The sequence below is a fragment of the Ptychodera flava genome, chromosome 10, assembly GCF_041260155.1.
Source record: "Ptychodera flava strain L36383 chromosome 10, AS_Pfla_20210202, whole genome shotgun sequence".
Taxonomy (NCBI): domain Eukaryota; kingdom Metazoa; phylum Hemichordata; class Enteropneusta; family Ptychoderidae; genus Ptychodera; species Ptychodera flava.
Genome location: NC_091937.1, coordinates 4,726,955 through 4,846,707, shown reverse-complemented (window position 1 = coordinate 4,846,707; position 119,753 = coordinate 4,726,955). Strand labels below are relative to the sequence as shown.

The 119,753-nt window shown below is 38.0% G+C and overlaps 5 protein-coding genes across 5 annotated transcripts in view; all 5 read left to right on the top strand.

The window, feature by feature from the left end:
* Nucleotides 1-11,703: 11,703 nt before the first annotated feature.
* On the top strand, nucleotides 11,704-18,202 carry LOC139141387 (matrilin-2-like). The gene is made up of 9 exons (XM_070711012.1): nucleotides 11,704-12,065; nucleotides 12,645-12,767; nucleotides 13,223-13,360; nucleotides 13,696-13,818; nucleotides 14,896-15,012; nucleotides 15,789-15,911; nucleotides 16,367-16,489; nucleotides 16,846-16,962; nucleotides 17,427-18,202. Exons 1-9 carry the CDS (start codon nucleotides 11,714-11,716, stop codon nucleotides 17,555-17,557), a joined length of 1,347 nt encoding a protein of 448 aa, XP_070567113.1. The 5' UTR covers nucleotides 11,704-11,713; the 3' UTR covers nucleotides 17,558-18,202.
* A 14,938-nt stretch (nucleotides 18,203-33,140) lies between these two features.
* On the top strand, nucleotides 33,141-46,203 carry LOC139141386 (signal peptide, CUB and EGF-like domain-containing protein 1). The gene is made up of 11 exons (XM_070711011.1): nucleotides 33,141-33,209; nucleotides 36,864-37,260; nucleotides 38,279-38,401; nucleotides 39,521-39,643; nucleotides 41,394-41,531; nucleotides 42,460-42,582; nucleotides 42,842-42,958; nucleotides 43,580-43,702; nucleotides 44,077-44,199; nucleotides 44,626-44,742; nucleotides 45,529-46,203. The coding sequence occupies exons 2-11, from the start codon at nucleotides 36,876-36,878 to the stop codon at nucleotides 45,657-45,659; spliced, it is 1,503 nt and encodes a 500-aa protein (XP_070567112.1). The 5' UTR covers nucleotides 33,141-33,209; nucleotides 36,864-36,875; the 3' UTR covers nucleotides 45,660-46,203.
* Nucleotides 46,204-53,254: 7,051 nt separating this feature from the next.
* LOC139141832 (2-aminoadipate transaminase-like) lies at nucleotides 53,255-88,922 on the top strand. The gene is made up of 10 exons (XM_070711518.1): nucleotides 53,255-53,409; nucleotides 74,007-74,226; nucleotides 79,039-79,157; nucleotides 79,638-79,792; nucleotides 79,965-80,126; nucleotides 80,962-81,241; nucleotides 81,900-82,014; nucleotides 85,559-85,630; nucleotides 86,250-86,353; nucleotides 86,898-88,922. Exons 1-10 carry the CDS (start codon nucleotides 53,270-53,272, stop codon nucleotides 87,031-87,033), a joined length of 1,503 nt encoding a protein of 500 aa, XP_070567619.1. The 5' UTR covers nucleotides 53,255-53,269; the 3' UTR covers nucleotides 87,034-88,922.
* A 9,385-nt stretch (nucleotides 88,923-98,307) lies between these two features.
* LOC139141831 (fibrillin-2-like) lies at nucleotides 98,308-109,532 on the top strand. The gene is made up of 15 exons (XM_070711517.1): nucleotides 98,308-98,396; nucleotides 98,968-99,310; nucleotides 101,824-101,946; nucleotides 102,822-102,944; nucleotides 103,199-103,324; nucleotides 104,391-104,513; nucleotides 104,803-104,928; nucleotides 105,248-105,370; nucleotides 105,623-105,748; nucleotides 106,149-106,271; nucleotides 106,957-107,070; nucleotides 107,539-107,661; nucleotides 107,993-108,115; nucleotides 108,551-108,667; nucleotides 109,066-109,532. Exons 2-15 carry the CDS (start codon nucleotides 98,974-98,976, stop codon nucleotides 109,212-109,214), a joined length of 1,956 nt encoding a protein of 651 aa, XP_070567618.1. The 5' UTR covers nucleotides 98,308-98,396; nucleotides 98,968-98,973; the 3' UTR covers nucleotides 109,215-109,532.
* Nucleotides 109,533-112,659: 3,127 nt separating this feature from the next.
* LOC139141830 (peptide-N(4)-(N-acetyl-beta-glucosaminyl)asparagine amidase-like) overlaps nucleotides 112,660-119,753 on the top strand; it is a 13,255-nt gene continuing 6,161 nt past the window's right edge. Inside the window, exons 1-7 of the mRNA XM_070711516.1 lie at nucleotides 112,660-112,783; nucleotides 115,407-115,521; nucleotides 116,210-116,464; nucleotides 116,755-116,917; nucleotides 118,007-118,238; nucleotides 118,703-118,824; nucleotides 119,494-119,639. Coding sequence (XP_070567617.1) covers nucleotides 112,674-112,783; nucleotides 115,407-115,521; nucleotides 116,210-116,464; nucleotides 116,755-116,917; nucleotides 118,007-118,238; nucleotides 118,703-118,824; nucleotides 119,494-119,639 — 1,143 coding nt within the window. The 5' untranslated portion in view covers nucleotides 112,660-112,673. The remainder of the gene's footprint in view (nucleotides 112,784-115,406; nucleotides 115,522-116,209; nucleotides 116,465-116,754; nucleotides 116,918-118,006; nucleotides 118,239-118,702; nucleotides 118,825-119,493; nucleotides 119,640-119,753) is intronic.

Genomic DNA, 119,753 nt, shown 5'->3' with positions numbered 1-119,753 from the left:
CCGTCTAAAAACTTGCAATTTTTGAATCTAATTATTGACACAGGGGGCGCTTTCTATAATGCAATCCCAGCATTCTTTGCGTATGCCCCGTTCATATGCACGACAGTTTTCTCCGTTTATCTGTATCAACGATACTTTGTATCAGCGACAAGGTGTATGATAACATTTACTGGCTAATAAAAGAGGTATATTTTATAAAAGGCATGTTATATCATAATAATTTGTTTCGTATTTGTTTATTTACGAGTACTCAAAAAAAACATGGCGGCGCCCAATGAGAAAGAAGGGTACACTTCCGGTTACTCGCATAGTATATTATGAATAAGCGCATGCGTAGTCAGTAAGCCGCTGGCGCGACTACTAGTTTTTGCAAACATACTGGGACTTCTGAAAATATTTTTTTATATGTTTCCTTGGACATGTAGACAATTTTCCCCGTTTTAATGCGAATCAACTCTTTGCATATTTACATACATTTGTGACTGACCCTGAAATAATGATCTTGTGTTACAAAACGGAAAGAATTTATGTACATTGCAGTTAAAAGTTTGGAGTCAAGTATATTTAAAACGTGCATGTTTGATGCAAACTCTGAGATTGATGGCAGAAGATATAGTCGGAAGTTCGTAGCGAAATTGCCGATAGTTAAAGATGTTAAGCGTCTGAACGAGACTGGCTCAACAGCCATATTGTCATTTACTTAAAATTTAGAGATGACTTTACTGCGCAAGCCTTTGCGCGAAATAGCACGGGCTGGTCTATCGGCCAAAAGTTGAATTCAACATGTTTGAGGTAAGAGAAGATCAAAAGAATTCATCTGGCAAGCTTAATCAAGGTAAGTGACGTTACCCACAATCTCTTTTATTTGTGGAATCAGACATTGTTTACTAAAGGCTAATTCAATTTCATTAATTTCAGAACAATTTGAAACTTAATTTTTTGTTTAAAAGATGCTCCAAAATTGTTATGTTTAAAATCAAGCCTTACAGTAAAGTGAATAAGAAGGCGATGTTTGCAAGTGCTAAAATCAAGTCTTACAGTAAAGTGAATAAGAAGGCGATGTTTGCAAGTGCTAAAAATTGTACTTTTTCGAGTTATCAGTTACTAAGATGGTATCATTATAGCATCTGTCAGACGTGCAAATTTCTTTTGTCATGAACGTTCAAAAAATTCAATACCTTTTTTAAGTTCTTTTGCCAACACAGATGCAACTTATTCCTTTGGTTTCCTTGAAAATATACGACTGTCAAAATATCTGTTGACAAAATCTGTGGAAAGGGGTTGATCTTCTCATATTCAAAGTGGGGAATAGAAAATCATGATTATCAAAGCAATGCAGTCAGAAAGTTGAAATATGGGTAGAGTAGAGTTTTGTTGGTAACCTCACTTACTGCGTGCATGCCCATCCTTTCGTTACACGCACAAATCATCACGCAAACCGGGTCATCGACGTGTTCTACTCGTTGGCATAAATTTCCCTAAAAGTCGGGGAGACCTGTGCAAGTTAGACGTAGGCTACCAGGTTGTGGGTCATTGATTGTGTCTGTACAATATCGCGCACATATTCAAGTGCAAGCCAATCTTCTGCCTGATGACGCGTTACATTAGCACTTTACAAATTGCTCTTGCCGTTAAACCGTGAGTTCTCGGATGCAATTCACTGATTGGAGCTCGTAACTTGGCGTTAGTACACGGTGTCGACAGGGGAATTGTGCGAATGATACTTAAAGATGCACAGGCAAAAGCAAGGCTTATACCTCCATGCTGCAACTGTGTCAGACTGTTATCAGTATTTCGCCATTGGTGCAGAATTTGTGTGATAGAGTCTGACAGAGTGATGACTACCCGCTGTCTGCCTTTGGAAAGCGAAACTTCACGTGTTCTGAGGCTTTGGCGGTATAGCTCCTTGTGAAGCTCGCCTTACTGTCTTGGTTCGGGGCAGTCAGCGGGTAATCATTCAGAGGTGTGGCTTGCATATAGGTTTGATTCTTTTTCCCTTGTACGTTTTCATGGTGACCTTTGTTGTCATGTATACGTTTTAAAATTATATGATATTGACGTAGCAGTGCAAGATAGTCTTGTCACACATGATATCCACATGCATCGTGGATGATATCGTGACTTTGGTATATAACCATTAGTTAGTCAAGAAACGGGAAGAAGATAACGGCATTTCTGACATTGTTTTTTTTCTGGTCGATTTCTATGTATTTTATGTGAGTTTTTCCGGTTAAAAAGCGCCATCAAGCGTGCAATTTCTGTCGACGGCAGACACAGTACACTATATGAAAAAACTGGAGCGAGAAGGTGACGCTTTCTCGCAGTTGGTGACAATCTCTCGTGTTATTCTCACCGCTATAAGTGAGAATTTTTTAATCCGCACTGGTGAGCAGTGAGAAATGCACTCCTTGATGAGAATCAAGTATGATAACTGCAGATTCATCCACCAGTGAGGCCGAAAGTCTCACCGGTCATAGTGAGAACATTTTCACCGTGAGAATGTATCATACTCATTATTCAGATTTTCCGCTCACTGGTAAGAATCAACCAGACTGTCCGCTCACTGGTGAGAATCAATCTGGTTAATTCTCACCAGTGAATAATGAGTCTCGCAGTATTTTCCTATAATGAGGTCGACATGTGGCCACTTGACACTATTTTAGTGGTCAACTATTAGACTATGCGGTTTGTCAGGGTATGCGTTGGGATCCAGTTGTCAACTGCAGGATGTACACTGCAGGTTTTTAGTGGGCCACCAAGTGATTCACATTCCATTCCTAATACCTATTTCTATCCTACCCTGACCTTTGGTACAATAACTGAACTGAACTAGGGAGGGAGGGGCTAATCGAGAGACGTGTTTGGACGAATACAATGAATTAGGTTGTACCCTTTATCGAAATTTCGTGAGGTTTTACAGCATTTGAGTCGATTAATAAAGGATATGTCTGAAGTCCCATTTCCCCCGAGATTCCCCTATTGCATGCACGACTCAACCAGTGCTTAAACTTTGACAGAATAAACCAACTCCTAACATTCCATCGAAGACAAAAGATACCTATACTATGGATGATTGTCGGTATAGCAATTTGAAAAGCAATTCGGTCGATACTCATTCAAGCTTGCGGTATTGGACCAATATTTGTCGGCGAGGAATAGGTACGGTGACAATATCTCCTCATCAGCAGGCGGCAAAATGTCATTCTCTTGCTCAGCAGACAACTTGAAAAAGGCCAGATATGATGAGCAGAAAGGGTTTTATGCTTCTTTTTATTGATTTTGCTGACAGGGAAGGGAAAATAAGCGTGAGACAAAGAAATGGTTGTGCTGATTTTGTCGTGAGAAGAGAGAAGTGGGGAGCTTTTACTGATAGGGAGGGGAAATTGAGAAAATTTCTGTGTTGACGATGTCAATGAGAGCGGGAAAAACAAATTGGCGGGAGAGATAACTGTTATGTTTCAACGTAGCGAATGGCCGTTCGTGAAAAAACGCAGCATGTTTGCCAGATGTAATTACCGCGCCGCTTGTTGAATATTGAAAGGGCACATTCAGGCGTACTTGTGTGCGCACCCATGGAGTCACGTTATTTATTTGTACTTAAAGGGACAAAGTCGGCCAGTTTTCATGAATTTTGTTTGATACGAGATACTACTTATATTGTTTGATATGTTGAAAGACACTGGATGAATGGTTGACTATGCATATATTCGACCCCGATTTTAGACATGATACATGAAACCATCACGAAAAAGAATTAATGGTATTGGAAACTGGCCGACTTTGTCCCTTAAAATATAACGAGAAATATATGTCAATTTCCAAGTAATGTAATCAGCCATTGCTACGGACATGGAGTTTAATTGGTGAAATCATTGATTCTAACTGACAACAGATTATTCCGATTACGAAGTGGTAGGTGTGTGAATTCTTTGTATGAACTCAGCAAAGTATCATGTCTGTGAACTAATTATCATTCATTTGACGAGACTAGCATGTAACGGTTGGCTGACACCCATGACTGTACTCTTTAATCAGATAAGACAGGAGTCATTCAAGACTAGGTGACTCTTTTCACCTAGATTACCGTTGTAGCTGTTCAGTTCAATTACTATCAATTCGGAGTCGTTGATTTTTGCATCAAGACTGTTTCCATTGTATTTTACATTAAAAATAACATATCAAAGTAAAACCCAACACAGTAAACGTCATTATAAAACACAAAGTGCATGAAATGTCAGCGCGTTGAAAAGACAGTATGGGAACGATGCCAATGGTTTTGCAATCGGACCTTGTACGATGGTAGCAATGTATAGTTATCAAGGTGATTAAGTCACAGAGACACCAGTTGAAGTTTTTAAATACTCTAGCCCAAGCACTTGTTAGCATAACTTCTTGATTTTTCGTGAGTTTATGACCATGTACCAAAACACTGAAGACTTTTTATTCTTAAATATGCTGGTAAACAGCTTGACCTGATTTCGCCATGAATCAGGTCTTTGGTCCACTGAATCAGCCTTTCAAGCAATTAGACTGATATTTGAAACATAGTCTGGTTGCCATGAGCAGTTAGACGATACTGTTTACAACGTGATATCAATGGTTGACCTGGTTTAGAGTTAATCAGTCTTCTACTTCCCTGGCCAGATCCAATGAACATCCTCCTTATGATTCGCTACCATCAATACAACGCGCCACAAAATAACGGGATCTACGGAGATTATTTCATGCAATTCATGTCGTCAGTTTGTAGCACCATATTAAATTCTTAACGTACCATTTGATGTACGTGAACACAATATTCCCACAGCAATTCCCACAATGGATCAGTCATATTTACTAGTGTGGTGTATGTGTCTACTTTGCTCATTTGAAAAATACCAGCAAATCATCTTTGTCAATTCAGCTTCAGTTCACTCTTCGTGTGTTGACAACTCCTTTGTGACTTCAGTGTGTTACTATTTAACGTTGTTTAGGAAATATGGAATATCATAATCATATTCTCAATCGAAATCATAATCATTATCCTCGTCATCACGATCACTGTCATTCTCGTCATTGGTTCTGCATGCGAATGTATTAGCCCTCAAGGCTTAATTGTTGAAGGCTTTTTTTGTATTTGCTTCTCATTGAAGTCCGCCAAAGTTTGTGGCCAATCTATCCCTGCACGATAATCCTTTTTTCGAATTATCAAATTTCTGTCGGCCTTTTCTTTCATGTTGTTTTTAAGAGTATGCGTAAGACTTGTTGTTGATAGACATAAACGGAAAATAAAACAATGGGCAACACAGGTATCATATATCTCGAGAAATGGTGGTAGTCAAAGAGAGATACAAATGGTGGAATATGAGCAACGTAAGGCTGATGGAAAGATTCCATATGCATACGTTCAAGCCATAACCCCGATTTGTATCCCTCGGAGCAATAATTGTAACTTGAAGGTTCTACACCGATAACCTAGATGAGGAGAGCTGTCCCACATTTAATGATTCCCTCTTATCTTATAAAAGAACAGCCATCGGCACCATCCAATCTCTGCATACCAATCTTGCCAACTGAATGACAATTAATCTGTAGATAACATACCCTTGAAATGAACCAACACACCTGTCAATTTTATCTTAATAAACTTTTTGACCAGGATGAGTTACTATGAACTAAAATAAAGCCTAGTTCACTAAACAAACTCGATGTCTGGTAGGTGGCAAGGGCTGATTATGTTACTAGGAAACTGATGTGATATCATTTATCTGTGCCGAGTCAAAGTATAGACCCTGGAGGGTCTATGGTCAAAGTAATACAAACAAACGAGTTCATTGTACGTAGAAACGCCTGATCGTACCTTATTCATATTCAACAAGAAGTACATCATTGAATGTGTACAAGCTGAAAGCAGAGTTCAGTATAACTCAATCCCATATTTTCGATATGCCATGCAGACATCCGAAGCATTTGAATAGTGACAACTTGTTGGCAACCTGAGAGACAACTACGATGAAAAGTTGTGACCTCAGCCGATTCAACGTATAAATATGCTATTCAAATCCGACAATAACGAGAGAGCCATAGCATCCACTGTACGTGACTGCTCTCCTGGTATGATATGGAACATTACCCTTCCATCAAATTAGTTTCTCTCCCGTCCCAAGTACCTGCCAGGAAGTATTTTCGTTACCATCTATAACCTAGTCGAAACCTCCATTGCTTTTTTCCAAACACTAAGTCCACAAGGCAATTTTTTTGCTTAACGTCTATTTTCCATTCCCTGTCGGCAAACATCAAAACATAACCAGGGCAAACACTCTGTCCGCCCGTTTGTTCTTGTGGCAAGTTGCGCTAATTAATTAATTAATTAATTAATTAACAAGTAAGATAATGAGATGTTATCGCCCGATAATGAGGCAATATTGCTAACTCACCATTTTCCACCAGCTGATGTGGAAAAATACTCACCATAGACATAAAGTGCTTCCGAACGATTGCGTTTGCTGCCTGGGTTCGTGAGACCTTAAGCAAGGTGCAAAAAACGAATACTACCGTCTTTATACCATTATGTGTATTTTACATTCTGATGACCTGGAATGGATTTCAAAATTGATGTACAGATGTAAAACCATTGTCCAAATGGCATCTTCGGCCTTCCATTGTGTATGGCAGGTATCAATATTACATATAAGAAGTAGGTTCGTTCTGTCAAAGATCAAAGACTAGTTTCGTGCGATCGGTAATGTCGATGGACAAAAGTAGGAAGGCGTATAATCTCGTAATGATAAACTCCAATGCCCCGAAACCTCTCTAAAAGGATGAAGTTTTATTCATTTCGGTCGTCGAAACACTGTGAATAAACAATCTTCTCCTTTCAAACTTCTTCCTTAAGGAGAACTCAGTAAATATATGGCGGGGAGATGGACAGGTGAGTTCTTCTTCTTACCTGAAACCTGATGACTTAGTACGCATCTTGGCAAGACTCTGAAATCATGTAATCTAGGTCTTCTTGCAGTAAATACATCTATAATTACTTTCCTGCGATGATTGATAACTCAGCATGTGTATGAAGATAGAAGAACATAAATTACTTCTCACATAAAATAACCGAAATGGATAAAGAACAGAAAACAAACTGTGTCCCTGTGAACACTGTGCAGTAGGGCATTAGAGATATACGACGAATTTTATCTCCAAAACCTAACACTACCATAAAATATACAGGTTCATCAGGTCACGCGAATCCAAAACAGGTGCATACTGATGAAAAACCTGATATGCGCAGTCCAAATCTTGACAACAATTATTTTGAACCTTTGTCAGTATGTGTACTTGGTTTTCTTCTCTTCCTTAATTGGCGTTCTGACATTGATCATCACCTTCAAATCGCCCGTCCATCTATATACATGCCTGTGAAACGAACTCTTATGTCTTGTACTCTATGTGCTATCACATGAGCAGTCCGTCCGCGCGATTCCTTTTGCGCGTTTCTGGCCGTAAACATTTGTTCAAATGCGGCGCCGAAGGAAAATAATTAGTTTACGTACTTTAAAAGTTTTGGTCTGGAAAACTACATATGGTTATCCGTTGTTTTACATTCTTGTCTAGGACGGTCAATATTTTGTCTCGCACACATGCCAAAAAAGGAAGCCTGTAAGAAAGGAAAAACACGAATAATTCAACGTGACGCCCTGGATAGCTAACACTGTCCTTCAAGGATGTATTGAGTATTCATGTTCAACATTTTGGTCGTTTTCATGCTGTTCTCTCTCTCTACACACAATAGAGTGAATGGTAGTCTTTGCGTTTTTATGTCACTTTCAATAAACATGTCTTGTTGGTTTGCAATACAATGTAAGGACATTGATGATATCAGGATCACCATTCGCCTTTGATCAAAGTCTTTACAATTAATCCGTCAATATTGGGAAATAAATTGATTAGACCCGGAAGTGTTGGTAGATCCGGCTTCCAGCAGTCTGACCGTCATAGTTACTTGAATCCGGATTAACTATTAAAGCCGTATTCTAATTATTTGGGATCTATAAAAGCCAATCAGGTTTCCATTCGAGAAATCTATTGATGACATGCCAGGATATATAACACCGTCGTTCAAGATTATACCAGCATTTGGAAACGCTCCTAACATTATTCTCAGAGCATCTCAAGGTAAGTAAAGTTTCTTGAACTGAGTTTCGTGCGTTCTGTAATCGTTTTTTCATGAGGGATTTTTCGGCAAAATATGTATTCCTACCGATAGCTTAAAGATACTTATAAATGGCTTTCAAACACTATAGGGAGGAGATCATCTCGTCTGCTCAACTTTCGCGTTGATAAACGTTGCCTCTTCCCAGAAATTGGCTATGAATGTTGTGCATATGCACAGACAAATAGAGAAACAGACTTGCAACGCAGCATGCCTTTTGTTCCATGGTCGCCTCGGTAGACTATGGCCTTTTCATATTAAAATGAGCTTCAAAGGTGTTAAACTTTTTGGAGACTTTGTTTGTGGTTGATAATTGCACGAGATTATGCGAAAAATACGACGAGATGGCATCGTGCTGCCAGTCGCGTAGCAACCATAGTTACTTTGTGAGCTCTCAGGGCAGAAACACTGCTTCACGCCAATCAAAATATAACACGCCAGCAGTTTCATAAACATGTCCTTCCTTGACGAACGTGTAAAAGACGGTATGACTGACCGTAAACCATTGAGTAAAACCAGACGGTATCGATAAAAGACTCTCAAATTTGGTTCAAATACACTCATTATATATTCATAAAAATATGAGAGGAATTTTGAAAATGGTAAAACTCACTTTCCTGAAGCTCAAAACTTTCCCGTTTTCGCCAGCACGCCAATTCCGCTCAGCACCACACAACAACAACAACAACAACAACACAAACTTTGCCGAACATACTTTCGCTTAACAATTGGCAAAAATCCGAATATTACCGAAGGATGCATGGTCGGCACTCTTCGGAAAAGAGAGGCGAGAGCAACCTGAGGCGAGGCGAACATGGATGGGTTACGTAACCGCTTCACGCCTTGAACAATACCCGTTGCAAGTCTGTCTCTCTATTTGTCTGTGGCATATGTGAAGTAAATTCAGCAGTGGATGCATGTTCATAGTGTACCAGTTTTTTATTTTTCAAATCACTGCAAGACTTTGCCAAATAAACTTTGGTTGTGTCCCTGCGTTTGTATTAATCTGGTTAAGCAAACAAAAACGACAATTTCAAATCATATTTTGTTCAGTTATCATCGGTAGGAAAATTTCTGCCCACGTTGTCGGACTGAGTCAGAATATCGCAAAATCAGCAAATGTTAGTTGTTTCCATCCATGTTTTCAAGTCGCCTACTGAGCCAATCATATACTTCAGACAAAACATACAGTTGATGCTTTTTTAGTAGCTCTGTCATCTTCTCCACTACTGGTCCTGAGACAGAACACGGTCTTCAATCACAGCGGCAGTGGACAGAACAATATTTTAATATGGTTCACTGCAGCAGATAAAGGGGAACATTCTGGTTACCATAGTGTTGCCATTGTTTACATAACTATCACGTGACAGGTAATTTGCATAACCTTTCAAAAATCGGTTTTCCCTATGTTTTGTTTCCATGCTTTGAGATATGTGGCTGAAATTTGTGTGAGTGCAAGCTGTCCTAAGGATCTTCCAAAGTGTTCTCAGAATTTTTTTAAACCTTCTTAAACAAATTTTATGCCAGAAAAACTTCCAGAGCGGTGAATTTAACCCTAGTTGATTTCTTTAAAATTGTGCTCCAAAAAAACCAAGCAAGATATAAAAAATCTGAGATTGGAAGAGTGTTGTTACAGCTTGTTTACCAGAAAGTTTGAGCCAAATATTTTGAAGTATCGAGACAAAACATACGGAAAAAACGATGTTTTAAACGTTATGCAAATTAGCTGTCACATGATAGTTATGTAATATGGTGACACTGTGCTTACCAAAATGTTCCCCCTATATCGAGGCTTTCAGAAAATGTATACTAGTAATTTACGGGGTTCTGAGCTTTTTATCCAGCAGAGAATTGTTAGATTAAAAAAGGTCATTTTTTGTTTTGGAACCTTAACTCGACAATACCGTTTATCAAACATAACATACCAGTGTAGACCAAAACATGACATTCATTATAAAGACGCTTCTGTGATACATATAGGTGACCTGTCGAATGATAAAACCTTGCCCTGCGAGATGTAAGCGTTCAAACTGCATTGTCTGACTAACACAACGGAAGATATATAGTATATGATTCACCCATTTGAGGGAGTTAGCCTAGGATTGGCTGTGGTTATACTTTGTAAGGAATCGCTTCTGACGTATCTGAGCAATGCATTAACAGGTGAAAATTGTAATTGGAAGATGGTATCGGCAGTAACGGTGACTCACACCTCCACCTAGCCATTCATTGTACGTATTTCAGTTACGGTCACATCCGTCTTCCATCTTATGGACTTGTTAAACTAAGTTCAGGTACACCAATTGACGCTAGCAATGTGCATGTAATGCGTCATTGCGACGTTTTCCGACTTAATGATCAGGTTGACTTTACCATTGCATCGTGTGTAGGTAACGGCCGGAAGTTGTATGTTCAATGTTCAGTAATTAAATTTAAGTCAAAAACGTGATACTAGTATATGAGATATAATGTATCATTTGGACCTAGAGTATATGTAGGAAAAAAGTCAATTTGTTTCGTTTTAGCTATTCTCTCCAAATTGGGACAGGGGTCGAAAGAATCGACATTTAAACAAAGTGATTCCAAGATGATAGGCAAAATTTATACCCACCCTATGCATATTCAGTCAAAGTCCTCAAAAATAAAAATGTACATACGGCGACATGAACATTTGATACTGACCTAGACCCTATGTATTGTCAATTGGAGAATGTTATCAAGTAAGTTATCTCCTACATTGTTATTGAAAGATTGGGTTGAAACTTATAGTCATTATAGAGGAAGATTTTTGCATAAGAGAGGGTTGGATAAGTAGAACCATTCCATCTAAATTTTTTGCCTCAAGGTGGCTACTGGGATCATCAATAAATTGCTTAACTCTTTGTGTGCTGTAATTTTTCCCACCCAAATTTAAGTGCAACATTTTACCAATTTTTATGAATTTTTCTGTATTTTTTTTATAATTTTGAACCAAATGGCCATTGTATTTTATCAGCTACAGTTTCTTATGAAACTTTTGCAAAACTCTTGAAAAATTTGACAGGGATATATTTTAAAAGAGGACAAAAATTGACTTTGGCGCTCAAAGGGTTAATATACCCTAAACCTTGCGCCCGAAGGGCGAGCTGAAAATGGAAATGGCAAAAATGAAAGTGCCAGAAGGCATTTGGCAGGGAATTTGATATTCAATAAATTTTTAATACCCCCTTGTAATTTTAATTTTTTTTCAGATCCTCCCCCCCCCCCTGGCATGTTGTAAATTTTTTAAGTTCCCACTGAATTCTCCCGCTCCCCAATCCAAAGGTGTTTGTGAATGCAGCCTAAGTTTTTATTTGTCTGCTCTCCATCGCTTCCTATGAATTCCCTGAAACTTAAACAGGTTTTCCAACTGAACCTTCATGTAAATTGCGACAGCATTGGGTCAAGTGCAAAGTGTAGGCAATGCTGCAATCCTGCGAGTTTGTGTCGTGAATTTCCTGCTGTGTCACTATTTCCACTATTTTTACCACAGGGGAATATTGCGAAATGAAAAAGATTACTATCACCGTCCTTGGCATTTTACTACTCATCACCATATCAGAAATAAGACCAGGAGATGGTATCTTTCGGAGACGACGGCGTCGTAGAAGTTGCTCACCGTCGAACTGCGAAGTCAGCGGTTGGAGTTCTTGGAGTTCTTGTTCTGCACCATGTGGTACAAGTGGAACACAATCACGGTCACGAACAGTGACAAAACAGGAATCGTGTGGTGGATCATGCAACGTGGAGCTATCGGAGACTCGATCCTGCAATAATCCTGGCTGTAATGATCGTGGTGAACCGCTGTCATCGTCATGTCAGTGTGATCCAGGATGGACTGGTACCTGTTGTGAATCAGGTATGTAAATATTAAGAACAACAACAAACTTCAACACAGTAATAACAGTCACTATACTTGGAGCCATATGTTCTCTCGGCTTATGATGTACGTAACAGTACTACCACCATGTGGAAAACAGTAATGGTACTGACGATGATCTACAAACAAGTATCTGGTAGGCGATGTTGAAATGGACGAAGTGCGATGTCATTACAAAAGTACACGACAGGAAAATTGTCGGCTCTGCGAAAAAAATTGACAGGGCAAACTTTAGGAAGTACACATCTCGCACTTTCACCCGTCGATTATCTCATAAACATGGGTAACAAATTATAACGGAAGGACATAAGACTCATCATGGAGTGATCCCAAAGTTTAGCCATACTGGCCATTTCACGAGTCAGTAAACATTACCACTTTTGAACGGAAATGTAACTATACGTGTAACGTAAGACAATGAATTTTAATATTCTGAGTTAATCCTCGTTACAAGGGGATTATTCCATCCTTCAACGTTTTACACTTTTCTTGATGGATTGAAGTTACTTCAATGTTACTGTTGATATGTGTGCGTCACTGTGCCCTTCTTTCCACCAGATGACGATGAATGCAGTCGTAGCAATGGTGGTTGTGATCATAAATGTACAAACACTCACGGAAGTTACGACTGCACTTGTAACTCTGGCTACACATTGGATAGCAACGGTCACACATGCACTGGTAAGAAATAATGGTGTCCAGATCACTTTCTAGAAATATTCGCTCACAGTAGATGCCACATTAGATTTTCGCACTTCTTAAATGTCTTCGGAGAGATGAAAGGGTTTTAAAGGGAGGGGGTCGTCGGAATTCTGCTCAAAGGTTGCCAGGGACCCCTAAGACCGATGTAAACACCGTATAGGTACGTTGGCGATTGTTAAAAGTTAAAACATTCTTGTTAACAATCAATATCATAAAATTTAAATTTTGCAGCTATGTTGACGTGATTCAACTATATACCATGCATGATGTACATTGTTTGTAAACAAGAAAGTCGCACAAGCGCAGTTCCGACAACTCTTCCTTTATGTCAAACGTGATGCGTTCGTTAGCCAAAGCTACGATGCCTAAGGACACTGACATGAGCTACCGTCATTTAATGCTTGAATCCTTAAGCTTGTCTTTCTTCTACCAAGATATCGACGAATGTCAGGAGGGAACCTATGACTGTGATGTAGAAAATCAACAGGTGTGTGCAAACAAACCTGGTACCTATGAATGTGTCTGTGACATAGGCTACCAAGACGATTCCTGTGATGGCTTCTTTTGCACAGGTGAGACAATTGTTATAAACATATGACAAAGATTACATCGCTAACCTACTTAGGCCTAATCTGACAATGTAACGGTGCTGTTCGATGATTTTATTGACACGTAACATAGGATGACTATCACGGAGTTTCTGTATCAGATGGAGTTAAGTGGGAAGAATTGCATTTTCAATTTGCTAGAGGGTTATATCAATTTTGATTATCCTCCCAATATTACCAGTATATGCAATTAGAAATTAAGAGGAGAATGGCAAAAAGCTTGATTCAGGTATCATAATTCGTCATTCTCTCAAAATGAAGGATTAATTTCCACATTTCACTTTTGTTAATAATTCCAGACACTAATGAGTGTGCAGAGGACATCGATGACTGCAGTCAGATTTGTACAAACACTGAAGGTAGCTATGAATGTTCATGTCTCGATGGTTTTGAATTAGCCGAGGACAACCATGCCTGCAATGGTAAGTTGAATTATGACTTATAAGGAGCACGTGTTGTTTTGAATTTATTTCTCATAAACGTTTTATATTGCGGAAAAATACAAATATGCGATTTCTTTGATACATTTCTCACGTTGAGAGTGTCCGTGCGCTTGATACGTCATCTGATTAAGAACGTAATCAGTTGAGATTGAGAAATGTGCATCTGCGCATTTGACGCCATTGTAAGCATGTAACGAAAATTAACAGCACCCGCCTTGTTCATACGCCCTAAACATTACAAAACTTCCAGTCAGCAGCCTTTGTCAGATGGTTATATTGCATATTGCAATGCACCCAAGGCTAATTTTTTACATTTGAATTAAAACTGCCTACTGCAATTTAATTGTGCTTTTGCTGGTATTTTTTGCCTCTTCTATGGACTGGAGAATGATCTTAGTGTCTCAAAGAATAAAAATGGATTAAAGAAATAGTTACGCTCCTGTTAAAGTGTGAATAATCAATGATACTTCATAGTGCTCAAGTGAAAATCCATGGAACGAGTTGCGCAGAGATGTATACCTATTCACATTACGCAGAAGAAAGTCATGTAATCAAATTCTTATATCAATATATAACATAATAAATAGTCATCAATGATAAAATAATAAAAGAAATGTGGAATTTTTGACAATTTATTACAAAATAATGTAGTTTAGCAATGTATATTCAGAAAACTAAAATATTTGAAGTATTTCATTTTTCCCATTATACTTAAAAGGTAGAGTATGCATAATAGAGTACGATTGATAGTTTTTCACAAACAAAATACAGTGATGAATGAAATCATTACATACTTTGTTCAAAGTTCATGGCATCTGTAAACGTCAGAAATACAAAACCATTGTCTGATAAAAATTTAGATGCTCGATCAACCCCGTTTTACTATGCACTCTATGATAGATTCTGCTGTCAACACAAACAATGAGAATATTACAAAACGGTATAAATGCCAATTTAAGTTTGTAAGCTAGTTAGTATGTTATTGTACCCAATGAACACAAAAACATGTATTCACTTAGCGCAAAGTAAATAAAGTATCTTCTTTTCCACACTCAGATATCAACGAATGTGAGAATGATGGATGTGATCAGATCTGTGTCAACGCCATTGGAAGTTTTGTTTGTTTCTGCAACGATGGTTACACTCTTGGTGAAGATGGAACCACATGTAATGGTATGCAGCGCCATCAATAATATGCTGTGAGAAGTTGAAGGACGTCTACGATATGGCAAAGAAAGACATATCTTGCAAATGAAGATATATAAATTATTGTTTTTGAAATTATGAAATATTTACCCCGTAAAACAGAAGTTGCCATTATGGAGATAGATATGCAGGAAATATGAAGGTTTGACAAAGTAGGCAACATATTCAAACGATGAATTCTGAAATCATTTTACTGCTATTTCTGACTACGCCACCGGACATATAATAATGCCATAATACTTAAACCGCCATGTTATGTGACGGCAGTTGAAATTAAGCAAGATGACGATTTCTGATGCTTTGCCTAGCCGTAGACTTTGAAATACATCGGGGTCGCATCTTGCATTATAATGCTCCCCAACACACCGTATACGTAATCGAACTTCGGCCACCATGTTTACCACATTTTATGTAACATTTGAATTGAAAATTGTTTGGCAACAAGCAAAACATGTCTACGTTAGACGAAGAATATCGAATTGTATATTTCCAGTATGTAAAACTCTTGCATTCGATATTAATCTAATATCCAAATAATTCACTACCCTTTCCAAACTCTGTTTCTTTTCACAATTTACCTATATAGATATGACTCAAGTCCATTGCAAATTTAGCAATGCTTTGATACACTGAAACGTGGTAGAAAGTATTTTATGTTTTCCCTCAAACAATGTGTACGTAGAAATAGCTTTTCTGAACCAAGGTGATACTTCTAGTGTTATTTATCTGACTTTTATTTGAAGACATCAACGAATGCGAGACTGAGAATGGCGGATGTGACCACACATGTACCAACACAGAGGGCGGTTTTGTCTGTTCTTGTCATCCTGGATTTGAGTTAGATGAAGATGAATTGACCTGTACAGGTGATGTATCACTGACACTTATGAAGATAATAACTATTTCATTAGAGTCCTCACTGTCTTTGAAGTAAATGGCCAATGTGCATTTGAGAAAGGTGGTTTCTATACTCAGGATGACAATTCAGTCAGATTTCAAGCAAGTGTCACACTTTTTGGTGAAGTATGACGTATTACGATTCCCGTCATTATTGTCAAAAGTTAAGCGACTAATACACTTCTTTGAAGAGTATCACGATTACTATGCTTGTTGACATTCAATGTTAAGTATACTTTCTTGGGGAGGCCACTACTATGGGCTCTGAATACAGCAAACTTTAGATGCAAATGAAGCAAGACGTGCATGAAGTGTCACTTGTATAGTTAATTACTTTTATAATTAACAACCTCCTTGACAACATTCCATGAAGTCGTGGTGTCGGACAGACATGAAAGTCAATTTCTCTTTCATGCTCTTGCAGATATTGACGAATGTGCCGTTGACAATGCTGGATGTGAGCATGGTTGTACAAATCTTGAAGGCAGCTATGAATGCTACTGCAATACACCATATCATCTTGACAGCAACGGACACACTTGCTCAGGTGAGAGAATTTTTTTATGGACACCATATCGCTCTTGAAGAACAAGACTGTCAGTTTATGTTGACACCTCTTAAATGTGTACTCCTTTTCTTTAAACGTGACGTCAGGTATCCACATGTGAGAGGGCATTCTCTTTCTCGTTCCAGCCTGGATTAACGGTCATTCATGTAATGAAGTATTGTCCAGGGAATCGTTAAGGTTCCAGCCTTGCCCGAGTCTCAGTGAGCCTCAGATACTGTGTACTCGTTGTTAAATTCATTCAAAGCAATACAGTAAATTTACAGGCGTCAGTTGAAACTTCCCTAACGCATTTCTGCGATTAATTACACAAGGTGCTCTTTTACTTAATCCTACAGATACTGATGCATGCGGCAAAGGAAAATGCGATCAAATCTGTGAAACAGTCAGCAACAAACCTGTCTGCAGTTGTACTGACGGCTATGAATTGAAATCAAACGATCAATCGTGTCAAGGTCAGTATACAAAGTATGAAAAGTACATTTTGATTCGAAAAAAAATTCTTTAAGAATCACATGGTACTTTTGTATTGATTCATTCAGATGGCTATGAGACCTAGATTAGTGGTCTGCATCTCGATGACTATCTGTCTCGAGGCGCGTTCTAGCTTAGGTGCGATACATATCAAAATGTGACCGTCATTTGAATAATGTACGTTACCTGATAAACCGACATTGCTTTGATTATTTTCAAATTCAGTTATAACAGTCCAAAATGAATGTCTCTTATCTAAAACAAAAATATGACATTTATAGAGAATTATTTTATGCAGCTTGTCTTCAGTTCAAATATCAAAGTCTCCCGTTACGAACAAATCGGGACTTTAGGATAAAGTTTTGAGCACTGTAAAATTGTGTCTCTATGCAAAAAGTATTCATACTCGACAGTTTAAAATCAGCGTAACCGTTTTCATCCCTAGACATCGACGAATGCAGAGCTGGTACACATGAGTGTTCCCATGTTTGTGTTAACACTGAAGGCAGCTACTACTGTACTTGTGACGATGGATATATTCTGGATCGAGATCGACGGACATGTATCGAGGTCTAGGAATACTTCCATTTTCTGACAATTATCGTCAACGACCCTGTTTAACACTTTTCGACATAGAATCGTGACACTCGTAAGCAAAATTGTATACTTCTTGCCATAGCTAAATTGATCACGCCAAGAATATTACAGTCAGTCTAATGCCAGAACAGACTAATTCGTGTCACTTTATATAAATACTATCAAATGACCAAATGTATGTCACTATTTCAATACAAATGCTCATAACGCTTTACTATTCTGTCAGACTTTGTCTATAGAAATTCAGGCGATTTTTGCATACAAAAATTCACTAGAGGTTTGCATGCAGAAATTCACTAGAGTTCTGTAGTAAAGAAAGTAGCATGTACACTCTCTTTCTTGTCCTAGTGAATTGACTCTGACGGGATGTCAAAAAACCAAGCTGACGTTGATCAATCATATAGACTTGATTTCAAAAAAGGGAAAACTAGTGATTTTATAAAGTTTAGAATGAACAACAGAGTGCATTTCTTTTACTCACTCACTCTATACCGACTGTGTCAAACAATTATTCCGTACACGGTATTAAAAGAAATAAAATCAACATAACGCCATGCATTTCAGAAAATGAGAAGTCTGCTAGATTACATATGTACAGCTTACTCTTCAGAATCGCCCCGTGAAAGTAACGCGAGTCCGAATTTTATGTAACTTTAAAAAGCTGGCATTATAATAAGGTTGAAATAGACAAACTTCAAATGTTAAAGTTTTATTGGTTATCCAACTCTGGTTTCCCATATAGATGTTTAGTTTACACCTAACTGTGTTGCAGCTGCTGTTTCCCTACTGTACCACGCTCTAGTTAGTGACGAGAGACAGATGACGCTACCATGACCATATTTGGTAGTACGTTATTATCGCGTACTCATAGCCAAGGTGGTTGTATTGACAATCCTGTAACTTAGAGAAAAGGGTTCAATTTATGATCAATGTGGTAGTTAAGTAAGAATGGACATATTTGACGTCTTGGATGGTGCATGATCAAAGCGTGAAAGCTTTAGCAACATGTGACAATTGAGAAAAGTTAACAATATATCGTTTGAAATGTGAAATATGAAATGAAAAGAGATTCAACTTTGAACTGTACTAGTTTTTGCAAACATACCGGGACTTCTGAAAATATTTTTAATGTTTCCTTGGACATGTAGACAATTTTCCCCGTTTTAATGCGAATCAACTCCTTGCATATTTACATACATTTGTGACTGACCCTGAAATAATGATATTGTGTTACAAAACGGGAAGAATTTATGTACATTGCAGTTAAAAGTTTGGAGTCAAGTATATTTAAAACGTGTATGTTTGATGCAAACTCTGAGATTTATGGCAGAAGATATAGTTGAAAGTTCGTAGCGAAATTGCCGATAGTTAAAGATGTTAAGCGTCTGACGAGACTGGCTCAACAGCTAGCGGCATTTACTTAAAATTTACAGATGAAGTTACTGCGCAAGCCTGTGCACGAAGTAGCACGGGCTGGTCTATAGTATTAGTCAAAAGTTGTATTCGACATTCTTGAGAATAGAGCAGATAAAAGAATTTATATCTGGCTAGCTTAATCAAGGTAAGTGAGGTAACCCACAATCTTATTTATTTGTGCTATCAGACATTGTTTGCTAGAAGCTAATTCAATTCCATTAATTTCAGAACAAGTTGAAACTTAAAATTTAATTTCATGATTATTGGTTAAAAAGATGCTCCAAAATTGTTATGTTTAAAATCAAGTCTTACAGTAAAGTGAATAAGAAGGCGATGTTTGCAAGTGCTAAAAAGTGTACTTTTTTCGAGTTATTAGTTACTATGATAGTACCATTAAAGCATCTGTCAGACGTGCAAATTTCTTTTGTCATGAAAGTTCAAAAAATTCAATACGTTTTCAAGTTCTTTTGCCAACACAGATGCAACTTATTCCTTTGGTTTCCTTGAAATATACGACTGTCAAAATATCTGTTGACAAAAATCTGTAGAAGGGGGTTGATCTTCTCATATTCAAAGTGGGGAATAGAAAATCATGATTATCAAAGCAATGCAGTCAGAAAGTTGAAATACGGGTAGAGTAGAGTATTGTTGGTAACTTCACTTGCATGCCCATCCGTTCGTTACACGCACAAATGATCACGCAAACCGGGTCATCGACGTGTTCTACTCGTTTGCATAAATTTCCCTGAAAGTCGGGGAGACCTGTGCAAGTTAGACGTAGGCTACCAGGTTGTGGGTCATTGATTGTGTCTGTACAATATCGCGCACACATTCAAGTGCAAGCCAATCTTCTGCCTGATGACGCGTTACATTAGCACTTTAGAAAATGCTCTTGCCGTTTAGCCGTGACTGTTTGGATGTAATTCACGGATTGGAGCTCGTATCTTGGCGTTAGTACACGGTATCGGAAGGGAAATTGTGCGAATGATACTTAAAGATATAGATGCGTAGACAGAAGCAAGGCTAATACCTCCATACTGCAACTGTGTCAGACTGTTATCAGTATTTCGCCATCGGTACAGAATTTGTGCGATAGAGTCTGACAGAGTGATGACTACCCGCTGTCTGCCTTTGGAAGCGTAACTTCAAGTGTTCTGAGGCTTTAGCGGTATAGCTCCTTGTGAAGCCCGCCTTTGTATAGTCTTAGTTCGGGGCAGTCAGCGAGTAATCATTCAGAGTACGTGTGGCTTGCATATAGATTTGATTCTTTTTCCCTTGTAGGTTTTCATGGTGACCTTTTTTGTCATGTATACGTTATAAAATTACATGATATTGACGTAGCAGTGCGAGATAGTCTTGTCACACATGATATCATGGATGATGATATTGTGACTTTGGTATATAAACGTTAGTTAGTCAAGAAAGGGGAAGAAGATAACGGCATTTCTGACATTTTTTTTTTCTGGTCGATTTCTATGTATTTTATGTGAGTTTTTCCGGTGAAAAAGCGCCATCAAGCGTGGAATTTCTGTCGACGGCAGACACACTATAGGAAAAAAACTGGAGCGAGGAGGTGACGCTTTCTCGCAATTAGTGAGAATCTCTAGTTATTCTCACCGCTATCAGTGAGAATTTTTTAATCCGCATTGGTGAGCAGTGAGAAATGCACTCCTTGATGAGAATCAAGTATGATAACTGATTCATCCACCAGTGAGGCCGAAAGTCTCAACGGTCATAGTGAGAACATTTTCACCGTGAGAATGTATCATGCTCATTATTCACTGGTGAGAATCAACCAGACTTTCCGCTCACTGGTGAGAATCAACCAGACTCTCCGCTCACAAGTGAGAATCAATCTGGTTAATTCTCACCAGTGAATAATGAGTCTCGCAGTATTTTCCTATAATGACGTCGAAGTATGGCTACTTGACACTATTTTAGTGGTCAACTATTAGACTATGCGGTTTGTCAGGGTATGCGTTGGGATCCAGTTGTCAACTGCAGGATGTACACTGCAGGTTTTTAGTGGGCCACCAAGTGATTCACATTCCATTCCTAATACCTATTTCTATCCTACCCTGACCTTTGGTACAATAACTGAACTGAACTAGGGAGGGAGGGGCTAATCGAGAGACGTGTTTGGACGAATACAATGAATTAGGTTGTACCCTTTATCGAAATTTCGTGAGGTTTTACAGCATTTGAGTCGATTAATAAAGGATATTAAAGGATATGTCTTCCCATTTCCCCCCAAGATTCCCCTATTGCACGACTCAACTGGTGCTTGAACTTTGACAGAACGAACCCATTCCTAACATTCCATCGAAGACAAAAGATACCTATACTATGGATGATTGTCGGTATAGCAATTTGAAAAGCAATTCGGTCGATACTCATTCAAGCTTGCGGTATTGGACCAATATTTGTCGGCGAGGAATAGGTACGGTGACAATATCTCCTCATCAGCAGGCGGCAAAATGTCATTCTCTTGCTCAGCAGACAACTTGAAAAAGGCCAGATATGATGAGGGACTGGACGTAAATTAGCAGGGGGGAGGGCGGGGGGATTTGGGGGAGGGTCACAAATTTTGAGCCTCTGTTTGGGGAGGGTCACAATTTTTTGAGCTCCTCTAAGGGGGAGGGTCACAAATTTTTGGGCTTGTTGTCGGTGCACTAAAGGTAGAAAGCAAAATTGTTTGTATAGACAATTATGCTCACATGACATCACTCACACACTGCTCTTACTTTCTATTAAGTGCTCATTCCCAACGATCTGTGCATCTCTTCCCCACCATTATCTTAAATAGGATTGTCTCTCTTGTTGCTATTCTTATCGCCATTAAGTTTATAGCAAATCCAATCTATTGTTCCTCAGCTAACCCGTGGCACTCTGGCTGCCCAGTGTACATGTAGTGTGTTTCGTTAATAAACATTGGACAGTGTTTTTTGCTAAGATTGGGGAACATTAATATTGGGAACCCTGGTAAAATTTCTGTTGTCCGCTAGTATGACTGCACTGATATACCAAGGCTAACCCTGGTAAAATGACCGGGGAACCCCGGTAACATTTACCTAGGTACCGCCCTTAACAAAAACACTGCTGGATATTACCACAATATCTTACATTGTTCCACTGATGTAGTCAATCTTGAACATATAACTATTTGACAATATTATTTCTCATTCCACTTTTTGTTGATCAACAAAAGTTCCCTCTCTTTCATAAGCCACTTCCCTTTAAAGTTTAAGGCCAAGCTCCACCCTGCATCAGTCACTTTATAGGTACATGAATTTTAGTTTTAAGAGATACTATTGTTTGAAATTAAGAGTAAGCTTTGGTGTGATAATTAATAATTTTGATTCCAGAAAATAATTTTAGTATACTTAAATATTTAGGTACAGTCATCTGATTGGTATGGCTACTTGTGGCATTTTTCAAGTTTATATTGGCTTTACCACGTGGGTACTATCTTTGGAATGGATAGTGTTCATTTGTGTTGTGAAGGCAGGATATATGATATTTGTTGAAATTTAATGTTGGTAATTTATACAGTGAATCAGCCATGGCAGGGCTGTGCGTTACCAGCGTTATACGGCCTGTGGTAGGAGGCCGTATAACGCGCGCTGGTAACACACAGCCCTGCCATGCAGATCTAGGTCCATGGTGATACTTATACGCTCCTGCTTGGGAAAACAACACCGAGACTTGTGCATTGCAATATCAACATCCTTCTGATCCTTAATATATTTTTCATAAGCCAATAAGTCAATCATTTAAACATACAGACCTTTATTTCCTGAAAATGATAGGCTAAAATGTACAGTGTACGTCCAGAGAACTTCTTGGTACAGCGCGAAACTTGTAAACAAACTTGTATGCGTTGAAGGTATTTGAATATTTTTAGAATGATGTTCACAGTCACACTTGGAAGTAGTGACAATTAGTCAAGTTGTAAGTGAAACATATTTGTGAAAGGGTCAAGTATGATGTGAAATAGGCCCAGAAGAAAGTTTTTAAATAGCTTTGAAACAAGCGGACTGCCAATCTTGTTTAGTGGTCATCTAGTACCAAGACTTTAACTCTTTCACATAATGCTATGCTTGGTGTCTACCTCCATGGTGTACAACATACCGGTACATGATTCAACACTCAGCAGAGGACTGCACTTTCATATTAGAAATATTTGTGAGTTCACATGGTGGTGTAATCTTACATCCCTGTTCAGAAATGGCTAATATTATGATACTTTGGACAAAGCTATTTTTGTCAACATTTTACAGTACTATCTTGTCAATGCACCAATTATAAAAATATTCATTGCCACCATTTTAATACTTCAACAGTGCAATGGTCATGCTGCTTGACACTTGAATTAAAAGAATCTCTACTAGATATGTACCAAGTTCAAGGGACAAATTTGCTCATTATTGACATTATTTTGGCGTTGAAATTTCTTTTGATAGATTATTCTCACTGAAATATGCTCACTCTCTGGTTATTGCAATTCAATTCTCACTTTTTATAAGGCACATTAACATGTGAAATTTACTGTGACAATTTTTGGTACATACCTTAAATTAATTATTAAGTGACCACATGATATCCATGCATGCATATGAGTTGAGCTGTGACAACCAGAGATTGCAATTAAGCCCATTTCAGTGAGCAGCAGAAAAGCATATATATTCAACGGAAATTAAAATGACCAAAATTTTGTCAAAAATGAGTGACTTTGTCCCTTTAATGGCCAATGAAAATGGCTAAATTCCATGTTTGCTGTTTTGTTAGTTTTGCCTGTCAGTCACTGTAATTTGAAACACTGGTGTAGGTCAGAGTTATATAAATTCATAAGATTTCAGAATTCTTCAGTATTAGCTGCTGTATTTTAACATGATATGCTCTGTATTGATTCAGTTTGTCAGCCTAGCTTGATGACACTTGAGCAGTGGTGTAATTTTTTGCGTCCAGTGAAGTCTTAAACTGTTTTTTGTGGTTTGTTCCAATTTACAAGTGTGCTGACAAGTGGAAAATAGAGCATTTCATCAAACTTGTGCAGAAAATCAAACAATGAATTAATTTAATCATAGAGTTTATCCTATGGTGTTTCCCCAGAACAATCCACCCATACCACACTGGAAACAAGAATACCAGTACTCCTTTATCTGGTGATTGGTTTACTAAGTTAACCTGTTCACCCCCAATTCCCTGTAAACAGGTCCACACTCACCATTGATAACAATGGGATTGGGCCAAACCATGGTGGTGAAAGGGTTAAACAGTGTAAGAGTTAAACAGTATATTAAACCATTATCATAACAATCAAAATGCATATTGTGTAGGCAGAGAAATCAGGGGTTTCCCTTTTATTAAAAGTACTGAAAAATCTGTAGCATAGAATTATCGAGATTTTTTCTACAAGATTAGTTTTACCCATGCTGGTCAAATGGGACTGACACCATGTCATTGAAAGTATTCTTAGGTAAGGCTGACATCCATATCTAGACTTGTTCTTGTCACAAGCAGAAGCAAATAAAAAATTTGCAGACATCCCTTGCTGGTATCCATCTATATTGCCCTGTGTTGTAAATCCCCACCTCAATTTTTGATCGTTGAAGATTCGATCAGTTTGTAATGTTCTATTTTTTTGAAACGGGGGGAGGGGTCACAAATTTTTCAGCCTTGCTTTGGGGGAGGGTCATAAATTTTTCAGCCTTGCTTCGGGGAGGGTCATAAATTTTTGGTCACTCTCTTACGAAATCCCCCCGGCCCCCCCCCCTGCTAATTTACGTCCAGTCCCTGAGCAGAAAGGGTTTTATGCTTCTTTTTGTTGATTTTGCTGACAGGGAAGGGAAAATAAGCGTGAGACAAAGAAATGGTTGTGCTGATTTTGTCGTGAGAAGAGAGAAGTGGGGAGCTTTTACTGATAGGGAGGGGAAATTGAGAAAATTTCTGTGTTGACGATGTCAATGAGAGCGGGAAAAACAAATTGGCGGGAGAGATAACTACGAATGGCCGTTCACGAAAACGCAGCATGTTTGTCAGATGCAATTACAGCTTGTTGAATATTGAAAGGGCACATTCAGGCGTACTTGTGTGCGCACCCATGGAGTCACGTTATTTATTTGTACTTAAAGGGACAAAGTCGGCCAGTTTTCATGAATTTTGTTTGATACGAGATACTACTTATATTGTTTGATATGTTGAAAGACACTGGATGAATGGTTGACTATGCATATATTCGACCCCGATTTTAGACACGAAAAAGAATTAATGGTATTGGAAACTGGCCGACTTTGTCCCTTAAAATATAACGAGAAATATATGTCAATTTCCAAGTAATGTAATCAGCCATTGCTACGGACATGGAGTTTAATTGGTGAAATCATTGATTCTAACTGACAACAGATTATTCCGATTACGAAGTGGTAGGTGTGTGAATTCTTTGTATGAACTCAGCAAAGTATCATGTCTGTGAACTAATTATTATTCATTTGACGAGACTGGCATGTAAAGGTTGGCTGACACCCATGACTGTACTCTTTAATCAGATAAGACAGGAGTCATTAAATACTAGGTGACTCTTTTCATCTAGATTACCGTTGTAGCTGTTCAGTTCAATTACTATCAATTCGGAGTCGTTGATTTTTGCATCAAGACTGTTTCCATTGTATTGTACATTAAAAATAACATATCAAAGTAAAACCCAACACAGTAAACGTCATTATAAAACACAAAGTGCATGAAATGTCAGCGCGTTGAAAAGACAGTATGGGAACGATGCCAATGGTTTTGCAATCGGACCTTGTACGATGGTAGCAATGTATAGTTATCAAGGTGATTAAGTCACATAGACAGCAGTTGAAGTTTTTAAATACTCTAGCCCAAGCACTTGTTAGCATAACTTCTTAATTTTTCGTGAGTTTATGACCATGTACCAAGACACTGAAGACTATTTATTCTTAAATATGCTGGTAAACAGCTTGACCTGAATCAGGTCTTTGGTCCACTGAATCAGCCTTCAAGCAATTAGACTGATATTTGAAACATAGTCTGGTTGCCATGAGCAGTTAGACGATACTGTTTACAACGTGATATCAATGGTTGACCTGGTTTAGAGTTAATCAGTCTTCTACTTCCCTGGCCAGATCCAATGAACATCCTCCTTATGATTCGCTACCATCAATACAACGCGCCACAAAATAACGGGATCTACGGAGATTATTTCATGCAATTCATGTCAGTTTTTAGCATCATATTAAATTCTTAACGTGCCATTTGATGTGTATGAACACAATATCCCCATGGCAATTCCCACGACGAATCAATCATGTTTACTAGAATGGTGTATGTGTCTATTTTGCTCACTTGAAAAATACCAGCAAATCATCTTTGTCAATTCAGCTTCAGTTTCACTCTTCCTTATTGGAAAATTCCTTTGTCAGTTCAGTGTGTGAATATTTATTGTTATTTAGAACACATGGAATACCATAATCATATTCTCAATCGAAATCATAATCATTATCCTCGTTATCACGATCACTGTCATTCTCGTCAGTGGTTTCACATGCAAATGTATCTAGCCCTCAGTTCGATTTCCAGGCTGTTGTTGAAGGTTTGTTTTGAAGTTGCTTCTTATTGAAGTCCGCCAAAGTCTGTGGACAATCTATCCCTATACACGCGTTATTTTTCAGCCAATTTCGTTGCAACTGAGGTACCTAAAATACCTGCGTAGACCTGAAACATTTTATTTAACCTTTTCAATCCATATTTATGTAACAGTGATGCACCAAAACGAAATGAAATGAATTGCCAGCCGGACCCTCAAGGACAGTTGTACCTGTATACTTTCGTCTGTATTTGGCTTGGACCAGTGATTGAATATGCGTCGGTGAGAATCTTATTATCAAGAACCACAATCTTGTGGCTCTGTAAAGCATTGTCGATGTATACACTGTTAGTTTTTACACACATGATGAATTTCCTGAGATATCATCAGCTTATTCTGTGTGAGACGGACAGAATACAGAAGTTGAATCTAGAACCAGTCTCTTCATGGTGGTAGTTCGCATCAAATTCTGCCAATTATTGCCACATTGGAAATAAGACCCCAAGATAGCATTTCTCGATGACGGCTTCGTCGATGTAACTATCGATCGTCCGTGAAATCAGTTCATGACAGTACTATCATCGTTCAAGCATTCGTGTCTGACATACATGTAATGTATTGTGAATTGATTTCATTCAGTTGAACAAAACCAATGGGATCCTACCGGGCTGTGTAAAACTTTGCTATCGCTCAAGATAGAAACTTATGTTAAAGAAATGAAATCATAGCATACATTCCGTCATTTACTTTATTATAGAGTGGTAACCTTTGAAAATGCCAAATTTGTTCTTGCTTTTCCGCTTATTTTGGTGTGTAATTGTACTTCATAATTCGCATACTTATAGTAAAACGAAATAGAAATGTACAATTTTCCTAAAATGCAAGTCGGGAAACGTAACTGGAATAGGTATACGCTGAAATATTTACAATTTTAGTATCGACACAGTATCAGAGAAGGTGAGAACTTGATTAGTTTCCTTTTTCGACATTTACTTAAGTTCAGATTCATATAAGTCTTAGAAAGTCACTTGAAGGCGTCTTTGTAGATTTAGAGTGAAGCCCTTTTTGGAAAGATCAATAGGTTCATGCATGACTATGGTTGTTTGCGTGACTATAATTGTTTGAGAGTATGAAGCCGGATATAATCGATTTACTTCCATACATTGATTGATTACATGTAACGACTTTGATCAAAGGTGAAATGTCATCGCTGTCTCTGTTATGCGCCGACAAAGACAATGCTTAGACACGGTAACTGACATTATAACTGATTATTCAAGCCATGGTGTTAAAGGAAAACAATGTGAGTTCAGATAACACCATTGGAACTAATTTGGGATAACTGGATGGTGAAGTAATGTCGATTTAATTTGCAAATGTAAGCTCATCTGCTTTTCTTTTTAAGTTATAAACTTGTTTTTATGAGTAATTTGTAATATTGCAACTTTCAGCGATAGAGCACCTCACACTTTTGAGAAATTTTAAAAATCCAATTATCACAAATTAGTTCCAATCGTGTTAGATGTGTTAAACCTGGAGCAATAATGCCTTTTTAAACGTAGACACACAAAGTGTCTTTAAAGGAAAGTTTTAGTTCTCCATTGCGTAAGTTTTCCGAGTTATCAAATTTCTGTTGGCCTTTTCTTTCATGTTGTTTTTAAGGGTATGCGTAAGACAAGCTGTTGATAGACATAAACAAGAAGCAAAACAATGGGCAACACAGGTATCGTATATCTCGAAAAGTGGAGGGGTGTCAAAGAGATATATAAATGGTGGAAAGATTCCATATGCACAAGTTCAAGCCATGACCCCCGACTTGTATCCCTCGGAGCAATGGTAACTTTAAGGTTCTACACCGATAACCAAGATGAGGAGATTTGTCCCACATTCAATGATTCCCTCTTATCTTGTAAAAGAACAGCCATCGGTACCATCCAATCTCTGCATACCAATCCTGCCAACTGAATGACAAGTAATCTGTCGATATCATACCCTTGAAATGAACCAACGCCCCTGTCAACTTTATCTTAATAAACTTTTTGACCAGGATGAGTTGCTATGAACTAAAATAAAGCCTAGTTCACTAAACAAACTCGATGTCTGGTAGGTGGCAATGGCTCATTATGTTACTAAGAAACTGATGTAATACCATTTGTCTGTGCCGAGTCGAAATAACTACAAACAGACGAGTTCATTTTACATAGACACGCCCGACCGTACCTTATTCATATTCAACAAGAAGTACAACATGGATTGAATCTGACAATTGTCAAATGCAGGCAATGTGTACAAGCATAACGCTGAATTCAGAATAAGTCGAATCCCATATTTGCGACATTCCATGCAGACACCCAAAGCATTTGAATAGTGACAACCTTTTGGCAACCTGACAGACAACTACGATGAAAAGTTGTGACCTCAGCCGATTCAACGCATAAATATGCTATTCAAATCCGACAATAACGAGAGAGCCATAGCATCTGCTGTTCCTGACTGCTCTCCTGGTACGATATGGAACATTACCCTTCCATCAAATTAGTTTCTCCCGTCCCAAGTACCTGCCAGGAAGTATTTTCGATACCATCTATAACCTTATGGAAACTTCCATTGCTTTCTTCCAAACACTAAGTCCACAAGGCAAATTTTTTGCCTTACGTCCATTTTCCATTTCCTGTCGGCGAACATCAAAACATACCCAGGGCATACACTCTGTCCGCCCATTTCTTCTTGTTGCAAGTTGCACTTATTAATTAATTGATTAATTAATAAGTAAGATAAAGAAATGTTATAAGTAAGATAAAGAAATGTTATCGCCCGATAACGAGGCAATATTGCTCACCCACTATTTCCATCAGATGATGAGGAAAAATACTCACCATCGTTTCCGAACGATTGTGCTGGCTGCCCTTTTTGTGAGACCTTATAAGTACGGGAACGAGTAATATCGTCTTTATATCATTACGTGTATTTTACGACCTGATGACCTGGATGGACTTTTAAAATTGGTGTACGGATGCAATACCATTGTCCAAATGACAGCTTCGACCTTCCATTATGTATGGCAGGTATCAATATTACATATAAGAAGTGGCTTCGTTCTGTCAAAGTTTAAGGACTAATTTCGTGCGATCGGGGAATGTCGGTGGACAAAAGCAGGAAGGCATATCATCTCGTGATGATCAACTCAATGCCACGAAAGCTCTCTAAAAGGATAAAGTTTAATTCAGTTCGGTCGTCCATACACTGTGAACCAACAACCTTCTCCTTTCAAACTTCTTCATTAGGGAGCACTCAGTAAATATATGGCAGCGGGATGGACAGGTGAGTTCTTCTTCTTCCTCTGTAAAAAACATTAAACATTACATGAAAACTGATGACTCAGTACGAAATTAGGCAAGACTCAAATCATGCAATGTAAGCCTTCTCGGAGTCAATGTACCTGAAGACATCTACGGTTACTTTCCTTGGTTGGACAAAATTGCGATCGTTTAAAGTAGTTTGGATTTTTTGTTTCAGGTATGCAACTGGTTACGTTGTTCTGCATACTGAAGTATTCTAAATTGTCAGTCGTCAGATCTCCATGCTTTTAGATGTAACAATAATGCCTCGATTGCACAATTTATGGTTACAAACTGGTACATGTGTCATCGGCATATTTAAATTTTACGTATATACAGGATGTGAGTAGAACTCTGTTAATTGCTGATTCCACATGTTTCTGTAAACAGTACAACATAAATAACTTCTTACATAAAACAGCTGCAATACCAAAACGAAGAGAAAGCGACTTTGTCCCTGTAAATAGCAGGACATTAGAGGTATACAACGAATTTGATCTCCAAAACGTAACACAACTATGAAATGTATCATCATGTCACGTGAATCCCCAAACAGGTGCATATTGATGAAACCCTTGCATCAGTGAAAATGTTGAAAACATAATTGTCTTGAACCATTTTTAGTATCTATCTTTGATTTCTGTAGACTTGCCAAATTTACTTTCAAGGTAATGATGACGAAACCCAAACCGTATCACCTATCGTCTGAAATTGAAATGTTATATTTCTCTCGGATAACCGTTCGAAAATTTAATGTTTGCATCTTTTGTTGATTGATTAGTATGGGATCTATCATCAACATTATTAGCATATCTGAGATAAGTGTAAACAACATTTTATATTGTTTTGTTACAGCTAATTCAGTTCTATAAAATCTTTTAGTTTCTCAAAGATCTCCTCGGTAGGGACTCGAACTCGGGCGATGATCTTTTTGTCTGATTCCTTTTATTGATTTCAAACGCAAAGTTCACAGTTCATTCATTTATTCACTAGCAGTGCAAAGTTCTCTGCAATGGGTTTATATCTAGGGAGCTTGAAGTCCAAAAATCATGAAACAAGAAAGAGCGCTTACAACTTACCTATTAGCGCTCTGCGTTACCAGGTAATGATATCAGCTGTATATTAATCATTGCATGACATTACCATTCACAATCACTAAACAACGGTAAACAAAGTTCCATTTCTAATTAAACTTTCTTGTATTCGAGAATCGCAGCAGTAAATATAGTGCTACTAATTAATTCATCTTAACACTATGATAGTTTAAAATAATACCCGCGCCATCTCTTTAAGCAAAAGATGACTGATATATGCGCCTCTTCAGCACAGTATGAATGGAGTCAGAATATTCGAACTTTAACCTTTGTTTTCTCTCTCATAATTGATCAGCCTTCAATCTTTCCATTGTGCGAATATATAACTTCAGGAAATTCGGTAAATGAAATAATTAATGTAAGTTCAGTTCGACATTCTGACATTGACCATCACCTTCAGATCGCCGTCCATCTACGTGCATTCGAATACTCCACTTGCATGTCAAACTAACATTATGTTCCTTTCGTCTACGTGCAATCACATGAGCAGTTAGTCTGTCCGCCCCTTCCTGGCGATCAACATTTTTCCATACTCTTCATGTATGCTGTCACGGTCCGGTGTTTACGTCTTGTCTAGATCGGTGCAGAGTTTGTCTCGCACACAATTCAAGAGAAGGAAATCTGTAAGAAACAAAAGAAGTAACGATAATTTGACGTGCCGCCCTGGATAGCTAAAACTGTCCTTCAAGGACGTCCTTTGTATCCATGTTCAATGTGTGGGTCCTGGTTTCCATGTTGTACTCTCTCTGTAGACACAATAGTGTGAATATTATCTGAATGCTTACTTATTATGTCGATTTCAATGGACATGTATTGTTGATGTACAGTAAAGACATTAACGATATCACGTTTACGATTGGCCTTTGATCACAGTCTTTACAATTAAACAGTCAATGATAGAAATAAATTGATTAGGGGTCGACCATTTGATTTCTGGGGGTGTAGGACTTTGGAAAAAATATGTTGCTCCCCATTTACAGGAAAAAACATTGTCTGCTCCGCCAGTGGGCAGGGAAAATTGCTCCCAGGAAGGCTTTAAGAAACACTGTTGCCATGTACACTTAGACAGCAGACTGAGTCTTTTGTGGTCTATGGAGCTAGCGCCTATGGCGGCCAGGCTTTCATAAATTGATTCTTCTGCACAGGATATATTGTATGAATAACTTAGTGTAAATATATAGTTAATAACCTGAGTATACGTTGATGTGTACTTGTATTATGTTTGTTTGTTTGCCAGTTATCTAATAAATGCATTTCCGTTAAGCGTCAGATAACACATTGTCAATGTTTGTCAAATATCAGTTTAATACGTAGATGCATATTGAAGTTTAATATTTTCTCTTGACCTTCAACCGATTTTGCAAAAGAAAGCACTGGCGAATGTCATATATGTTTTATGTCATTTGATTAAATATTTAATGAAGAAAACAAAACTGTTCAGCTGTAACTCAATCTCAGTAAATAATTTTGTTTTGTGATTTTCATTTCACAAGTGTAATTGCTTTAACTCCAGTCTTCTGTCACACACACAGACAATATATATTACAATATATATATATATATATATATATATATATATATATATATATATATATATATATCAACACAGCTAATTTTGTCAAAACTTACAAGTTGACGTATCTGAATGTGATAGGTAGAGGTACCATTTTTCATGATTTGAATATATTAAATAATCAAGAAGTTTAAGGATCTGTTTTGGGAATGCCCGCTTGATGCACCCACATTGTTAAACACCAGTCCTGGTCATTTCCTAATTTATTGACGTTATATCGCGATATCATAGTGTGCCAATCAGCGATTTTGTGTGGGGTTTTTTTTGAAAACCTGGTAACGTTTTAAAAAAATGCTGCCAGGATGGGTGAAAAAAATGTTGCCATACCCCTTTCGTCCACCCCATCCCACCCGAAATTAAATAGTCCACCCCTTAGATCCGGAGTGTAGGCAAATCCGGCTTCCTGCACTCTGAACATCACAGTTACTCAACCCGAATCAACAATTAAAGATTTTATCCTGATTATTCAGGATCTATGAAAGCCAATCACGCTTCGATTTAAGAAATCGATCAATGACATATCAGCAATATATAACTTTGTCGTTCACTATTAAACTACCATTTTGAAACGCTCCTGACAACATTACTCTCTGAGCATCTCAAGGTTAGTGAACGTTTCTTCAACTATATTTTTTACGCTCCGTTCACGTTAAATTATTTCGTGTGGGTTTTTCGGCAAAGTATTTCTTTCCCCCGTAGATTTAGAAAGATTAGTATAACTGACCTTCAAAAACATTAAGGGAGGGGATCATCCCGTCAGAGGCTGCGCGACTTTCTTGCTGATAAACATTGCCTCTTCCCATTTGATGCATGTTCACCAGTTTTGTAGCTTTTCAATCACTGCAACACTTTGCCAAATAAACTTTTGTTGCGTCCCTTCGAATATGAAGCAGCTTCGACCGCGGTCACTATTTAAGGTACAGCCACCACTTAAATAAAAATTCGATGTGTATAAGGGATATTGAGATGTTTTGAATGGCCACATACCCGTTGTACGGATCCCATACGCGCAGCCGTAGACGGGACGACCTTTAACGTAGTACGTGCCCACCTCGAAATTGACTTCGAGAAAATACGTACATCCGTCTAAAAGCAATCAACAGTGATCTTCAGCAATTGATAGTTAGCAATCGAAAGAAATAGAAGAGATTGGTCACATACTGTCGCTTGCAATTGTGGTTTGGTACATGGCGAATGACGTCAGAGAGGCGTTCACCGTTTACTAAATCAAAAGCGGCTGTGACATGAAGCAAGGCACGGAATATTCGCCCGACTTTGGTTGTCACGATCGTCGTCACGGTATGAATCCAAAAGGTTCGTGTAGAATTGTTTACGGTGACATTTTTATCTGTGTAGAACTTGGACTTGGCAAAGACTCATTTTAAGGCAAATGAGGTCAATCTTTGCCGTTGCTGTCAAACAGTACAGTTGGCGGGGGTTTGTAAGTTTTGATGGACATTGAATTTTCCGCTTGAGTAGCTTTCTATCATGAAAATCATACGTGATGCACTGAGTTGTCACTTAGTTTCACATTATGACAGAACCCAGACTGATTATACAACCGAGATATATGATGCACATAAATTTCACTGTTTGACTGTTTCACATACCATCTTGCTTGAAGGACGGCATTTCAGTCTTACTAATTCTCGGTCAAGATTGAATATTTTGAAGATAAATTAATTACAATACTTGAAAAAATACCAAAAAAGAATATTGATGATATACATTTTGACTGTTAGCATTTTCAGGAAATATTCTAGATTTCGAACATTCGCTGAAGTCGCTGCTTTGGTGGGAATAATTAAACAGATTTCTCTTTGGTCGGTTACTGCACTTGACTAAATGTTTTATCCGAGAGACTATTGCTGCTGATTTGTCTGCTGAGTTATTTCAAAATTATTTGGCTTCAAGTAGGAGACTATTTTCAATATTTATTATAGATAATTGCATTTCTATACAGTTTTGAAATATATGTGGCTCGAACGACTTTCGTTATGATCTAATAGAAACACTGTCGGACGAAATAAAGTGTTATTGCAGCATATTGACTGTGTTATTTTCTGCTGTCTACTGCTAAAACAACTGAAAATGCGATTTGCTCATGACAACAGAAGGTCCATAATGATGTCGCTGTAAATTCAATTCTCGCGAAATGCTGTTCATAGAGAACCGTGTTTGCAACTTGTAATTTACAGTATTGACAGTAACGGCCTTCTTTTGATCAATGTCCCTTACTATCATTGACGCCAAACCTACATGATCGCTCTGATAACTCTGATTGACCTCAGATAGAGGTTAATCCAATACGATTTTGAAAATACCGATGGACCCTAGCGCATATCGCTATCAAGTTATGCGTAATGCTAAAACCTGAAGACAATGCTCTCTTATCGCCAGCATTTCAGAGTATCCAAAAGGATGCTTTTTTGAAGTCAGAAAATGAGAACATGTGAGCATATTTATCAGACATTTATCTGCCAGTTGTTCACGTTCGTACAGTTTGTGAAAATCAGGGCCTGTCCCAAGTTAAGTTTTTTCATTATATGCTGCGAAATACATTACTAGCACATTGACGGAGTAGGGTAGGGTATTTCTTTACACACATTTATACATAAACTAGTACCTCTATTATCAATTAATATAAGAAGCAGCAAAGCAAAGGACTTCATGGTAAGGAAGGTAGATGCTCACTTTAGGCAGGGTTGATAAATTAGCTCAGTTCATATTTACAAAATCAAAAAAAATTGCCCAATACATTCAGTGCGCTAGATTTCGAAGGATACCAGATCATCAGGAATAGCGTCACTATTTAGGTTCAAAGACATAGTGACATTGTCAGTCAAACTCGTAATGTCACATTGCCAGCCATCAGCCATTATGGAGACGTCTGATGTAAGCCACACTGATGAGAATAGTTGTACTCGCAAGATATATACGTCATCACCATATACTTTGTAAATGCCAACATGTACTGTTTATGTCAACTTTCATTGATGCTAACATTTACTGTACTACTCATCCAAAACAAGGCAAAATCAATGTAGCACGGTTACATTGTCAGATTATCCATATATGTGTCTCTCGTCTATCTTACGAATGTTTTAGTTGTCATGCGCAGTATATGATTGTGCTATTTGCCGTCCCGGAGATATTTAACAAAGAGGATAGTATCAGGGAGGGGTGGGGAACTGACATCGTGTTTTTGATTTACCGTCACCGATGGGCTAGTCTACAAAACGTGATGAAATGATAAACGTCACTGAAATAAAACGATAGTTTTCCTTTTGCAACTATTTGTCATATTCACATTCAGATATGACAACCTAATCCACAGTATCTTGCCAGCAGTATACCATCTGAAGCAAAATGTGCGGTCACATTATATATAAGTTGTATCGTACGTTACTGAACACAGTAATATTTAGTTTCATGCAAGAGGACATGCGGGAATTACTGCAGCTTAAACTACAGTTTGTTATTTAGCAGTTAGCACGTCTGTACCTTAGTTCGATCTGTGGGTCGAAATAATGTCACAGGTCCAAATGTAAAGTTAACTATTTGATTCGACTGTGACATGGACCGTGTGCGATGCTAGACGGAGGCGCCGTCGGCGTTTTATACAGGCTCGGCCGACTATTTATACTTTTGGGTGAAATATTGATAAATACAAATTCAATTCATCGGACATGTTAGACGATATGCAGAAAGAGGGAGAGAGAAGGAAGTGGGGGTGAGGAGGTGACTCAGTCCTTTATTCAATAATTCGAAGGACGCTTCTCTGTACCTTTAAGGCTACGTCAACACACGCCCGTCAAGGGATACCTAAAATGAATTCAGGTTACCAGAAAAATATACAGTGCATCACGTCAGTCCGATATTCATCATTATATTTTCATCGGGTGCGAAATTGCGTTGAAATGATTGAGGTTCTAGGCGAACTTGCAGACATATTGTGTTGCATCTTGTTAATGTGACCATAAGGCTGTTGTAATTATGCAAAACAGCAATCAAATAATTCAGATAAAATCTTGACCAAACACTGTGCAAGAATCCCCGTATCATGCACGAATCTGGTGTAGACCATAATTTCGTTTAGATCCACCAGGCTGCATTCGATTATACTTATCGCCTATTTCTATGTTATGGAAACTATGCATTAAAACTGCAAGTCCTCAGTGTTTCCTACACTGCGTACTTGTACATTTTGGCAACTGTCTGTCCACTTATGGATTCTGGTTTATTTTCATGTCGGAAGAACCACAGCAAGATGAAAAGGACCACTCAGATATTGATTGGTATTCTGCTCCTCGTCTTGATATTGGAGATAAATCCTGGGAATAGTATATTCAGAAGACGACGGCGTAGGCGTCCGCCCCCACCACCACCACCGCCGCCGCCGCCTCCTTGTCAGGCAAAAGACTGCCAAGTCAGTGCCTGGAGTTCTTGGAGTTCATGTTCAGCACCATGCGGTACAAGTGGAACACAGACACGTACGCGAACAGTGACAACACAGGCCTCGTGCGGTGGATCTTGCAACTATCATCTATCAGAGAGTCGATCCTGCAACAATCCTGGCTGTAATGGTCGTGGTGAACCGCTGTCATCGTCATGTAATTGTGATCCAGGATGGACTGATACCTGTTGTGAATCAGGTATGTGAAAAGATAAGCAATGTCGTCAAGGCAATCATCACCGATATTACTGCCTGTGCTAATGCCTGTGCTGATTATTGAAAGGGTTACACAACCCAGGAAAGACCAGCCTATGCAAATACAGTTGACACAACTTTGCACAGAAATAAATAATTAATTCCATCATTAGATACATACAATTTAGGGCTTAAAATGAGGCCATGTATTCGAATACACAATAATTATATTACTGATATGAAAGTTTATACATAATATCATTTGGAAGGAAATGAATTTCGCCAGAAATCAACAGGCGCATGTCATACTGCCAAGTATTTGTCAACGGTCTGAATATACAAATGACAATTGTCTTTTTGTGCATCTTGATCAAAAATTCTTGGTGTGTCGCAATTACGTATATCTTTATTTCATACTCAGGAAGTTACAAGACGGATGAGATATAACATTTTTGTGATCGCTGTCATCGTCAACTCTCTCAATATTTAAATTCTTTCAGTTAGTGAAATGAGCCCACGTACTCACGAAAAAGAAACTTTATATCTCCGAAAATTTGTTCATGAAGTTCAACAACAGCTTTGAAACGTGTCAAGCTTTTAGAACATTTTTATTCTTATGAGCGGAATACAAATAATGTGTTGGAGAACGTATTCGTTATTTACGTAAAGACGTACATTTATATACACCAATGAATACAAGCATACGTACATAAACTTACATACATACATACATACATACATACATACATACATACATACATACATACATACATACATACATACATACATACATACATACATACATACATACATACATACATACATACATACATACATACATACATACATACATACATACATACATACCGTGGCATACGCATGTACGTAGCTTCTGATTCTAATTTGCATTAAGAAATATGGGAAAGAATAGAAGGTCAATTACATATTGTAAGCCACAACGGTTAAGCTTATCAGCTTTAAATCTCTAATCTTTTCACAAATTTTAAAATGCCGTTATGTAGATATCGACGAATGTGAAACTGATACTGATGGATGTGATCAAAACTGTACTAATTCGCCTGGAAGTTACCAGTGTTCATGTCATGATGGCTACCTTCTTGGTGAAAATGAACATGACTGTATAGGTGAGATTAAAGTTAGTTAGAGATCAATTTGTGTCTTTTTCGTGTCCTTGCAACTATCATCTGTCGGAGAGTCGATCCTGCAACAATCCTGGCTGTAATGGTCGTGGTGAACCGCTGTCATCGTCATGTAATTGTGATCCTGGTTGGACTGGTACCTGTTGTGAATTAGGTTTGTAGAAAGATAAGCAATGTCACCAAGGCAATCATCACCGATATTACTGTCTGTGCTAATTTCTAACGCTGTAACTATTACTGAAAGGGTTACACAACCCAGGAAAGACCAGCCTATGCAAATACAGTTGACACAACTTTGCACAGAAATAAATAATTACTTCCATCATTAGATACATACAATTAAGGGCTTAAAATGAGGCCATGTATTCGAATACACAATAATTATATTACTGATATGAAAGTTTATACATAATATCATTTGGAAGGAAATGAATTTCGCCAGAAATCAACAGGCGCATGTCATACTGCCAAGTATTTGTCAACGGTCTGAATATACAAATGACAATTGTCTTTTTGTGCATCTTGATCAAAAATTCTTGGTGTGTCGCAATTAAGTATATCTTTATTTCATACTCAGGAAGTTACAAGACGGATGAGATATAACATTTTTGTGATCGCTGTCATCGTCAACTCTCTCAATATTTAAATTCTTTCAGTTAGTGAAATGAGCCCACGTACTCACGAAAAAGAAGCTTTATATCTCCGAAAATTTGTTCATGAAGTTTAACAACAACTTAGAAATGTGTCAAGCTTTTAGAACATTTTTATTCTGATGAGCGGAATACAAATAATGTGTTGGAGAACGTATTCGTTATTTACGTAAAGACGTACATTTATATACACCAATGAATACAAGCATACATACATACATACATACATACATACATACATACATACATACATACATACATACATACATACATACATACATACATACATACATACATACCGTGGCATACGCATGTACGTAGCTTCTAATTCTAATTTGCATTAAGAAATAGGGGAAGGAATAGAAGGTCAATTACATATTGTAAGCCACAACGGTTAAGCTTATCAGCTTTATATATCTAATCTTTTCACAAATTCACAAATGCCGTTCTGTAGATATCGACGAATGTGAAACTGATAATGGTGGATGTGATCAACACTGTACTAATTCGCCTGGAAGTTACCAGTGTTCATGTGATGATGGCTACCTTCTTGGTGAAAATGAACATGACTGTATAGGTGAGATTAAAGTTAGTTAGAGATCAATTTGTGTCCTTTTCGTATAATTTTAGCAGAATTTGCTGTAACGTGCACTATTTATAATCGAAATATATGTCAGTTTAATTCATCGCCTTTAAAAACATTACATGTAAAATGCGATGAAATGTGAACCTTCGCCGATAATTTATTTTCGATAGACGAGCAAATGACAGTAAAAACTGACAAAAGATAAGATATACAAATAAAATAATATAAAGTGGTAATATTCAAAAAGTGTGCATGAGTCGCGCTCCCTGCAGTAGCTATCCTTTTTCAATTGGAAGCCTGAGTCAGTTTATATGTAGACACTTTTTTCGAGTTTCTGCAGTTTATTCGCTGATAAGTGAAGATCTTTAAATGGTTACAGAATAATGAAGGGAGGATTTCATATGACATGTAGACTTGTCCAAAGTCTGTGGGCTTTTTATTGTGTTTGTTCAATAAATTGAAGCAAAACATAAAATGAACAATTAATTTTCAGATTTGAGCAAAATTCTGTAGTATATATTGTTAGTAGATTGAAGCGTATTAGCTGTATTATCGCGAAACGAGGCCTCTAACTTGACGTGCGTGGGAACGGGACAGATACAGAAAGCAGCATGCAATGATTAGTTTGCAAGTCAACATAACACAGAAAATTAAGGACATTATATAAACTGCCAGTTAAAGATGCAAATTTTAGGAAGCAAATTCCCATTGTGCAACTTAGATTCATTGAAAAAGCTAGTTTTTGGAAGAATTTGCCCGTCAGAACGTTTACCTACACAAATCGTGCTTTCAAATCAGTTTTAAATGTAGACAAATGACTGCATTTATAGAACAATTCGGTTTGTACTTTTCACGAAATAATTCTAGGAATTGCCAATACTCGAAAGTCTTGCGACCCGAAAGTTGATACTGTATATTTCATAGAGCCAACATAAAAGTTTTACAATAGGAGAGTAATAAGGATGTTCACTTAGCATTGAGTGGCGTTTATCTGCATACGTCTGACAAGGAATCTCCTTCAACTAAAACAAAAAGAACAATTTCTGATTCAAAGAAATCTGTATTTAAAGAGAGTAATATCATATCATTATCATGAGTGTAATTTAAAGTTATTGTCTCATAGTTAAGCTTATCAATCAGTGTTCGTTTTAAGTAGCGTGAGACGTGACACATAATTGTCAACAGTATTTCTCATGTATTGTCCGCGAAGAGTGGCCAGGAAATTACATTGTGGGTCTCTAAGCGGTAAGACAATATTAATAAACGACTTCTGTGGCATGGCTTTCCCTGCTGCGCTATAAATGTGTGTACGTAAACCGCTTAAGTATGTTGTACACAGAGTAAAGTATTTCACGCAACCTCCGGTCGGTATGATGCAAGACATGTTGTCATTGTTCTTCGAGTCATATATCCCTTTATTTCCCATACTACCTAACATTTTTAACATTTGCCTTCCCGTCACGAACTTCCCCGGTCTTCCTATCCAGCAATTGCTATATCGCCTTTTCACTGTTCGCAGGAACCATATTTTGTCAACCCCCAAAATATAAATATTTTTTATCGTGTCTCCATTCGCCTTTCATTACAAATTCATTTCTGTTACCGTTAGTGCGGATGGACCGCTGCACAAATGTACGATTGAAATATTTCTTCTGATGGCAACATCGTACAGACTTTTCAAATGTTATCATTCTCTAATGATATAAATGAATATTTAATCCAAACCTTTTATCTCCTCAAGACATCGACGAATGCAAAGAAGGAACCCATGATTGTGATTTAGAAAATCAACAGGTGTGTGTGAACAAACCTGGTACCTATGAATGTGTCTGTGAGACGGGCTACCAAGATGATGCCTGTGATGGCTTCTTTTGCACAGGTATGATATCCTTATTATTTCATTTGATAACAGGACGCATATTGTATAAGTTGCTCTAAGACAATTTGGTTTCATCACAGACAACTTTCCTTTTTCTCTGAATAAGCTGATCCGAACAGCTAACAGTCTAAACAAGTTAAACTTTAAATCGCAACCCCTTGATAATGCTACGATACTTTTACGATACTTTTACCATACCGTGTGTGAGAATATATGGTTTGAGTTCCCTAGCGGATTACACGACATCGATCAACGACTATTACTCAGCAACTGAAGATGGAGAGAGAAAGGTTGGAATTACAATTTACGCTAGAAACATACAGAGATCACAACACTGTGTTGTGAGTAGTACAAGTACAGGATATAGTTCCATACAGAGTTAATAGCTACTTGTCAAACAAAACATTTTCATAAGACAGACACCAACCCCTGTGAACTCATACAAGACAATAAGTAAATATGGTTATTTTTATGGAATAGTTTACTGATAGTGGATCTGTAATGGTGTAAAGCACGCGGTAGCGCTGTTAACAGCGTTAAGAGACTGCGTGCATGTGCTAGTACATGTATTATTCACTATCAGAACTTGATGAACATTTTAAGTTACAACAACCGTCAAAAACCATGTGTCTCAGTAGTCTTAACAATTCAAATTGCCAATGGTATTTTCATTTGATGGGACAACGTAAGATAGACATTGTTAACATATAGAACACAGGGAAGACTAGTTACAAAGAGCCAATGTTCCTATGAGCCATTTATTTTAGAAAATAGTAAGTTATACTCTAAATGCTGCATTAATTTTTTATGAATAAATGTCATAGCACCCATGAAAAACGGCGAAAATGACCTGTTTCCGTGTTATGTCATTTTGCTATGCTAAAACGTTATAATTTACAAAACAATTCAAATTCCATTGTAACTCCAGACACCAATGAATGTGCCGAAGAGAGTGATGGCTGTGGTCAGATTTGTAGCAACACTGTAGGCAGCTACCAGTGTTCATGTGTTGATGGATATGAACTAGCTGATGACAATCATGGTTGCCAAGGTAATTGTAAATATGTACGACAAAAACTCATTCCCATGGTGCACTTGTATTTGCAAAATATGTTTTTATTACCTTAGTATTGGATGCAAAGTACCAGACATGTTTTGTAAAGTTCATTTTGATGTCCTATGAGTTATAGTTAAAGAAATGGGGAGAAAAATCCCCCAATCTAAAGCAGGTATAGGCATATCATACTATAATAATAAAATACACAATATAGTACGACAAATACACAAAATTCTTCCCGGTTTCCCGACAGATATCAACGAATGTGAGAATGATGGATGTGATCAAATCTGCCTCAACGCCATTGGAAGTTTTCTCTGTTTCTGTAATGATGGCTACAGTCTTGGTGAAGATGGCACCACGTGCAATGGTAAGCAACCATTCCAAATATGTACATTGAAAAGTGGTAACATCTGCGATAGGTAAAAAGAAAACCCAAATATGTCAAAGAGATGTGTCAACACAGTTACTTTTGAAACTATGATAAACGATATCACCCAAAGAACCAGAATTACGAATGGTTTTAGATGTGGAAAAATATGAAAATTTCGTGAAAATAGAATCTTATTTCTGCTATACTGACGGCGTTAGTTCACACGTGGTGCGACGATTATTAAATCGTCAAGTAATGTGAAGGTAGAATGAATTTAGCCAGATGAAGATTTTTCGTGACCACGGTACAGTTTTGTGTACATTCTAACTCGCCTCGCACATTATAATGCAAACCAAAACATTTTAGTCAAACTGCAGATACTTCGATCACCATGTTTACCTCAGAAACATTATTTTTCAATGAGCAGATGAAGTATATCTACGTCAGACGAAGCATAGTGAAAATGTATTACTTGAATTTATTACTTGAAAATTCCAACAATGCAGAAACGCGACAGGAAATGTTTCGGTGTTTTCTCTATTACGCGTATGTTACAAAATCTCTAGTCAAACAAGTTATGGCCATTTATATTTTTCATTGATTTGCCATTCCTTGAAGACATCAACGAATGCGAGACTGAGAATGGCGGATGTGACCATACATGTACCAACACGGAGGGCGGCTTTGTCTGCTCTTGTCATGCTGGATTTGAGTTAGATGAAGATGGATTGGCTTGTACAGGTAAAATATGACATAAATAACGTACTTGAGTAGTGCCATCTCTTCTCAAAGAAATCCGAAATGCACATTTGAGAACGATCGTTTCGGATCCGATGACATAAGCTTACTAGTCAGATGTCAAATAAAAGTCTTACCCTTTATTATATTTGTGATCGCGTTTGTCATAATTCTATATACAAGCATTCATCGTGTGGTAAGCTACCACCTTGGACACTGAATACTGCAAAACTTTTATTGTTGTGTAATCGCCGTTTCTTTATGTGTGACAGTAAAATAAGTAAATACGGTTTTATGTTGACAGGTTATTTAATAACATGACGTTAGATCTTAATGTAGGATAAAAGCGATAGAAACATTCTTTCCTCCCCTTGCAGACATTGACGAATGCGCCGTTGACAATGCTGGATGTGAACATGGTTGTACAAATCTTGAAGGCAGCTATGAATGCTATTGCAAACACCCGTATCACCTTGACAGCAACGGACATACTTGCTCAGGTGAGAGAGAGTAAAGTTTTACTTTAAATTGGTTGTTTATTGGAGCAGTTTTTCAATATGCCATATTTTTTTATTCTTATTTCGATGACCATTTCGCAAATTGAGTACAAAGCTGTAAGTTTATATTATCTCCATTCAAATGTATCCCCAAATTCCCTTTTACATGTAATTGTAAAGTCAAGTGCTCAGGGGTGAGAGAGTGGTCTTTTGACATCCTGCATGTATAGCCATTCACAACATGGAATATCATCCATGGAACCATTTAATTAGGGTTTCTATCTTGTCACGGTTGCTGCTGGTCTCAGATACTCTATACAGCCCATACAGTTGTTAAACAGTTACTCGTTCCAAGCAGCACTGTTGTGGCGGTAATGGAAGCATTTCTAAGATTACTTACACGAGATACTCTTTCACTTGATTCTACAGATACTGATGCATGTACCAAAGGAAAATGCGATCAAATCTGTGAAACGGTCAGCAACAAACCTGTCTGTAGTTGTACTGACGGCTATGAATTGAAACCAAACGATCAATCGTGTCAAGGTTAGTATACAAAATATGACGAGGACTTATTTCTAAAAAGACATACATTTTATCTTGAAGAAGCAAAGCAGGGCAGAATACCTTTGAATTCATTCACATGGTTATACATGTATGAATGACCAGGCTTATTTTACTTGACTTCTTGACATGATAGGATGCATTGAAGAAAGATTAAATACAACAGTTGCTTCCTTCAATAGTGTTTTACCTGATTATACAAACATTTTGTATTTAAAGGGCGGTGGTCGTCGGAACAGCGCTGAAAGGTCGCTAGGGACCCCTACGACCGATATAAACTATCCAAGCTACATTGGCGATTGATGAAAGTTAAAACATGTTTGCCTTGATGTACATCGTAAAAGTAAATGTCGCAGCTATTTTGACATGATGCATCTATATATAGTGCATGAAATACATCGTTTGTAAACAAGAAAGTTGCACATGCGCAGTTCCGACGACCACTTCCCTTTAATATAATTTGTGAAACGCTGATCGAAATGTGACCGTCGTTGAATTATGTACTTACCTCATTCACTGTCGTTGTTTTGATTATTTTCAAATTCAGTGATAACTGTCAACAATAAAGGCTCTAATATTAGACAGAAATATGACATTTAGTAAAGAATTGTTTTGTACTGTTGATCTTCAGATCAAATATCAAAGTCTCCCATTATGAACAAATCGAGAATTTGTGATTAATTTTGAAGCACTGTGAAAGTATGTCTCTATGCTGAAAGTATTCATACTCGACTGTTTTAAAATCAGCGTAACCGTTTCCATCCCTAGACATCGACGAATGCAGAGCTGGTACACATGAGTGTTCCCATGGTTGTGTTAACACTGAAGGCAGCTACTACTGTACTTGTGACGATGGACATATTCTGGATCGAGATCGAAGGACGTGTGTCGAAGTCTAGGAATATTTTCATTTCTGATAATTATGCTCGATGATCCTGTTTCACCTCTTTCGACATAGAATCGTAACACTTGTGATTTTTATCCTTCTTGCCGGCGCCATAGCTAAAATTTATCACGCCAAGAAATGTACAGTAAGTCTAATGCCAGGACCGACTAACCCGTGTCACATCATGCAAATACTATCAAATGTCAAAATGTATGTCACTATATATTTCAATGCAAATGCTGATCACACTTCGCTACCAGACTTGGACTACAGAAATTCACTAGCATGTACACGCTCCTTCTAGTCCTAGTGCGTGCATTGATGTAATGAGATGTCAAAAACCCAAGCTGACGTTGATCAGTTGCAATCTTCTAGACTTGATTTCAACCAATGATACGTTTTTCGAAGGAAAATTAGCGACTTTTTATAAAGTTTAGAATGACTCTAAACAACAGAGTGCATTTCATTTACTCACCCTCACTCTGTACTTTGTCAAAAAATTATACCGTCTAAGGTATTGAAGGAAATAAAAACAACATTACACCATGCATTTCAGAAAATGAGAAGTCTGCGGGATTACATATGTACAGCTTACTGTTCTGAATTGCCCCATGAAAGTAACGCGAGTCCCCACCTCATGTGACTTTAAAAAGCTGGCATTATAATTAGGTTGAAATAGTCAAACTTCAAATGTTAAAGTTTGTATCTGATTTATCGCAATCCAGTAAGATCATCACATGCATATGCCAGTGCCTTTTATCAACAACGCTGTATTTACGCTCACTTCAGAATCGGCCTTTCCTATAATCCTTTCAATTTCATTTTCCTGATATTCCGTTACCGTGGTGTCGATTCTGACTCTTGCTGTATTCTACAGCTTTGCCACTTCTGTGAGTTTATTTATTTGAGGGATGGCTACGTCTTTAGGCGAGCACAACCAATATTGGTACTGGGTACGACTACGGATCGCAACAGCTCCCTGAGGAAGCTGCACAGAGTATGAATATAAAGAAATGCAGTGTTGTGTATCTGTGAGATTTCGATCATGAACGCTTTTCGTCGAGGTACAATATGAACACACTATTGTAGTTATTGAAAACTGTTGAAGTATTATTTCTTCAATGGAAGCTTTCATCGCAAGGCAATGTACTTATAATATGTGTGTGGTGTTGTTAGCCGACCTTGAAAGCGCCCGTTTGCTTATTCGGCATCGTGGCCGTCTGGAAAGGAAAAGCATTATTTATCTAATATATTTCCCTCATTGGCTCTCATTATCAAAGTTTGACTGACATTTTACAAACTGTTGTGATACGGACATAAAAACTTAGTCTAGTATAGAAAGGTAACCATGGTAGAGCAGGGAGATTTCTTACGAAATACTGCACGTATTGTCCGGCGCTATCTACCATATTTCAGCTCGACATTCTGAAAGAAACTTTGCTTGCAAGCAAAACAATCTTTGTTTCTTCAGCATAAATGTCTGTCTGTCACTTATATCAGGTCCAAATGATGGGCGCATCAATAGGACAACAAGCTGCCTCTTGTCGTTTACGGATTTACTGAAATCAAAATCGAAAATGACAAATATAATGTTACAGTATATCTCTCATACTACTGCACCTCCGGCCTGCCCAGATCGATTCCATCATTTAATATATCACTGTAGGACAAAGGACTCGCTATCTCATAACATTGGGCGTAGTCAACTTAATCGTTTTAGGGCAGTAATTAGTGCCGTGCTATTCTATTTTATCACGACTGTAAATCTGCTCGACCTGAAAACATCCACTGATAACCAAAAAGTTAAGTAGACCGAGACGAATTTTTTTCTCACCTTGCTGAATCTATCTATAAACTTGCAGGATTTAAACATTTTAGCAGTTGATCATGCTGTCGTTAAATTCCGTCCAGTAAGCTTTACCAACATTTGCAGCACATCAATTCATATTGTAACGACAACCTTGTGTACCCATCATGCCATTGTTGAATAAGTTGGTCTCTTTTATCACGTGTAAAACTATTTTAAGCACAGTCAACACAAAATCACTCCTTTGCTATATCGGAAGACAATATACAACAGATGGGTAGTTCATTTTCAGTTCACTGTAAGATACAAAAACTTTGCTGTGTAATATCGTCTCATGCTTCCTTGTGTGTGAGGAAATCTGGCGGATTATCTACATCCTTATTGAACAATCGTTCGCGACGCCGCCTGTAATTTGTTTGTTTACTTTTCGTCTCTCGGTTGGTGAGGACATGGACGTGGTACGTCCACGGTGAAAAGAAGCGGATCCGGGATACAGGGGTCAACACAGTCTGATAAACTTTGATCTAGTCCTCATTCTTACAGAGTATATGAGTACTTTGACAGGTTAAATTACATATGGCATCGTGAAGAATGCATCGTGGAATTGAAGTGGAGATATGGTTCAAAAAGGAGGGCCATGTCATGCCAAGATATTCTTTAATAATAGATGCCGTATTCTCATAAATCATTTGAATGTGAAAAGTCGATTAATTTTGGCGTTAATTGGTGTGTGCACTCCAACAACCAATGTTTGCCTTGTAGTTAGTTCTAGCATGTATGTACAAAATTTTGTACATCCATGGTTTTAGGCACTGAATTTTGCAAGTGGGAGGTGACGTTTTAATCCTGTGAGAATAGTGATGCGATTTCAAGCCAAATAAAGCCACGAAATTGCAGTTGGCTGCAATAAATTTAGGGATTTAAGTCATTGAAGCTAATGTTTCTTTTCACTTTTGTGCCGTATTTGATTTCTTCACATTAATACTGGGCGAGTACATACTGCATTATCCATGATGATACGATGCTGAGTTCCCACATCCATGTAAAAGTCCTCAGGAAGAACTAGTGACGTACGGGCCAATCGCGGGCCGTGCGTTGAAAGCTTACTTATGCCCCAATTTTTTTATGTAATGTACAATGAGATTGGTGCGTGTCAACTCAAAATGATTTCGAGTCTTTATCTAGAAATATCGAAAGGGTGATTGCATAGGGTGATTGCATGGTTATTATCTATGGGCAATAACTAATCAGGTAAGCTTACTCAACCATTTTGCATAAAACTTACGACCTCGACAGTCAACCTGCCGTGCGTCGTACACAGTGCAGGCCGTACCAACGAGTGCCCGCATTATTATATATGTTCTTGTTGTCTGTGGTTTGACCACATGTACTTTGACCCAACCTAATTAACCTCGTTTGATTGCCACACGGTCACCGTGACTGCCGGTGACCTCCGGAGACCTGCCATCTAAACTACCTGTGATCTACACTTCCTCTCATGAATATTCATAACTGTGCAAAAATATACAGGTCAAGTGACCTGCGATCTAACTACCTGCGATCTTCACTTCGTCTCATGAATGTTCATATCAACTATGTTCATATTTGCGTCCGTGAAAGGCGGATGTATAGATCGACGACATCTCTGCGATCTACGCTGATCCGTGATTTAACAGTATTAGAAAAATACAGGTCGTAGATTTGCAACCAATTTGTAGCCGGCACTGTACACTCCGTTCATTCTGTATGATCTAATGAAGACCTTCGGTTGATTCACTTTTCACTTAAATTTGATACTTCAGATCTCACAGGGAACGCGAGCGCTCTTAGGATCAATCTAAAAAATTTCGCCAAACACTTCTTTCGCTGAAATCTGTTTGTAGCGAGTAATTTTGTAATGATGACTGCAAATCTTCAACATGTAAATAAATTCAAGTTAATACTAAATTATACTAAATTATACTAAAACAATTATATAGTATCGATTATCGACGCTGCGAATGTCATAACATATCACATCAACGCAGATATTTTAATCGGCCAGTGTTATTCGCAGGATGTTTGGCTCGCGGGTAACTCTGCAATCTATACTTCCCTTCCAATCCATGTCATAGATTGATTTTATCAGCAATCACAACAGTGACTTTTCGAGGTAACCATTTGCATTACAACAAAGCTGCCAATTTCACAGCCTGATACGTTCATGAACACTCTGAGACTAGCAACTCTCTCAGGGTAAAGAACTCACTAAGTCATGTCAAACGACTGTTACAGAGACAAAAGAAAGAACTTATTTACTTTGTCCTTACAGTCAAAGGTTTTAACAACTGTCCGAACATTACTAGGGAAATGCAAGGAAGTGTGGTACTGCCCCCTACGTTCGCACGTAAGTCCATGATAGCCCTACCAATTGCGAGATCAATGAACCATCTGCAGTCATTCACTGAACCTCCCTGCTATTCAGCCTTGAGCTCATTTTAAGATACCCATTACTCTGCTAAGAGTAACTGCTTATAGACGAATACATGTATTGTTACACGTTATTTGCCATTGCACGTAATATCTCTGTAATTCACCAGATTGTCTTGACGAATGTCACTTCGGCCTGCTTAGCAGAATTTGGATACAAGATGAGGGCGCTGGAACTTGATATGTCTAAACAGGGCAGAAAGTCTCAGAGGTCAACTCTTTCTTAGTATATTTACAATGATAAGGGTTGGACCATTCGATATTCTGGGGAGTCTGAAGATTGATGAAGTAGCATTATTTATTTACCTGATCCATTGTATATTATTTTTTCCACTCTCCAACCTTTTTTGATAAGCCTCCTCTGGCTGATTTTTTTTCATTGACATTTACTGGGGATTTTTTTTTCGAAAATCTTCCAGACCCCCCTCCCAGATATCAAATGTCCCCCCCCCCCGATTTATACATTTCCAGGGCGACAGCTTAACCGGGCGAGGTTCAAGAAGGGCCAAACAAGTTAGATTTGACGGCTAAGTCATCAACCATTGGTAGAAATACGACAAACAAGTTAGAGATGATGAGTCAAACAAAACTTTCACAAATATATAGATAAGACTAGCCATAGTAGCTGGCTGTCTTCTGGGCCGTTGACTGCGATGTCAAATATAAGGGATGGAACCATTTGATTTTAGGGGAAAGCTGAAGATAATGGGTATGGTAACATTTGTTTTGTTTTCACTCACCGTGGCAGCAAATTTCCCCCAAAGATTATCTTGAAACAATTCTTTCGTCCAATAGAGTCAAAGCATTTTTTTCCCACAACAAAGTCCCTCATTAGCACACTATGGTATCTCGCGCACAGCACAATAAATTACCCACAATTCCGTATGATTTGTACCAATGAAAGTTGCTTTTCGTATAACTTTTTCTGCTCTTCATATAAGCGGTTACGGAAAGCATAAAAATTGTTTAATAATATTTAGTAAATGTGCGTTGAGATATTCCTGTAAAAATGTCAAAATAATTATTAAATTACCATTAAAGTCGCATATTATGCAGGCACCTTTGGGAAACAAGTTATGGCAAACTTAAGGGGTCATTCTCTGAGAAAAGCTAGCAAGTAACTTTCTTGGTTTCTTGGTTTCGACGTGGAGTCAAGGAAGCACAACACATCGCTAGCTAATCGTGATCATGGCCGCTATGCCTTACCATCAGTATACAGAAGCCTAATTCAATCACATGATTTACATGTGATCACTGAACCCCGTGACTGATGCCAATTGTCCAGCCAGTGTCATTCATGCTGATGAAGGGTTACCGGACGGGCCCGAAAGCTGCAGACAGTAGTAACTTAAATTGTTGAGAGCAACGGTCAAAACTACATTATGAAGTAACTTTCTTTTGTCATTAAAATTGGAAAAAATCAATATCCCTTTGTTTCATAAAGCAGGTACAACTTGTCTCCCTGCGTTCCATTACGTTATTCTGTATGGCTGTGGAAATGATCTGTGGACAATTTTACAAAAATACTATGAGTCCTCTTTCATATCAGTCAAGTAATTTTCCAAACCATTTAAAATGGGAAAAGAGGGGAAAGGTGTGTTTAAACTAGTCTATATACATTTTTCCATTCATGGGAGACATTGTCGACTTCCCGACGGAGGACTCTCCAGTGGTGTAAATCATCATGAATAATGAGTCATCGGATATCTCCAGTACTTGGAGTATCACTTCATATGGAAATAACCAGGACTGGGTACATCATGTGGGCATTCCCAAAACAGATCCTTACACAGTACACTTCTTGATTATTCAATATATACACAAATCATGAATAATGTTACCTCTACCTATCTGCAATTTCCTATAATTATTTGTCTTTCTTTTTAATTAGAAGTCATAAATCCTCCTAGAAACAGCTTGTGTTGTTCTTTTGAAATTCACTATGCTGATTCCTACACTGATATTCACATTCAGACACTCAAACTTGTAGGTAGTGACAAAACTAGCAGTGTTGATTAGGAAAACTTAACTTTTCAGACTCAAAAAATTTCTGCAGAAAATGCTTTTCTGATTGCTTGTAGTTTGAAACTTTGGTTTTCAGATACCATGCATTCCACGAAATTTGCTATTTCATAAAACCTTTATAGAAAATTATTAAACTGAAGATTTTATGGGGATAAAGATGGCTTTTTGCCCTTTTCCTGGAGTACGGTTAGCTTTTCTAGGTTTACGAAAGTCTTTGAAGCTGAGTTCAACAAAGTTTTATATAGGGTATATTTATTCTTCGAATACGTATTCCCAAAATTTTGTAAATTGTTTTTCGGTTCCGCAAAGATTTTCTTTCCTATAAAGTTCTACTTAAAAGGTAATTAGTAAGGATTTATGCATGTAAATTGTTCTTTCATTGCCTTAACAGTTTTCACCTCTGTTCACAACGCACAACGTTAGCTTTTATTAGCACTATAGGAAAAAATTGCGAGACTGGAGCGAGAAAGTGACGCTTTCTCGCAATTGGTGATAATCTCTTGTTATTCTCACCGCTGTCGGTGAGAATCTTTAATTCTCAACGGTGAGCTGCGAGAAATGCACTCCTTTGTGAGAATAAAGTATGATGACAGATTCTCACCGGTGAGACTGATAATCTCACCAAGCACAGTGAGAATGTATCATACTCATCATTCACTGGTGAGAATCAACCAGACTCACCATTTACTGGTGAGAATCAAGCAGACTCGCTGTTCACTGGTGAGACCAGCGAGTCTGGTTGATTCTCAACTATGAACGGCGAGTCTGCTTGATTCTCACCGGTGAATGGTGAGTCTGGTTGATTCTCACCTGTAAATGATGAGTATGATACATTCTCACCGTGAAAATTACCATTCTCACCGTGCTTGGTGAGAACTTAAAGTCTCACCGGTGAGAATATGTTATCATACATATTCTCACCAAGTAGTGCGTTTCTCGCAGCTCACCGGTCGGAATTTTAAAATTCTCACCGACAGCAGTGAGAATAACGAGAAATTCTCACCGATTGCGAGAACGCGTCACTTTCTTGCTCCAGTCTCGCAATTTTTTCCTATAGTGTAAGAGGTGTTTCTGGGATGCAGAGTAATATATGCTGTTTATTTTATACTATGAAATTACATGTGCAATGAATACTACAAAGAAAACCACATATGTCAAGATCCGTCGGTGTCGGAGTTCGAAGGAGTATTCTATATCTACCAGACAAAATTCAGTCCAGACAGCGGTTATGCCCGGTGCGTCTAGTTGTTGTATTTACCTGACGCTTGACTCAAGCTAGAGTAGAGGTTGTGTCAGCGGTAGTTCCATCTTTTGTTCATCGAATGTGTGTTACACCACAGTCCCTGGAGGGACTGTGTTTACGTATACGCTTAGTGACTTCAGTTTGCTCACTAACCCATGACGGGACGGGACATGCTCATTCGAATCTTGCGTATGCAGATAATCGCCGTGAGAAAGACAGGTAAAGTAATATTCTCATTAGTTTCAGTTGCAAATATCATAAGAGTATCAACTGATCTTGCTCTTGCGAGTCCCGAGGCATACTTGCAAGCTTTGCAGTGATTTGTTGGTGTTAGTACGTGAAACTTTCAATCACTCTAGGCGGGGATGGCCCAGCATTGTTTTCAGAACTCACACATCGGCACCGCTGCGTGTTGCCCTGCGTACCGTGCTGTGTTTTCGGGCGTAACGCCCGAAACACACAGCACGGTACGCAGGGCTATGCTGCGTGTTGCACGTATATACAAGTGACCATGTTCTCATGCGATCTATTTCTTTTGACAACGATGGTATGTTGACTCACCAGACAAAAAAAATCATATTTTGAATATATGTAAGAGAACACTCACAGCAAAGACTTCACGTAAATCGCCCGACTTGGGAAAGTAAGACATTTTGGTTGCAGCCTTCGTGTCCCATAAGGGAGCCTTCAGTAATTACAGGTGGGGGTGGGCCGGGGGAATTGGGGGGAGGGTCGCTTTTTAGAAAACAGTTCAAGGGGGAGGGTCACTTTTTATAAACCTATCTTGGGGGGAGGGTCACTTTTGACAGAAGCTGATATTATGGCCAAAACTTTGATTGTCCGTGTGATATTTCCTGAAAAGGAAATCACCAACAAAATACACACACACTTATAGACCGCCATGCATAGTGAATTGACATTTGGTGAGATTCCAAAATCAAATTTCTTACACAACCATAGACTTGTAACCACTCTAGTCTAATCAAGAATAATAATCTTAATAATCAAGCATACATAAATGCACAGATTTATCTAATTTTGTACTGAAAAAAAATATTCATAGTTTCATCATAGACCCCAATGCATAGTGAATCGACATTTTGGTGAAATTCCAAAATCAAATTTCTTGCACAACCATGGACTTGTAACCACTCTAGTCTTATCAAGAACAATAATGTGAATAATCAAGCATGCATAAATGCACATATTTATCTAATTTTGTACTGAAAAAAAAATATTCATAGTTTCATCATAGACCCCAATGCATAGTGTATGGACATTTTGGTGAAATTCCGAAATCATATTTCTTGCACAACCATAGACTTGTAACCACTGTAGTCTAATCAAGAACAATAATCTAAATAATCAAGCATGCATAAATGCACAGATTTATCTAATTTTGTACTGAAAAAAAATTATTCATAGTTTCATCATAGACCCCAATGCATAGTGTATGGACATTTTGGTGAAATTCCGAAATCATATTTCTTGCACAACCATAGACTTGTAACCACTGTAGTCTAATCAAGAACAATAATCTAAATAATCAAGCATGCATAAATGCACATATTTTTCTAATTTTGTACTGAAAAAAAATTATTCATAGTTTCATCATAGACCCCAATGCATAGTGTATGGACATTTTGGTGAAATTCCAAAATCAAATTTCTTGCACAACCATAGACTTGTAACCACTCTAGTGTTATCAAGAAAAATGATGTGAATAATCAGGCATGCATAAATGCACAGATTTATCTAATTTTGTACTGAAAAAAAATATTCATAGTTTTATCATAAAACCCAATGCATAGTGTATTGAATGACATTTGGTGAAATTCCAAAATCATATTTCTTACACAACCATCTACTTGTAACCACTCTAGTCTAATCAAGAAAATTAATATCAATAATCAAAAGTACACAAATGCAAAGATTTACCTATTTTTGTATTGGAAAAAACTATTCATAATTTCATCATAAACACCATGGATAGTGAACCAACTATTTAGATGAAAGTCAGAAATCAATTTCTTGTACACAAATGTTCATTTTACTTCCCTATCAAGCAAGGTACATTTAAATACATTATCAAACACATATAAAATACAGATATAGCATGTTTTGTGGGGGTAAATTGTCAATAATTTGCCTGATAGACTCCATGTATTATGATTTGATATTTTTGGATGAAGCACTAAATCAGCTACATCTTGCCTTCTTATAGTTGCACAAAATATGGTGACCCTCCCTAAACTGTATGAAATACCATATCTCTTCAAAAATTCTTGCGTGATAAATTGCGATTGTCCCTCCAAAAACACCAGCCCTCCCCTCTGTAATTTGTCCCTAACATAACAATTGAACCAATTGTTATGTAAATTAGCTGATACTGTTTTAGTTATTCCCGGGGAGAATTCCACAGTAGGTGGGGGGGGGGAGGGTCAAGTTTTAGAATGTCGGACAAGGGGAGGGTCACATTTTAGACAGGAGGATTGGGGGAGGGTCACATTTACGGTACAGCTGTTCGCGAAATTCCCCCGGCCCACCCCCCCTGTAATTACTGAAGGCTCCCTAACAATGGTAGACAGCTTAAAGGTATACTGTCACCTGTTCCAATTTTGCCGCAGTTGCCATGGAAAGAGAAAATCTAACCAATCACAGATTTTAAGCGGGTGGCCGCTTTTTAAAAACAGCGCCTTTGCATGGGCATTTGATTACCAAGGAACGCCGCTGTGACCATATATGGGCATATTTAGATTAGAGGTGACTGTATGCCTTTAAGTAGGGCAGGTTATGCACTGTGAAACAGTCTGGAGTTACCGACAAGCTTGATCTCCTTTAGATACTGGTGTCCAAAATGCTTTTACGCAACTTAACAAAATAAAAACACAGACTAAGCCGCAGTAGACTTAGTGAAAGGTGCGTCTAGGCCATTTTCGTTCTATCTTCCTTAGATTATAACAAGGCAGCATATGAGAATAAACAAATAACGAATTCGGTAGACTATTCTATGGCAATAGCAAACAAGTGTTCCAACATACAACGTAAGAAATTAATTTCGTGATATGTACATGTGACATGCCGATGTGTAGGCAAACTTATTGTCAAGTTGTGTTTAGTTTTACTAGTTTGATAGAGAAAATGTCAGTTTCATGCCACCTATCACAAGGGTTTACTGGAAGAGGTCACTGTGTGTACGGAGGGGTGTGACCAATTAGACTCAGGAACTAAGTTGTTGCTTATATCTAAATTATTTTGTATGAATGTATTTAATTAGCAATAATACTCAAACGTTCGACCGGCATCGACGATAGGTTCACTGTTTGCTTTCGATGTATGACAAAAAGAGACTCGATCATTCATGGGAAACTCTAAACAAAAGGGGTGTGTACCCTTGGCAGGGTCACCGACCTGCATGGGTGGCACCCTCTTGAACCAACCTGGGGAACGTCTCATAGCATATTCCTGGGACGGTTAACATCGGAATAACCTCACTCCCGCTTTCTCCAAAATATACCCCGTTCACACAGACAATGTTATGTCGCCTCTCCATCGAAGTAACTTTTCCATCTGAACGCTCAGCGTCGACGTCGCGTCAGATAAATTTTGTCATGAACAGGAGTATAGGAAGGGGGATCTAGGGCCGGCACAAAATCCAAATCGGCCAAAATTTCCGCTTGTGGACGTGTGACACTGGCCCTGGTCACTCGCCAAGTTCGATTGTAAACAGTTTTTAATCCAATCTTTATCATGGCAATGTAATCAGAACTTCTTTTTCCACAAAAAAGACCATGTTGCCAGATTCACAGTTTTTGTACAATTCAGAGAGAGACGTACAAGTTAAAAATGTCGTTAAAAACAAGAATCCCTCTATCCAACCATGTATAGGCCTGCTTCTTATTTCTCCACCGCCGAGTACCGATGCCTGTCCGACCGTTTTCTCAATAAGGACATGCCAAAATTGTGTCCGATGAGCCCCTCTTGAAACGCGTACCAAAAGCTGTACAAACATCATGATTATATCCAATCCCGCCATTTTAAATTTTTAAAGGCCAGAGATCACATAGAGCTTAAGTTACGTCAGTCAAGGGTACAGTAACCGTACTTCGGTGTACATGTCTGAACAGAAACTACATTGAAGTTTAACATATGTGATCATTAGCGCCTGTTGTTACGCTAAGAATTGCCATTCAAGTGCCATGACCTTAGCATACCATGTCTTTGCCATTTGTAATGCAAAAAGGTGAGCAGCTCTGCACATTTTTAATTGTTCTTTTTTTTTTTTTTTGTGTATAGTATTATTCATTTTGTATCTATTCATTATCAGAGTCCTTCCGTGATATTGTCTTTCACTAATTTATGTATGGAAGTGGTTAGCTGTGTCGGATGAGCGTGTCGGATTGACGGGACTCATTACACTACGATCCTCCGATGCTATTAATTCAAAACTTTGCCAAAGTTCCATTTCTACTCCCTGAAAATTCATCTTCAGTGACTAAATCGAGTGATTTAATATATTATAGAAATTCACTGGAGCTGCAAGCAGCGTTAGCGGGAACCAAGCAATTGCCATGGTTTCAAGTACTTGCGCTTATGATAGTATCTGCAAAATTTGAGCTAAAAATGATATTTTAGTTCTTCTAGAGAATAATTTTGAACATCATCTCAGGTTTATTGTAGGTTTGCAAGTGTTGCTGGTAATCGTAGGTTTTTCACAAAAACCATGATGGCTGCCAAACCACGTGACCAATAGAAATATTTTTCGCAAACTTGATGATCCTCACACTAAGTATCGGCTTTGGCCCTAAAAAGGGGCGAAGCGCTGACCAAACGAATGAAGCTTGCCGAACCCGTTAATTTTGGCTTTCGTCTCACCCGTATCCATATATAAACGCTAATGGTAAGGGCGAAGTCTGTTATTCCTATAAATATTATCAACGAACCCCCCAAAAATGTCAAAATTTTACTAAAATTTCCCACGTGAAAGACATCGGGGCCCTACAACTGAGCACTACGTGATGTACTGTCACGCGCGCTGTATAAAATTGCAAATCCGGAGATGTTTTTGGACTGAAAAAAGTATCTAAACCGGGCCCACGAGTGCCTCAAATTATTTTGTGATTGATTATGATCTTTGTACAAATCACAATTTACGTTTGAGCTGTTAAGTTACGATACTTTGAGTTTTTGATATTATTATTCATATTCACGGGTAAAATAAAAACCATTACTGTGTATTTGTAGTCAGTTACGTGGTTCAGCTAGGCAAATTCAAATGCGACGGACAGGGCATGGCAATATATTGTCCCTTAAAGTTTGAAGTTTGTCATTTTAGTCAGGAAGTAACACATCGTCCATATTTTCTTTTGTTTTCATTTTTGTTTGAGTGTTTTGTATTTTGTATACATACATCCAGTCCCTTTGTGAACTTATGATACGCTAATTTGTGTAGAACTAATTAGTCATGGCAAGACAAAGCACTGAAATTCTAAAGATGCCACTGGACCTGACTGCGCATGAGCAGCTGTGGCCATAGGCAGAGACGCCTGTGGATATTTGCTCCAAGTTGAGAAAGCGAGGGTTAAAAGTTTTCAGAATCATTTTAGGTGATAATACGATCTCACAGGAATGTGAATATCCTACACTTTTGAGTTTGATTCTTGATTCATTGATTCTTCAGTTGGACTCACCTCTTTTTTGTATGAAGCGACATTCCAATAATTACCCGCATACACTGATCTTACTGGCGGGCTTTGGCGTGAATAAAACCATACAATTTTAGACTGCTTCGAAACTGACTGCATGCCGCCTGTACCTTGAGGGATCGATAGCCTAGCGTAGCAACGTAAGGGATCGAGTACAATTAACGGCAGGGGGCAGGAAGAAAAAAATGCGGACCACGAAAAAAAATCGTGTGTCCAAGGGGGGCTTGATGGGGAACAGTGACGTGGCCTCCATTTTTTTTTAAAACTGTGTGCAAATCATATGGTTATGAATTCGACAGAAAAGAATTTTCTGGTTTTTTTCAGAAACCTATTTTCTGAGATTATCGAGTGGAATGAATGTATTTCAATGACTGACAAGCACAATTATTCAATGATGGAGCATCACTTTATCTTTGCATGAGTCAATGTTCGCATCGACAACAGCTTGTGCTTGTATGCACTACCCTGACTGCTGTGGCAAATGTGAGCACGAGAAACAATAGCAGTAGTTGACTACCTTTATCACAGGACCACCAGAAGGACATGGTGGGCTGTGGAAAAATGCATTCAGCCTGATTAAATTTCTTTTTAATGCTCATGTAATATTCCTTTTTCCAAAATAATGAACAGGCCATGCACAATTTAATGGCAATTCTTACAGCAATATTTACATTAACACCAGTCATCAGTGTTGCAGGGACGAAGGCAATATTTCTGATATCTGATATTTTGTTATTGGCATTTGTTATTTACAGCAACTTTACTGATTACTTTTTAAAATATACATTTTTACAATATACGTAATGCACACAATTGTGTGTATAAATGTGTGTCGGTGCTATCAATTTGTTTCGTATATAGTCAGCAAAGGCTGGCTACACTCGTCGGGTGGTTGTATCAGATTGATGAATTGGCGAGCTTGCATATGTTGTCTTTTCGCGTTTGACACTTGCTGGAGTTGTGATTGAAGTTTGCATATATTAGACTGATGGTGATAACGTCATGTTTCTCTCAATGTTTGCAAAACAGGAATTTCCTTCGGTGTCTACAGGTGGATTCATATGTGTTATTGAGAAGACATGTTTCTGGATGGGAGATGAGTTAAAAATTTCTCATGTCATCACAGGTTGCATCTTTTAGTAACATTTGAATATGCTTTACATCGCTTGACGATTTTCCATTTGACGGTGCATTGTACATTTGAGGCACTTTGAGTCCAAATATGTTTGCTCAGTTCTGTGTTGTTTCTGTATTTCTCGTTGCGGAACGTAAGCATATGATTTCTGCATCTGGTTTTGGAATCGTTTTCTGTAAGTCCTACGTATGTCTCTTGTGTCGTGTTGTCCCTGGTGGCAGCATTTTACTAGTGGTATAGCCACAAACTGATGACGTAAAATCGCCGTACACAGTGCCATGATTACAAGGCGTCTGTGTTTTGTGTACGGTGATTTGACGTCATCAGTTTGTGGCTATACCTGTTGTAAAATGATGCCTCCCTGGTTACCTTGGCTTGGTATAATGATCCTTGTGTAAGGCATTTCCCCGATAGAGGACAATGACTTCTCTGCCAACAGTTGCATTCTTTATTTTGGGTTGAAGTATTCTTGTTTTCTAGTTCTTTGGCAAGTAGTGGCGTGTTGTGTGAAGTGATGACGCTTTACATTCGTTAAACAAAGAGGTTTAATTATAGACTTGGCTCGAGTCGGTGAATTAAAAAAAAATCATTTGTAATAGTTTCACTTGTATCTCTCCTATTTCTTATAGACCTATATTGGCAGCCCAGGCAAGGTTTTCCTAGCGATTGCACGCGCGTTACCTTTGAGTCTAGGCAGAAGTGAGTCAGTTCCTGTCGCATTCACCGGGAGAAATTCCCCAGTATAGCGTTACCCCACTCATTGTGTTCACCCGACTCATCGCGTTCACGCCTATGTCAACCATTCACAAATCTCAGACGTGAACAAAAAGGTAAAACAAAACGTTTCCACAGATAACCTTGCATCAGTCTGATACAACCACCCGATGAGTGTAGCCATATATATAAATATATATATATATATATATATATATATATATTATATATATATATATATATATATATATATATATATATAATATATGACGGTTAAAAGCTTCTTGAATCAGTCAACATCCACTGACTTCTTTATGAATTTATATTTTGAGGGCTAAAACGTTTTTGTGTGGGTAGCGGGGGCTCTTAAAGTGTTGGCCGATGTGTTAGGTGGTCACGAAAAAAATGTTGGCAAAACATTTTCTTTTCTAGCCTCCTCTGTCATTAATTGTGCTCATTCCCTAAGGGATCGACAAGGATCCAAATTTGGTGTAAAGCTCATTCCTGGAGGCTCTGTACTGGCGTGGATTCCTAGAGACGATAGTTTCTTAGCTTACATTAGACTTGGTTCAAGCACAGTCCCTCTATCCACCAGAGGGACTGTGGTTCAAGTCTGTGATTTGTGAATGTTTGAGTGGAGTGAACGCAATGATTTGTATTCTGCTTTCATGTGAAACGCGCGCGTGAGTGGAGTGGACGCGATGAGTGGTGTGAACCCTATACAGCAGACTCAAAGGTAATGCATTCAATTGCTAGGAAAACATGGCCTCGCTGGGCTAGCTATACCAAATTCCAAATAGGTTTGTATGAAATAGGAGAGACACAAGAGAAACTATCATAAATTATTTTATTTTTAAAAATTCACCGACTTGAACCAAGTCTAAGGCTGCATTCACAAAAAATGGTTAGGGGGGGCTGGAGGAATTCAGGGGGGATTCGAAAATTTTGGGGGTAGTGGAGGGGGGGACTTGAAAATTTTGCTCTACCTGTAGGGGGGGACTTGAAAATTTTTGGGTCCCTTTTGAGTTTTACATTTTCCAATTCCAAGTTTTTGTAGATAATTCAATGAAAAATGAATACCATTTTTTATGTCATCAAAATGTTGTAATGTTAGTAATAATTTAACAAAATCTAAAACCATATTGTCACATTTCATGACTTTTATCTCGAAAAAATCTAAACGTGTGATTTGTCGTAAAAAACAAACTTGAGCCTCATAACAGGGCAGAAGCTGCAACTGTTAATGATTTCTGCAATATTTCTATGCAATATAACAACTACAGTTTCTTGCTATCTCCCTACAGCTTGCTCAAACACACAATATTTAGTTTGTCGACAAAGCCTGAACTGACAGTCAGTTGTCAGTGATACAAATGCATGGTACACATACATAGGCTGTGATAGCAAGCTGAATACTGGAGAATTCAACATGCTGTAGGGAGTAGAACAAGAACGCAGTTGTAAAACTGAACAAAAATATTGCCAAAATTATCAAAGTTAATACAGCTACTGCCTACGGGTAGTGTCACTATCAGATACTACCCTGCTACTGCAGTGTCACTGTCACTGCATACCTGAACAGTGACAGAGACAGCTCTGACTCTGATGTACATGGTAGTTGAAGAAGAGTTTTGGTCAAATGACACTCATGACAGTGAAACTCACTTGTACACAAGATCAGGCCAGAGAGCAACAAATGGAAGAAAACATAGAAATGTTTGAATTCTGGCAAATGAGAATAATCAAATATTAAAGAAAAAAGATGGGGTCACCATGCTTGATTTTCTAAATTTTCACACTCTTATTATAAAATGATACAGAAGTAAAACTTTGAATAGTAAAGACTAAAAGAAAAAATATGTGACCAAATGGAATTATTTATTTTTTAACCAAATTTGCAATTATCACACCCAAAATTTCAGAGATTAAAACATTTATTTGATGGAATATTTTAACCTTAATATAGGTCTTGTAGTTTTGAAACAATTTTTTGGTAGGTCACTGTGCAATACGGCAATTAGCCAGAATTCACAATTTTCCTACTCTCTTATGATTGCATTTTGCTGTGCTCTTCAACAGGAGCGATTGACCTGGCCAGAGTTGGATTAACTCAAGTTGGCTTTTAGACCAATAAATCTAAAAAATTCACTGATGCATTTAAAGAACTTGCCTTGGGAATATGACTATACAAAGTGCTAATACAGGTAGTGTTGAACACCTGAGAGCAGAACGGCGCAATACATGTTTATTTTTTCTGCGCTCACATCCTTTACAAATATGCGGGCCTGTAATAGTTGGGGGGGGGGACTTGAAAAATTTTAACCATATAGAGGGGGGGGGCATTTGAAAATTTTTTAGGGTACTTAGGGGGGGATCTGAAAAAAAATAAGATTTCAATCGAGATTCCTCCAGCCCCCCCCCCCCTAATCGTTATTTGTGAACGCAGCCTAAGCTTACATTAGCGTTGAGGATTTACCTGCCAAATCTGTCTTGTTCGACCCTGTCGCCCTTGACGCTCCGTTGACAAGACTATGATGTCAAGTACAATTTATGGTTTTATCAAGTATTGCTGAGCAGTAAAGAAACGGTTTTATTGATAATATCAATATTTCATTATTATAATATTGATATATTTGTCAGACAATTTACTTGTAATTCGCCTGTGCTGCTGCCTACAGCCTCTGCATTGCTCTCCCCTCATTCCTGACTTTCTCACTGATCAACTTTACGATGTTTTGACTCGTCCCCATAAAGTTGTTATGTAATCTGTTCAACCGTCGGTTATCACAAGTCTTAGAGAAGAGAATACTAATATGTTTGTTGTTGTCGACTAAAGATATCCTTGAAGTCACTTTTTGTTCACTGAAAGAAGGTCGCTTCAGGAATGTTTTGCTCACTTACCCATGACAAACGGAATAAGTGCATTCGACATGCTTTTACTATTGAACCTTTCATATGCAGATAATCGTCCAGAGAAAGACAGGTAGACTCATACTCGTATGAGTTTCTATTGTAAATATCATAAGTATCACTGCTTTAGCTTTTGCAAGCCTTAAGCTTGACAGCGATTTGTTGGTGTTAGTATGTGATCTGATCGGAAACTTTCAATCACTCTGCTCTGGGCGGGGATTGACCGCATAGCACTATAGGGAAAAATTGCGAGACTAGAGCGAGAAAATGACGCTTTCTCGCAATCGGTGAGAATCTGTTCTTATTCGCACCGCTGTCGGTGAGAAAATTTTAATATCCACTGGAGATTGGTGAGAAATGCACTCCTCGGCGAGAATCAAGTGTGAGAACAAATTCTCACCGGTGAGAATGGAAATTCTCACCAAGTACAGTGAGAATTGAAATTCACTGGCGAGAATCATCAAGGCTCCCAATTCATTCTGATTCATTCTGATTCTTGCCAATGAATGGAGAGTCTTGATGATTCTCACCAATGAACGGCGAGTCTTGGGTTACCAGATCTCCAGATACCGGTGTGTTACGTAACTTACCACACCAGACTTGGTGTAACCATAGACCCTCGAGAAAAACTGTGTAACGTTGCTCACGCTCAGTGTGCGAAATTAAGAGAAAATAGCTTCAGGTCATAAGGCCGCGTTCAAAAAAAGTGGTGGGGGGGGGCTGGAGGAATTCAGGGGAGGATTCGAAAATTTTGGGGTAGTCGAGGGGGAGACTTGAAAGTTTTGCTCTGCCTATAAGGGGGGACCTGAAAATATTTTGACTCCTAACATATTGATGTCGTCCAATGGTTCTAATGTTAGTAATAATTAAACAAAATCTAGAACCGTTTTGTCATATTTTATGTCTTTAATCTCTAAAAAGTCTAAAAATGTCTGAATGCCATTAATTTTCGTAGAACAAATTGGCCTTGTAATGGGGCAGGAGCTACAATTGTTGATAATTTTTCAATATTTCTATGCAATGTATCAAACACAGTTTCTTGGTGTCTCTCTACAGCATGCTGAAAAACACAATATTCAGTTTGTCAACAAAGCCCGTTTGTCTAAATATTGGTGATAATTGAATGATGCAAATGCACGGTACACGTAGGCTGTGTTGGCAAGCTGAATACTGGATAGCTCAACATTCTTTAGGGAATAGAACAAGAACACAATTGCAGAACAAAAATATTTTCAAAATATAAAGTTAATACAACTACTGCCCTGCTACTACATACTGGCAGTGACAGTGATACATGTAGCTCTGACTCTGATGTAGTTTAAGAAGAGTTTCGGTCATAGGACACTCAATTGACAGTATGTTTCAATTGAAACATACATCTACTTATACACAAGATCCAGCCAGAGAGCAACACATAGAAGACTAGGGGACTAACAGTTACCATGGATTTTTGAATTCTGGCATATAAGAACAATCAAATATTAGAGAAAAAAGATGGGGTCACCATAATTGATCTTATACAAATGTACGATGAAAAGTCAGTTTTTATAACACAAAAGTAAAACTTTAAACAGTAAAGACTCTAATTTAAATGGAAAAATGTGTGACTAAATGGAATCTTTTATTTTTTATCCAATTTGCCATTATTACACCCAAAATTTCTGAGATTAAAACATTAATTTCATGGAATATTTCAACCTTCCAGTATTGTCAATTTGTAAAATATTTTATAAGTTGCATCTAAGTTGTATATGTCTTGTACTTTTGAAAAAAAAAATTTTGGTAGGTCATTGTGCTCATTTTTCACAATTTGGTTAAACGTAGCTAGCTATACATAATTTTCATACTCTCTCATGATTGTCATTTTGTGTGCTTTTCAGCTGGTGCCATTGAACTGGCCAGAGTTTGATAAACTCAAATCGGCTTAGACTGAGAAATCCAAAACGTTCACTGATGAATTTAAAAATGAATCAATTTAAGAACTTTCCTAGATATATGGCTCTACAACCTGCTGATAAGAGATAGTGTTGAACATTTGCGTGCAGAACGACACATTACATGTTTTTTTTACTCTGCGTGCATTCCTAATAAATATGCGGCTGTATGGTAATTTGGAGGGACTTGAAAATTTTTGAGGGTATTGAGGGGGGACTCGAAAATTTTTAAGGGTATTGAGGGGGGATCTGAAAACAAATAAGATTTCAATCGCGATTCCTCCAGCCCCGCCCCTCACATTTTTTTGAACGCGGCCTAAGGGCCTGCACCAAGTCAAATATTCAGGTCCTTACAGAAAACTGCCGGTCCTCAAAAATGCAGTTGTTAACGACAATTAAAGTCAACACTCTCCACTAATACTATGCTTTTGAATGTTGTAATATTTAATTTTTCATGTCCTTTTATCAATAGAGTCAGTAAGTATTCACTCAAAAGGACTATCGTTCACATAGATAGTGTAAATGAATGATCATGAATCATTCATCTACATGATCTGGAATCTGAAAAAAGATCACAGCCCTCATCTTCCTCACTGTCATGCGCACACAATGTTTTCCACCATTGGGGGACTATGGGACTAACAGGAGAATTTCACATTTTTTTCTAGCCATGTCAAATCCCCCACTCACGGACCATAAAATGATGTCAAACACCCAGGGGCCGGCGAATACAGGGTCATGCACTGACTACATGTGGATGATGAAAGCGAGAAAGTTTGTCGCTCATTACTGTCTTTGGGGGATGATGTTCTATACATGGCTGTGTACAATTGTACACTACACCAGGGCATGTGATATTGTGATTTGAAAATGGTTGGCGAGCTGAAAATCACTTCTGAAATTAGCCAACGCGAGTGGTTGAAGAGTGAGTGAATACCTTAGTACCCTGAAAACGGTCATGAGTAAGGGGAGTGTATGATTAATGTTTTATGCAAACATTGATCACTACGTCTTTTTTATTTCAATATAAAACAGAAGGAAGAAAATACTTGGTATGTATTTTGATATGACGTATTGATTACTTGTGGCCTCTGTTGCATTCATGAAGAAACAGATTAAGTTATACTTTTAATTAAAAGGACAAGTATCATAACTTTTTTCTCGATTATAGAAATTGCAGACAACATGGCACACGTCGCCACTCGCGGAAATGAATGCATGATTTCTGATTGAAAAGTTTTGCCTCTGCGATTGCTGGGTCTCATTGCCCTTTGAAAGCTTAAAGTTATTAAAATGACTCTGAAAAGTTTGACAGACACTCCATACTGCTCTAATTTTAACGATTGCGACACGATCAGTTAGTGATACCGTACAATCTTAAAAGACGTAATTTAGGCCTACAGCCCAGGATGACGTGACGGTGAGTTTTGCATGCCCGTCGTAAATACGGTATATATCGAAACAATTTGAAGCCCTACTCTCGGCCTCTGAGAGTGAGAGTATACACGACGGATCGTGCAACTCGACAAAACTGTTATGATAAGGTCGCTCTGTTTTATAAAATGTACACTTATTATCACCATATATCATGGTAACAGTCGGTCTTGTGGACTTTGGTTGAAGACCAACGAATGTTAGCAAGATGTTCTAGCGGTCCACAAACAAACGTGTACACTGGTAGCGAAAAGCGAACTTGACTATCGCCTGCAGGTAGCACTATTGGGCTGTCGTGTAACATCTTGTCCTTGTATCGGGCGTAGTTCAAAACCATGGAGGTAAAAAATACCTCCATATGTTTAGGCAACAGCACTGTACTCGTAGCAGGTTTTTGTCTTAAACTCTTCTATGAACCGTTTATGTTTTGAACGCATCAATTGAAGATCAAAGCAAAGAAAACGTAGCTGCAATACAGTAGCTCGAGGTTTTGCCTGGGTATTTGGGTCGGACGGCAAAACTGTCCGACCCAAATACCCAGGCAAAACCGAGCTACTGTACCGCAGCTCTATTGTAAGACTGTTCGTAAATGTATAAAACGTCGAAAGACAAAAAATTACTATGTTGTGACATTGTCCCCCCCCCCCCCCGTCTGGCGTACCATAGATCGAATTCCCCACAACCAGGACACGAAGTGCGATCAATATCCACTGTTGCCACGCTCTCCAACGGTGGAAAACATTCAATTTGATAGGTGCATGACATTCAAGTCTGAATCATATGATTCTAAGTTAGTCATCATCTGCATCTGTTACAGGTTTTGACGGAGAAATTTCATCATCTATTCCAAATTCCAGTCGTTTCATAAGGACCGACATGTTGCTAAAAACTTTTGGCCCGACGAGAAATCTGTCGGTGTCGGACCGTCGGACCGACGTTAATTTCGCACACTGCTCACGCTTGTGTTTTTTTGGGGTTTTTTTGCGATGTGTCTGTCGAAAATCACAAGAAACGAGCATTTTTGAAGCAGATTAAGTACAAGGTATGAATTTTGAGAATGATAAGGAAGATCGACGATTACATGTGAGATGAACTTGCTCATTTTCACAATAAAATCGAACGTGGAAGGTGACAAGGCATAGTCCATATAGCCATTATTTGGTTTCCCGACTTTCTTCTTTTCAGGCATATGTACAGAGAGATGAACTTGCTCATTTTCACAATAAAATCGAACGTGGAAGGTGACAAGGCATAGTCCTTATAGTCAATTGGTTTCCCGACTTTCTTCTTCTCAGGCATGTATGCACACACGTCTACGGGGCGCAGAGGCGCAAAGCGGAATTTTAGAACACAGGTGAGGGCAGACGAAACTTTTACGTCGGTGTGATAAAAGCGATCTTACACGGTGTGATAAAAGCAATCTGAACGCTCGGCGTCGGAAAAATTATGTCCTGAGAGGAATATAGGGGGTTTGGGGACGACACAAAATCAGGCGCAGTTCACATCGTGAAAAACCGCCATGTAGGCCCTCAGCTAGCCTAGATTCTATTCGTCCGCTTGCCTCCCGTACCTCCGACACTCCCGGTCGGAGGTACGGAGGCAAGCGGGCGAATAGAATCTAGGCTAGCCCTCAGCTCATGCAGGCGTACTAATTATTTCTCTACCGCCGACGTATCCGATTCCGGTCTGTACGTTCAGTGAAGACATAGTGAAGTTGTCTCTGACGATAACATAGTAGTCATATTTAAGCCCTTCTTGTGCGTAAAAAGCGCAAGAAAAGCAGTAAAAACATCTTGATAAATCCACAGACAAACTATTAGACAGACTTGTAACGGGTATTGTTTAAGGCGTGAAGCGGTTACGTAACCCATCCATGTTCGCCTGGCCTCAGGTTACTCTCGCCTCTCTTTTCCGAAGAGTGCCGACCATGCATCCTTCGGTAATTTTCGGATTTTCGCCAATTTTTAGCAAAGTTTGTGTTGTTGTTGTCGTGTGGTGCTGAGCGGAATTGACGTGCTGGCGAAAAGGGGAGTGTTTTGAGCTTCAGAAAAGTGAGTTTTACCGTTTTAAAAAATTCCTCTCATATTTTTATGAATATATAATGAGTGTGTTTGAACCAAATTTGATAAGTCTTTTATCGATACTGTCTGGTTCTACTTAATGGTTTATGGTCAGTCATACCGTCTTTTACACGTGCGTCAAGGAAGGACATTTTTATGAAACTGCTGGCGTGTTATATATTGAGTGGCGTGAAGCAGTGTTTCTGGCCTGAGAGCTAAAAAGTAACTATGGTTGCTACGCGACTGGCAGTACGATGCCATCTCGTCGTATTTTTCGTATAATCTAGTGCAATTATCAACCACAAACAAAGCCTCCAAAACGTTTAACACCTTTGAAGCTCATTTTAATATGAAAAGCCAATAGTCTACTGAGACGACCATGGAACAAAAGGCATGCCGCGTTACAAGTCTGTCTATATTTGTCTGTGATATATCTAAACACGCCAATTTGAAATTTGAAAGGTCAGAGGTTACGTACAGCTGAAGTTACTTCAGCCAAGGGTAGAGTAACCGCACAACGGCATATTTTTCTTAAAAACATTAAAAACATGTCTGAACACAAACAAAATTGAAGCCTCGGTCCGGTGCTACGTCGGACCTATTTGGTTCTGGTCAAATTTGCCTTCGTGAATGAATCAGGTCATCGGCTTAAAGTTCAGAGCTCCGAAATTATTCCAGGCAAATCACTGTATCAAACGGGATATATGTAAGAAAGGGAGAGCAACTCCACGCATTTATATCTTGTTTTTTGTTTGTTTGTTTTTTGTGTATATAATTATTTATTTTGTACTTATAAGAGTCCTTCCGTGATATTGTGTTACAATAATTTAAAGAAGTGGTTAGCTGTGTAGAGACAACTTAGTCAAAAGCGTGACGGATTGACGGATTTGTATTATACAACTATCCTCCGATGTGTTTCAAAACTTTGCCAGAGTTCCATCATCAGTCCCGTAAAATTCATCTTGAGTCACTAAACCGTGTGATTGGATATATTTCCATGATTCCCATTGAAGTTCGTTCTTTTTGTCGAGAAACTTGAAAGGGAGTGCAACTCCACATGTCGTCCACATTTTCTTTTTGTTGTTTTGTCTATAGTACTGTATAATTTGTATGCACGTATTATCACAGTCCCTCTGAGAAGTTATGATACGCTAGTAATTTGTGTATAGATTACTGTCATGGCAAGAAAGTGCACTGCAATTCTAATGATGCACTGCAATTCTAATGATACCACTGGACCTGACTGCGCATGAGCAGCTATGGCCATAGATATAGAGACGCCTCTGGATATTTACTCCCAAACAACGAGGGGGTTATTAAAATTAAGGGTTAGAATCATTTTAGGTGATGATGTGATCTCACAGGAATGTGAATATCATACAGGTTTGAGTTTGATTCTTGAATTACAATGTAGACTCACCCTCCTTTTTTGTATGAAGCGACCTAAATTACCCGCACAAACTCTATACTCATTGGCGGGCTTTGTAGTGAATAAACCCCTACATTTTTACACCGCGCATTGAAGCTGATTGCTGCCGATGCTAACTTGAGGGATCGACAGCCTAGTTCGTTCTCAGTTTTTAGAGACACGCACCGTTGATGACTTAGCTGTCAAATCTAACTAGACCGGGATTACGGCTTTCTGTCACGTTACAAATAACTCTCAGTTTTCAGAACACTGAATGCTTATGTGTAATTGATACTCAAACTCGTCACCTCCTTTGCTTAATTTCCACACCTAAATTCCTATTTTGTTGTCATCTACACATGCTCGTAGACGTTTTTCACTATGAATTTTCTGTGGCTTTCTGCTTCGTTCATTCCATCCTTGCATCTAATGAAAGAGATTACACGTCTTTCTGTTGCAAGTTTATGCTCCAGTGACATTCAGTTGATCATAGCGTACCCTAGATTATATTGTATTGAAGATATCAACACGGCTACATTGTCTTCTTCTCTCATGGTCGTCATTTTGTGTGCTCTTCAGCAGGTGCCATTGACCTGGTCAGAGTTTGATTAACTCAAGAAGGCTTAGACTGATAAATCCAAAAAGTCCATCGATGCATGTAAAAATGAATCAATTTAAATCTTGCCTTTAGAATATGGCTCTACAAACTGCTGATAGGAGGTAGTGTCGAACATCTACTAGCAGAACTATGCAATACAATGTATAGTTTTCTGTGCATACATCCCTGATAATTATGCAGCTATGAAAATTGGGGGCCTAGAAAAAATGATCATATAGACGGGGAACTTGACAATTTTTTGGTGATACTGGGGGAGGGATTTGAATAAAAATTTCAATCGCGATTCCTCCAGGCCCCCTCACTGTTATTTATGAACGCAGCCTAAGTGTCATTCCTCGAGGCTGTACAGTTGCGTGAAGTCCCAGACGACATGGACAGCGTTTTAATTTAGTTTTAGCGTAGTTCCTAAATTGTGGATCCATAATAGTTGGACCTGTCTTCCTTTCTCACTTTAACTATTGAAGTGTCACTATGAACACTACTCTCGCTCTGCGACTGAGTACATGCCATGTGATTGCAGCTCAAGTTTCAGTGCATCTCAAATAGGCAAGTGAGTCATATGCTCTCCTTCGTTTTCACTCCTACACATAGTCGAACTGTTCGTTATTTTAATTTACACCCAACAGAAACCAAACTGAGAAATTACACGTATTTTAAACACCACTGAATAAAGAATGTCCGTGGTGGAAGCCACTTGCAAACATTTAAAACATTATATTCAACATCAAATTGAAGAAGGAGCAGTTGAAATCGCTGACTTTGCTTGTCCTTGACAACGTCATCCTTGAACTCATTCGATAGCCACAGCAAGGTGATTGGGTCACGGTCACAGACAAAGCCACAGCGTGGTGATTGGATTACAGAGAAAGCCACAGCGTGGTGATTGGGTCACAGAAAAAGCCACAGCGTGGTGATTGGGTCACAGAAAAAGCCACAGCGTGGTGATTGGGTCACAGAAAAAGCCACAGCGTGGTGATTGGGTCACAGAAAAAGCCACAGCGTGATGATTGGATCATAGAGAAAGCAAATAGGATAAAAAAGACATGAAATAACAGGAGGCAAATGTTTGCAAATGTAAACTTACAGCTTTTCATATTTCGAGGGACCTGATTTATCAAACCCAGGGAAACTGAAAATGAAAAAGAGAAGTTCTTAGTATTAATCTCACATCTTCACAATAGGGAACCATGACTCGAACACAGCTGACTTCACTTTGTTGTATATCAAGATCACATATAATATCCGCCGACACATTATGCCGCGATCAGCTTTGTTGACTGACCCCGAAAATATTAATGGCACTGTGACATTAAATTTCGAGACAAGTCACGACATGCAGAACAAAAGAGTTTGGCATTAAAGTTAATCGTGTTTCGATCTTGTACTCTAAATTAAATCATTCGGATCGCCTGAATTTATGGGAATGAGATTAGGGGCGGCCAGTCACTGTCCAAGTAGACTTTGTTTGTGCCTCTTTTAAAATTACCGTATTCCCTCCTCGTAAAATTCCCGACATCCTCATCCCGTTTGCATGCGATTACCCGAATACAGACGTAGTGCATCGATTTCTTTGTTGATATTTTTGTTCTTTTTGTTATGTTAAAGTAATTTTGAACCGAGTGAATGGTATTTATCATATTAATTAAAGTCTATAAATTTGTCCTATAACGATTCAAGCCCAAGGTTATTTTTAACTATAACGTAATTTAACTTGAATATCACCTGGTGGTCACAAAAAATATGAAATATAGGTATAGATGCCCACGATTCTTGGGTACGGTAAAAGCGAATGGACCATATCTTAGTGCCTTGCTCAGGAGTGCATAGCGCTGATATACCAAAAAAAAGTCTTCACTGACATGGCCGTGGCGTTACTGTAACTGCCACAACGTGATGCAATCTGATGTATACGGTATGGAACAATAGAGTTTTGTATTTCATATAAGCAGTCACGATAATTAAATTTATACTTCAGATATTTTCCAACTCATCGTCATATTGACCTCAAATACATCAAAGATAATTTTCATTTATAATCCCCCATTTACATTTCTAAACTTAGATAATTTGTGAATATGTATCTTGAATGATGATTAGATATCCATAGTACTGCTATCCGTCAACGACAAGTAAAGTTCTAAACAAACTCCAGGTGTACTTTTAACATCTACTGGCACTCGTTGCTTGCTCCTGTTTCTTGTTCCTCAGCCGAAACTTGCAGGGGACCTAACATAACCACTCTAGCGGTATAATTTACGACAAGGCAGGCGTTTTGGAATAACAAAGTCAAGACCTTCATAAGACACATATTGGTGCATTGACTTCAGCTAGAGACTTGAATGTCCCTGTTTCCATATATTAAGATTACCCACTAAAACATAGCTTTTTGACAAGATGGACTTTTCCCGAAATTCAGTGACCATCCTTCCTCAATTATAGTGCGTGAATAATGACTCCCCATCCCTCTGCAGTTTTCAAATTTCCGATAACCCCCCCCCCTTCCACCACCCCCATGCTCATCCCGATTTGGAACAGCACTACCTCGACCTGATTATTGAACGTTCGCTTTGACTATTCATCTTCTGCAACACGTCGATTCGCTACTCGATGATGACGTCACAAACTCCGTGTTGATTACTGAAGCAGCAGTACTCCCCTAGTTCTCGTATTGGGATCGTTGACATCGACTGTCTATGTGATATTTATGGCTCTTTGTTCTCCTTTTAACGTTGTGGACAATCAGTCAATTTGTTCAAAGATAAAATAGATAAAATACCTGTTCTCTTTAACATTGTAAAGTTTAACGCGACGGGAGCAGGGCAGGCTGGCATGCAAAAGCGACCAACACATTGAATACATAGTATAGATCATTACGCAACTTAAACTTTAACCTGTAGGTTGAGGATCGCAGTGTCAAGTTACACGCTTACACAGCAAGAAACTGACATAATGGAGAGCAATGGTGAGAAACACGAGCAAGAATATCCTGTGCATTACTATGAAGAGATTGGGGCTCTCAAAAACCACAAACTTACCACATTTCATATTGGAGCGGCGGGAATTCCGGAATTGCAGAAGGCTGCCGAAATTATGAAGATAGCTTCCCAGAAGAGATTGGTAAGTATTGATCTCTTTGAAAAGCATAGAATACCATGCCTTTCGCGTCGCGATCTCTCTGAACATGTGAAAGAGTCGAATTTCGACTGACTTTTACTTAAACTATCTTCCCCTAAATGAGGCTTTGAAAGGTAGGTGCATTTGAAATGCAGTGTTCGACATTTAAATTTAATTAATTTCATCATGATGCACACGATATTTTTGTCTTCAATGGGAAAACAAATCGTGTTACGTTGTAAGTATCTGATGTGAAATCTATCGCCACGTTGTTTATATTTTACTACTCCAAGAGTAACCTTGACGTTACAACTCTGGAAATGTTGGTCGAAGCGGCATACAGAGCTTAGACGCTGTGATTTTGCTTGTTTTATTAATGTCTTGGTGATTGAAAGAATGATTCACAGTATTTTAAAAAACCTTAGTATTTCTGCGTATGTTGTATTAATTTGTGAAGCATGTCACATGGGATGAAGCACCATTGATCCATGGTCCATAAGCATGCTTTGGAATGTGTCCACAGAAGACTTTGTGGTATCATGTATTCAGATAAGCCGTTTGAGTGTAAAGTAGTTCTGATAGGAGGAGACTTTATGCAAGTTCTACCATTCAAGCAGACGTTGTTTATAGTTGCATTCAAAAGTGGTTTCTCTGGACCATGGATCTGGACCAATGCCGCATTTTGAAGTTGACAATCAATATGCGTAATCGTAGCGTATGATCCGCATCCCTAACTTCAAAGTCACACTTTGAAGAATTAATTTGTCGTGTTTGAAACGGTTGTAAACAGGATTATCAAAACAATGGCGGACCATAAATTCAGTTACCTGCTGAATTTTGCCTCCAAAAATGTGATGATGATCACGCTGACTCTATTTTATCATTAAATTTGATACATAAAGTTTTTCCAAATGTAGTGGATTTGACTGATCATGGTGTGAGTGAAAGTAATACTTATATACTACAGTTGACAGTATTAATTCAACAGTAATGGACGTATTTCCTTCATCATCAATACAATGAATGATCGAATGAAAGGGATTGAATGACTGCCAGTCTCTCATGCAACCTTCTAGTATTTTATAAAACCTTAGTATTTCTGCATTTAGTTTATTGTTCAGGAAAGTAGGGATATGTCACTTAGTAGCAGAACTCTTATTGCTTTGAAACCTGAACACAAAAATTCCATTTTGACGCCAACGCGTTCACATATATATATATATATATATATATATATATATATATATATATATATATATATATATATATATATATATATATATATATATATATATATATATATATATATGAAACACATCAATATGAGCACTTTACCCCTCTGAGAAGATACAAACAAGTTTTGGTACATATATATATATATATATATATATATATATAACTATTTTACCTGTATAAACCAATTTACATTCCCATAACACATTTGTTTCGTAAAGTCAGCAAAGGCTGGCTACACTCATCGGTAGTTGTATCAGACAATCGTCGGGTGGTTGTGTCTGATACAACCACCCGACGAGTATACGAAACAAATTTGTAGTGGGAATGTAAACTGGTTTATACTTGTAAAAATAGTAATTTATCCAGCTCTGCTTCGGTATCGAGCACTCTACTCCACGTGATCTTAAAACCATATGACAAATGTAAAATGAATATTGTCAGAATGATTTGTGATTATCATGGCTTCAACTAATTTGGGAATATTCGATCTCTTGATTGTTCAAATTTATCAAATGTGTTAGGCACATTACAGCTGAAAGTTTCCATATTACAAATTGTCCAAAAAAAAGTAAAGTGGATGAGCCAGCGCTTAAATTTGCTGATGAAACCAACATTCTATTACTATCTAATAATCCCAGATTAGTACCGATCGTGTTGAGACACGATTTCGTGTAACACGTTATAGAACAAAAATGACTATATAATTTTAGTCATGAGTAATATTGAACATTAAATATATCTATGATAGATTTCCTTTCGAAATTTCGCTTTAGGTATTTGCTCTTTATATTTGGTTCAATGCCAAACCACCATAGGAGGAGAAATGCAAATTTGTCACCGAGAGATATTGATATTCTGTGCAGAAGCAAACCCAACCGGATATGATGGATTCCAATAACTGGCCGATAAATGTTTTCGGCACTCAATTTATCATTGGTCTATTAAAATGACAGGTGATCTGATAAGTAAAATGCTCAATTTCTATCTGTCTGTCTGCCTGCCTGCCTGTCTGTCTGTCTATCTGTCTGTCTGTCTCAGTATCTGCGTATCCGTTTGTGTGTCTGCCTCTCACACGGTACTTGTTGGCACCTTTAGTAGAGCGATTCAAGATTTTTTCACACTTGCTTCTGAAAGAATATCTGTCGGATTGCTCGAATATTGGTTTACAAGTCCCTATTGATTTCGGATACTTATTAGACACCTATATTTGGTATTTACATGGGAATTAGAGCAACCACTGTAAGTGACGCTGAACAAGTGACCGGTACGACGAGCTCCTGAAAATTCGGCATTTAGTGTCGTTTTAGTAACATGGTAATCAAATGTATACTGTTCACAGCAATGTTAGTATGTTTGCTATCAGAACTGAGTATTCGTTAGGGATTTGTCTTTGACTGATATTTGGCGCCATATTTGTATGTAACCTCTGCGAAACCTGGTAAGAATATCCCTTTCATAACTCAAGTATCCCTGTCAATCACACACCTGTGTGATATCCCTGTCAATCACACACGTGTGTGATATCCCTGTCAATCACACACGTGTGTAGTAATGTGTAGTAAACAATGACATAGGTACGCTGGATATTTACAAAATCTCCATTAGCAATCTGTTCAGGAAACACAGGTAAACTTTAATAAAGCGGCATATATCCTTCTTTGCTAACAGTGTTGGTAAACCCGAAATATATACGCCATGATCAATAAATGTCAAGTATTCAAGTATTTGTTATACAAAGTAACCTTCCTTGTGTCCTGTTTGTGCTTGACCCTCGATATTATCTCTGTGAAGCATTTCAAAGAAAACAACTCATGTCTGCTAATCCCCTTCATTTTGCAACAAAATTGAGGTTCGTTGACAAGATCTGATCTACCACTTGTAGGGACTCATTTTAAAGCTCTTTGAATAAGAAAAGTTTTTCCTGTCTTAATTTTTCGAAATTCGAAAAGTTTATTTTCACCCATAGGGTGAACACAGGGATGGCGGCCATTTTAAATTTCAAATTTGCTACTCTTGTACGGGGAATCCGGATTTTTGTTCCTGATTTGATTAGAGAATGGTTGAAAGTTTCATTGAGAAAAGCTTGAGTAAAAGTTTAATGCTCTCACATAGCTACCCTAATCGTGAGCTTCAGTGCTTTTAAAGTGTTTAGGCTGCATTTTGAAGAAATATAACATTTGATATGATGTGAGTGTGCTCAGTGGTGCTACCATAGACATGGTAGTAGGTGGGTCTCCCAATGAAGCGGGCTCCAAGTGCTTTAGGTAGGCCAATTGTCTGGAGAGACACAAGCATGTGAAGCTGATGACACGAGACAAAGAATGCGGACTGTTACTGAATTCATCACAGCTGTGCGTGTCACCAGGGGTATAATTTCCAAATTCTTCATCAGTGCTGAAAGCCTGCTAACAGCTGATCCTCGGCAATGATCATGGCTGCCAATGTTCAGTTTTGAGCGGGCAAGCACATCAGTAATTCAGTTGCAGGAGTTAAGTCGGTATGTTTAGTTAGTAGCTATAGAGAGGTACACTTCGGAGATAGTTAGTCTGGGAAATTTGAAGATCTAAAACCATTTCGGACGAATTCGCGATACAGCGACAACTGTTATGCGATGTTCATGACCGTCTGAACCCGAAGGACGAAGGACCCCCCCTTCACCTAAGGGACCGTTCAGTTTTTACAGCCCGGGGGCGGCAAAATATTGTCGCCGGTGTTCAAAAAAATATGGACCCCCTGCATTTTCTTGAAAAAAAGATGACCCCCCCCCCTTTGTAAGTTTGATGACCCCCTCCCCGCTGAAAAATAACAAAAACCCAAATGTCAAATTTACCCGCACGGTCTGGATTTTTATTCGTGTAGCATAGATACCAGTGCACAAACTTATCGGCCACATCCATGCAAACGTCTGTTAATTGGACGACTGTAAGGCGATTTTTAACTTTATTTCCATAGACAATTGTATGAAGTAAACTTTTTTATTGGAGTGGTTCGCCAAAGGCAGCCCTCCGGTTTGGTGGCCAAGGTGGTGAGTGTTTGGAAGTCGAAATCAAAGCTTAAAGCGGCAACAACTTCACTTTATAAATCGACCCTTGGCTGCCCTCAACGTTTCCCGGGGATTTACTCGTACCGAATATCAAACTGTTCTTGAAGCCTTATTGTAACTTTGAATTCGTTAATGGTGGTTTGAACAAGAAAAAGAGTTTAACAAATAAATTTTTTAAAACAATAATGTACCTCCACAAAGTGGACGGATTCAAATTTTGCAAAGTTTACTTGAGTCAATTGTGGGACTGGGGGCTTTGGTATTACTATTACATGTTATGTATTTTATAATTTTCTGCAATGGCATTTGGTGGAATCCGATGTAGAAACTATCTAGGGCCAACAACGATAGGTAGTCAGCTTAGCAGTACATTATCATTTGGCGGGATGACGTCACACAGCTCACTCGTTTTGGCCAGGCTATGATATAATGCTGTTTATTGCATTCAATCAAACCATTCCATGAACCATCACACAATGGAATTCTGGGTGTTTATAAAAAGACCAAAGATTTACGTGCAATATGTTTTTTCCCAGACATACGAAAGTACAAGCTGTGCAAATCTGATGCAGTATGGTTTCACCATGGGAGATTCCGACTTCTTGAAAAGTATGGCTGAGTTCCTCACCGTCGAATATGGAGACGATGTAGACAGGTTTGTCCAATAATCTCTTGACTTATCCTCTTTTGTATTGAAAATCAAATCCTCTGTTGCTATATCGAGATTACGAGTTTATGGTGAAATATCCAGATACAAATTTGATATGCCCGTTTCTAAGATTTATATTTTCCATTTTAAAGTATTCTATTCTTGTACATCACTGACGATAGCTGGTGTATTCTGAGTTTTTAATTGCAAGTTCAGTGCACTTAGCTAGTGACAGCATCGCAGGTTCACACACTACCAGGATTTAAAGGTATACTGTCACCTGTGCCAATTTTGCAACAGTTACTATGGAAAGAGAAAATCTAACCAATCACAGATTTTAAGCAGGTGGCCGCTTTTTAAAAACAGAGCCCTCACATGGGCATTTTGAATTCTAAGGAACGCCCCTTTGACTATATATGGGCATATTTATATTACAGGTGACTGTATACCTTTAACACGCCTCCTTTTCCTTTTACACTCGCACAGTGATGACTTGTTGGTGACGGCTGGAGCATCACAAGGTCTCAGTACAATTGGTAGTCTATTATTCCACAAAGGAGATTTTGTTTTCATCGAAAGTGCTACATTCTTCTCTGCCATTAACATATTTAGAGATGACCTTGGCATGAAACTGGTTAACGGTAAGTCACCTTTCAATATCCCCACCGTGACTGTGTAAAAATATCAATTTGATATAAATTTATTATATTATTGTTATGGTAACCGTTCTACTGTATGATGTATATACTGTGCCATATTACTGTGATAAACATGTGATCACTTAATTCAGTATATTATGTCTGATCGCTGTAGTTCCTATGGATGAAGATGGCATGGATATGGATGCACTGGACGAATTGCTAACTTTATATCGTCCTCGTTCAAGCCATGAAATTTCTGATAAACAGCCTTTCTGGGCAGCGGTATATCTTGTCCCCTGCTTTCAAAATCCGACAGGAACTGTTCTTGGAGCGGGTAAGATATTTTCAGTATTTTCAGTGTCCGCAATTCCTACCTTGGTGATAGATGTATTGTAACTGAATTTCACATTGTTAACCCAGGAACCCATTTCTTGAAAGATTCGTTTCCTGCTTGTAATCTACAGTAACGATAGGACGATTTATAGATTCGGTTTAAATATAATCAGAAAATCCACATGGCAGATGTGACTATACTTCTGATCTTCTAATGTTACATAATTTACGGTATCTTCATTTCGTCATGATCAACACTTTCTGTTGATACAAAAACTTCGTGACATCAAAATGACAATGTTGCATATATGTAACAATATCATATCGAATCAAATTTGCTCATGCACGCAACACACAATTCACTGCCCGTCATTAAGTACTTGTTAGCCTGTATTTACACTTTTGAAATGCACACCAAATTCAAGCTTTTATTATGGCTATTTAACGAAGTGTTCAATAGTGTTCAAAATGCATTGAGGCAGTATGCCCCTCGAAAGTGAAAATCTTAGTAGAGAAAACTTCCAACCATTCTTTAACAAAATCGAAAATGAAAACTAGGTGTCACTGTGCAAAATGTAGTACCGGAGAAAAAAATTACCTTAAATGTACCGAAATATGAAAGTCAACTTGAAATGGCTGCCATCCGTTCGTTAATTCCATGGGAAAATAATTTTTCGATTTTCACAAAAATAAGACGGTGAAAACTTTATTTCTTCCAAGAGCTTCAAAATGAGCCCATGTAAGTGGTAAATCAGAAAAAAAGTATTGTGAAAATTTTTAGAGTTGGAATACCTGTCCCATAGGCACATTCTACCTAAAATATATCTTTGTCACAGAACGGTGCAAGCATTTGATCAGAGTGGCTCGTAAACATGGCGTCTTGATCATCAGCGATGACGTCTATGGTCTTCTGTCTTATACTGTTTCCAAAAATGACGTCAACAGAAGTCGCGAGTTTATCTGTCCGAAACGACTCTTCGCATACGACGATAAAAGCGATCCCGATTACAGAGGGAATGTCGCCTCTGTGAATTCTTTCTCAAAGATTTTTGCTCCTGGTGTTCGCTTAGGATGGTACGAACTACCAAAACGTGTGCACAACATTGTCAGAGACAGGTAAGGTCTTTAAAGATAATTCATTTAAAAGATGTACGATTGACAAGTAAAGAAAATTTTACATAGCCAATGTATATATTCTTTTATTCAATACTGATGACTATTTGACGGATAGAGCTGGTAATGTATTACACTTTCTGAAAAGATAGGTTTTTTATTATATTGTCTGGCTCTGTTTTCAAAATGTGTATTTTATTAATTGGAGTTCGTTGTTAGTGATCACACAATTATAACAGTTAATATATTCTGAATTACTTTACCTGATGAAGGTAAGTGAGTAAACAAGAAGTGTGATGAGAACTAGTGCTACCCTCTAACTTTTTGAGATGGACCTCACAGAAATACAGCTCACAGTTCCCACTGTGTATAACAAATTTCAGTCCTCAAACATATAAACGGGTAATTAAGGCGGAAGCATTGTTTATTTCCTTCCAACGTAGAGTTCTATAAAGTTTTCTGTACAGATGACGTTTTGATTCTATGACGTTTAAAGAGAATTATAATATTACAATGAACTTGTCTTGCATTTCTTATTTTAAACCAATGGATTTTCCTGATAATGCATTGCTGACTGGTAGAGGAGGGACATCAAATAAAAGTGTCGAGTTTATATGTTGTCATTGTCAACAATGTTATCAGTTCTGATTTTTATCGACAGCGGTTTGTGTCAGAGCAGTGCCGGTTTCAATACCTTTACTTCCGGTATAATGGCTACAGCAATAAATCTTGGACTTGTTGCCGAAAACTTGAGAGATCTTCGTCGTCTCTACAAGGTATGTTTTTTTTCTATTTCGACAAGTTGTGTTGGCAACGGTAAAGAAGAGTACAGTGCTTGTCAGAAGGAAGTAACAGTATTTCTTAATTATCATTTATCATTGATGGTATTTTAATCCATTTACAACGATGCTTTCCTCGCTTGTCTTTTTCCAGAGCAAATTCGTACTTTCGGTACTTGTTGTACTCAACTTGTGGCCAATACAGAGCAAATGATAGTTCCCTATTATCAGTAATCATCATCATCATTATCATCATCATCATCATCATCAGTGCTCGAAATTAACTTTTTTCCCTGGTAGTCCAATTGGGCTACCATTTTCTGAAGTTGAGTAGCCCAATGGCAAGGGCTGGTAGCCCATGCATATTTTAGTTCAGAGATATCTTATTTTGTTAACCAGACAAGAAAAGCTATTTTTCAAGATTCTGCCCATGAAGTGAATTTTCTAGTCAGTTGATATGAATATTGCACACCTTTAATACCAAAAGAAAGCAGGTATAATGGACGATAGTGATACTCGAAAGTTTGGTGACCTATTGCCAACCCGTTCCACAGGCCAACTGGAAATGAATAGTCTAAAATATGATATTATTTTCATAATCATGAAAAATAATAAATCATAGTTATGAAATATTGATATCACATAACCAAGTATTTCAACATGATTGAGCTTCCTTTCTGCAGAGCAGCACTCGATAAGATCGCTGTATGTGCATGAATTATTTATGGACATGGGCCGGGGCGTCCAATATACTAGGAGGCATAATTTCCGTGTAATTGTGATTGATACATTATGATCAAAATGCAACGAAAAATAATCGCAATCATACCCATCCATAATCCGATAGCACTAGGTCGAAATTCGTAATACAATTGTTGTTAACATAGACACGAAATAGCACAGAACAGACAGTAAATCACCGCTACACGCAACAAAGTCAAATTTATGAAAAAAAGATATATGGACCTCTAAAAATGCGTTTCCATTGGCCATCATTTCCTGTGCCTGTCATTCAAGTACGTCACTTCAGATATTGAAACTTTGTTGAAAAGTTCCATCGCACGGTCTCTTCGTATTACAAAGTCACAGTCTGACATTTGTGTCCACCAGGGTTCGTGCACTTAGTTCGTCCAAAAGTGACGCACCGGACATGGCACACCAAGTACTGACTAACTGAATTTCAGATCCCAGGCTTTGGTAGTCAGAGTTGGCTACCATTTCATCGATTTTCGTAGCCCCAGGGAAAAGTTGGTAGTCTGTGGACACGGGGCTACCGCTAATTTCGAGCCCTGATCATCATCATCATCATCATCATCATCATCATCATCATCTCTCTTAACCACTGTCTTCTGCATCATCCACAAATATTACTTTGGAATTTCCAAAGCACAACGTAAAACTCCACCAAAATCCCGAAACACTACCAACAACAATAACAAATAGACTCGCATACACAGTATACAACACAAATATATAAACAACTCACACATATACAGTAGTTTGAGTGATACCAATTCTTAACTACTCCCGGACATAGTTTGTGGTAACTGGTTCTATAACGTGTCTCGCTTTCATTGCTTATGAAACGCTTTTCTACATGAACTTAATTGAAAAAGATATGTTAATTTGGGTTTTAAGCAAATGTAATGATATAAAAGCCCCCACTCAATTATAAGATTTATCTAATATAAATATTATTTACTTGATAAAATATTCAATGGAAAACAAAAGAATGACAAACTGTTAATGGGCTGTTGACACATTCGCTAATGCGAGAACCAGGGATTGAGAAGGGCGCCTTTAAGATGGGTTATTCATGATTCGCACATGGGGTGACCAATGCATGAATTCACGCAGGGACTGTACAAGATGGTTGGTACCAAAATAATTAGGGATGCTTTCGAAGGGAAACGTTTATAGCAGCTTCTTTTGATGAAACGCCATGTACATTTGAATTTGAAATTGTGACTCACTTCAATATATGAAATGTTTTGCAATGTAGTAAATGAAATGAAAAGTGACCCATGCGGGACTCAAACCCACATCCCACCGAATACATTTCGGATGTCCCACCGGATCTGTTTGTAGACCATCCGGAACGAATTCGGAGGATGTGGGTTCGAGTCCTGCATGGTCAGTTTTCATCCCATTTACTACATTACAAAAAAAGCTTCTTTTGTCATGTGTTTGTCCTTGTTTGGTATCAGGTAAAGTTGTTTTCCTGACCTTACAGCGCGTCATCACTTTACAAATGGGATAAAACGAAATCACGTTTTGGAGCTTGTCCCTCTCTCTGACATTACGTTGCATCATTACTTTACAGTTGGGATAATAGGAAACTACGGTTTGAGAGCCTGTCCTTCTGTTTGCCTTTGTCTGTCTGTCTGTCTGTCTGTCTGCCTTCTCTCTCCCCTCAACACACACACACACACACACACACACACACCACACACACACACTCTCTCTCTCTCTCTCTCTCTCTCTCTCTCTCTCTCTCTCTCTCTCTCTCTCTCTCTCTCTCTCTCTCTCTCTCTCTCTCGTTTAACGATTGTGCAACTTCGCCATATGGTCGAGTATCTCTGTTGCGGATAAAAGACCACGAGGAATATGTGTGTGGCAAGAACGTCATTGTGTAGCAGGCGGGACGTACAGACGATATATACCTGTATGAAACTAGAAGAGAGTGTATGTGATTGAACGTGCAATTGTGATTTGCTTCTTTGTTATTTGCTTTTGAAGTCCTTTGTATTTCATTACCATGTTTAATGATTCACTGCCCTTTGTTATTTCAATCCATGTTCGGTGATGTGCTTTCCTTGTACACCTTTTGCTCAGCAGCGAGAAAAACCACTTTTAATTATTAGTTGAGTAGATTGCTCGATTTGTGGCTGGAGAAAACCAGTATTGATGACTGGGACCAAAAACATTTAAGTTCATAAACATCGTGATAATTTAGCTATACAGAGAACAGAGTTGCGTTAAGAATTATAGACATGTGAAACTCAATTGTCAAATGTAATACATGAAGAAATCATAGAGCTTGCCTGGAAGTAATTAAGAAAATATTAATTGAATTATTTTCATTATTTTAATCGAATAAGATGACAACATTAGAATTTTTTTTGGGAAATCACCATAACTTTTATCATTTCTGGGCTCCAAGTCTTACTACCAAAATAACTCGTACCTATAAAGCCACAAAGCATAACCCCTCCAATGTCTATGGATTGTAACTCTAACGCCACAAAGCATAAATTCCCATCTACTGTACGTGTATGGATCATACCTATAACCTGTCTAACGCCACAAAACATAAACCACCTCTACTGTTTATGGATTACACCTATAACGTCACAAAACATAAACCACCTCTACTGTTTATGGATTACACCTATAACGCCACAAAGCTTGAGCCCCTTCCCCTTTTATCCTCTATGGGTTGTAATGTAAACGCCATGGTTCGGATGTAGATACCCTGCTAAATAAGCGTTATCTCGCCACTTACTGTACAAAAACTAACTTGTTGTTCGTTCGCCTTCAGAAACGTATGCAATCCCTTATCGATACCCTACAGAGAGAACTGCCCCCGGAAGTGTTATTTACAAGGCCAAAGGTCAGTGAAAAGATGATATCTTAATAAGCGAACCATATGTGCACAATACCTCAACTCAACATAACGGTAAATCATAAAATGTTAATGCTTGTGAAGCATGAGTTGTCTGATATTTAATTTGGTTTTGTGTTTAATATAAGCAGTTATATATTGTTGGGATGGTATTTGATATATGTCGAAATGTATATCTTTACATGTCGAAATTTACTTCTCAAGTGACCTAATTTACTGTTTGAGGCTTCAAAAGAAACAAATCGAACAATCTGAAGTAATCAAACAAGGTGTACATAACTTCTATAAGCAAAATCATTATTTTCACACCAATTCAATGTATTGTTTCACAGTTTTAAATTGTCACAAAATGGTTCCCACCTCGCTAAAGTTATTCTTCCTCACTTCCTCGTTTGTACATTGCTTCATTTCAATGACATGGTAGATTATATTATTGGACTTTGTCAACCAGAAATGTTAGTTTCCGCATCTTACAATGGTCTAATGCGATAATTCCTGAAACCAACAAATATGCTAATACGACGGATGATGATAAGAAAACATGTCCAATGCTTTGTGCTTTGTTTATTGTACCGCGTAATTTTAGATGACTATTATATGTTGCTAGGGTGGATATCATTTATGGATCGTTCTACCGGAAAAGTGCTCTTCGATGGAACTGCTGAAAATATGCGAAGAGAAATTTAGCTTAGCTTTTCAACTCGGATCAATGTAAGTAAGGTCTTAGGAAACGATGTAAATGAGATATCAGATGATGACGATGACAGAACAGGTATAAGAAGACTACGGTCAAATGACGTAATTTGGATTTCAAGTTTTCGGTTTGTCACATGTTTCAGACTTTTATAGGTGTAAATAGTCGTAGCAATATCCAGAGATAAGACTTTGCTAGTAGAGGGAAGTGACCTAATGTTTATCAAATTACGTTTCGGCAATGCAAATTGAATCAACGTGAACATATCAGCAGATGGAAACGTATCGTCAAAATGATTCAGCGAACATATCCTGTAAACGGTCATTATTCTGTAATAGCATTAATAACGCCAACCTGAGTGGCTTCCATCACTTAAATTCAAAGGCGATGCAATGAAACAAAGCGACTGTTTTACAACATCTGAAGTTTTCCTGTCTGTGTGTGATTCTTAAACGAGCATTTTGAATCTAGTTTCTTTTATAACTCATAGTAATTACAAAATGAACGACCTGATGAAAAGTGTTATCCGATCCATAATTCTGCACATTCTTTTTTCAACAGCTTTTCACCAGATGAACAATGCAAAAACTGCCTCCGTCTGTCAATTTCTTTCGTAGAAGAAGCAGAAATCGTGGACGGCGCAAGAAGACTGTCAAAGGCTATTAAGTCATTCCTCGATAGCCCTACAGAAGAGTAGCTTTTACGCTCCACAATTGTTGTCATACAACGAACCTAATTTAATTTATTCGGCCATAACAGATATATGCTATCTATTATTCGACACGCTCGACTTCTCTTATGAATTTCTATATTCCAGAATGTAATTTAAATGTTGAAAAGAAATGTTTACTCCCTGCATGTTATGATTAATGTCCGATATTTGTATAGGTTTGTTTTCTTCTTTCTTGCTTTGGTAATGGATTTTTGCTCGTCATCTGAAGGTTAGCGGAAGTTGAAAGCAAAAACTGAATGGAAGGTAAAAATAGATATTACACTTTACATCTTATTCGATAAATAGGCCTGCGAAGTGAAAACAGGTAAAATTTTATACGTTATGTACTATGAACGTGGAAGGCAAGGTGAGACATGATGAGTTAGACCAGATATAGTGTTTAAGGAAAAGACAAATCTAGAATAAATCAAAGTTCTGTTTTTCAGACATTCCATGCAAATTAGTGCTCAGGGGATCCGTTAATTACCAATTTTTGAGACAATAACGCGGCTTTAAATTGTAGTAGTCTTAGATGTTGGTGATGGGCTCTTCGTTGTATGTTGACAGTTCAAGTAATGATCATGAGGACGCTGTAATAGAAACTAAGTGACCTCTGCCTGCCCACAACTTTCCAAAATATGGCGATTTTCCAAAATTGTTTTTAAAACAGTCAAATGGCAGGGTATACGTAATGTGTTTCCTTCAAGGGTGTCTTTATAAATTAGTAGTAGTAGTATTAGTAGTAGTAGTTTTCAAACATCTTTATTTCACACAGGTCCCTACATACTAAAACTGTAAAAGAAAAAAATTTACATTGCCGGGAACCAAAGGAAATATAAGATAAACACAAATAAAAGAAAATCACTACAAAGTGATGGTCGGCATTGAACAGAAAACGTCATAAATGATGAAATCAAATATCAACAAGAAAGACATCTTAAACCCATCACTTAATATTTCAAACAGGTGACACAACCTACCGATGGACAAAAACAGGAAGGTTTCTTATATGTGAAAATTAAGTTGACCTTCATGAGTGTCACAGAGAATACCATCGAAAGCCTTCTACTCAAACTTTTCTTGATGAAACTTTAAACCATTCCCTTTCGAAATCAAGAATGAAAATCAGAGAGCACAGTAAAATTTAGAAATAATGAAACAAACTACCCAATATGTATCGACACTGGACATTCAAAATTATGGCATCGCTGTGTAAACGCTATGCGGAGAGGGAGATAAAATTTTTATTTTGATTCAAATATAAAAAAATTCATTTTTTTCCAAATATAAGTCTATGAAAACTTTATTCTCTCTATGAGATTCAAAATGAGCCGCGACAAAAGATAGAACAAAAGTATCTTGTTCAGGGTCAAGAGGCTGAACATCTGTCCCCAGGGTTACGTTTTTACATAACAACATCAGGCAGAAGTTGATCAGGTATCGACAAACGAGTCAATGAAGAACATTTGCGAACACAGGACAGACCCTAGATCAATTAAGAACAATAAGGACACTATAGAAACGTAAATGTTTGTAACAAATGTAGTGGCAGTGATGAGTTTTTTGTTCTCTAATGCTTCCATGATATATGTAGATTTTGTCAGTAGTTTTCTGACATTTCATTCTGCAAAAGTTTTATTTCCCAGTTTTACCTGTTAGAGGATCTTTAAATATTTAAGTTATTTATATCTTAAGAACTTAGTACAATTCAAAAGACGCTGGTTTTTATCGGTATAAAAGAATGTGAGTTGTTCGTTTCTATGAGACAAGGTGCACTATTGATTTTCTTTAAGTAGTAAATTGTTATCTTGGCAAATGTTATGTTACTTTTTGAACATCATTGTAAAGATTAAAATAACAATTGTTTATTGAAAGCTTTGTTTCTATTGCGGCTCTGTAAAGAAACCGAAATATTGTATCATATGTTCTGAGTCTGAAATGTCCCTGCTCATCCATTGTCTTGAGGATATCCACTTATAATCATTATTTTCACCGTGTCTGAATCTTTTGGAGAGAGCTTTGGTAGCAGTCGCTGCTGTCTCTTGCTTGCTTCACACTCACTGGCAGGCTCTTGGCCTGGCCCAAGATTGTTATAAGTTATGAAAAAGTTTCGCCCAGGCCTGTTCACTGCAGGTTTGAGTGTCTCGCCCCTCAGTAACTTATCGACCCTAGAACTCCATACAGTCAAAATTGCCTGCATTGATAACAGGAGAATATTCATTCTTTTGTCTCTATTTACGCATGTTTCATACTCTATATCACGGTCCTCCGTATAGAGAGAATATACATGTTTCATACTCTATATCACGGTCCTCCGTATAGAGAGAATATACATGTGTTTAGACGAACGAATATTGGTTTTCAGCCAGGCTTACACGGGGCGGGTGTTATTTGAGTCTCAGAGTTATTCTTTAAGGAAACGGCAAAATCGGTCTGATATCCAACACCGATATTTTGGATGAATAAGTAGGTATTTTTGTGACTTAAGGAAATCAAACGCTCTGATCGGCACACCACCATCACTCTGGGGAAATGTTAGGGATACTACAATAGAGCTAGAAAGTGACACTTTTTCGCAATTGGTGATAATCTTTCAAGTGTTATTCTCAACGCTGTCTGTGAGAAGACGTTTGTTCTCACAAACTAATTGTGAGAGATCAATGGTGAGAATCAATAGTCTAGTCGGAAGGTAGGGTTCCCATGCCCCCATGGATGTATTTTTTTTAACCTACATTTTTGTAATCCTTAGGGTCTATATTTAATGAATTTTGATGTTCTCAAAATCAAATCGTGTCCCATGGGGTTCATTTGGCGCCATCTTTGCCGCCATCTTGGCCGCCATCTTGAATTTCAACAATGGGGGAGGGGTCACGTATCTACCGCTCGACGGAAACAGAAACAATAAAATACTATAAACGTTACATTTTTAGAAAGCCAAGATCATTGCCTTTTCATTGATATATAACTTAATAGGGATTAGTTAATATTCGAACGTCGATTAGACTTTATAACGGCCATTGGCCGTAAATCGTAAAATTTGCTAAATTTCACACCCAATAATTAAGTTCCCGTTCCTCCAAACAATTTTTCATAAGGTATTTATATATTTTTTGGAAGAACTCAGTGCAATAAACAAGAAAAACAAGATTAAAAGTATGTGTCTTGAGATTTAGTGGGTGCATGAGCTTGTTTTCTTATTACGCGGTATGCCACATATCCGTGTGTAACATAAGGGGTAGGGGTAATGTTTCCCTTTCTGTTTCGAATCATGAATGATGAAACCATAAAAATGTTACATTTTTTGAAAGTGCTGCATCAGACCTTTCTAGAAATATATAGATTTATGGGGAAAAGTTGCATATTGAAAAGTTACAAAGCTTAAACCTTTCGGTTTGTGTCGATTTTAAGTGATTTTTAAGAACGAAATTACAACATATGGGGTAGGGGTAATGTTTCCCTTTCTGCCTCGAACCATGAATTACGAAACCATATGAATGTTACACTGTTGGAAAGCTCTGAAATTGGCCTTTCCAAACATGTATAGTTTTATTGGGAAAAGTCCATATTTTAAAGGTACAAAGCTTATGCCTTTCAGTTTGTGTCAATTTTAAGTGATTTTTTAAGGACGAAATTACAACATATGGGGTAGGGGTAATGTTTCCCTTTCTGCCTCGAATTATGAATTATGAAACCATATAAATGTTATACTGTTGGAAAGCTCTGAAATGGGCCTTTCCAAACATGTATAGTTTTATTGGGAAAAGTCCATATTTTAAAGTTACAAAGCTTAAACCTTTCAGTTTGTGTCAATTTTAAGTCATTTTTAAGAACGAAATTACAACATATGGGGTAGGGGTAATGTTTCCCTTTCTGCCTCGAATTATGAATTATGAAACCATATAAATGTTATACTGTTGGAAAGCTCTGAAATGGGCCTTTCCAAACATGTATAGTTTTATTGGGAAAAGTCCATATTTTAAAGTTACAAAGCTTATGCCTTTCATTTTGTGTCAATTTTAAGTGATTTTTAAACAAAATTATAATATAAGGGGTAGGGGTAATGTTTCCCGTTCTGCCTTGAACCATGAATTATGAAACCATATAAATGTTATACTGTTTGAAAGCTCTGAAATGGGCCTTTCCAAACATGTATAGTTTCATCGGGGAAAATTGCATATTTGAAAGTTACAAAGCTTAAGCCGTTCAGTTTGTGTCAATTTTAAGTGATTTTTTGAACAATATGCACAAAACAGTTAGTCCGTTGGCCAGGTATCGAAATCATCCCCTCTAAGGCATTTTACCCACTATGATTTTCTGTTAGCTAGTATTCTCAGCTGTCATAATCTGCTTATTTTCCATTTAACTGATGGTGTGTGAGAGTGTAACGACTTGTTTGTGAAGGGCTGTCACGCCCTCAGTAGTAAAATAGGAATGGGTTAGGGGTAACATATTTACCGCTAGTCGGAAACAAAAACAAAAAAGTACCATAAACAATACATTCTTGGAAAGCCCAGATGATCGCCTTACCATTGGTATACAACTAAATGGGGATAAATCGATATTCAAACATCGATTAGATTTATATCGGACATGAAATGTAAATTGTAAAATTTGCTTAATTTCAAACCCAATAATTAAGTTCATGTTCCTCCAAACAATTTTACAAGGTATTTATATATCATTTGAAAGAACTTAATGCAATAGAGAAGTAAAAAACATTAAAAGAGTGTATCTTCTTGAGACTTATGGGGTGCGTTTCCTAATATATTGTATGCCGTACATCCCTCTATAATATACATTTAAGGGATAGGGGTATGGGTAATGTTTCCTCTCCTACCAAACGCAGCGAATAAGGAAGCCACATAAATATCATATCTCTGAAACACTAACGCAGTTGTTTTTCCAACAAGATATGGCTTGATGGGGTAAACTCAAAAATTATGCAGTGACAATGCCTAAACTCAAAAGTTTGTGCTACTTTACTGACATTTACTTGTTAAAAGGAACATAGAAAAATACTCTATAGGCATTAAATAGCACTAAAAAGCTAAAATGGTGGTTGATAAAAGACATTTTACTCATTTCAATAACTCAAATTAGGGAAAGAAAGTTAACAGCTATAATATGTCAAAAATTATATATTCCAAACCCACAAACACTAAATTGGAGTGTCATAGTCGTCATGCAAAGTTGATATGACAGCAGCAACAATCAATCCCTTTTCTTTAATTGTATCGCGAGAGATATATAAGCAATAAAGCACCACTTTGAAAGGATACCACACGGTTTCGACCGGTAAACAACATATACGCACGAACTTCAGTCGTGTGTATAAGGAGTGAAATGGTCAAAACCGAGCTCTAGTGGTGTACCCAACTTATAGGGTTGTTTATCGCGATATTATATCAGTATATTGAAACTTATGTGATGAAAATACAAACAATGTGAAACAAACCCACTTTGGAGATAGGAATGACAAACTTTACAGTATATCGTAAATACATGCACAGTCACGTGACCGTCTGGGCAGATCAGAGCTCACTATTAATAGTGTTACTTTTAATACCACACGGGAACACGAGAGAATCTTTTATCGCTGAAAACCAATCACCATTAATCCACAATATAGCTTCTCCATAATAAGATAAGATGGATCGACAACACTTTACCTTCCTTACCAGAAAACAAGAGATCATAACCAATTTTTCGAAATTATTTTACAACGCAGAACACTATATACTCCCAATGAGGATTACATTTTCGACTGGGTACTAAAATTCAATAGCAAAATAATTCTGGAACTAAAACCCGAAAAGCCAAATGTCACAGAACGCATTCAAATTACGCAACTAAATAGTAAACAGAAGGCGAACAAAGACTCTCTACACCAAGCAATAAGAAGGCAAGACAAACCTCAGAAAAGGCTTATATTCCCATTGACACCTCAATGTTTAAAATGCCTTGTGAGTGAATCTATCATTAATTTCTTATCATGGATGACATTTAACCAATGTTAGACCCTGACATCTTTGAAGCAAAGACCCTACAAACGGACGTTTTAGGGTCAATGCTTGAAGATACCATTCCCACCAGCATGATCGAATCAGAGAGACTAGATGGATCTAACTTTCGAGCTAGATCAGCCACCAGCAGCTGAGAAAAAAATAAGTCAACATAATCATCAGAGTCAAGCGAGGTAGACAACGGCTTCACACATTATACTCCACAGAGAGGACATTCTTACACAATTCACAAAAAGCGTTCAAAACTTCGTTAAAGGCATTGTTCGCGATCCCAGGGACGGGCATGGCTGGTGGTGTGGCAAATGCAAAATGTTAGTCATGCTGAATCAAGGTGTAATCAAGTAATAGCTTATTCATAGATTGGGAAAATCCTAATCCTGATAGTAATGATGAAATATAAACTTTGTGAAAAGTTGAGAAAATTGGCCACTTCTTTGATTTGTATGTTTTACATTCCATGTTGTACTAGCCTGTACTATACATGAACAGTCAATACATCCGGCAAGTATTCTGTGCTGTTCTTTTATAGTTAGGTCCCCGCAATCCGAGATAAGTCTTTCTATATTGTCAACCATTCTCTTCGATTACTGTAATCTACTCCAATAAATTCCCATTTAACTCATTTGTATGATTACAGGGAAGCCTAAGCCTATCTCTTACAATCTAAGATTGAGATATTGACAACAATATGTATGCAATTTTCATATTTTTCATAGGCCTAAATAACACAGAGAAGAAAGTCATACTCAATGTTTTGTCCAATTGAAAGTCAAATTTTCACCGAAACAAGTAGAGGTGGCCATCTGTAAGCCAAACGAGAATTAATATTAGCAAAGATGGATATTAATTGAGTCTTTCCATTTCCGATCCCAGTTACTCATACAACGGGGTATAAGCGAAAGCCAAGAGTATCGAATGTGTTGAAACCTAAGTGGCCCCTATTCAGTACCACGTAGCCTACAGGTACACCTTAAAGAATACTTACCAGGCCAAAATACCGAGTGTTGAATTCCTTCAAAAGTGGCAACACCTGGAAAGACACTGCGGCAACCAATTTGTCACCCTGATCTCTAACTATTTACCTCTACACCCAATAAAGCACCGGGACTCAAGACAGTTGTACATCACAAACTTAAGAGAGCGATCGAAGACACTCGCTACACAGAACGCAGGATGGAAGGCTGCAAAGACGATTCTTCAAATAGGCAGAAAAAGAGGCTAAAAACAACACAAACATTCACAGCAACGACGACAGGTCGGGTTTTCTTCCTATACTACGGTACAAAACCAAACCAAAGGGTCTTTCAAAGGCCACCGCACTTCCCTTAAAGCCCGGCTCGAAATGGACTGGGATCATGATTAGTGCCAAGTTTGGTGGGCGTTTTGGGGCATGGCTCTGCATAATGAGTCAGTTGGTAACGGTTGCGATCGTTCGCATTATCTGCGGATCTGTTTGCTCTCAGATCACGCTCAGGCTCGGACTAATATAGATACGTACAGCCTTCGTTTCAAGGTTCGTTTCAGTCATGCCATGGCAAATACTCGAAATAAAAAAGAAAGGAAAACTATCAACTTAATCAAACAAGAGTTTGCTTGAATGAATTTACCGAAGTTTCAGGCCATATCAACGTTCGTTATGTGAATGATTCAGCCATGTACATACGGAATATTGGCGCCATCTAAAGTCGAATAATTATATCAAAAAAGTAAAAAGCTTACATCTGGGCTTTCTAAGAATGTATTGTTTATGGTACTTTTTTGCTTTTGTTTCCGACTAGCGGTAAATATGTTACCCTTAACCCATTTCTATTTTACTACCGAGGGCGTGACAGCCCTTCACAAACAAGTCGTTACACTCTCACACACCATCAGTTAAATGGAAAATAAGCAGATTATAACAGCTGAGAATACTAGCTAACAGAAAATCATAGTGGGTAAAATGCCTTAGAGGGGATGATTTCGATACCTGGCCAACGGACTAACTGTTTTGTGCATATTGTTCAAAAAATCACTTAAAATTGACACAAACTGAAAGGCATAAGCTTTGTACCTTTAAAATATGGACTTTTCCCAATAAAACTATACATGTTTGGAAAGGCCCATTTCAGAGCTTTTAAACAGTATAACATTTATGTGGTTTCATAATTCATGGTTCGAGGCAGAAAGGGAAACATTACCCCTACCCCATATGTTGTAATTTCGTCCTTAAAAAATCACTTAAAATTGACACAAACTGAAAGGCATAAGCTTTGTACCTTTAAAATATGGACTTTTCCCAATAAAACTATACATGTTTGGAAAGGGCCATTTCAGAGCTTTTAAACAGTATAACATTTATGTGGTTTCATAATTCATGGTTCGAGGCAGAAAGGGAAACATTACCCCTACCCCATATGTTGTAATTTCGTCCTTAAAAATCACTTAAAATTGACACAAACTGAAAGGCATAAGCTTTGTACCTTTAAAATATGGACTTTTCCCAATAAAACTATACATGTTTGGAAAGGCCAATTTCAGAGCTTTCCAACAGTGTAACATTCATATGGTTTCGTAATTCATGGTTCGAGGCAGAAAGGGAAACATTACCCCTACCCCATATGTTGTAATTTCGTTCTTAAAAAATCACTTAAAATCGACACAAACCGAAAGGTTTAAGCTTTGTAACTTTTCAATATGCAACTTTTCCCCATAAATCTATATATTTCTAGAAAGGTCTGATGCAGCACTTTCAAAAAATGTAACATTTTTATGGTTTCATCATTCATGATTCGAAACAGAAAGGGAAACATTACCCTTCCCCTTATGTTACACACGGATATGTGGCATACCGCGTAATAAGAAAACAAGCTCATGCACCCACTAAATCTCAAGACACATACTTTTAATCTTGTTTTTCTTGTTTATTGCACTGAGTTCTTCCAAAAAATATATAAATACCTTATGAAAAATTGTTTGGAGGAACGGGAACTTAATTATTGGGTGTGAAATTTAGCAAATTTTACGATTTACGGCCAATGACCGATATAAAGTCTAATCGACGTTCGAATATTAATTAATCCCTATTAAGTTATATATCAATGAAAAGGCAATGATCTTGGCTTTCTAAAAATGTAACGTTTATAGTATTTTATTGTTTCTGTTTCCGTCGAGCGGTAGATACGTGACCCCTACCCCATTGTTGAAATCCAAGATGGCGGCCAAGATGGCAGCAAAGATGGCGCCAAATGAACCCCATGGGACACGATTTGATTTTGGGAACATCAAAATTCATTAAATATAGACCCTAAGGATTACAAAAATGTAGGTTAAAAAAAATACATCCATGGGGTGCATGGGAACCCTACCTTCCGACCCGACTACAAGTACGACAGACTGATTCTCTCCAGTGAGAGTGGGAATTCAAACGGACAGCAGTGAAAATATACCATTCTCTGACACCACCCAGCCAGTTGCGAAAATTTCCCTCTTCATCGAGAATCAGAAATTCTAACCACTGCATTGGTTAGAATGAAATATGCACTACATTCAGATTTCACCGAAGAGGGAAATTTCACAACTGACTTGGTAAATGGTGAGAATATCCAGTCTCACCATGTATTGTTAAAATTTCTTGTTACAGTGGTGAGAGTAAAGTGGTCAAACTTGTAACTCTTATCGACTTCTTATCAACTGCTAGGGCGTCAACTGGTCCAAGGGCCGATCTGAACTTTTTACCATTTAGGTTTACCATTTACCACTTAAGTATATAGGCTCGATCTCAAAGTTTGGACACCTCTGGATCCACCCCTCCAACCCGACACAAATTAGGCTGGCCCAGAGCCAACATAGCCCAATTACATTTTTAAAAACAGGTCCGACTCGGAGCTATAGATGACCTAAACCGTGGTTTGACTGTAGTGGTAACTCTGGTATCTTTTTGCTATGAAATATCAGGAGTGTCTGATCCTAACCCCAATGATGGGTCTGGTGAAAAACTCTCTCGAAGAACTACAGTTTGCATTTCAAATCAAAGAGATAAGTGGAGGATGCTGTTTTAGCCGTACCTCACCAATTTTTGTCCTCTAGAACAGGCGAAATCATATACCCGTATTTTATTGGTCGATGTTTTCGTCAATTTCAACACTATACTGCCACATCTTACGGTGAAAAAGCTTAATGGACAGGTAATTGGTGATGTAAACCGATACATATTACTCTAGATTCTGGAAAGAGACAGCAGTGCGAGTAAATGCTACAGATAGGAATAAGTAATCTCTTTTTTAACAGTGTCTGGTGTGCCTAGCGTGTCACTCTACTGGTGCGCCGCGGGCTTGGTTCTTTCCCAGCTCTAGTACATAATCGATCCTTGAAACCCAAAAGTATGCAGTTGATACACCTCTCGGAGATTATTCAAATGATGAACAACATTTCGAAAATAAGGTAAAATATCTAGAGGATAGGTGTGACGATAAAAATTTAGAATTGACTTGGATTTCAGTAGCAGCAAAGGCAACAGAATGATGCAACAAGTTCTGATGAAATACGAAATGAAAATTGTTGATATTATGTGTTCCACCGCTGTTTAAAGTATACTGTATGACATCAAAACACATACCCTTTATGAAATGTCACTTACCCGTACAACAAGGTGAGAATGCGACATATCGTTCAATTAGTTTACATTTGATTACTCTATTTGACAAGCTTAGTGTTGATTGTTTGGCAGAATCAATAACAGCATGTTTTCAAGTCGTGATAAAGATCTTCAACGGATGAATACGAGTCATAACCTAATAGTCAAGGAAATATCACTTCGTCATTGTCAACTGCAGTAAGTTGAATAAACGTAACGTATTTGCTAAAAGTAAGTCATGTCTATCAAGAAATGGGTAATGCATTTTGTCGCTATGTGAACTGTGCCTCCAAGAAGTATTGACCTGATTCATGGGTCGCCCAATTTGACACACGTCATTTGTACTATGTCAGTTGCGTACAACGCCGCTGACAGACTCGCACGATCTGTCATTGTACTTTGAAAGGACATGGCATGGAGAGAAGTTTAAAATAATAAATTATGAAAGTAAAATAATATTTAGCTGCAAAAGTATTTTGAGGCCCCTAGATATTTCAATAGACGTGGCGAATATATAACCAATTAGCTTTCAGGGGTCATAAGAACATCCAATCATAACACAGTAACACTGATTTTGTTTGGAAACTATCATGAAATATCTTCCGAGATTATCCAGAATTCAACACATTCGCTGACTGGTACGAAGTCTGTGAAGTGCTTGTTATTCAGTCCGTCGACAACACCCATTCCTGTGAACACATTGTGTTGGCTGAGTAAGTTGATATTTAAGAAGTCATATTCTCTTTACCTAACATATTCGATCTCTTTACCTAACATATTCGATCTCTTTACCTAACATATTCGATTTATCCAAGGTGGTAGCAAAAACACAGTGATTGTGGGCTTGTTTCAGTCATGAAAGAAAACAACATTAGCGATGTTGACACGATTAAACTAATTTGGGATGATTGGATCTTCATATTTTCTAAATTTCTCAAAAGTGTTAGGTGCCCTATAGCTAAATATTACAAATTACTCCTAAAAACAAGTGTGTTCCTTAAAAAGAAAAGCAGATGAGATGACATTTGCAGATTAAATCGACATTACTTCACCATCCAATTATCCCAAATTAGTTCCAGTCGTGTTTGTTTTAAAAAGAACTGTAAAGACATAAAAAACATGTTATGGGTAAATATTGAAAGTGTTCACCGATGGTCCAATAAGCATAAAGCAACGCACTCCGAACTATTCTATTGATGTCTTATTTGTGTTGACGTTTAGAGGACGATTAGAATAGTAAATGAAATATGTGTATTCCTTGTTGATAACTTGTGTCTCTTGCAGAGGAAAATGAAACTGTGGGTCTCCATTTTGGTGTTGGTACTGATAATTGAGCTAAGCTCCGTCGATGGCATCTTTCGTCGTCGCCGTAGACGTAGCTGCTCTCGTGTGAACTGTCAGGTGAGTGCATGGTCTGCTTGGGCTGCGTGTTCCGTGCCGTGTGGTACTAGCGGCACTCAAAGTCGAACACGTACCATAACTACTGCAGCTTCATGTGGTGGAACCTGTAACTATCAACTGAGTGAAAGCCGATCTTGTAACAACCCAGGCTGTAATGGTCGTGGTCAACCATCGTCATCGTCCTGTACGTGTAATGCTGGATGGACAGGCACTTGCTGTGAATTAGGTACATTTCCAGACTTATTTTTCCTTCTTAATCAAAGAATGTGTGCGTACTTTTCTCTGACATTTTGGGTATTCAGTGTGTTTTCTCTCCAAAACTTGCGGGGACGAGGGTCTTTGGTCAGATATAAGGGTGCATTCACAAACACCTCAGGGGAGGGGGCGGGAGACTCCAAAAATGTCCTCAGAGTCACAATGCGTTCAAATCACCCTTCTGACTTGCTATAATTTTGAAGTTCCCCCTCAAAGGAAGGCAAAATGTGGCCGATATAGTGCTTCGTCCAAAAATATCAAATTATAATACATGGAAGTCTATTGGGCAAACTATTAACACTTTTCACATATTAAAATCGAACTATACAGGACTTTTGCAAGAGGGGGTCTACGTACACACCCCACAGGATAAAGCCTTGGGATCCCTAGAATACGAAATTGAATTTTAACAGAAAAAATATAGGGATGCAATAGTGTTACAGACCTGTTTTGAAGCGTACAGCAAAATCACGATTTTGCGAACCACGTGCATTTTGTCAAACCTGTCGTCTTGTACGTCATATGATGAGCTATTTTTTTAACATAACCTAGCTTGTGGGGTATCATTAGAAAGGATTTTACTTGTATTTAAGATGGCATATGCAATATTTTCTATAGTTTTCATAAAATAGAACCAAAACTTACCCCGAAAGTGTACATCGCAAATTACAGCTAATCTCAAAGCCTACCATTATTTTACCCAGACATAATACAAAAGGCAAAACCCGGATCATAATAAAAAATAACATCAGTGAATGCCAGGCCGACAAATCCTTTCAAGTTCCCACAATATATCCTTAATATCTTCAAGTCCCCTTCAACCCCCCTCCCCCTTCCAGAGGTGTTTGTGAATGCAGCCTAATGAAGCTAAAGCTATCCAGACAATGTCATTTGAAGACAAGCAAATACTTTCTTAAGTGACAGAGTTAAACAGAAAGTTTTTTTCTACATTTTTACCTCTTTGCTACTTTCTGTGTCACTATGACAACGTCATACAACATCAAAGTAAATGCATTTATACCTTATCAAAATAGAAGTTGTCGTTTCGCGTCATAACTCTCAATTGTTTCAAATTTCAAGAATATGGCGGCGCTCATTACAATATGGTTAAGTTGAGACTAATACTGTCGTTTTGGTTGACAAATTACGGAAATGAGTTCGCTCAGGAGTTAACAAACTTGTTTGTATTGTTCGAAGATTTTGGACCATTTACATAATCAGATGCAAAGTGTAGTGTTGAAAATATCGATTTGCAACCAGACGACGCATGGTGAGGGATTAGTTGTCAGGTTGAATCGCATTTATGACAATTAATAGATGATGACTATGTATGGTGACAATCACATAACAGTTGCTACCACACCTGACATGGATTTGTTGAATTATCGTACCTGTATGACCGCATTTTTATCTGATCTAGATAACCAGTATCGATATCTTGATATCAGTATCACCATGACAACGTCGGCTGTCCACTACTATTACTATTAAACACTGCCAATTATGAAAAGTTGAAAAGAATTCAGTTGATAGGTTTTTACGGGGAACTTGTGAGCATTGTCCTTTAAAGCCAGACTAGAGTACTACAATATAAATAATGCTGATTCCCCTGAGAATCTTTCATGAATTACCTTTCTATTGTGACTTATTTCGACATTTGCTGGAATTTTCTCCCAGGAATATGACCTCAGAAGCTTTTTTCAGAAAGTGTTGTACATCTAGTGGGCGGAAACACGGACATCGATTCTACGTCTACGGGTTGACCGATGCTCGAATGTTAATTCAAATTATGGGCAAAATTTCTCAGTCATTCAACAAATAAACTATCCTACAAAATCTTTGCTTTTTATCTGACAATAGCATGATTACCACAATAGAGGATGAATTGTACCTTTTATATTTGTTTCAGATTGTAACAGTATTCAGATTGTGGCCGTATATCTGAGATGGCTGCCAATTCGCTAACTTGACTGCACATGCAATCATTTGTAAATTGAAGTGCGCCCTTCGAAGTTTAAGACGTTGTTCCAAAACAGTTCCCTTGAAAAAATGTTGCTACTTCTCTACCCTATAAGTCGAAATATTGTTTACAATGTGATAAAATGTCACGGTTTTATTGTTTCAGTCACGGTATAGCCATAAAAACCGTAGTTGATAAATTAGAACATACTACAGTTATCACTTACAACTATAAAATGCCGAAAGTGTCCATTTTGAATTTTTGTCACGATCTTTTTACCAGTCGTCCTATGAATTCCGGCCGTTGACGAAACACCCATCTTTTTACTAGCTTAAATTATATCCCATCGTCGATTTTACGAAATCGTTTTTCTGATACAACATAAGTCAATTGTACAAGGAAAACAGCACACTACAAAACAACTTTCGACCAATTATTGAGAATAATGACGATTGTGGTATGGAGCGAAAGGTGTTGAGTAAAATGTATTTCGAGATATAAAAAGTGCTAAATATTTGTTACAGATGATAACGAATGCAGCCGAAACAACGGTAATTGTGGACAGATATGTATCAACACAGCTGGAAGTTATCATTGTTCATGTAACACAGGTTACAACCTGGATACCGACAGTGTAACGTGCAACGGTAAGTTTGCAAACCAATGCTTAGAAGACTTCATAGACTGAATTTTTATTACATTGCAGTTGATTGTTGTGCCAGAAATCTTATCTTTTGAATCATCATTGAGTTATCCCAGTCTCTACCAATCACTGGTACTTGGCGTGACATAGTAACTGCGAATAGTTGCTATCAGAAGCTTAGAAGATTACACCGTTGCAAGTCAAAGCTTGGTTATCCCTCGTATGAACAGTGCAACAATTGCAGTATAATCTGACATATTAATCATCGTATACATAACACTTCCTAAGGTAGTGTGCGCCTCGAAAGTGAAAGACTTAAACTTTTGCTTAAACTTTCCTGAATGAAACTTTCAACCATTCTCTTACCAAATCAACGATATAAATCAGGGGTTACCAGGGAAAAAAATACCAAACATTTTGCGATATTTGGAAATTAAAAATGGCCGCCATTCCTGTTTAGCTGTATGGGGGAAAATTAAATTTTGGACTTTTCTTTCTCCAAGAGCTTTAAAATGAGCCATCGCAAGTAGTAGATCAGCAAAGAATTGTAGAAATTTGAGAGTCCGAATATCTGTCCCGGGGGCGCATTCTCCCCTAATTAAAGGTATGCTGTCACCTGTTCCAATTTTGCCACAGTTACCGTGGGAAGAGAAAATCTAACCAATCACAGATTTTTAAGCGGGTGGCCGCTTTTTAAAAACAGCGCCCTCACATGGGCATTTTGAATAATAAGGAACGCCCCTTGACCATATATGGGCATATTTAGATTACAGGTGACTGTATACCCTTAAGATAAGAGAGGACCGTCACAGTGTATTTCGTTGTCATGTTATAATGCCAACTACCTTTTATCCAGTGTATATTATTGTTCTGATACAGATATCAATGAATGCCAGGCCAACAATGGCGGCTGCAACCATATCTGTACGAATACACAAGGAAGCTATCATTGCTCATGCAACAGTGGATTCCAATTGGATAACAGCGCTCACACGTGCATCGGTAAGGCAAGGAAAATCCGTTGAGAGGCGGATCTATTCTAGGTTGTGGTCTTCGGGTGCAATATTGTCAGTAAATATCAAAGTGAGACAACAGAAGGATGCCCTTCATATATGAATCACAACAGCTTATTCATCTACAAGTTCAATATTTTTACAAGAACACGGTGTTAGCGATTTGATGTAAATGACTATATGAACAAAATGACAATATTCGAGTTTCATCATAAATGAATAACATGTTTGGTTTTCTTTCAGATATCGACGAATGTGCAACGAATAACGGCGGGTGTGACCATATCTGTACCAACAGTGCAGGCAGTTACACGTGTTCATGTAACAGTGGATATGAGCTGACACCGAGCGACAATCACCAGTGTATTGGTATGTTTAATACGTAAACCCGTCAGTTTTAAAGGCGTTTTCTAAATGCCCATGTAACTCATCATTAGCGAACAGAACTTCTTATTTTAGAGTGATTTACTGAAAATTACTTATAATTGAAGTAATTGAAAAACTTTCGCGATGATGTCTTTTTTTCAGTAATGGATCGTTCTCTATCACCTTCCGTATTTGAATATTTACACAACTTGGAGTAGAAATGCATTCCAGAACAGATTTTATCAACTCTGATAGTCTTACAATCCCTCTTCTCTTTTAGCCTGTATTTACTCATTATTTTGAACATTGTGAAGGAAATACTTTATCATGCTCCAAGTGCTTTATTTGAAAAGTGAAAATGTAATATTTCACCTATAGTTAACACGCAGATTGGCATCCATTTTGAATTGAAATATTCGTAAATCCCAAATATTAGATAAATACAAATGATTGCAAATTTCAAATATTAGCAAATTTTATTAGCAAGTGGCCCCATTTAATAAAATACAAGTGAGAGAATTCTCTACAAACTTCTCTACGGCGAGTAAAGGTTTAAAATTCATTCCCGAGATGCCTTGCTTAATAGCCACTCTACCGATGGTTGACTCTAAGTTGAATGATCCTTGGATAAATGGTTTCTTAAAATGTTACAACAATCAGCAGGAGCTCATTAACGAAGAACAAAGTAAATCATAACAAAGCTATTGCTTTCTATCCAGATTGTTTGGACTGTCGCCTTCATTAAGTCAGTATGCATCAAGTTTTTCCTACCTAATTTCTTGTATTTGGTGACACTGTATTCATAGTGTACATTTCAGGATACACGAGTGGTTGAAGATGAACGTATCAGACATATACAGTCCGACATTATGAAGTCATGTTTGCTGGTGTAGATGTTTCGGTTTACAAGAAATGTAAACTCTATCAGATTTCCCAGTGCTTCCCTATTGACCTGTGAAAACTGAGTTCTCATTGATTGTCGCAACAGCTTTGAAAATAATTGGAATTATGTGCTGATTCTTGGCATTTAATTTGATTAATCAAAACCTTTACTTTTATCTACTTGCAGACATAAATGAATGTCAGACAAACAACGGTGGTTGTAATCAGATCTGTGTAAACTCTGCTGGCAGTTATCAGTGTCAATGCAACACTGGCTTTCAACTGAACAGTGATGATCACACTTGTACTGGTAAGAGTGTCATGAGAAATACCATCACTTCTTTTCAAATTTATCTCAATATATTGACCCTAGTTATCAACACGAGTCGATGCTTTCGTCACCGTATCATAGAAGCTGAGCTTTATTTGAAGATACACGAAGGGACTTGACAGTACATTAATTTCTAACGGCATTTAAAGACGATTTACGCGTTTTCTTTCATAGAATGAAAGTTTATCCCCATTTCAACATAACATCAAGAAGCTGTCTTTCTGCCTCTGCTGACTTGTTTAGCAGGTTGCCTCTGTCATTATTTCAGATATTGACGAATGCGCTACAAATAACGGCGGGTGTGAACATGTATGTACGAATGCTGAAGGAAGTTACTCTTGCTCATGTAACATTGGATATCAGCTGACAACAGACAACAATCATAATTGTGTTGGTAAGTAATTGTGCAGCTGTATAGGAGGGCAGAATGTAGGAGCATACACAAAGAGTGACTTGATTTGTGACCTGGGGACGCGGATAGGATTGCCCTCCTCCCCAGTAGAGGCGATAGATGTAATGAACTTAGTTCATGCTGATAAAAATGTCATAAAGCATACCTACAGTAACTCAGAAACTCAACATGATATTCAGGAAATCGTACAATTTTCTATTTTCAATTTCATATTCATCGCTTTTATGTCATCATTGTACCTTGTGTAACGCGAGGGCTACGATAAACTTCAAACTTTAATCAGTTTTCGCATTTTTTGTAGATATAAATGAATGTGCTACAAACAACGGAGGATGTGATCAACACTGTACCAACTCTGTCGGCAGCTTTCAGTGTTCGTGTGATGGTGGATACCTCCTAGCTACAAACGGACTTGCCTGTTTAGGTACAGAGATTATAAACACTAGTTGACACTGCGTTTATTTGATATAGTACATGAATATTTTGTTGAAAGCATGTTCTTCCTTATTTAGATATAGATGTAAAATGTATTATTACATATTTATATATACAAACTATAGGTAAACAGACAAGGCGTGGTGATGGAAGGTTACAATGAGCTAACTTGTAATATTTTTGGCATGATTGTTAACAAAACTCGCATCACTATCATCCTCTTTTCTAATCCACGGAACAGATATTGACGAATGTACCGAGGATACTGATGATTGTCAACAAGTCTGTATCAACGAACCTGGTACATGGAGATGTGCTTGTAACGAGGGTTACAGAATCGATAGCTGTGCAGCAAATTTATGCTCAGGTACAGGGCGTGCTCATTTTTTATTTCAAACAGCAATATATCTCATTCATTGATCACTTACTTTGGAAAATATACCTTCATCTCCCAGAATGCATAACTTTAAGTAGTCATTCACAAGCTTCAATAGCATGAAAAATTGAACTGACTCACATTAACTTGTGGATATGTCAGTTTTGCCATGCCTGACAAGTGAAAACCAACTTCTGAAGTACATTCAGTGATTTTCCAAACAAACGCAGCGTGGGTGTAGGATGTACACAGTGATCGCTGTATTCCTCATGAACTGCACTCTATGTCTTATGCATGTATTGTGTCGTTAGGGGTACAATTTGTCAAGGGTTAACTACGACATACCCATCAACAATCATCGTACTTTATAAAATTGTCTTTACATTTCCAGATATCAGTGAATGCGATGAAGGAACTGACGGTTGTGACCAGATTTGTTCAAACACTGATGGAAGCTACCTTTGCTCTTGTATCCATGGTTACGAACTTTCCCAAGACAACCATGCATGTAAAGGTGAGTAGTTGACCTTGAAGTAACATCTGTGAGAAATTTGTATTTTATACTCCATGATAAATACCTCTCTGTTTTGTAAGTGTTATCTTCTTTACTATGGAAACCATTCAGAGTTTACCATATTTGACCAGTTACGTTGTACGAAGCCTTTGAAGTATAGGCGTCTCAATTCCCATGATTTTGTACCTCTTCAAAGTTCAGACGCTGCATGGCTAACAGTTGTGTGTACACCTTGCGACATACATGTTGTGAGATGAATACTTGCCTCACGAAACCGAGAAATATGTACGAATGGCTGAGCTAAGTCATTAAGGTAGTATGCGTCTCGAAAGTGAAAGAAACGTTTGCTCAAACTTTCCAGGGGGAGGGGTGGAGTGCCAACCATTTATCTTTCAAAATCAAGAATAAAATCAAAAGTCACCTATCAAATACCATAGAAACAAATTACCATAGTCTTATTTAGCAATATTTGGAATCCAAATGGCCGCCATGGATATTTATACTCTATGAGAAATAGTTCAATTTTCTATGTTCATAAAGATAAGGCGATCAATACTTTATTTACTCCAAAGCTTCAAAATGAGCCTACGCACGATAAAGCAGAAGGGTATTAGAAAAATTGAGTCAAAAAATATCTGCCCAGAGCGCATTCTACCTTAATGTAATATCTTCTTATAATATCAAGATGTCGACGAATGTGTCATCAATGGATGCGATAGCTGCATCAACGTTGTAGGAAGTTTCGTGTGTGCTTGTAATGACGGATATGCTCCATCCGAAGACAAAAGTAAATGCTCAGGTATGAGGACAATTATGAATAAGATACGGAAAGGATATTTTTCAAAGGTCACGATCGCGACAAACGTTAGTTGCGAATCCTGAAAAAGACGACTTTGACTAGCAGAAACAACTTCAAAACTGCAATAGTAAGCAGATGTAGACAGTAGAAAATATCAATATTTTGTCCAGTGCCATGTTTACTGCAACTATAATCAGAGTGGGAGACACCCAGCGTTAAGTTCTTGTTCTGTCAGTAGGACGTGATTTACATCGGTTTGTTGTTCAATAACTGAATCATTATCGAAGACATTACACTGACATTACTCTATACTAGGGCAGGTCTGAACATTACACGTACTCTGTGAATTGTGTTATTTTGATCACACAAGGTTCCGTAAGTGTCAGCTTGAAAGCCTTCACATTCCCTTCTTTTTACAAAAGGACATCGTACTACATTCTCTGTTTGAGTGTTGCTTTGCACTTGCAGACATAAATGAGTGTATGACTGACAACGGTGGCTGCGCTCATGTTTGTACCAACACTGAGGGCGCCTTTCAGTGTACGTGCAGTGAAGGATACGAATCTGATGACGATGGCGTAACTTGTAACGGTAATATGTCAGAGTAATTTTATGACAGTAATGACAATGATAAAAAGTCTTTTTTTTTACAAAAACGACACAGTGTGCAAAGACCTTAATAATTTTATATTCCTCTGCACATTTTCGTTATTCTTCCGAATTTTACATGATTAATCAGCATTCTGGTCATCAAACTGTGAGTACGGAAACAAATAAATGACTACATATACGCGACCCTGGCTTTACAGTGATAAAGAACTATATCTTTATAGAATCTGGAGAGAGAGAGAGAGAGAGAGAGAGAGAGAGAGAGAGAGAGAGAGAGAGAGAGAGACTTTAATGCATATTTGTATCTCTCTAGATGTCAACGAATGTTCAACTAACAAAGGTGGATGTGAGTATGGTTGTAGAAACCTTCCAGGCAGTTTTGAATGCTATTGTGATAACCAATATCACTTGGATGGAAATGGTCGAACTTGCTCAAGTAAGTTTGTCTTTTTTTTTCGTGGTAGCTCTCAATTTGAAGTCTGTCGTAATGGTTCGAAAAGTCGCCAAGATTTCTTGCAGTTACTCGTTTATTTTGATCAGGCCACTGAGTACTTCACTAAAAATTCAACTTAATAATTAAGCAAGTATGCAAGTCGTCATAATATTTTAAGTTCCCCCAAGCCCTATAGCGCTAGTCGTTATATGAATAATTCTATATATTTTTCTGACCGAAATCACTCTTTTACATACAGGCCTGCTTGAGATATTGACATCGGATAGATTTCAGTCAACAAATGTTTTTGTAATAAACAACAGTCTAATTTACATGACTTTGTTGTATATGGAACCAGGTTACTTTAACAGACTAAAAGACCATTCCACTTACTTTTGTGTGAAAATATTAACACCGATCCGTTGATCTATGTTGTAGACATCGATGCGTGTTTAGACGCTTCGTGTGAACAGCTCTGTGAGACAGTCAGCAACCAAGCTGTGTGTAGTTGCAGCCCTGGCTATGGACTGCAGACTAATGGTGAAGTGTGTCGCGGTGAGTGATGGGAAATAACATACAGCAATGAACAAAACACTTCACAGCATATATGTAGACCTCGTCGGTTTGTATCTTAACTTCAATCTGCAATTAAGCATCTAATATCGCTGTGAACAGATTGGACGAGCTTCAGCTGATGATGTATGCAAGGGGGTTGTTGCTTCAAGTTGGCTTCAAAAAGTAGGCCAAAATTGTTACATTTCTTAGTTTTTAAAAATAATAAAGTATCAAAGATACTGATGCATCTCGATGCGTCGAAGAAATTATTTGAAATAAATAACATGGTGTAAACTTTACTTTATGAGAGATTCACACTTGTAGTTGGAAATTAGTGCGGTGAGATTTTTAAATTAAAAATTTATCGTTTTTGTCTTCTGTCTTCTCTTTGTCCATAGACATCGACGAATGCAGAGCTGAGACACACGAGTGTTCCCATGGTTGTGTCAACACTGTCGGCAGTTACTACTGTACCTGTGATGAAAATCATGTCCTAGACAGAGACCGCAGAACTTGTATTGAATTGGAAGATAGCATTGAAGAATAGTTCCATCGCTCCTTAACCTCATCGGAACGGATTTAACCAAGACAACGTCTCGCCTGAACATTATTAAAAGTTGCTTACACTTTTGCTAATCTGAGGATAGAGTTGTATTTTTATTTGATTAAAGAACTAATTAAGTGTGTTGGTATTTCACCTTCCAGTGAAACGTTCTCGCAGTCATTTTGAAATTCGGATAAAAACTCGCCTTTAGCAATTTTACCCTAAAGCATCCTTCCTAAAAGTTAAAAACGGACATCAGGTAGATAGTTGCTGTACGATTTTGCTATGATTTAACCGTGTCAATAAATGTTGAAACTGAAATATTGACTGTAGATCTGTCGTTCTTTATCGCCAAACTTTCAAAAGTACAAGCAGCATATTCCTAGACTGTGTTTCACGATTTCGATAACCTTTGAAGATAAATGTGTCTTTCCTAACGCTTTTGATTAATAAGTCGTCCCTTCAATTATTTTAACCTTCAAAGTTGAATCCTGTTAACAACATTTCCGTAAATAAAATACTATGCTACTAAATTTGAGGAATTTCAGTGAGACAATGGAATATTACAGAACTTGTGCGTAATTGAAAATACGCTCGACTACAATCTAGACTTTGTACGACCAGATTTAGGAACTGTGAAGGAATTCGTGAAAAGGTAACGGAACAAGCCCTGGTAGTTAAATCGGATCGTTAATGACTCGACTTCTAAGCTCTTTCTGGAGAAAATTAAATTAGATCTTCGGTCATGGTGACCTTCATTAGTAACTGATTTGATTTTTTAAAACCTCTTCTTGCCTTCTTGCAAGGGTCTTTGCCAAAAGTTCACCGATATCTAAGGGAAAATAGGTCCCAATACTCCCGACTCCCGATGCATGCAATCATGTTCCCAAAACCATGGAAAGGGGCGTTTTTTGTTCATCATCAGGTGCTAATTGAAAATAAGATTGTTTTCATAATGACGTTTTCATGTACACCTTTCCCCAAAAGTTATCGTGTTGCTGCAGACTGTATCATTTTCTATCTCACAACGTTCTGTCGAGATGTTGCCTTCCGCATCTGCATGTTCTAAATGAAATGTAGAATATGATATTTGGCTAGGTCAAGCCAATCAAGCCGAAAGTTTCGGCTTGATTAAGCTAAAACCTATTTCATATGACTTGGCGTATGATTATATATGCATAAGAAAATCCATCAAATTACCAATGGCTGAGATACAGGATGTTTTACTAGTAATTGTTGAACAGCTTTAGTATTATGACCACTTTGATGATAAATATTTGTATCTCAGTTCAGTCGAAGATCGTTTCTGTTCCCAAATATGTTTCTGAGGTTTTTCTGTTGCTGCTTAAATTTTAGTAGAAAATACGTATCTTACACTTCCTTTACAACTCACATTATTTGAGGGATTTCCTTTGTTACTCCACACACATACCTTTAAATTATATCTCTACTTAGTACTCGGTCTAGCCCTCTTAAGAAGAGAATTTGGACTTACTTTTATTCAAAATGTTGTCAATGATAAAAGTATGTAGGAACACTGAATGATCAAAGTCAAGGCGTACGCTGAATGCAGAACAAATACTGCCAAGGATTAAAATAATTTGGATGGACTAGAAACTAGATAAAACAGAAAATTATAAACAGAACTCAATACCACAGCCACAAATAACAAGTTTCAAAGATTTTTCAAATTTTTTACCGCACCTTTTCCACACTAGGATGGTAAGGGACTGGTCAGTTTCTTCGGCCGGGGGGGGGCGGTGGATTATTTTTTGCCGACGTCAAAAAGTGGCTGACCCCCCTATTCCAAATTTTGAAAACAGGGTGACCCCCCCATTCCAAATTTCTAAAACAGGGTAACCCCCCCCCCGGGCGCGACAAAGGTAAAACAAAAGATGGACATAAATTATATATATATATATATATATATATATATATATATATATATATATATATATATATATATATATATTTTATATTTTACATTTTACATATATTTATATTTTAAATAGTCATTCTATGTTTTGGTGAAATTGTTGACATGTCAGTTGTAAGATAGGAATTTCAAAGTGTCAATCTTAAAGTTTAAATACAGTACATTTTGAATGAGCTGTATTTTGAATGAGCTGTGAACGTATTTCACACTTTCTCTGCTTAACCAGATGTCCTGAACTGTTGTACAGAAATGGATGTCAATCATTAATATCAAAGAGGAAAAAGCAGTGAATCAATAACTTTGATGGGTGTTAAGACTTGCCAACCATCCAATTAAATCTACTGAGGAGCCATAGAGAGCTTTTTTAGCCAAATCTGATGTGTACAGTGTCTGAGAGGACCTTTTCTTGTGTAACATTGAAACCATAAAAGCACAGCTAATAATGACAAAAACTGCCTTTTTTAACTGTTATTTTGTTCATAAAAAAGCATCTTTCTACAGAAAACCTATGAAACAAAGGAAAATAATTGCATCAATGAGAAGGAAAGATATCTTGTCATTTTTCTATCTCTAAAATAAGTCATGTATCAAATATATATTGTGAAATATTTGTGCATGTTGCTTTCTCATACTGAATTCTCACAGAGAGAACAGAAAAGTATCAGGAATTTGTCATCCTTTTCATATGAAATGCAGATTTCATAATGGTACACTTTCACTTAGCAAACATCAAGATATCTCTGAAAGTATGGCGCCCGAAGGGCGCGCCAAAAAATATGAAACATCCTGATATCTCTGATATATATGCCTTGTATATTAAAGTCATGCACCTGAAGGGCATGCTGAAAGATGTATTTAAAGTAATGAGCTTGAAGAGCACGCTGAAAAATATTGAACATACAGATATGTCTGATGTATGTATGCTTGATATGTTAAAGTTGGGCGTGCTGAAAAATATGACTGATTATTAAAGTTACGCGCCCGAAGGGCGCGCCGAAAAATACAACTGAATGATGAATTTTGTGGCTGACACTAGCATTTTAGGCAATGATGAGCCTGTGTCAAAATTCAAAAACACACTGACCCCCCCCCCCCATTGGGCATTTCAAAAACATGGAGACCCCCCCTATCCCCAAAGTCAAAAACAGGGTGACCCCCCCCCCCCATGAATCCACCGGCCCCCCCCCCGGCTGAAGAAACTGACCAGTCCCTAACTCACAAATTTAAAGTGAATGTCATACAAGTTATGCACCAATAAGTTCATGCAAAGATTAGAGAGTAATATAATCGACAATTTTGGTGATTTCTTTGATATACATTTTTGTCATTCTCTTATACAGTGATATGAGGAGTCTGCAGCTGTCGTGGTAAGTTTTCACTTTTACTTGCAAACTTGCTGCAATTGAGGATGAAGGTGCTGAATGACAGGACAGATCAGAACTCCTTTGGCGTTTGGTCGGGTAGAGTTACACTCTACCATCAAGTGATGAGCTCTTGAGTTCTTTTGTTTTTACGCGTATTCCAAAATGGCGACGACCGATGAGAAGGAAGTCATCGGTCAGCTGTTACAGAACGAAACGACTGTATTCCTAGATACGTCCGATCTTTTGTTAAAATTTGCCGGCAACATTATCAGGTATGATCAAAGGCAAAAAGGGTCAAGGGCGTTGAATGTTTTTATGGTGCCCTTTCATTTTTTCCCCACCGAGATGACGCTCTCGTTGCTACATTGAATCAATCAATGCATCATGGATTGGAGGCAGCACCTCCAACATTGCCCCCACATGTAACCATGTAGCTGCAAAATTGTAGCGCTACGGTGAGGCGGTCGGTGATTTTTGGTTTTTTGCGACTTCGCTCACCAGTAGCGCTACAGTGCCGATGGCCTTGGGGAGTATAAAATAAGCGCATCCCAATGGACAAGGCATGTTGATGTGATTGCCAACTTCCGGTAATGGCGGCTCCCAGAAACACCGATGCCCAACGCACGCCCAATGTTTATTGGAACGCGATCAACGTGTTTGAACAAATTCCAAACCCCATAAACGACAAGGTCAATGTAGTATAGTGTTGAGTCTTCCGTAGTGATAAATCGGTACGACCAAATGCAGTAAAGCATGTAGCATTTCACATCAACACGCCTAGCTGCAGTACAGTAGCTCGAGGTTTTGCCTGGGTATTTGGGTCGGACGGCAAAACCAGTTTTGCCGTCCGAACCAAATACCCAGGCAAAACCTCGAGCTACTGTACTGCAGCTACAACACGCCTAGTCCAGTGGGGTGCGCTTATTTTCACTTCTACAGGGCCATCGGCATTGTAGCGCTGCTGGTGAGCGAAGTCGCAAAAACCAAAAATCGCCGACCGCCTCACCGTAGCGCTACAACACAATTTTGCAGCTATTCTGGGAGCAGCCATTACCAACTTCCGGTAATGGCGGCTCCCAGAAACAAGGATGCCCCATGCTCAATGTTTTTGGTACGCGATCGACGTGTTTGAACAAATTCCGAACCCCATAAATGACAAGTTTAGCGCAGTATAGTGTTAAGTCTTCCGTAGTGATAAATCGGTACGACCAAATGCAGTAAATATGTAGCATTTCACACCAACACGCCTAGTCCATTGGGATGCGAATATTTTATACTCCCCAGGGCCATCGGCATTGTAGCGCTACTGGTGAACAAAGTTCCAAAACCCAAGATCACCGACCGCCTCACTGTAGCGCTACAATTTTGCAGCTAGTAACCATGAACCATATGCGTGGACATGAAACGATGAATCTACCACAGTTGGAGTGTTGTATAAGTTCATACATGGTGTAAGCCAGCCAGACCACAGGCGTGATGTTTTCTGGGTAGTTTCTATTAGTGTAGTTTATGCTACGTTCAAACGTTCTCTTCCGAACTACTTTAGAAACTACCCAGAAAACATCGCCTGTGAGCCAGACAGGTTTAAGAGTTACTAGCAATGCCTAGACTGGCCTTTGTTGTTAAACCCTGCCACTCCTAGCCCTGCAGGCTGCAGGGGGTAGGAGTACATAAGGCCCTGCATACTGTACCATGTGTTTTAGTATGAGCCCAAGCAGGGCTATGGTGGGAGGCCGTATAACGCCGGGAACACACAGCATGGCACGCAGGACTGTGCCACTCCCTGCCTGAGTGACAATTTGTATTGGGGAGTGTCAGGGGTGGCAAGGCTACGGGATCCGCGGCAAGACTGGCCTTAGTTTCTTTGTTTCCCTGATCTAAGCGACAATCTGCCCGAATACAGTGTTCTGATTCACTCTGTTTTGCTATGTATGGCCAAAGACTTGGGGCAAGTCTCAGCAATACTCTGGGCCAAGATATTATAAATTTATAGTAGACCATGTATACCAGTATAGCATATCATACAGACAGTCCTCTGATGAAGAAAAACATGTTCTACGATAGAGGGGCATTTACTGAGGCTCCAGACACTTCGCACCAAAACCAGTGGCCCACACAACTAACTTCGTCCCAAAACCATTTTGTACTAAAACCACCTTGTCCCAAGTGTTAGTACTACCTCTTCCAATGCCACTTTGCCCCAAATACCATCTCGTACTAAAATCACTGTGCCTAAAGTATAGTACCATCAACTCGTCCTAAAACAACGATGCCACGAAATATCATAATGTTGCTTTTAACTGCAACTGGGAAACATTAATGTGTCGGGACATTTTGGCTACCACAATCCATTTATTGTTGCATGAAACCATAAATGGTAGAATTAGAAAAAAAGAAACACGAAAACTACTTAGTGATACAACTCAGATGCCGTTCGCGGAATTGCATGATGTCATTTTCTACAATTTCAAGATTTCAGTGCTGGGATAATAGATAGGTGATGAAAAATTTGATGGTAGCGGTTGGTTATTTTCAGGTTTACCGGTTGATGATAGTTTGGGGTGAAGTGGCGTTGTTTTAGGGACAAAATGGTTTGGGGCGAGGTGACTTTTGGTGCGAAGTGGTTTTGGTGCAAAGTGTCTGGGAACCGTTTACAGTGTACCTGACCACAAGTGACTGTGTCGCAGGCAATAATAGCCCTGGCATTGGTAGAACGGGACCTTTGTCAAGTTCCACAGCTTACGTTTTGTACAGCTTGCTCATTCACCTAAACCAGCTGTTCAATGATGCCTTTTCATAGTGTATTGAGTATCATACGTGTATTTTACACAAATACTGTAGATTTTCAAAAATGAATTTTGACTCGGAAATGCTATTATATTTTAAATTTTGCAGGAATCCTTCGGTGGCAAAGTACAGATCAATAAGGTTAGGAAATACTATCGTACAATCTCGGATTCTTCCAGTAATGGGAGGAATGGAGTGCCTATTTGCAATGGGATTTCAAGAGGTATGACCATATACTTATCCAATTCATTATGTCATAGTGTCCTTTGGGAATTAAATTCCTTCGATTTGTGAGTTACTTGGATAACAAATTCATGTTCATGCGTGTTTATATGAAAAGCATTGAAGTTTAATGTAGTAATTCTCTTTTTGTGTGCCCTTGAAAGTAACACCAAAATACTATATAATATTTTTAGCTTCATTTTAAGTTTGTGAAATCGTGCAAATGTAGAGTTGTAATTGTGTCAATAATAACATGTGTACTGTATGTGTAGCAAACTTGAAGGAGCCAGTAGCTGTAACTTTTAATGTTTCACGATTTTTGCTTCGTATGGCAATTGAAAATTCTTGTTCTACTTCAACAAGCATGTTGAAAAGACTACTTATTTATTAGCTTGTCAACACAGTGTCTGTGGTGTAAAATGCACTGTTATTGGTTAAACTTGATTTTTGGACCAGAATTCACTTGTCAATACTAGCAATGCAGTCTGCTCATGTAGATGTTTAGTTGACAAGCTGAATACGGTGTATCTCAATATGCTTCAGGGAGAAAAACAAGAAACTAGCTGGCATAAAAAACATGTCAACAATTATGAAAAAAAAATCAGCGAAGGTGTTGTTACTGGCCCTTTAACCATCACACTTTTATTAACTCACTCCATATCTTTATCTTTTTACATTATGTATATTAGAGTTCAAATTCTGAGTACCTTGTGATGCCAGAAGAGATACCCCTTGAAAGGATTCGCAGAGTACATGATGAAATAAGAACAGTTCGAGAGAAAAAACTCACAGAGACACAAGGAGCAGCAGCAACAGCTGCAAGAACCTCATCATCAGCATCTGAGTCAAGCCAAGGTGACACTCTCACTTGCTCATCATCTGGAGATGCAGGCACACTCATTGTTACCGGGGCAACAGCAGCTCCATCAGCTGAAAGCTACCAGGTAAAGCTGAGAGTACAGTGTTTTGAATCAACCAGTACTTTACCAGGTAAAGCTGAGGGTACAGTGTTTTGAATTTTCAAATTGACTCAAAAGTTTTCTGTAATCCTGTTTGTTAGAGGGCACACTGGTTTGTAAAGAATGGATATATTGAGTAAAATTCAATTGTTCTGTTTTGCATAAGATTTGTACATAGCACTGCCTCATCTGAATAATCCTTTTACACAAGCAACAAAAGATCTGAAACTTTATTTCAAAATATTTTGAGAAGTTTTAAATTTATTTCTTTGCAGGCAAGAGAGGCTGGATTCTTTGCCAAAATAAGAAGTTATTTTGATAGTGTATTGGTGTACGAAGACAGATCTGTTCAACAGAAAGCCAGGGAGTGTATCCCTTTATCTGAGTTGAGTCAGAAAGCTGGACAAAGAATGAAGACAATTCAGGAAAATGTAGAAAGTAAGCTTGTCTCAATCATTACATGTACATACATGTATTTCTATGTAGTTTTGTTCTTGAAAATATGCTTCATTCCAAATCAGTTTTTCCTTTTACTTTCAATACTTTGTAACTTCTCGAGTCAATTTAGGATTTTAGAAAAATGGTATGTGCAGGTCCTGTTCTATTATGTAAACATTTTCTGTAATCAAATACAACTTTCTTGGGTCAGTGGTGAATCAAATTGGCCAAGATGGCAAATTATTTCTAGTCCTTATCTTTTCAGTGCAAGTTTCATTCATTTGTTTCTTGCCAAACCACTAACCATTGCATCAGCTTGGACATTGGTGTGACAGGTGATCATAATGTTTGTTGTAGAATGCTCATCACTGCATGCAATAATACAATATGTATTTTAATCTTTGTCACACACAGGAGAATCTTTGCATTGTGTAAATGCACCTGATAAACTTGAGCGTTCAGCATTCAAGTAATAGAATATCCCATAATTCACTCTGATTTGTACTATCAGAGATTCTTGAATGATGTTTGACACGTTTCTCATGTGTAGAGAAACTCGTGAACCAGAAGGATGAAGTCAAGCACAGTGTTGTTTTTTTCAATTAATCATTTTGAAAATATATGCTTGATTGAAAGGGCAGATAACAAATTTTAAAAATTCTCATAGTGCAGCTAATCCAGACATACCAAATAGTTTACAGGAAAATAGGCAATGAGATCAGTAAACAAAAAATTGATTTTTTTCAAACTTGTAACATCTTAGTATATTAATCACATTACATATTTATTGATTTATATTTATTTATTGATGACATCCTACGGGAAACTAGTATCATTGTTAGATTTTCAGAATGTGAAACAGTAAAACTTAAAACAAAGAGATAAACAAGCACACTTACCAACACGCAAAAGGAGTAAAAGTTTGACTCTATCAAAACCGAAAGAAAAGTGCAAGGTAAACATTTCACCTCAACTGTCTGCCCTTTGAACTTTGAGCCAGAGGTGATCGACTCATAACCCAAAATTTACAACCAAATAGAGTTCACAGGGCAACTCTTTTTACAACAGTTCACTTTACTGTCTGCACAGATGCAAAGGGTGAGAAACCACCTGACATGAGAGACTGTTTATTATTGGAACTTCTTCACTGGTTTAAAAGTGACTTCTTCACCTGGACGAATAGCCCGAAGTGTTCAAGATGCGGTGGTGATACCAGATCAGTTGGTATGTTAGATCCTATGGCTGAAGAATTAAAATGGGGAGGTAGTAGAGTTGAAGGTTATGTTTGCAATACTTGTCAGCAATATACAAGATTTCCAAGGTAAGTGTATAGTACCGGTATGTACAGTCATCCATATTTTTCTCTCAATAATGGAAGTGAGTCATTCTCTCTCCATGCTGTGGTACAACTCTGTTGTTTTCCCATAACGTGAATTGTACCATACATAATATCGAGGAAAGTTGAGGGCAAGGAATAGAGAGGTGAGTATCATCTGCCACATATTAATACATGTACTGTACATGTCTGTGTGCTGGGGAATTGTCCTAGAGCTAAGCCTATTACATTGTGTACATGGAACATTCATTTTAAGTTTTTCCTTGGAGGAGTCAGAGGTTTTGGTTTAGCCTGGAAAAGAGTGGAGTTAGATAAATGCTCAAGAAAAACAGGATTTCTCATGATGCACATGTATATCCTTTACTTTTACTGCCAAAAGGAGAAAGATAACCTTATCGTAAATCTCAGCCAAAAAGTGAGTTTCTATGTATTGTGTGTAATTTTGACAGGTATAACCATCCTGCTAAACTTTTAGAGACAAGAACAGGGAGATGTGGTGAATGGGCAAACTGCTTTACATTGTGTTGTAGAGCCGCTGGGTTTGAAGCCAGGCATGTCATTGACTGGACTGGTAAGTCTAGTGAACTTCAGTTATAATGTGTTTATGTTCACACTTTAAGTAAACAGTCACTGTATTGTGCATGTCAGAAAATCCTAATACTTTATGAGAGTTATAAACATCTGCACATCCCAGCATATTATACGGGACAAAATTCCTATCTTTTCAAATCACATCAGGTATTCCGTTTTCATTTGTGCAACAATTCATGTTGTTTTACTAATGGAAACATGCTAAATTGTCAGTCATCAGATCTCTATTCCCCCTGCTTATAGATATGTAAATATTCTGATGACATAATTTAAATTACATACCAGAAATTATGTCATCAACATATTTACATGTCACATGTACATGCAAGGTATGACTAGAGCTCTGATGATCGATAATTCAACATGTTTCAGTTAGTAGAACAACATAAATAATTTATGACATGAAACTACAACAACTGAAATAACTTCACAGCAGCTTTGTCCCGTAAACTTTCAGAGCATATTATGAGTGACTGTGATGCGTATATGTCATGAGATATTTAGTATTGTTGAAGAATGGTGAAACAGGGCTTTAAATTGATAGCATGACAAAATGCCAATGAACCATGAGTGAATAACAGCGAAATTCAATTCTGTTAATGGCCAGCTCATATCAATATGACCATCTGTGATTCTTGATATATGGTAGATCATGTATGGACTGAAGTTTACACAGATTCCCAGCAAAGATGGCTGCATTGTGATCCATGTGAGGATATCTGTGATAAGCCATTGATCTATGAAGTTGGCTGGGCAAAGAAACTGTCTTATATCATTGCTGTCTCTAAGGACGAGGTAAGACTCTGTACAACCAAATATATCTTTAGCTCCCATATTCCACATGTGTTTATGGCAATATAGGAGATATTTGTGTAGACTAGAAAAAATGTCTGTTGCCTGTAAGTATGC

Coding starts and splice junctions, on each gene's coding strand:
- LOC139141387 (XM_070711012.1), top strand. CDS start 11,714: ATGAAAAAGATTACTATCACCGTCCTTGGCATTTTACTACTCATCACC. Junction 13,361..13,695: donor TGATGGCTTCTTTTGCACAG/GTGAGACAATTG, acceptor TAATAATTCCAG/ACACTAATGAGTGTGCAGAG. Junction 16,490..16,845: donor CAACGGACACACTTGCTCAG/GTGAGAGAATTT, acceptor TTAATCCTACAG/ATACTGATGCATGCGGCAAA.
- LOC139141832 (XM_070711518.1), top strand. CDS start 53,270: ATGTGTGTTACACCACAGTCCCTGGAGGGACTGTGTTTACGTATACGC. Junction 81,242..81,899: donor CACAACATTGTCAGAGACAG/GTAAGGTCTTTA, acceptor TTTTATCGACAG/CGGTTTGTGTCAGAGCAGTG. Junction 85,631..86,249: donor TGTTATTTACAAGGCCAAAG/GTCAGTGAAAAG, acceptor ATATGTTGCTAG/GGTGGATATCATTTATGGAT.
- LOC139141386 (XM_070711011.1), top strand. CDS start 36,876: ATGAAAAGGACCACTCAGATATTGATTGGTATTCTGCTCCTCGTCTTG. Junction 37,261..38,278: donor TGATACCTGTTGTGAATCAG/GTATGTGAAAAG, acceptor GCCGTTATGTAG/ATATCGACGAATGTGAAACT. Junction 42,583..42,841: donor TGACAATCATGGTTGCCAAG/GTAATTGTAAAT, acceptor GTTTCCCGACAG/ATATCAACGAATGTGAGAAT.
- LOC139141831 (XM_070711517.1), top strand. CDS start 98,974: ATGAAACTGTGGGTCTCCATTTTGGTGTTGGTACTGATAATTGAGCTA. Junction 105,371..105,622: donor AAACGGACTTGCCTGTTTAG/GTACAGAGATTA, acceptor TCCACGGAACAG/ATATTGACGAATGTACCGAG. Junction 107,662..107,992: donor CGATGGCGTAACTTGTAACG/GTAATATGTCAG, acceptor GTATCTCTCTAG/ATGTCAACGAATGTTCAACT.